The sequence below is a fragment of the Euprymna scolopes genome, chromosome 36 (genome assembly GCF_053919585.1).
Source record: "Euprymna scolopes isolate OS-2025 chromosome 36, ASM5391958v1, whole genome shotgun sequence".
In the NCBI taxonomy this organism is placed as follows: Eukaryota; Metazoa; Mollusca; class Cephalopoda; order Sepiida; family Sepiolidae; genus Euprymna; species Euprymna scolopes.
In genome coordinates this window covers 11,854,969-11,999,147 of record NC_136517.1, presented here as the reverse complement: position 1 = coordinate 11,999,147, position 144,179 = coordinate 11,854,969, and the positions used below count along the sequence as shown (strand labels likewise).

General features: G+C 35.7%; 1 protein-coding gene and 1 pseudogene across 2 annotated transcripts; one reads left to right on the top strand and one right to left on the bottom strand.

The window, feature by feature from the left end:
- Positions 1-28,785: 28,785 nt before the first annotated feature.
- On the bottom strand, positions 28,786-97,664 carry LOC145260345 (uncharacterized). 2 transcript variants are annotated; one of them, XM_080118264.1, is made up of 6 exons: positions 96,859-97,413; positions 60,766-60,931; positions 52,375-52,498; positions 36,336-37,790; positions 32,582-32,893; positions 28,786-30,618 (listed from the first exon to the last, which is right to left on the bottom strand). In XM_080118264.1, the coding sequence occupies exons 3-6, from the start codon at positions 52,453-52,455 to the stop codon at positions 30,400-30,402; spliced, it is 2,067 nt and encodes a 688-aa protein (XP_079974390.1). In that variant the 5' UTR covers positions 52,456-52,498; positions 60,766-60,931; positions 96,859-97,413; the 3' UTR covers positions 28,786-30,399. The 2 variants fall into 2 exon arrangements, with proteins under 2 accessions (XP_079974390.1, XP_079974389.1); XM_080118263.1 differs by lacking the exon at positions 60,766-60,931 and having other exon boundaries at positions 96,859-97,664.
- On the top strand, positions 79,910-80,043 carry LOC145260842 (U2 spliceosomal RNA; annotated as a pseudogene).
- Positions 97,665-144,179: the final 46,515 nt, after the last annotated feature.

Genomic DNA, 144,179 nt, shown 5'->3' with positions numbered 1-144,179 from the left:
AAATAATAAAAATAAAAATAAAACTAACATTTCTTCATATCTTGGAAACTACACGTTTGCTGGAATTTTAAACGTTATTTTCGTTTTCAGCGTCCCCCAAAACCAATAAATGTCTTAATTTTCAAGTTTTTTTTCTTCTAGAGGGTGGAAAGTCGATTGTCTGCCCTTATTGGTCATATATTCCAGACATTCCCAATAGGTGTTGCGTGCAGTGTATCATCCGTAAACAAGATGGCGTGGAGTAATTCTTCGATAAAAGTCTAAAAATATTTGATTTTCTTAAATAAAAAAAAAACCTACTTGATCGATTTACGTGATTTTTTGGAATATGACATCTTCATGCTGTGACAAGTACATACATCATAAAGATTTTTCTTGAAAAATATTTTTTTATAGGCCCAATTATAGATAAGCACCGAATTTCATCAGTCATCAAATACCTTTACAATTACACAAATATTTTTTTTTGTATATATATATATTTTTTTTTTTACATGGGTGTCACCACTTATCAAGGCCCAGAGGCCACTCAAGGATAAGGGTTAATAGGTATACATTAGTCATTGTGATTTTAGCATAGTAAACAGTGGGAATTTTGTAACTTGGATTACTTAGGGGGACGATTCAATTAGAACTTGTTCACATTGGACTTTTTCTTTTTTTTTTTTTCATAGGTATCAACACATTATCAAGGCCAAGAGGCCACTCAAGGATAAGGGTTAAAGAGTGTACAGTAGAAATTGGACAATATAATAATCATTAGTAATGAAAATTTGTTAAATTTGATAACTTATATGGAACGGCTCATCAAGAACTTATTTACGTTAGACTTGAAGACAACCATATTGTAGTCAGCCGGAAAGCAGGAAAACGGAAGACAATTCCACAGGCGTGCAGTTCTAATAAAAAAGCTTTGTTCATGGAATCTACGTTTAGGTTTAGGCACAGATAAAGAGTGGGGGGAATTATTGATAGTGTTTACAGCTAGACGAGTGTTTCTTGTGAAAGTTTTGCGAGGGGGGACCATAGATTGAAGCTCAGTCGAACACTTTCCATGAAAATAACGATACATCAGAGACAAACTCGCAACATCTCTTCTGTGAGATAGAGGTTGCAAGGAAGAGAAAAGGACATCTCCTACGAGGCTACGAAGTCTATATATATATATGTATATTGGGATTATAATCCTGGACTTTTGTCTAACAAAAATGCCCATTTCCAAGCTTTATTGATGGACTTTAATCTTTTTAATTTCACGCTCATGGGAGATCACGAACCTTTAAGATTGAATACATATTGCACATTTCCCAGATATAAAAATAAACTTCTGGTTAAATAACATTTTTATTATTTTCAGTTTTAGAATTTGTTCCGAGTTGTTGCTATTTACTGATGATTTTTTTCTTTTTTCATTTTCTTGTTGAGGAGAAAATTTTCGACCTATGCTGCTCCGGTCAACGTCATGAATTCGGATGTCGGTCGTTACTCTTTTCTCCACAAATTAAATAAATTAATAAATAAAAACGAAACGACGTACCTTTTTAAGGTACGATAACAAAAGCTGAATATTAGCTAGTTAAAAGCAAATATTGATTTATCACTTTAAATGCTATTTCAGTTCTAACTTTTAAAATCTCACGAGATAACTTTCTATGATATTTAAGTAAAAGAAAAAAAAAGAAATAAAAATCAAGGTAAAAAACTAATTAGTAACGACAAATAGCTAGAGCTAGATTTGTAAGTTTCGAACTTTATTTAAATTATATTAACCACTTTTTCCTGTGAACGTTTCATTATGGTGGAAATGAAGAATTAAAATGGAGGAAAGGGGGAGTAAGATAAAAAGAGAGAGTTGGATGGAGAGAAAGAGAAGAGTGAAGAAAATGAGACAGTAAAGAGAAAAAGAGAGAGGAGGAGGAAGGAAAGGGAGAGGGGGGTCTATAAATCGTAATTCAATGTCAGTACACGCCCTATCTAATCACACTCAAGTGATTATAAACGCCCTCTTACCCCCACCCCTTCGTCCTTTCAACTAGATCAAACATTTCCGCAATAAGCGAACTATAATTATTGCGTACGTAAAAATAAAATTCCACGTGACAACACAGACGTTTGCTGCAATCAATTAGTAAATCTTATTAACAAGCCAAAAATTCAAAGAAATAAAAAAAAATTAACATAAAAAAAAAACTAGGAAAAAAAAATAGCTACACTTTATTTATATTGTTTCAGTACGAATAGTAAGATTAATAAACCGGAAAACAAAATTTAGAAAATGTCAACAACGGACAATCAATGTTTGCTTTAATCCACTTATGATTTTGACTCGTTAGTTGATTTTGAATACTTCTATTAAACGGAACGTGACTATTAGTTTGGCCTTATGCCAACCTCTTTTTTATTATTTATTTATTTTTTTATAAAGGGGTCACCACATATCAAGGCCCGGAGGTCACACGAGGATAAGGGTTAATGTGTTATTGGGACAGTTGCGTCATAATCGTTTGTAGGAGTAATTTGGTATAATTAGATCATTTACAAGGACGATTCAATAAGAACTTGTTTAAGTTGGACTTGAGCAGACCAGCAGAACAGAGTTCCACAGATGGGCAGTTCTAGGGAAGAAACTTTGTTCATGGAATCCATGTTTAGGTTTAGGCAACGATAGAGAGTGGGGCGATTTATTGATAGTGCTAAAGGGCTATACGAGTGTTTTTTTATGAAGGATTGGCGAGGAGGGGGCATATATTGGAGCTTAGGCGAACACTTACCATGAAAATAGCAACAGAGCAGGGACAGGCTCGCAACATCTTTTCTGTGGGAAAGAGGCTGCAAAGAAGAGAAAAGGGCATCGTCTACTAGATTACAAAAGTCTGCCTTGAACTCTGTCAAGCCAGGATAGAATGCTCTGAGCAGCTCCTGCCCAGATGTGACAACAGTATTTAATCCTAGGATGTGCTGGGCTCTTATACAGATAGAGACGTTAAATAAAATGGTTGAAGTGATTTAGTATCCTCATCATCATCATCATCATCATCATCATCATCATCATCATCATCATCATCATCATCATCAGTTTAAAAAAATATCTGTTTTACATGTTGGCATGCGCTATGGCTGAATGCCTTTAAGAAATTGACTTCCAAAGTAACCTAGCTCTGACCAGGTCTTTATTCATCTTTGGTCCTTTTGAGCCCATCCTTATCACTTCCTCCTATGTGTTTCTTGGACTTGCCCCGTGAACTGAACTTACTACTTCAACTGTTCTACATCTACTATGTCCAAAACTTTTACCCATTCTTTTTCAACATGGCTGTATTATTAAAATCACCTTTTCTGCACACATGTCCCTATACTGTGCTGATTCAATCTTCCTCTGAGTTCATTGGATCACATCTATTGTATCATTTTCATATCATTTCTCTCCATGCAACGCATGTCCTCAACAAGTGAATTAGTTATTGTCTGCCAAATGTTGGAAAGATAAGCACACAAAAGAAAGCACACAAATCAGAAATAAATTGAAAATAATGACATAGTATTAAAAAAAATCTGTGTTTGCAACTTAATTAGAAGATTAACTTATTAAAAATGAGTTAATTTGACGCCTGAACATAGCAGTTTCTGAATGTGTTTGATACTCATGAAAGCTAATTAAAAAAAAGATTTCTTCAAGGTTTTAACTGGACAGAGGCCACATTTGAAAGAGTGTGAATGTAAGCTTCTCGTCTTCACTCGCCAAAATTAAGGGCCTAGTTATTGGTTGATGAAAATTCTCTTTCCCAATCAGTTGGGTCTGTTTTACAATACATTGGAAGTAATTCATTGACGCAAGAGACAAAAGGAGGTAATCTATTTTAGGGCATAAACGAAAATAACCTTTCTTTATAGGGTGGATAATATTGAAAATTAAGCACCTCTCATGGTAACCGAGAACCTCTCATGGTAATACCAATAGAGTAAACAAAGATTAACAACATCTCTTCTGTAAGAAAAGGACGAAAAGAGATAATCGCCCATTAGATTTTGAAGTCGATCTTGTTCTCTGTCAAGACAAAAAAGAGTGCTCTAAGCGAGACTTCTCAAGATGTTAGAGCAATACTCTATCGTGAGCCGAATTTGACTTAAGCAGGTAGAAGATTGTATAAGGAGTCAGGTATTTCTGGAACAATAGAATGACCTAACCATTTCTTCAACGACTTTAGCAATAGATATATTACACACAATGCTTCAAGCAAACTTTATCACCTTCTTATATATTTAGCAATAAGATGTAGACAACACTTTAAAAGGATACCAGCAAACCTCCCGGCATAAAACTTAAATATGATATTTTAATTCATGCAAATTACATATTTATTATAGAAACAAGTATCTGTTGATTATTATATTAAACTTAATATATATATATATATATATATATATATATATATATATATATATATATATATATATAAGCTAAAAGAAATTAAAACTGTAAGTTGAAATTTACAATCAAATTTATTGTGCGACTGAATATCCCATAAAACAATTTACAAAGTCCTTATTCCGTGGAGTCTCAAAGAATGCTATTTTTGCTATTCTTCTCATTAGAGGACAGAAAGAAGTCAGCAAAATATTCCCTGGAATAAGGACTTTGTAAATTGTTTTTTCTGGTATTCAGTCGAACAATAAATTTGATTGTAAATTTCAACTTTTTTTTTTTTTTTGCTCAATATACACCTCCAAACACCCGGCCAATGCCAGGCTGAAATGCTAGTATATATATATATATATATATATATATATATATATATATATATATATATATATATATATATATATATACTAGCATTTCAGCCTGGCATTGGCCGGGTGTTTGGAGGTGTATATTGAGCAAAAAAAAGCGGTCGATCGGTTTTCGGCCAGAAATTTTGCTGTTTTACCTTTGAGAACTCTACCAAACTCTTCCGACAATTTTTGGTTCAAAAACTTGAAATTTTAGATATAGGTTCCTTGGACATGGATCTAATTTAATAACTTGATTTGAGCCCAAAACAATAAATGTTAAGCGGTCATAATAGGGGTCAAAGTTAAAAAAAATTTGACCTCTGCGGTTTCTACCAAATTAGTCAGACACTTTCTGGTCTAAACATTTGAAATTTTACATAAAGGGTATTCAGAAATAGGGCAAGCTTTTTAATCCGCCTGGGTCGAAAATTTTTAGTTACCAATATATAAATGTATGTATGTATGTATGTATGTATGTATGTATGTATGTATGTATGTATGTTTGCATGTCTGCCTAAAACTTTCGACAGATGCGACAGATTTTTACAAGATCAGTATCGTTTTGAAGTTTGACCTTTCAGACGACAAATATCGAAAAATTGGCTAAAAATATTAATATCTTCACCTTCAACTGGGCACTTTTCTACGGGGGGGGGGTCGTTTTTCGCCGATTTTTTTTAAAGTCATCCTCTCCTTTCTATTGTTTAGCCTTAATTAAAACCTATGTCACTTCCGGTTTGATGGTGGTCGTAACGACAAAGACGTCAGGATTTTTTCCCCAGTTCTTTTCGTCCTTCGTGGTACGGGTTCGAGCCTGCCTTTCTACTACCACTTTTTTTTTTTGCTCAACACACACATCCAAACACCCGGGCAACGCCGGGCTGAAATGCTAGTCTATACTCCTATAAATTCGGTTTTCTTTTGAGTGTATTGATATTTATATTAAAACCCCTCTTTTCTATTTATTTAATGTATTTATTTGCTTCCCCACCAAAGCAAATTTGGTACAGGGCCGTTTTTAATGTGGGGTAAAAACCAGCTCCCCTAAAAGTAGTCAAAAAGGAGGCACTCTAGTTACCAAAAATAATAATTATCCCAGTATAGAGGGTTTCCCCTCCATTGACTGGGACAAATTACTTTAAGTGCAGCATCTGCAGAAAAGATACTACACTTTGATCCGGCCTGAAGGCCAAGTACAAGAGAAAAAAGGCAAGCCTCTTTTCTATTTAAAAAAGAAAAATACAATTTTGTTATATATGGGTTATGGAATTGCATTCATTAGCAAACGATCTAACTAATTTGCATATTCTTTTAAACATTCATTCTAATTAATTCCCTATTAGTTTTTCCGGTTTTCTTATGGGATGATCATCTACAGTTAACTATTACGTGTAATTATATTCATGCAGATTTATACTTGCATAATATTTGTGTAAAAAGTTTACAGTAAATATCAAATTGTTTCCATATATATTTATGTATATGTATATATGTTTGTTTAATCTATAAAAGTGAACGTGTCTGTGTGTCTGTGTGCATGTGTGTGTACATTTCCCTATGCAATAACTCTGTCAATTTTGAGTCTACAGACTTGAAATTTGATATACAGAGTAATGAGATTTGAGAAAATTTTTGTAATCCGTTTTCGGCCAGAAATTAAGCTATTAATGGGTCAAATGTCAACGATTTGACCTTTAAGAACTCTACCAAACTCCTCCGACAATTTTGGGTCTAAACACTTGAAATTTTAGACATAGGTTCCTTGGACATGGATCTAACTTAATAACTTGATTTGAGCCCAAAACAATAAATCTTAAGGGGTCATAATAGGAGTCAAAGTTAAAAAAATTGACCGCTTTTTTTTCTTTTTTTTTTTGCTCAACATACACCTCTAAATACTCCGGTAACGCCGGGCACCCATGTTAGTATATCTATAAAAGTGAACGTGTCTGTCTATCTGTGTATCTGTGTGTCTGTGTGTGTACATTTCCCTATGCAATAACTCTGCCAATTTTAACTCTAGAGACTCGAAAATTGATATACAGAGTACTAAGATTGAGAAAATCGTAGTGATCCATATTCGGCCTGAAATTATGCTGTTAAGGAGTCAAAGTTCAACAATTTGACCTTTGAGAACTCTACCAAACTCCTCTGCCAATTTTGGGTCTAAACACTTTAAATTTTAGATATGGATTCCTTGGATATGGATCTAACTTAATAACTTGATTTGAGCCCAAAACAATAAATGTTAAGGGGTCATAATAGGGGTCAAATTTAAAAAAAAAAATTGACCTCTGCGGTCTCTACCAAATTACTCAGAAAATTTCTGGTCTAAACATTTGATATTTGACATAAAGGGTATTCAGTGATAGAACAAGCTTTTTAATCGGTTTGGGTCGAAAATTTTTAGTTACCAATATATAAATGTATGTATGTATGTATGTTTGCATACCTGCCTAAAACTTTCGACCAGGGTTACAGATTTTACCAAGATCAGTATCGTTTTGAAGTTCGACCTTTCAGACGGAAAATGTCAAAATATTGGCTAAAAACATTAATATCCTCACCATCAACTGGGCACTTTTCTAGAGGGGGGGGGTGCTTTTTCTCCGATATTTTTGAAAGTCATCCTCTCCTTACGATTGTCTAGCCTGAATTTAAACATAAGTCACTTCCGGTTTGGCAGTGGTCGTAACAGCAAAAACATCAGGTTTTTTCCCTGTTCATTTCCTCCTTCGCAGTACCGGTTCGAGCCTGCCTTCCTACTACCACTTTTTTTTTTTTTGCTCAACATACACCTTCAAACACCCGAGTAATGCCGGGCTGAAATGCTAGTATATCTATAAAAGTGAAAGTGTCTGTCTGTCTGTGTGTGTATCTGTATATCAGTGTGTCTGTGTGTGTACATTTTCCTACGCAATAACTCTGTCAATTTTAAATCTATAGACTCGAAATTTGATATACAGGGTACTGAGATTTGGGAAAATCGACGTGATCGGTTTTCGGCCAGAAATTTGGCGATTAAGGGGTCAAAGTTCAACGATTTGACCTTTGAGAACTCTACCAAATTCCTCCGACAATTTTCGGTCTAAACATTTGAAATTTTAGATATAGGTCCCTTGGACATGGATCTAATTTAATAACTTGATTTGAGCCCAAAACAATAAATGTTAAGTGGTCATGGTTGAAAAAAAATTGACCTCTGCGGTCTCTACCAAATTACTCAGACAATATGAGTTCATAATTAATGGATACTCCAATTTAACAGCTAAATCTGACTCCCAAGATCGCCATGGGCATGGAATATGTGCCTACATTAAGGATGGCTTCCCATGTGGCAGGGATATCTCTAGAGAAGATCCTAATTTACCCTATATGTGCTTCAGGGTTGCACTTGCTAACACCACTGCATTTATATTTGCCCTCTATAGGCCCCACAACAGCGGAGTTACTATCTTTAAGAACATATCTGAGAAAATAGACCACATACTGTCTTCACATCCCTCGGCTGACATCCACATCTGTGGTGACTTCAACGTCCATAACGTGGAATGGCTGACCCATTCAAATAAGACAGATGATGAAGGGAGGTTTTGTCATGATTTTGCCATTGCTTATGACCTCACTCAGATTGTTCGCGAACCCACCCGTGTGCCCGATACACCCAATCAATATGCAAGCCTCTTAGACCTTTTTCTCTCAACTTCCCCTGAGCTATGTTCATGTACCGTTCATTCTCCTCTAGGATCCTCCGACCACTCCGTCGTATCAGTTAAGATAAAAACGAAATGTAAGAAGCCATCAGACGTACCCCTCCACCGTACTGTATACCGATACGCTATGGCTGACTGGGATAGCTTCCATACATTCATATCTGATTTACCTCTGCACTCCATGTTTAAAAAGGAAGTGTCCTCTATAGTATCAAATCTGACCGAATGGTTAATTGTAGGCATAGACCAATTTATACCCTCTAAAAAATTCCAACAAAAACCTAACAGCCAGCAATGGTTCTCCCCAGAATGTGCTGCTGCTATCGCGCACAGAAATCACTTTTTCCATAGCTACCAACGTAATAGATGCACTGAGACTAAAGATGCTTTCAGGACTGCCAGCAACCACTGTAAAAGAGTAATAAAAAATGCAAGAGAGCTATATTCCCAGTCTGTTAAATCCAAGGTAGCTGATCAGCGGCTTGGATCCCACCAGTTTTGGCAAATAACAAATAGGATCCTGAACAGAAGTGTGCGTTCTATCCCAACCATTATCAATGGACCAGAGGTCATCTCGTCAGCATCAGACAAGGCCAAACTATTTGCAAAGAACTTTGCAGCTAATTCTACCCTATGCGACGAAGGCCATCAACTCCCCATATTTCCTCCTATAACACAGAACAAGCTAGGTAACATACAAATATCCGTGCATGAGGTCGCCAAGCTAATAAAAAACCTAGATTCCAGTAAAGCAACTGGCCCTGATGATGGCATCCCAATTATAGTGTTAAAAAAGCTTCAACCAGAACTTGCTCCCATACTTACGAAACTATTTAAGCGCTGCATTTAGGAGAAGTGCTTTCCGACCCCCTGGAAGACCTCATCAGTTTGCCCTGTATTTAAGAATTCAGGTGATAAGTCATCTCCCTCTCAGTACAGACCAATAAGTCTTCTCTGTGTTATGAGTAAGTTGCTGGAATCCATACTAAATAGAGAAATAGTCAACCACCTCAGCAGGAATAACCTTCTTAGTGACACACAATATGGTTTCCGCTCTGCAAGATCTACCGCAGATGTGCTGACGGTTATATCCCACAGGATTAGTGAATCTCTTGACAAAGGCTTCCTTTCTAGGGCAATTGCTCTTGACATATCAAAGGCCTTTGACAAAGTATGGCATAAGGGTCTACTTCACAAGATTTCCAGCTACGGTATAACTGGAAATGTTTTCTCAATCATTAAATCATTTCTCTCCGATAGGCTCATAAGAGTAGTGGTAGATGGACAAAAATCGGAGGCCTGCAATATAAATGCTGGAGTCCCTCAGGGGTCAATCCTGGGCCCAACTCTCTTCCTGATCTACATCAATGACCTCCCTAAACACATACTTAAATCATTCGTTGATATCTATGCTGATGACACGACCATCTACGGCAACACATCAAAGGCTGTAAATGACGAAGTTCTCTCTGATTCTCTCTCCTCTGATCTCGAGCGCGTGGTTCAGTGGGGGAAGATGTGGCTAGTTACCTTTAATGCATCCAAAACCAAACTCCTATCCTTACATCATCAACGCTCTGATCCCCATCTGGCATCAATTGTGATGGATGGCTCTCGTCTGGGTGAGGCCCCGTGTTTTGACAAGCTTCTGGGTTTGACCTTTACTCCTGATCTGAAATGGAACACGTACATCAAGTCTGTTGCCAAGGTCGCTGGAAAGATGGTGGGATCCTTCTACCGCTCCAGAAGATATCCTACTACTGATGCAATTCTCTATCTATATAAAAGCCAAGTACGGCCAAGGATGGAATACTGTTGCCATATCTGGGCAGGAGCTGCCAAAAACAGCCTATCCTGCCTTGACAGAGTACAAAATAGACTTCGTGGTTTAGTGGGGGATGCCCTTTTCTCTACCCTGCAACCCCTCTCCCACAGAAGAGACGTTGCGAGCCTATCCTTGTTTTATCGTTATTTTCATGGCAGGTGCTCGTCTGAACTCCAATCCCTGGTCCCCTCTCGCCAATCTTTCACGAAAAACACCCGTCTAGCTGAATCCACTGTGAAAAATTTCCCCCACTCTATATCTGTGCCTAAATCAAAACACGGATTTCATGAACAAAGCTTCTTTCTTAGAACTGCACGCCTGTGGAACTCTGTTCCGTCTGCCTGCTTCCCTCCGGACTACAACTTGGATGTCTTCAAGTCTAATGTTAACAAATTCCTAATGAACCGCCCCCCCCTAATTAAACACTTCATCAAATCTCCTCACTAACGTAATGTACTTGCAATAACCCTTATCCTTGAGTGGCTTCCGGGCCTTGATAAGTGGTGATCACTGTGTAAAAAAAAAAAAAAAAAAAAAAAAAAAATTTCTGGTCTAAACATTTTAAATTTTACATAAAGGGTATTTTTCGCTGATTTTAAAAAGTTATCCTCTCTTTACGATTGTCTAGCCTTAATTTAAACATGTCACTTCAGGTTATAACTGCAAAGTCCTCAGGTTTTTTTTCCCGTTCTTTTCCTCCTTCGCGGTACGGGTTCGAGCCTGCTTTCCTACTACCATTTTTTTTTTTTTTTGCTCAACATACACATCCAAACACCCGGGCAACGCTGGGCTGAAATGCTAGTATAGAATAAATGACAAAAAGTTATATTCCAAAATTCATGATGTTGACCATCTTATAATTTATTCCTTTAATTCAGTTGACATATACAATTCTTGACAGCATCTGTTTCGTAGCGCAAAATCAATCACTTTATTATTATATCAGATACTGTCAAGAATTGTATAAGTCAACTGAATTAAAGGAATAAATTATAAGATGGTCAACATAATGAATTTTGAAATATAACTTTTTGTCATTTATTCTCTATATTGCTCTGTAATTACATTGAGCTTCTTAAATAAGGATTGATATATTATATATAAATATATATATATATATATATATATATGTATATATATACATATATATATATATATATATGTATATATATATGTGAGTGTGTGTATATATATATATATATATATATTTTTTTTTTTTACATGGGGGTCACCACTTATCAAGGCCCGGAGGCCACTCAGGGATAAGGGTTATTGCGTGTACAGTAATCAATGAGATAGCATTGTAGTAATCATTAGTATTGGAGATTTGATAGAGTGTCTTACTTAAGGGGGCGGTTCGTCAGGAATTTGTTTATGTTGGAGTTGAAGACATCCAAGTTGTAGTCAGGTGGGAAACAGGCGAACGGAAGAGAGTTCCACAACCGTATATATATATATATATATATATATATATGTGACCTTGTAACGTGGTCTTGCATGACCTTGAACCTCTGATCACGGCCCAGTTATGATCTGCACCCTGGTCGGTACAGTTATGATATGTTGACTGGGCAACCAGGTCTGCCAACCGTTAGTACGTCGCGTCACCCAGTGAGTTCTTCGTTAAGGCGTTGGGGATTCTTCTCGGATGCTCGGTCCTCAAGGCCTGTTCTCCATGGATCGTCTAGTTATTCTGGGTGTTCATTGACGGATACGGTGTCACAAATGGCAAATAAAGAAATATACACATATAGGGATCAACGCACATCAGCAACAAAACTCCGGAGGTTGGTTAATATAATATATATTTCGGAAATTCATAAAAGAAGTATTTACAGCATATACATATAGTTGACAATTAATTCAAGCAAGCAGTTAGTTCTACAATTGAGCTTCTGTTGTTGAAATACCTGGTTGGTATCACGGACTTTGCGTAATTCTCGTTAAGTGATCGACACGTTATAAGCGTTGAGTTATCAGGCAACAAGCGAGGGGGAGAGAGAGGAGAGGTGATTCTGCCGAGACGGAACAACTCGACTTAGCTCTCTTTGACTCTGATTCCAAATCTCAGATCCGGACTCTCTGACTTAATCTCTGATTTTTCATTTCTTTTATAATAGATTTATGGAATGATGACGACACTCATGTTCGTCATCGACCAATCAAGTTGCTTGATTATAATTCGACGGGGCCTTTTCTCATTGGTTGATTATACTTCGACAGGGCCCTTTTTCATTGGTCCATTTCCAAAATTGGATTGACTCCTCCTTTAATTAACGCCTAACTTACACGTTGTATTATTTAACGCCTCCCTGGCTTACTAATGGAATTTTTCCATATCCAGGAAAATTATTTTTCCTTTGACTTAAAGTAAATCACGTGATTTTATTTGTTTTAAAATTATCTATTGATCTCATTTTTCGCTTTGATCTTATCGGACAACACATTTTCCCATCCGAGCAAAAATATTTCATAACTTCAATTTTCGTTCGACCTGATTCACCAAATGACAATTCTCGATACGTCATAAAAATATGTATTATTGTTTTGAAATTTTCGGACAATTCATTTTTTCCTATTCTTTGTTCTAAAACACAATGCCGAGTCACTGCGTGTGTTTCTCTCAGATCAAAAACAACCCGACTTTTCAACTGTCAAACTCACAGATCAAACTTGGCTCATAGTTTTGCCAATTGCGGGTGTGAAATCCCCAACCCTCCGGCTCCTGCACAACTATGATTTCGGCCATTTCAGATCAAACGCCTGTGTATTTTGGCTAAAATATTTTATGCATTCTTTTTCGCTTTTGAAGTGTAGAATGTGATTTAACTTTTCGCTACAGAGGCACTTTTGCCGCCGCCATCTCAACAACAGACTTAGCTCAGAATTTATTGACAAAAAAAAATTAATAATAATTTTTATTCCTTCAAAACCCGATCATCGTCCGGGAACAAAAAATTACTTTTAACCAAAAGAAACGTCACATCAACCCTACAGGTCTGATGTGGCCTCTCTTCAGTGTTACATATATATATATATATACATACGTTTTATTTTTTATTACCGTATCTTTCTGTTAAGTTACAGTATTGTTTCAGCTACTCGGCCGTTTTTTTGATTGTCTGTAGCTTCCTCAGACTTTTACAGAAATATTTGCTCTACAACAGTATTGAGCACTTTCTTCAGTTTTTATTAATTACCATTTCCACTATATATATTGTTACGACCCGGAATGTCTAGGGGTAAAAGTTGTAACACAAAATATAAAAAAAAAATTATTTAAAAGAAATTAGTTTTCCCGGGTTTTTAGGTACGGGAGGGATATATCCATTTTCTCGAAAGACATTTATAAACACAAGACAGGAAAAACACATCCAAGTAACAATACCGAGGCCAATGGAAAAATTAACACAATTTTATTTACGTATATAAAAATATATTGTAACGAAAGTAAAAGAGAATGTGTAACTGGATGAACAAACAAACTTGAAATAGATTCGAGAGAGAATTTCCGCGCAAAAGAAATAAACAGTTCACACCCTGTCGTCTGCTTTTAACTCCAAAATGGAAGGATATCCTTTTTGTGTTTTGGTTTTTGTAGTTGTTTTCATATATGAGAGAGAGATATAGAGAGAGAAAAATAAACAATCGACTCACTCAGCGCCGGGTTTTAAATATTTCTCTCGCATTCCTTTCTTTTGAAGCAATTTCATTCCTTCGTCCATTGGATACATCGTCATTCCTCATTATCGCCTTTTTTTGTTTTCTCTGTCGTCAAAATATATCGTTCATTTCTTCGCCGTCGTCAGCACCACAAACGCCGTCACCATCGCCAACAATGTCGCTTCCCTGACCCTCCTCCTCAGCTGCTATATCGTAACTGTCTCCCACCCTGCGCCGCTCCTTTCCCTCTCTCTAATGGTATACCTTTCTCTCTCTCTTTGGCGCCCCCTCTCTCACTGTATGTACCTGCATCTCTCTCGCGTCACTCGCTCAATAACACGCGAGCCTGCAGCTTTCCTCTCTCTAGTTTCATATCTTCTCTCTCCCCCTCTCTCTTTCTTTACAGTTTATAGGCGTCCCCTCGCTGTATTTTCGTATGTTCTCTCTCTCTCTTTTTCTTTTTCCGGATGTTTACAAATTCACTGAGAGCAGACGACAATATAAAGCGCGATAAAACAGAATTTTCTCTCTCGACTTTTTTTTTTTTATAATATTAAAAGTAATTATTGTCTCAAATTATATATTTTTTCACATATTTGTAACAATATATATATATATATATATATATATATATATATATATATATATATATATGTATATATGTATATATATGTATATAATATAAAGCTGAACGTGTGTGTGTGTGGTCACGAATAGGCTCCTATATGGTTGACTATTTTAAAAAACTGATTACATATAATGATAGAAAATGTATCGAGGATCAGAAATGGGTACTTTGATCCGGCAGAACGGTGGTTCATAAAAATTGCGGGGTCTGCACTTGCGCCTGCCCCCCAAAGTATGGAAATAAAAAATGAAAAAAAAAACGTTTACAAGGGTTTTTGATATATACATAAGAATTCTTTGATAAGTATGTTTCAACTTAAATAGGGATGGTATAATAAAATTGTGGGGTCTGCGTTCACGCCTGTACTCCATGGAAATATGGCACAAACTTTGACAAAGACTTTTTGTATCTATTTGCGCAAGTATACTTTGATAATTATGTTTCAGTTTGAAGAAATATGGTATAATAAGATTATTGGGTGTTGGTTTGCGCCTGACCTCCATAGAATGTAAAAATGTCACACAGTTTAACAAGGTTTTATAAAAGGGGTGAGAGTTTGTAAAAGGAACCTTGCTTCTGCGGGTCAGTTTCTAAGTGGGAATGCCCTCTAGATGGGGGTGAATGGAGAAAAGAAAATTTTGTGGGTAAGGAATGGGGGTTAGTTTGTATTTCTTTCTCTCCAAGATGGGTGAAATTTAGAGGAAGGGGTGAAAACAAAAATGGCAAGAAGCAGGGGGTGTGGATCTTGGAGACTTCCTAATCAGGGAGGGATGGAACACACCCTCAGCTAGCTGAGAGGCTACTTGTTTAATTTTACTTTACAGAACTGCACGTTCCACACCTAGGCGGGAACACGTATTCAAATTTGGCTCCTCTTCGTACACACAGACTTGCTACATGTATTCATCTTCTGTCAAATGCCGCGCGATGCAGCCTTCTTCTATCACATCTGATCTTCACCCGTAGTTGGTGTTTAATGAAAGCGATCAGATCCTGATCAGAAAAGGACACCCCCCCCCCGGCAACCTTGCAGACGCGACGTCCAAATCACCATTCTCGCCACGGCGGCCTCACGTTGTCCACGACATTGGATACGGTAATTGGGCAAGAATGCTCAGGATCGATGTGAGCCGTCACCTCGCTGACATACGACCAGTACCGGCAGAGTTCGCGGCAATCGAAGAAAGCATAATCAGTCGTTTCTATGGCCGTTGTCCCACAACGGGGACAATCAGGCGACTCCAAGAACCCGGAACTGCATTGTATGTTGTTGAGTGGAAGTGCATTTCGGGCCAATCGCCAGGTCAGAGAGAACTCCGAATTGTTCAGATGACTCGAACCTGGCGCCCAGCTCCACGCGGAACGGATCTCACTCTGCTGCCAACCCAAACGCGCACATAGCGGGTCGGCGGCGGCCCCCTTCACTAGATCCCTATGGAGTTCCCTACGGGTAGCAGTCACAAAGTCGCTGGACCTTGGTAGTTGTTTTAGCGTGGCTCGGCACTCTTTCATGTAGGCAGATTCTCCCCAAAGCCTGCGACGGCTACACTTTGATCTTGACCAAAAGGCCAAGATCCAATTAATTGTAAATAAGAATAATAATATGTAAGTCACGTTGAGGTGAGAAACACACGAACAGCCTGAAGTGAAACCGATAAAACTTTTTTTGTTTTGTTTTAATCTGTAAGCATCTGGGACGGTCATTTTTTTCTTTTCGTTTATATCCTGCCTAATTGTTCTAATCTATCTGACAGTGACCGAAAAAAAAAAAATTAATGTCAAGGGCAGTTAATCTGTAAAAGATTAACGAAGATTATCTCCCCCTCTTTCTTTTTTGCCGTAGTTGTTAAACCACTCCTCCTATTATTATTATTATTATTAGTAGTAGTAGTAGTAGTAGTAGTTTTTAACTCATGAAGAATTTTACACGTGTCATTAATAGTGATTGTTCACTGGAATTAGGTGGTGTTCTCTGGAATCTGAATGCCACCACATCTTGCCAGATTTCCAGTTCTCTCCACTTGTTTCAATCACTGTTTTGAATTACTCGCAACAGCCGTTTCCCATTAATTTTTTTGCTGACATAATAGCTGTTGACTTTTTTTCAAATTTGAGTGACAAAAGGCTTCTTCATGACTCTAGCACTTTCCGTCCTCTTCCGGCAGAGGTTTGGATGATGCTCTCATTCCTTGCTTTTTCTCTCCCCAGATCTTACATGACCATGTTCTGTCGCACTAATTTGAAATTCTCAAGTATAATGGACATCAGAAAAAGGCTTGAGTAATGAGATTATGTATAAATACAGCATTGTAATTGTGTTACCGAATGAGTTAATTTATTTTGTGGTCACTACTTACTAGGACTAGCAGCCACTCGAGGATAAGGGTTAATGAGATGGATAGATTGATGAATACTATGAGAGGCTTGAAAATAATGAATGGAATTAAAAAGTTTCATGACTTATGATGACAGTTTGTAAAAAGTGTTTATGGATGTTAGATTTGAAGTCAATCATGTTGTAGCCCCCCGGAAAATAATCCCGTGGGAACGTATTTCGGATTGGAAGTTCTTGGAAAAAAAAACTCTTTATTAAAATTCGGTTTGATGTGAAGCATTTTGCAACTGTGACATGAAGACAAGCTATGAATATCTTGCAAGAAAGAACCAAAGATCAAGGCTCAGTTGAGATGGCATGGCTGCTCAACTGAAAAAAAAAAAAAACCTTGGAAAGAAGAGATGTAGGTAAAATATTTTCTCATAGTTTTCCTTAAAAGGGAAATGGATTCCATATTGTTCATTGTAAAAGTGATTTTTTTTCAAAACGTCTGATGAGAGGCCGTTCTTGTGAAAATTTTCAAACGATATAGGGTTTGAATTTGTCCAAATGATCTGGAAACAATTGTAATGAACAATGAAATACACTATTTGTTGCTATCAATCCATTCTTTGATGTCTTGATTTTGTTAAAACAATATATGAATGCTCAATTACAAAATATGGTAATTTTGGAGCTTATAATTTAAGTCATCTCTTTTTGGCTTAAAATTTATTGGTATATGAACGATTACCGAATTTTCAATTATTTAAACCCAATAAAATTCGGAAAACTATAAATAAGATATCTATATATATATATATATATATATACACACGAGGGGTGTGCAATAAGTAATGCCCCTGACCCACTTCCCCTAGCAGTAGAGCAACGAAACTTGGCACAGTTATAAGTCTTTCTCTACATAGGAACCACCCAGAGTTATGCATTTCTCCCATCGTTTGATGCAGCTCTGGAGACCGTTTTTGTAGAACACCCCAGGTTAGTCCTCCAACCACGACATGACTTTAGAAATCAAGGCTGCATTATCTGGGAAACACTTTCCTTTCAAAAACAACTTCATGGCTGGGAAGAGGTGAAAGTCAGAAGGTGCAAGGTCAGGAGACTAGGGAGGATGGGGAAGGATTTCATAACCACATGCCCGTGCTTCTGATCTGGCGACATGCGAGTTGTAGACCAGAGCGTTGTCCTGCAGGAAGAGGGTACCTTTGCTGATCTTGCCCCACCTCTTGATTTTGATAGCTTCCCTTAATTTCCTCAAAAGTGAAGCATAATAGGCTCCTGTAATTGTGGTACTCTTTGACAGGAAATTTGTCATCACTACTCCGTCCTGGTCCCAGAAGACTGTGAGCATGACCTTGCCAGCAGAGGGCTGCACCCTTGCCTTCTTTGGAGGTGGTGAGTCCAAGTGCTTCCACTGCATTGACTGGGCTTTTGTCTCTAGATCATAGTGATGGACCCTGTGTAATCAATCTTTTGAAAAACTTTGACTCATCTTCTCGGCACATCTCCAAATTCATCCTCGAGCACTCAATGCGTTCTCACTTCTAGAATGGTGTGAGCAACCTGGGAATCCATCTGGCAGATACCTTATGCATATGCAAATGGTCATGAATGATAATTTCCACAGACCCTGTACTAATCTTGACATCTTGGGAGATTTGGCGAATAGTAATGCGCCGATCTTCCAAAATGACAGCCTCAACTTAACGGACAGATGCCTCATCAATGGCAGAGGGGGGGAGCGACTAGGTCTGGGAGCTGTTTCCATAGACTTCCGGCCATGTTTGAATTCACGATGCCAGCGTTTTATAAGGTCATATGATGGGGAATTATCACCATAAGTTTCTTTCATTTCATCAAAAGTCTCCTGTGGTGTGCGTCCTTTCAAATACAAAAACTGGATCACTGCTCAACATTCAACAGGCTCCATTTCACACCTTACTCAGTTCAAACACCTGTAAACAGAAACCATAATTAGTTGAGAGCTGTAACTTGCCACATAATCCGTAGATATAAATAATTTGCATATGCAAAATTTCAGCTAGATCAGGCAACTGGAAGTGGGTCGGGGGCAATATATATATATATATATATATATATATATATAATTATTATAATTAGTTTTAATACCTACTAACACTAGTGTTTCATCCTTTCAGGAATCATCAGTGCAGTGAGTCACAATTACTGCCAGTTGGGAGATTTGAACCCAACTACGAAGCCATCTCTGACTAGCAAGGAACAAACCATTCAGCTAGCATTACCCGCGGTAAGAAATGTAGTTGAAATAATCTCCATGAAAGCATCTCCATTACACTGAACATCTACAGAATGCCAACATTAATATGTTACATATGAATGAGTCCCCTGTGGAATTTCCACAGCTTCGACTAGTATATAATTATTACTATTATTTTTAATACCTACAGACACTAGTAATTCATCCTTTCAGGAATCATCAGTGCAGGTAGTCATGATTACTGTCAGTCGGGAGATTCGAACACAGCCATGAAGCCTCCTCTGATTTCATGAGCAAGGAACAAATTGCTCGGCCAACGTTATGAAAAATGTAGTTGAAATTAACATTTATATAAATCGTAAATGTCATTCAAGAAGGCCGAGAGTGATCTTGTGATTTTAACATCAGGATCTGCGCACGTGGGTTTAAGTGATCGACTTATTTTATTTTAATGAAAAGTGCTCGACAATAAGAACCAAGTTCTTAAAGGGGCAGACAATTATTATTATAATAACTTTTAATACCTACAGACACTAAGGAATCATCAATGCAAGGAGTCAATATATAAATGGCATTTTGTGTGTGTGTGTGTGTGTGTGTGTGTGTGTGTGTGTGTGTGTGTGTGTGTGTGTGAATTCGTTCCCTATGGACTCTGAAATAGATGGGCTGATTTTTAAAAAATTTCACACAAATGTACTTTATATGTCTGGGAGTGGTTTTGTGTCGGAATGTCTCTGATAAGTATGGATAATCAAAAAAATTTTATTAAAGAAGGAACAGTCGGATTTTGACCAAAGTTAATACCCTTGTACAGTCTAACATCATTTGAGAAATTTTATCGCCGCACAATTAGAAGAGCCCAGCGTATAAAATCAATAGAATGTTTGTTGATAAGACGTGGCCATGTTTGAAATGAATGTTTAGAGCAAAATTAAACCATGAAACTTGACTTTTGCATTTTAAACTGTGATTCAAGCCATTATATAAAAATAATTTTATAAAATCAAAAGAAAGTTATCTACAGTGCAGTGTACACTTCAATATATTGTGAAGTAAGTCATTGCAAAGAGGCAATGCACTGCAGTGGGTCTCTGACTAGAGCATGCAATCAATCAATTTAATTGAAAAATGGGCAATTAGACCAATTACGATAACAATAAAGGTATTGAAAATTTGATCAACTAGTGGTGAGTGTTATTGCCATCTGCATTCTTTCTCCTCTCCCTCCATTACTGTTCTCTCCTCTACCTACTCCTCTTGGAGCATACCTTTGCAACTGTTTGCCAGCAATTGTTGTCTTTAGTCACAGACTCTCAACCTGTTGGGTCGATGCCACCTTTCCTAATCACTGTAGCCTCTAATGTTTCAATAGCAATGTGCCCTTTTTGGAGTGAAAAAAAAAATGCATAAAAAAGGCATCTTTATTATCTACATCGCTTTTTTTTTTTAAATTCTTTTCTTCATCTTACTTGTAATCATTTCTTGTAACATTCGAGAATACATTGCATACTGCATTAAACTAATAAAAAAATGAGTAAAAATAAAACGACATACTAGCAAGCCAGCACCCAAAATAAAAAGAGTCCCTCAACCGGTTTTATGCACCAGGCAGAAAGAGGTGTAAACTCTCTCCTCTGGAAGTGGCACCATGGCCATGACAGGTCAACCAAGGCTAGCCATCAGGCTTTGATAAAGAAAAGGTCCTGGCTTCTGATCACTAGCAACTCTAGTAAAAAAAACAAAAACAAGCCAAACATGCAAGGTCCCATCCACAAGTGTATAATTTACTTTCACCATGACTAATGTTTATGCAAAATCTTTTAAAATCCAAGGTGTAGTTGTTGAGAGAAGTGTGAACAGACAAACGATTTGGGGGCAATTATACCCCTATAATGCTCCCTAGAGGGGGCAACCAAAGTTATCCCACAAAATCCGTTCTGGCAAAATTTACTTTCACTATGGCTAATGTTTGTGCAAAATTTTTTTTAAATCCAAGGTATGGTTATTGAGAAAAATGTGAATAAACGAACGATTGGGGGGAGGGGGGGGGGAATTTTACCCCTATGCCTCCTAGGGGAGCAATCAGAGTTATCTCGGAAAGTCCGTTTCTGCAAAAATTTACATTCACCATGAGTAATGTTTGTTCAAAATTTCAAAAAATATCCAAGGTGTGGTTATTGAGAAAAGTGTGAACAAACAAACAGAATAACAAACGGGAGTGAATTACGAGGTCCAATCACTTCTTTGTCGGGGGACCAACAAAATATCAGAGGGTTAAAAATCCAACTTGCAGAAAAGGTCCTTTTTGTTTGTGTTTTGCTACAACTATTCAAAGTTTGAAAAGTGAAGTAACATTTCAAACAAGATCCTTACCGAGAAGATCAGAAAGATGTGAAAGCTAGTTGGAAATGAATTGCAGAAAAAAAAAATCATTTCGATTATTTGCGCTTCTATTCTCATCTTGAGTGTTAGTCTAACAATGTTTGGACAATTCAACTTCTGACCTTCTTCAAATATATCTTGTTGAACTCTAGAATATGGATGGAATTTAAAGCTGAACCCTTTAATTTAATGCACGGATGTAGCATGCTTTTGTTCTGTTGGCCAAGACTGGGTAGAAGTTTTTAGTAATTTACATTTGTATTCTTAGTATCGCCCACTCTGAGGATTGAACCTTCAACCTTCAGAAGAAGGTCACTTAGAATTGAATTTGCCCAGTACTTTATCCGTTACGCTATGGATCCTTCTCAAAACATGAGAATAACAATGCAAATTATCAATCATCATCTCAAAAATTCAGAAACAAAATAAATCATGTTGGTTGTGTAAACCAATTATGATAGCCGTTCTTGGATGTTGCTATTCTTCTGAACAATATTTGTGTTAAATGGTTTTGAATAAGAAAGAAACAAACACAACAACACACATAAAAAAATATAAGTCTTTTTTTATTAACTGTTTTTACAAGTTTACAAATTAAAGTCATTTCATACACCTTTAACGATTTTATAACCTGTTCAGTTGAAAGTCAGGGTAAAGAAGGTGGAAAAGAATTGTGTCAGAGCTTTTCCCTTTTCACATTGCTTGCTTGAATGTTTTCATTTCTTATAACGAGGTTAGTTTTTATTAGTAGGGACATATGCCCATCCTCCTGGATGGCCATACATGCCTGGTATTCCTATATGGTCATCTTTCTAGTATTGACCAGATCCAATAACTTAAATATGGTGATCAAATGAGAATTGGTATGCCAAGGTTATTATGCCATATTTTTTTTACCTATTTCTGACAAGATAGTTATTGTAGAGCCTAATGGATAGAAAATACGGCCATACGATTTTTAGAAAATTTTTGTCCGTATGTAAACACATGTACATATTTTATATTGAGGAATGGTTACAAATATACTTAATTAGCTGACTCGAACCAATGTTGCCTCCAGGTGTAATAGTGTTTTTGGATGTGAAAAAAATAATTCTAAATAATTGACTTTGAACTAAAACGGTCGATAGTGAATACAGGTAGAAAATATAAACCAAGTAAATCAAAAAGATGTAATCTGTGTCTACTTAAAGCTTATCACAATGAATTCTAAAGAAATTTAAAACAAAAATTTGGATGTTATCTTCATTGGAATAAATTCTTTAATATGCAATTTTTTAGCATAAAAATGAAAACACAAAATCTTTTGGTTTAATCCAATGAAAATGATTAATGTATTTACCGTTGTCATGGTGAAGGAATTATAGAAGATTTATTCAAACTATTCTAGTTTTCAAGAAATTATGTCTGATTTTCCAATGACATTAATTTAATGATTTTTGTTTTATTTTTTTAATTCATGTAAACAGTTAATGTCTGTGTTATGGAATGTATATTTGCTGCCAATGAAAAGAAATCTTTCTTTGAATTTCCAATGAAACATAAGTTGTATTTTGAATTTGTCTTTAGTAATGAAAGGTGAATTCCTGCAAGTTTCCATTACTGAAATAGTTATTAAACTGGATAGAATATGTAAACCATAAAAGCGATTGAAAGTTCAATGTTTTCTGGCAGATGGCAGAGAGTGATAAATGTGAAATCTGGCTAGTCAAAATCAAACATGGATTTGGCCAATTCATCACTATTTAGGCCTGACTTTGAAAATCTGACTGGCCTTTTTTCTTTAATATTTAGCTAAATGAGGCCTACATCTTGCATTTTGGCTTGGGCTCAGTATGACCCTCAAGCAATTTATATGAATAAAATAAGATAAATGGAATTACATTAAAATCTATGTTTTGAATGATTTAAAACTGTGACTGTATGAATAGAATAAGATTACAATATTAATTTGTCAGTCTGGCACCCATATAGCGCAAAGTAAAGATGAGATTGCAATATGTATTGATCACAATTCTGCCTCCTCCAGAGTAGAGTGTGGTTTCTAAAAGAGATAAATTCTAAGAAAATTTGAAGATACACCAAACACTATTCCCAATACTGCTGTATGGGCTGCAGGGGCTGCATAAAGATTTTTATTCACATGAGCTTTTCAACATGAAACATTGAGTTTTAGGTCTTTTATTTTTTCATTTCAACTAATATCTTTGGATTTATTTATCCTTTTATTATATATATATATATATATATAGTAATTTATAAAATATATATGGCGATTAAGCTACACTGAATATTCCACGTTTCATCCACTCTAGGACTCTTCAGGCTTATGCGCATAAGTCTGAAGAGTCCTAGAGTGGATGAAATGCGGAATATTCAGTTTAGCTTAATCGCCATATATATTTTATAAATTACTAACTAGCTCTTCCTACGTATTGAGCACTTTTGAAGTAAATACTTAAAGTTTACGCATAAATCTATACTTTTGTATATTAAATGTATGTGAGTAAATTAAGTAGTTTATATATATATATATATATATATATATATATATATATATATATATATATATATATATATATTAATAAAAGGATAAATAAATCCCAAACACTATAATAGGTATGAGTTAAAACACTATAATAGGTATGAGTTAAAACACTATAATAGGTACGAATTAAAACACTACAATAGGCTCCAATAACGGTAAAATAAACAAAATGTTGAATAATAATAGGATTGAATCAGGTGAAATAAATTTGGGGAGAAAATGTAACTGTAGAATACCAGATGAATGTCCACTGAAGGGGGTGGGGACAGTGCTTAATTTCAGAAATTGTGTACAAATGTGAAGTTAAGGTGAATAATAGTAGGAGGGTATACCTGGGGGGGGTCGTTTAAGGACAGATTCAGAAACCATATTGCATCATTTAAAATCGGACCCAAGAATGAACCTAATAGAGATGGGGATAATGATAGAAATGAGAATAGAACAAAAATAATTATTAAAAAATAAAAAGAAGAAAAATAGAAAGAAGGTGATTGGGCAAAAATAAAAAAGACTTTGAACTAAAATGGTCAATAGTGAATACAGGTAGAAAATATAAACCAAGTAAATCAAAAAGATGTAATCTGTGTCTACTTAAAGCTTATCACAATGAATTCTAAAGAAGAAATTTTAAACAAAAAATTGGGTGCTATACACTGCCTGCTTTCGTGCCTAAAACTTGGCTAAAATAAATTTATAAAGGAAAATCCACAGAATATACTAATAATAAAGTATAAGGAGAACCCATAAATTTAACATTCAAATTCAAAATGGAGCAATATATAAATAATTTAGTAGATCTTCAACTTCACATACAGGAAATAAAATAATTATAATCTTAACAGGGAGTAGTAGAAATAGTTTTAATCTTAATAATCATTATAGATAATAAAATTAAACCCTGGTAATTTCAACAGCACAAGAAAAGAGAAAAAAATCTCTCAAAGTAATCAAATACAAGCTACAGGCGGGCTGAGAAAAAGTAAAATAAATTTTTAGTAATATATAATATTGAAAATAAATGAGAAATATAATAGGAATGGCCATTGTGAAGGTAAGATTAGAAATATAATTTTTATTTTGCAAAATTAAATGAGGATGATTAAAAAATACTAAAGTCAAAATATAAAATTTTGAACACTTAAAATTTGAGATTTTAGTGAATCGATAAAAGATTAAATAACCAGAGTTGTCCCCCTTTAAACATGGTAAATTGAGAATATGTATGGAAGAGATAAATAAAATAAAATTAGAATTTGAATGATTATACAATAATAAAATTATGAAAAAAACTTTTAAATTTTAAATTCTTGACTTAACAAGTATGGAATGTAGATTTATTTTTAATTTATTAATTAAAAAAAAAATTTTTTTTAGATCAACATTTTAATAACAATCCCTTATCAGAAAATAAAACATAAAATAAAATCAATTAGAAAATCTTAGAAAAAAACAAAAGATACAAAGCTTTCTAAGATTGAATAAAATATAGTTGAGACATATAAATTTAATCAAGGATTTGAAGGTGTTGTCCAGTACTTTGGAAATAAATAAATTAAATAAATAATTTAAATAAATAATTTAATAAAAAAATATTTTAATTAGGTTAAAAACACACAGAGGGCAAAGGAAATATAAAGATAGGTAATTAGTTGAAAAATAAAGCTAAAAAAAATAGGAATACAAAAATAGGGTGATTCATAAATTTTAGGTCAATCGGAAAATGATTAGTCAAAAAAAAAAAAAAAAAAAAACATGAGGAGAGGGAAGGGAGGTCCAAACTGGTAATCATGAAGTTTAATATTTGACTCATTTTACTTTGGTTTAAATTTTTATTGGTATATGTACATTGCCGATTGTTGATATATTTTAATATATTAAATTTTTATTGGTATATGTAAATTGCCGATTGTTGATATATTTTAATATATTAAATTTTTATTGGTATATGTACATTGCCGATTGTTGATATATTTTAATATATTAAATTTTTATTGGTATATGTACATTGCCGATTGTTGATATATTTTAATATATTAAATTTTTATTGGTATATGTACATTGCCGATTGTTGATATATTTTAATATATTAAATTTTTATTGGTATATGTACATTGCCGATTGTTGATATATTTTAATATATTAAATTTTTATTGGTATATGTACATTGCCGATTGTTGATATATTTTAATATATTAAATTTTTATTGGTATATGTACATTACCGATTGTTGATATATTTTAATATATTAAAATTTTTATTGGTATATGTACATTGCCGATTGTTGATATATTTTAATATATTAAATTTTTATTGGTATATGTACATTGCCGATTGTTGATATATTTTAATATATTAAATTTTTATTGGTATATGTACATTGCCGATTGTTGATATATTTTAATATATTAAAATTTTTATTGGTATATGTACATTGCCGATTGTTGATATATTTTAATATATTAAATTTTTATTGGTATATGTACATTGCCGATTGTTGATATATTTTAATATATTAAATTTTTATTGGTATGTGTACATTGCCGATTCTTGATATATTTTAATATATTAAAATTTTTATTGGTATATGTACATTGCCGATTGTTGATATATTTTAATATATTAAAGTTTTATTGGTATATGTACATTGCCGATTGTTGATATATTTTAATATATTAAATTTTTATTGGTATATGTACATTGCCGATTGTTGATATATTTTAATATATTAAATTTTTATTGGTATATGTACATTGCCGATTGTTGATATATTTTAATATATTAAATTTTTATTGGTATATTTATATTGCCGATTGTTGATATATTTTAATATATTAAATCTTTATTGGTATATGTACATAGCCGATTGTTGATATATTTTAATATAATAAATTTTTATTGGTATATGTACATTGCCGATTGTTGATATATTTTAATATATTAAATTTTTGGTTAAAAAATAAGATAAACCACATTTTATTTAATTTTATTGCGGACTATCATCCTCATCTTTTATTAGTTGTTTCACAACGTTTCGGCCAGCTATTCCTCTGGCCTTCATCAGGTGGTAACTGAGACGGGCTAGGAAATGGTTAAACTGAACTAGAAGTGAAACTCTTATGAAAAAGGGAATCCATTTTTTAATTTGCTTTTTCACTAAAGCAAAGTTAAATTAAAGAGAAATTGGTCTTTTTAAATTTACAGAGTTATGAACGTCGTGAAACAACTAGAAAAGATGAGGATAATAATCCGCAATGAAATAAAATTGATAAAAAATACTCATCTTAATAATGAATACATATTATTTGTTTTCTGTGTTACATAAACCTGCAAAATTTATTGTATATTCTGCAAACCTCTTCCCTCAGATAACAAGAATTGCATTCTTCGAAACATTTTAAAAATGGAATAAGGTTTTTCTTGTTTTATTTGTATTCCTTATCGAATAATTAAAATTTTGTATACCTTCCTTATAGGTTGATAAGGTTTTCAAAAAATTATTTTATATATATATATATATATATATATATATATATATATATATATATATATATATATAAAGAGAGAGAGAGAGAGAGAGAGAGAGAGAGAGAGAGAGAGAGATTCATATTTCTATATAAAACTAAGACATCTGTTCCCAGACAAGTAAAATTCCTCAAACAGAATAATTTTGTACTTTTTTATCTCTTTACTGAGATAAAAATCAAGATAAGGTCTAATGAGACGAAACCATTAAGAAGAAGAAGAAGAAGAAGAAGAAGAAGAAGAAGAAGAAGAAGAAGAAGAAGAAGAAGAAGAAGAAGAAGAAGAAGAATTGGTGAAACTGAACTAGAAGTTAAGCTCTTATAGAAAAGGGAATCCATTTTTTAATTTGCTTTTTCACTAAAACAAAGTTAAATTAAATAGAAATTGATCTTTTTAAATTTACAGAGTTATGAACTATTTTGAAATTTTTTTTTTTATTTGTTTAATAAAGATTTTCTTAAGCGGGCAAAGTTAGAAATAAAAAACAAGTTTTATATCGTTAATTCTTTGTCCGATAATTCACCATTGTTCAAATAAAATAAATATTATTGTCCCCTCAGAAGTCTAATATGGTCAGTTTTAAAATATTGTAGGAAAAAATTATAGTTATGAATAGTGTTATGTAATATAAAACCAATTTTCTAAAATATTGTTGTACCGTCTGTTGTGATATTCAAGTAATTTAAAACAATAAATAGATAAATATCTATTCTAAAAAATGTAATAGGTAGAGAAATGATATTTTTTGTTACTTTCATAAACAGTTTTGTTTAGATTATAAATGAAAAATGCCACCATTCTAACAAATTTCATAACCAAAATAATTTTTGTATGAAAAAACATTAAAGCAAATTATAATTTTAGTATAAATAACATGCTTCAGAGATAAAAAGGAATAAATTGCTAGTTAGAATCAAATATCAGTTTGCCAGACATAATGCTAAGAGAATCCAACTGATTTTTCTTTATGCTTTTATTTTGATATAATGGCTGCTGAAGTAACACTGTAAAGATTATATAAAAAGTTGGATGAAAAAGAAATTTAAATAAATCAAAATTAATGGTTCTAGAATATTGAATTAGAAAGAATTTTTTATTTTCTTAAACGAAAAATAACAAAAAAAATTGTTTTATCAAAATGAAAAATAACAAAAAAATTGTTTTATCAAAATGAAAAATAACAAAAGAATTGTTTTATTAAAATGAAAAATAACAAAAAAAATTGTTTTATCAAAATGAAAAATAACAAAAAAAATTATTTTATCAAATATCAATGTAAAGAATACGATGAAGAGGGAGAAGAAAAACGATTATTTCTACACTTTTTATGTTTTTTTTATGGAAATCGCTCCAAACAAGGCATGAAGCCACTTTATGTAAGGAGCTAAATAAAAAAAAAAACTAATTCAAGATCAAAAACTAGCCAAAAATAAATGTTAAATGGATAAATTCTGACTCAGAAAACAGCAATTCTTTCCTCTTTGTCAGAAACATTGCTTGTGGAATGTCAGGGCGAAAGAAAGTACCGTCACTGCATGGCTGTGAAAATATCTAGCTGGATTTTTTTTTAATATTAGTTCCAAATCTAACATGTCGATATTTGATCTGAACCAGCCTGCTTTTCAGGTTCTTCCTTTGACGATATTCTTTGTACAAATATATTTTTTACTCCCCATTTTTAACAGGCAAAAGGTGTGGCCTGTTGACTTAGAATAAGTGCTTTATGCTAAATTGATGTTTACATATATTTAAATCTGTGCTTATTTTTGCATTAAATACCAATCTCTATTAATTCCTAACTGTGCATCGAACAGATACCATAATACCTAGTTCACTGCACTTTCTCATAACAAAGGTTCATACCGAATTTCAGTCAGATCAACTCAGTAGTTTCCGAGAAAACTTCTAAAATAAATGCGGTATCTGTGATTACTAATCCTTATTAATACCTAACAGTGCATCGAATAGATCATAACACTTAGTTTGCTGGATCTTATCATAACAAAGGTCTATACTAAATTTCAGCTAGATCGACCCAGTTGTTTCCAAGAAAAAATGGAATAGACAAACAACCAAACTAAGGGAAATATAATATAGATTCCACATCACTTTCATTCTGAAAATACTTATCCAGTAAGAAATCTTTTAGAGTGGAAACTTTTTTCCTCACTCACTGAACAAGTTTAAAGATTAAAGGGAGGTAATCATGTCATGAGTTCTATAAAGATAAATATCTAAGTTTAAGCCACGAAAATTATTTTTCATATTTTTCATAAACAAGCAGCCATTTTTAAAAAAAAAATTTATGACCTGATGCATAATAAAGGGTAATGTGTTATGTATAATGTTGGTTTTTGAATGAACACCATCACCAATGATCCCTATACCTCAGCAAGCAAGCATACCATTAGATCATCACTCATCACACATTTCCATGAAATCACTTTAGATGGGTGTAAAACTCTGTAACCATAAAAAAAAATTACCCTGTATTAACATTGTTTATATTATATATTTTATATTCCTGATACCAATCTTTTTTACCCAGTAAAAACAGCAAGCTGTTAATAACTCCATATGAATGACACCAATCTTATGACCCTAACGAAATTTTGAAGGGTGGGTGGAGATGATGTGAGGATATTTTGTTCTCCTCTAATCCTTGGCTTTCCCCTCATCCCCCACCCTGCCGAAAAAGACATGTTTCCCCACCCTAAAAATCTCAAAGGGTGACCATAATAATCCAGGGTCGCTGTGGAGACCTGTTTCGTTCAGCCTCCACAGAAGCAGTACATTTTGAGGGCCAAAATGTCGATACAACTGGACTGGTTTCCGTAGCTGTTCACACGGCTGACTTCGTTCATGAGCTCAAACGTCCCTTCCTTTTCATCATATCGAGCTGTTATTTCAAACTGAGCGCCACCTGGCGTCGTTTCAAGCGTAAGCTGGTAATCAACAATTGCATCCACTCGATCAACATTATAATACACCTGTAAAAAAACAAAAAAAAAAAAAACATGTACAAGCTAAATCATACCAGCCAAATATAATTCACATAAAAAAAAAGAAAACATAAACTCATATTATTTAATTATTTGAATTCTTTTTAGATAAGTGATTTGGTTATTTTATTTATTTATTTATTTAAATATTTATTTGCGGACTGCTATTCTTATCTTTTATAGTTGTTGTTTAATGATGTTTCGGCCAACTATTCCTCTGGCCTTCATCGTTAAACAACAACTATAAAAGATGAGAATAATAGTCTGCAAATAAATCAATAAAAATATACAAATTACTTATCTAAAAAAATTCCAATAATTAAATAATATATAACATTCGGTACGGACCCAACAATGAAAGGTTAGATAACAAAAAAAATACTTGGATTTATAAGACCAAAAAATCCAACCTTGATCACCCTTCAGGGCCCATAGTGCAGTGGATAGAGACTATAAAAAGATGAGGATAATAGTCTGCAAATTAATAAATAAATAAAGGTAAACTCACTGTAAACTCCTGAAATATTTCTACCTCTTCATTTCTAATCAGAATATTGTCAAAGTATCCAGGCCTCTTCTCCACATCTTATACATGATATCCAGCACCTGGAGAGAGTTCAAAGACTGGCTACTCTAATGATGCATGATCTATCAGATCTTCACTATGAAAAGTGACTCAAAAAGCTTAACCTTTTCTCCTTTGGTGATCTCATTTTGACCTACAATCTCACCAACAGTCATTATGATATACCTTAGGACCTCTTATTCACTCCTGTACCAGAAAAAGGTTCATGCGAACACTAGAAGAAACTATTTCACCTCCAATTTCAATTGAACTGAAAAAAGCCTGCTTTTTCAATCAAAATCCGTCGCCTTCCAAATGAGGTATTAAATGCATTAACAATGCAACAAGGTGAATTTGGACAGGCGATTAGCTACTGCATTCTCTTCTGCATAAAGTTTTACCACCTTTTTCCTACAAGTGAAGCATGATTGTCATATTTTGTGTCAAAATGAATTGAATTGAATTTTCTCTTTCAATTTGAAGCATTTGATTATATCTTCCATCTGCTAAAATCTAAAATTCTGGAAAAACTCGGAACAATTTCATCATCAAAGTCTGAACAAATGAATAACAAAAACAACCTTTCACCATATTCTATTTGAGTTTGTTCATAATGAAGTAACAAGATTTAGCACAACTTTACTTTTTTTACTCATTTTTTTTACTCATTTTATTTTTACTCATTTTCTTTTTACTCATTTTATTTTTACTCATTTTATTTTTTACTCATTTTTTTTTTTACTCATTTTCTTTTTACTCATTTTCTTTTTACTCATTTTATTTTTTACTCATTTTTTTTTTACTCATTTTCTTTTTACTCATTTTCTTTTTACTCATTTTATTTTTTACTCATTTTATTTTTACTCATTTTTTAACTCATTTTTTTAACTTATTTTTTAACTCATTTTTTAACTCATTTTTTACTCATTTTATTTTTTACTCATTTTCTTTTTACTCATTTTTTTTAAACTCATTTTTTTACTCATTTTATAAGGAATCCAGTAATTGTTATGATCAATTATTCAATTTTTGATTTTCGGGAATTTGCAATTTTTGATTTTCGGGAATTTGCAATTTTTGATTTTCGGGAATTTGCAATTTTTGATTTTCGGGAATTTGCAATTTTTGATTTTCGGGAATTTGCAATAAAATACAAGGAAATGGAATGTTTCATATTGAGAAAATTGACATAGGAAACTAGGTAGAAATTTTTCTAATTCCAATACTGATGAATAATGATGAATTACTTGATTTCAATACTGATTTTGATGTGCAAAAATTTCTGATTTTTCCTCATCTCGTTTCCGATTAATCGTCCCAACACCAACTATTATATCAAAAAGAGATAAGCACTATGATAGATGGAAAGGCAAAAAGCCACTGTACCTGTTTGTGATTGACGTCATTTACACTTTTCCAGAATCGTAGGATTTTCTCTGCTGCAATCATTTTGGTTGCGTCTTTTATGGTCTTCAGTTGCAGGAATGCACACTTCTGCCGCACCTTGTGCGTCATTTTGTTAATCCGATTCACAAGGCTGAGGGCAATCTTTTCAACAATCATATCACTTATGTTGACAGGGATGTGTTGCATGCAGGTGCACCAGTGTGGCAAAATGCTAGCATCTTGGCACGAACGATCTCCTGGAACTTCACTGAATAGACTGATGCCTCTTTTTTTTACAGTTGCCTTCCGTACCTAGTATTATAAGAAGTTGAAAAATTAAATATTAAATACTAGGAATAATTATCTCATAATGGTTCAGTCCATAATAATCTATATATTTATAAAAGTGAGAATGTGTGTGTGTTTTTGGTCTACAGACTTGACATGTGGTGTATAGGGTATTCAGACATGTGGAAAAATTTTTTAATTGGTTTTCATCTAGAAAAAAAGGGCTACTAAAGATTTAAAAATGAAAAATTGGTACTTGGAGGAGGGGGGGGGGTGATTGAATTTTTATCTGTTTGTCAATTGTTTCACGTTGTGTAGGTTTGAAAACACTTTTTAAAGATCGTGTCAAACTGGCCTAATGTTTATCATACTTGACTCACTGTCTTTAGGTTTTGGTTTCGATCTCAGCTTGTGTATTTTCTGTTTTTTTTATTAACAAGTAGTGAACCGTTTAGAAAAAACATAATACTCTCATGCACAAGTCGCAGTTTCCATCCCCTTTTTTATTACTTAATTTTTTTTAAAGGAATTTAATGTTATGTTGAGTACCAGGGTACATATTTTCGTGAAATAATATTTACCCATTATGATAGGTTTAAGGTGGTAATTCCAATGAACTATGCTGTGGAATGATTACTGATGTGTTACGAAGAAGTTATGTTATGTTGGAAAACACCGTAAAGTATAATAATGGTCGATTATTATGATTTGTATTAGTAGAATGTCAGAAGGAAATGTTATTGAAGTGAAATAAATATTTACAGTTGAAATATTTACATTAAATTATATTTTCAGGAATGTAACTTGATGGATGGAATGTCATTCTGATATGTTATTCACCAAGAATGTTTGAACATAAACACAATGGATAAATAAAATACATTTTGGAAAAACAGGTGATGTGTAGAAAGTAGAGCTAGACTGAACAGTCTGTAACTGAGAGTCATGGGGTAGAAACAGACGATGGCAGTCATGGCAGTACTGGACTGGGAATATGAACATATGTAGTTGGGAGAAGAAAACAGTATGCCACCTCGGAATCAACAACTCACAACCAACAACTCACAACCCACATCTAACAACCACAATAAATGCAAATATGAAACGATTTGGTGGTTTGAGTTTTTCGTAAGAGACATGGCTACATTTCAGGAGTATGTCGGAACAGACAAGAATGGTTGTGATTCAAGGTATGCTGTTCTTTGTTCTGCACAAATGTAAAAGATGTTTAACTGTCCTTTTGTCTATAAACTGCTTAGTATATCAACATGTACAAAAAACCATTATACATACATCAATAAGAAAAACACCAGATGATAACATACTGGAAGAGGTCTCCCACATTAAATAGACAACACATTAACAAGGTAAAGAGACTCATTATGTACAAATCAATATATACACTTGTTATACACACCACTATACAACAGTTACAGGTGAAAGTTGCAAGTTGTTAAAAAAATTGTAACAATGGTGGCGGTGTTGCCTGGTCTTAAAAAAAAACAAAAACAAAAAAAAACGGGACTTGCATGTGATCAATTACGATATCAATTTAATTTAGTTGATATCGTAATGCTCAGCAAACAAAAAAAGCTGGCTGTCTTTTATGAAAGTTTTGGAAATATATTTTTCGTCTGGTTGATGTTCAGTTATCCTAAATTTAAATCTCTATTTATAAATTTATATATGTATGACGACTGTTTTTGCTAATTGGCAAATTTACATGTTCCGGTTAGATTTTACCATATAAAATGTTTTTCTACAGACTGCCTAATGCCAAAACAAATAGGATTTATTATCTCCAAGTTTTTACTGTTGCCAAGAATCTTTCACCATTTCTTCTGGATGCTGGATTCTACAATTTTGAACTTTACCTTCAATATTGGAACCATTAACTAGTATGGAATATAAAACTAATCTTCATCACTATTCCTCGGGCATCATTTGAACCGTGTACCTGGGATACTTATCCTTTTTTTTGTTTAATCCAGTTCTCCTGTTGGATCATTTAATAATGATGTCCTTTTTTTATGCTTCTTTAAAAATATTTAAAACTAGCAATGGGTGCCCGGCGTTGCCCGGGTGTTTGGAGGTGTATGCTGAGCAAAAAAAACCCCAAAAAACGATAATTTTTTAAAACTTTGACCCTTATTATGACCCCTTAATATTTATTGTTTTGAGCTCAAATCAAGTTATTAAGTTAAATCCATGTCCAAGGAACTAATATCTAAAATGTCAAGTGATTAGACCCAAAATTGGCGGAGGAGTTTGGTAAAGTTCTCAAAGGTCAAATCGTTTGAAATAATAAATTTTTGTTTAAAAATTCTATATTTTTACTGCACAAAATTGAAATATAAATCCTAGAATTCTTACTTTGCTCTATCTTACATATTGAGCTTTTTTATTTGGCTATGATTGTCTTATATAGAAATATTTCCTCCCAATAATATTTTGTAAGATTTGAAACCACAAGATTAATTAATCTGATTTAACTCATCTCATTGTTTGTGTGTGTGTGTGTATATATATATATATATATATATATATATATATATAATTAATCTGATTTAACTCATCTCATTGTTTGTGTGTGTATGTGAATATATATATATATATATATATATATATATATATATATATATATATATATAATTAATCTGATTTAACTCATCTCATTGTTTGTGTGTGTATGTGAATATATATATATATATATATATATATATATATATATATATATATATTTCTGTAGAAATATATTTTCTTATAATATATACCAATAGGATTGGTATATATTATAAGAAAAATATATTTAGGAAGCTCAATGTGTAATTACAGAGCAATATAGTGAATAAATGACAAAAAACTATATTCCAAAATTTATGATGTTGACCATCTTATAATTTATTCCTTTAATTCAGTCAACATTTACAATTCTTGGCAGTATCTGTTTTGTAGCACAAAATCAATCACTTAATTATTATATAAATCAGTGAATCTATTATGCCCTTAACTCACCAGAAGAAATAGCAACAATCAATCTGTCAAAAGGGAATAAAGTGTGATTTGACATGATTAAAATCTGAAAATTGGAAGAGAAGCTGCAAATACCTTATAATATGTTTCCATTATGCCATTTTGAATTTTATCAAATAAAGTCACTAGACCCAACTATTTGTACTAACAATCTACATGAATTTATGAATCTTCTACCAAAATGTTCTATTTAATAATTAGTAAATTTATCAATTCTAATTTGTGCATACATACTTATGTAAAATAACATCAATAATTATAAACTAAAAAAAAAATGATTGTTGCTATTTCTTCTATGGTTAAATTAGTGCTTATTTTTACTGGGGGGGGGGCGTTGATACTATCACAATCCTAAATATATCAAACCTTGCAAACAGCGAGGATTGATAAATAATAATAATAATAATAAATAATGAGAATGTGAAAAACTTACTTTTCCATCAAAATTCAAAATGTCAACGAGTGTTTTATGAATATCGAAAGGCGTCGTCAGACGATGAGAGTTGATTTTCAAAACTTGGTCAATGTCAGGGTAGCGTTTTATAAACCATTTGGGAAATATCAGAAACATAAACGGTAACCTCTCCTCCAATTTTCCAAGATAGGTTGTCCGGAAGTCCCCAAACCTTGAGCCATGATCACTATAGAAGAATACGACGGTGTTGTTCAGCCGCCCCTCGCGTTCCATCTTGTTGAAAAAGTTATAATATGGTTCGTCTGCATATCCTACAGTGTTGATGCCGTCATGAGTCAAACGGGTTATGAAAGCAAAAGCTAAGTGCGGCTTGTCATGGTAAACTTTTGTAAAATCATATACATATCTGAGAATAAAATCAGTTTCCAACCTGTTGAGGATACAGTTCTTCCCCTTCCACAGTGCCCTATTGCGGACCATAGCCAAGAAGAAGGGGCGATTGTAATGATCACAAGGGGGTTTATGAAAACCTGCTTTTAGAAAATTGAATATTGAGATTGAGGGTGCATCTTCAGCATACAACGTCATATAGCCGTTATCCGAATAGTTCTTCCAAATAAAATTATATTTGTCAAAGGGTTCATTTGCTAGATTTTCATTCCATGGCAATTCCTTGACATATTTACCCGCTGCTAGCGGAACAATGTTAACAAATGTGTTATCAGCAACTTTGTTGTAACCATTCATTTCGTAAGCATTGAGATGATTAAGAAGATACTTTCTGGTACGCGGCATTTGTCGGATGAAATTTAGCCGAGATATAGAATCAACACCAATAAGCAGAACGTTCATCCTTTCTTTGACATACGGAGCATTCTGCAGAGAGTTCAAGCGTGCCTTGACCAAATTCTTATCTGGAAGAACAAATGAATGAAAGTTGGTGTACATAAGACCGCCACTTTCGCTGTAACACAAGACCCTCATGAATTCATGTTTCACCTTGATATCTTTCGCAAACCAGATTCCGTCCTGAATATACTCAAAAACAAAATCTGAACTATTATTGGGGCGAATAATCGGCTGATATTGGCAGTTTTTAAAATCATTCAACTTGAAATGTTTGATAGCAGACTGATTAATCCGTAGCATGTCGTCTTCTTGATATGTCAGAACAGGTACGTCAGGGCAAGATAGGGGTCCGTTGAATCGAAAATAGTTTCTTACAGATGGTTCAAAGGGGTCTAAGTTTGGTATTTTGCAATTCTTGGTGTCCACTAGAAATCCTGAATATTTGGTAGATGATTTGCTTTGGACTGGAGCCATTTCTGCTTCTGGCGGTTGCACTAATTGCCGTGAACTCAGAAGGAGGGCAAAGCTGATTAAAATTACAAGTGACATAAACAGAAGAAACAGGAAGACATTTTCTTTCGTTCTTTTCCGGTACAGATTTCGGCTCATTTTATAAAGTAATAACTGTATATAAAAAAAAAACATATTTAACAAAAATAAATATTTAACAACAAAAAACATATTTAACAAAAAATAAAAAAACATTTAACAAAAATAAAAACAACATATTTTTAAAAAATAAAGAAAGAAAAATAAATATATAAGGAAGAAAAAATAAAAATATAAAGAAAGATAAATCGTTTTTTATTTAGAATTTCCCCATATTAAAAAAAAATAAAGAAAAATCTGTATGATGCACGTACCTGTGACGAAATGAAAATAACATATTCCAAAAATCATTAAAATTGATCAAGTAATTTTATTTTTAAAAAGAAAATCAAATTTTATGAGTAACAAAGAAGTTTTTATTTATTTATTTATTCATTTTTTTTAATTACATTTTCACCCCAAACAAGGCACATTGCCACTGTGGTGTAGGGGGCTACTATCAGGAGCAACAACTACTGGGGCACTATGTTGGGATTTGGGCAGCAAGATGTCGGTTCACGTTACACTTGAACTTCTGCATGTCAGTACAGTTGGGGAAGCAAGGACCTGGAATGGAATTCCAGAGTCTAGCGGTTCTGGGGAAGAAACTACTGGAGTAGAAACATCTTTTACATCTAGGGATCTCTACTGTCTGGGGGTGGGATTTAGCTGCCTGTCGGGTTTGTCGAGGGTGTCTACGTTGTGGGGGCACAAGTGTCTGCAGTTTGTCAGAGCATTCACCATTAAAATACTTGTAGAACAGGCGGAGGGATGCAACGTTTCGTCGATGGGACAGAGGCTGAAGCTTAGATGCCAGTTCAGGGCCTATCAGATTGGCGACTCTCTTTTGAACCTTGTCTAGGAGCGAGAGACTAGCAGCAGATGCACCAGCCCAAATGTGACAGCAATACTCCATACATGGGTAAATGGTGGCCTTATAGAGGTACAGGATACTTTCAGGTGTCAGTAGTTTTCTAGCACGGTAGAGAGAGCCTACCTTTTTCGCAGCGGCCCTGGCAATGTTTTCAATATAATTGTTCCAACTCATGTTTCCTGAAACCACTAAGGCCAAGCAGTTTGAAAGATGTACTCTCAGACAGGGAGTCACTGGCTATTGCTATTGGTGGCAGAGAAGGTTTCTTGTAATTATTGAAGGAAACAAGTTTAGTCTTGGCAGCATTGAATGTGACCATCCATTTTTGTCCCCATTCTATTACAGATTGGAGGTCATCCTCTAGTGTTTTTGCCATTTCTTTAGTTATGTGCTCATTTATTTTCCTGTCATGCCTGTTATAGAATGTGGTGTCATCAGCATATATACCCATCTCAGAGGCAGTTTTGTCGGGGAGGTCATTAATAAATATTAGAAACAATAGAGGTCCAAGGATAGACCCCTGCGGCACTCCCGCATTTATATCACACTGTTTAGATGTACAACCGTCGAGGACAACCTGGATATTTTTCTTATCTAAGAAGGATTTAATTATATTAAGTATTCTACCAGTGATACCATATGATTTAATTTTCCTGAGGAGACTCTCATGCCATACCCTGTCAAAAACCTTAGATATATCTAGAGCTACCGCTTTGCCCTCCCCTGCTTTGTCCAGTGAATGGTATATACGTTCAGAGATTACAGTGAAAATATCTGCTGTGGAACGGGCTTGTCTAAATCTATATTGTTTGTCAGTCAGAAGTTTAGCATCTGTAAGGTGACGGACTAGAGCATGGTTGATTATGGTCTCAAATATTTTGGCGAAAAGTGGGAGGAGGCTAATGAGGCGATAATTTAATGGGTCAGTTCTTTCGCCAGAATTCTTGAATACTAGTACCACAGAAGCAGTTTTCCAACAGCCCGGAAAGCATGATTCATTAAGGCATTTGTTGTAGAGTTTGGAGAGAACTGGAGCTACTTCGGCTGAGCACTTTTTAATAGCACAGCTGGGATGAGATCAGGTCCACATGCTTTTGAAGTGTCAAGGTTTTTTATGATAGCATGTACCTGAGCAGGGGTGATTTTTAGATCGTCTAGCGTGGCGTCTGTCTGCAAAGGAAAGTCAGGCAGGGGGTGGTTTGAAGGGTCCAGTGTGGAGTTTGAGGCAAACCGGCTGGCAAGCATATTAGCCTTGTCAGTTGCTGAGCAAATAACCTCATGATTGTTGGATAGTGGAGGAATTGTTGATTGCCCATTATTTACTACACTGTTGTAGATTTTCCAGAAATCACGAGTTCCTAACTTTTATGCTTCGATGCATTTTTTAGTGGTTTCAGTAAATTCTCTCTTAGCTGTCGCTATTTCTTTCTTAACGTTACTTCTAGCTTGTATATACTTATGTCTGTTTGAACTGGACTTATGTCGGTTAAATCTGCAGTATGCATGCTGCCTTTGAACAATGGCAGTTGCGCAAGTAGAAGTAAACCATTGGGTAGAGTGACTATCTTGTCCACCATTTTGCAAAGTATCTCAAGAAACAAAGGGAGAATAACTCAACAATACTTTATACTTACTAGATTTATGTTGTAATAACTACAAATTCACATTAATCGCTTAAAAATTCTTTATAAAAACAAAACTAATGAATTTATATGATTTTTGGAATATGATATTTTCTTTTCACCATAGGTACATGCATCATACAGATTTTCTTTATGTTTGTGTTTTAATATAGGGGGAATTCTGAACAAGAATCGAAAAATCTTGAAGTGCAGTAATCAACCCCAGTAATCAGATGACATCGACCAACTGAGTTGTAATAGAATGATACTGAGGCCAAACACAACTCGAATCACGAGTGAAGCACGAATCAAAAAGTCCTATCGTTATAAAAGTACTTATCATTATAAGAAGGAGACTATAATGTGATAATTTTCCTTCGCAGAAAGAGGTTGCAGATGATGGCAACATCAAGGAGGAATAGCCTTATCCAGATCTCAACTGGAAGGGAATGGAGAGTATTGGAATACTCAAGAGGCTTATTGTTATTCGTATTCCAGGGAAAAATTGATGGAGGTGTTCAGCTAAAAGTAACTGATACAAAATAAAAACGAAACGGACATATTTTAGAGTATAATTTATCTATATATCTAGAAAAGTAAAAATATGTGTGCGTGCGTGTGTTTGCGTGTGTGAGTGTGAGAGGACAATTCTGAGACTATATACTCCACAAATTTTTGATCTACAGACTTAAAATTTGGTATACAGGGTATTCAGATGTGTGGAAAACTTTTTAACCAGTTTTCATCCAGAAAGAAGGGCTGCTAAGAGGTCAAAATTGAAAAATTGATACGTGTGTGTGTGGGGGGGGGTCATCAGATTTTTATCTATTTGTCAACTGTTTAACAAATGCACACGCAGGAATCGTTCACATGACAGTTTCCTTATGTTAAGAATAAGTAGGTTTGAAAACACTTTTTAAAGATCATGTCAAGCTCGCCTAATAGTCAGTGTACTTGACAACATCAACGTATAGGAAACGTATAGAACCGCAAAAAATAGGAACTTTCTGGAAAATCTATGATAGTGTAGTGAATAAAAGGCAATTAGTATCGAACAATCAGAAGGTTACATGCATGGCAATCAAAAAAGCAGAACTGCTTGCCCAGCGATTCTCCTCCAACTCCACCTTAGAGCCAACAAACAACTCCCTCACAAATTTCCCTATGCAGACTGAAGCCACACTAGATAATATAAAAATCACCCCTTCTCATGTCCACGATATAAAAAAACTTAGACACCTCCAAGGCGTGTGGGCCTGATCTTATCCCTGCTATACTAATTAAGAAATGCTCAGCTGAGCTAGCTTCCATACTTTCCAAGCTCTACAATAAATGTCTTGCTGAATCTTGCTCCTCTAATAACTGGAAGATGGCCTCTATGGTACCAGTGTACAAGAATTCTGATGAAAGGACTGACCCTCAATTATCGTCCTATCAGTCTCCTCTCTCTCTTCAGTATCTTCGCTAAAATCTTTAAGACCTTAATTAATGAAGCACTAGTTCACCACCTCACAAAAGCAAATCTTCTCTCTGACAAACAGTATGAATTTAGGCAATGTCATTCTACTGCAGATATTTTAACAGTCATCTCTGAACGCATTTACCATGTACTGGATAAGGCGGGCAAAGCTAGGGCTGTAGCCCTTGATATATCCAAGGCCTTTGACAAAGTCTGGCATGAATGGCTGCTAATGAAAATATATAATATATAATTAGATCCTTCTTAGACAATAGGACCATCTAGGGTGTCATTGATCGACGTACATCCAAGAAGCATAACATTAATGTGGGAGTGCCGCAGGGTTAATCCTTTGATCACTATTATTCCTGATATTCATAAATGACCTCCCTGATAATATTGTGTCCGAGATGGGTATATTTGCTGATGATACAATGCACGAGGGAAGAACAGATGTACACAAATCTAAGACAATAGCAGAATTGTTAGAAAATGACCTCCACCAGACCGAAGTGGAATGGGACTGCAAATGGATGGTAACATTTAATGCTAGTAAAACTAAGCTGCTCTCCTTTAACAATTGCAAGAAACCTCTCCAACCACCGATATCCATGACAAATAACACCCTACCTGATAATTCTTCTTCAAACTCCTAGGCCTAACATTCATAGGCAATATGAACTGGAACAAATACATTAAGTATGTTGCAAGGTCTTCTGCAAAGAAGGTGGGTTTCCTCTATCGTGTTAGAAAACTACTCACACCTGAAAGTATCCTGTACCTCTACAAGACTATCATTCGCTCATGTATGGAGCATTGTTGCCACATTTGGGCTGGTGCATCTACCACTAGCCTCTCCCTCTTGAATAGGGTTCAAAAAAGTGTTTCCAATCTAATAGGTCCCACTTTGTCAACTAAGCTCCAACTCCTGTCCCATCACTGCAATGTTGCATCTCCGTGCCTGTTTTACAAATATTTTAATGGAACATGCTCTGATGAACTCGTTGCACGTGCCCCCTTGATGTACATATCCCTGACAAACCCTCTTAGCAATAAAATCTCACCCCTTCACTTTTGAGATCTTTAAATGCCAGAAAGCTTTCTATTCTAATAGTTCGTTCCCTCAAACAGTTAGACTTTGGAATTCCCATCCTGCTACCTGCTTCCCTAACTGTACTGATACGCAGATGTTTAAATGTAATGTAAATCAACATCTTGTTAATTATTTCCAAGGTCCCAAATAGTAGCTCCTTACATCCATATGCCTTGTTAGGGATGAACATACGTAAAAAACAATAAAAAAAAAAAACAACGATTTTCCTTTTTAATATTTTTTTTTATTGTTATTGTTTATAATATGTGAAAGAGCGATAATCTATTTTCAAATTTAAGTGAGTTATTTCCCTTTATGGAATATCATTAGATTAAATAGATTTTTTTTTTCTATCATATTAATAAATTATGTATTTATCTAATTTTATTGTTTTTTTTTATTTTATATTATTTGTTTATTAATTCAATTTGTATTTTCATTGATTATATTGTTTATTTAAATATTAATATTTAAAAACATTTCAATATAAATTAAGCTATACTCATGAGTTTTTATCTATTAATATACTGAGTTAAATTATCATTTTCAAATCAATGATTAGCTGGTACGTCTATTTGTTTTCCCTCCATAATTATATTTCCTCTAATCTAATTTATTGAATTCAAATATATCCCAATTTTTCTTATCTTTTATTGTATCCTTAATATATTAAAATTTGATCCCATTTATTTTAAATTTATCTATAACTTTAACAATAATAATAACGTATTCAATACTTTTGTGTGAAGATTATTTAGGTGTGATAATTATTGACATATATTTTATTCAATCTTTCATACATTCATTAATTTGTATATTTTGTTCAATTTTATTTTTTATTTTTTTTGTTTTTTAATTTATTTCCATTATTATTAAAAAAGGAATTTGTAAGTTGCATTTTCATCTGAGCTTTTGTGTATTATAACTCACCTAAATTTGAAAATAGATTAACGCCCTTTCACAGGTTATGATAAAAACATTAAAAAGAAAATCCTTTATCAATGTTCAGAATAGTTAATTAAAAATAATTAAATGATAATAAAAAAAATTATAGTTAATGTAGTAATAAATATTATTAAAATATTAATAAAATAGAACTTAATATGCATATAAAATTTAGGTCTAATCAACAAATGTTATTATCAGAAACAAAATTCCATATATTAAGTAATTAGTTTTGCATAAAAAATTAAATAAATATATAAACATATGTTATATATATTACAATTATTAATATTATCCAAGTAAATATATATAGATTAATTATAAATAATAAATAAATAAAATATTTTTTATCAGTGTATATTAAAATGAATACAATTTATTAAGACAGAAATTTAAACTTTGATTACTTTATTTGAAAATTCAAAATGGCGTGATAAAAGTTAAAAATAAAAGGTAATTGTAAATTCTCTCCCAATTTTCGAATTTTGTAATCATGCCCATATGTATTTTATTTTCTTTTAATGAATTGATAATTGCTATTTCTTCTGAGGAGTTAAGAGCAGAATAGATTAATTGATTGATAATTAAATGAATGATTTTGCGCTATGAAACAGGTGCTGCCAAGAATTGTGTATGTCAGCATACTTAGGGGAATAAATTGTAAGATGGTCAACATTTTGAAATTTGAAATATAGACTTTTTTGCTATATGCTCTGTAATTACTAGGGCTGTGACAACAGTGTATTCTTTTCATTCTTTTGACTCTCGGGTATATATCCGACATAGTAAGACACACTTAATCAACCGAGAACCACATCCGTCTACATAAAAACATATAAGATATTAATGGATATATAGAGAGTCGAAACAATGAAAAGAATATACTGTTATCACAGCCCTAGTAATTACATGGAACTTCATAAATTAAATGAGTGGTATAAATAAAAGGCGAAATATAATTGGGAAAACATATTTCCACAGAAATTATCTATAATATTAATCTCACCTGTCTATTTAAATGTATGTATGTATGTATGTCTGCTTAAAACTTTTGACAGAGGCGACGGATTTTCACAAGATTGGTATCGTTTTGAAGTTCGACCCTTCAGACAACAAATATCGAAAAATCGGTCAAAAACATTGAGTCTTTCACCCTCAACTGAGTATTTTTCTACAAGGAACCCCTCCGCTTTTTTTGCTGATATTTTCAAAAGTCATCTCCTCTTTTTGATTGACTAGCCTTAATTTAAACTATTGCCACTTCCGGTTTGGCGATATGCAACGGTAAAGACGTCACTTTTTTTTTCACACTCTTTTCCTCCTACATGGTACAGGTTCGAGCCTGCCTGCCTACTACCACTTTTTTTTTTGCTCATAAGAAACCTCTAAACGCCCGGGCAATGACAGGCACTCAGGCTAATATATATATATATATATATATATATATATATATATATATATATATATATATATACTTGTTTATTGTTATATAAACATGTTTACATCCCGCTGCTACAAACAGCCACTTGTTTCAATCAAACAAAAGATATCATCAGGCAGCGACTTGACTAATCAAATGTTCATTGAATAAGGTTATTCATTGAACATTTGAATAGTCAAGTCGCTGCCTGATGATTTTTTTTTTTTTTTTTACAGAGTGGTCACCACTTATCGAGGCCCGGAAGCCACTCAGGGATAAGGGTTATTGCAAGTACATTACGTTAGTGTGGAGATTTGATGAAGTGTTTACTTAAGGGGGCGGTTCATTAGGAATTTGTTAACATTGGACTTGAAGACATCCAAGTTGTAGTCCGGAGGGAAGCAGGCAGACGGAACAGAGTTCCACAGGCGTGCAGTTCTAAGAAAGAAGCTTTGTTCATGGAATCCGCGTTTTGATTTAGGCACAGATATAGAGTGGGGGAAATTTTTGACAGTGGCTTCAGCTAGACGGGTGTTTTTCGTGAAAGATTGGCGAGGGAGGATCAGAGATTGGAGTTCAGACGAGCACCTGCCATGAAAATAACGATAAAACAAGGATAGGCTCTCAACGTCTCTTCTGTGGGAGAGAGGTTGCAGGGTAGAGAAAAGGGCATCCCCCACTAAGCCACAAAGTCTATTTTGTACTCTGTCAAGGCATGATAGGCTGTTTTTGGCCGCTCCTGCCCAGATATGGCAACAGTATTCCATCCTTGGACGTACTTGGCTTTTATATAGATAGAGAATTGCATCAGTAGTGAGATATCTTCTGGAGCGGTAGAAGGATCCCACCATCTTTCCAGCGACCTTGGCAACAGACTTGATGTACGTGTTCCATTTCAGATCAGGAGTAAAGGTCAAACCCAGAAGCTTGTCAAAACACGGGGCCTCACCCAGACGAGAGCCATCCATCACAATTGATGCCAGATGGGGTCAGAGCGTTGATGATGTAAGGATAGGAGTTTGGTTTTGGATGCATTAAAGTAACCAGCCACATCTTCCCCCACTGAACTACGCGCTCGAGATCAGAGGAGAGAGAATCCGAGAGAACTTTGTCATTTACAGCCTTTGATGTGTTGCCGTAAATGGTCGTGTCATCAGCATAGATGTCAACGAATGATTTAAGTATGTGTTTAGGGAAGTCACCGATGTAGATCAGGAAGAGAGTTGGGCCCAGGATTGACCCCTGAGGGACTCCAGCATTTATATTGCAGGCCTCCGATTTTTGTCCATCTACCACTACTCTTATGAACCTATCGGAGAGAAATGATTTAATAATTGAGAAAACATTTCCAGTTATACTGTAGCTGGAAATCTTGTGAAGTAGACCTTATGCCATACCTTGTCGAAGGCCTTTGATATGTCAAGAGCAATTGCCCTAGAAAGGAAGCCTTTGTCAAGAGATTCACTAATCCTGTGGGATATAACCGTCAGCACATCTGCGGTAGATCTTGCAGAGCGGAAACCATATTGCGTGTCACTAAGAAGGTTATTCCTGCTGAGGTGGTTGACTATTTCTCTATTTAATATAGATTCCAGCAACTTACTCATAACACACAGGAGACTTATTGGTCTGTACTGAGAGGGAGATGACTTATCACCTGAATTCTTAAATACAGGGCAAACTGATGAGGTCTTCCAGGAAGTCGGAAAGCACTTCTCCTTAAGGCAGCGCTTAAATAGTTTTGTAAGTATGGGAGCAAGTTCTGGTTGAAGCTTTTTTAACACTATAATTGGGATGCCATCAGGGTCAGTTGCTTTACTGGAATCTAGGTTTTTTATTAGCTTGGCGACCTCATGCACGGATATTTGTATGTTACCTAGCTTGTTCTGTGTTATAGGAGGAAATATGGGGAGTTGATGGCCTTCGTCGCATCGGGTAGAATTAGCTGCAAAGTTCTTTGCAAATAGTTTGGTCTTGTCTGACGCTGACGAGATGACCTCTGGTCCATTGATAATGGTTGGGATAGAACGCACTCTTCTGTTCAGGATCCTATTTGTTACTTGCCAAAACTGGTGGGAACCAAGCCGCTGATCAGCTACCTTGGATTTAACAGACTGGGCATATAGCTCTCTTGCATTTTTTATTACTCTTTTACAGTGGTTGCTGGCAGACCTAAAAGCGGCTTTAGTCTCAGTGCATCTATTACGTTGGTAGCTATGGAAAAAGTGATTTCTGTGCGCGATAGCAGCAGCACATTCTGGGGAGAACCATGTCTGGCTGTTAGGTTTTTGTTGGAATTTTTTAGATGGTATGAATTGGTCTATGCCTACAATTAACCATTCGGTCAGATCTGATACTATAGAGGACACTTCCTTTTTAAACATGGAGTGCAGAGGTAAATCAGATATGAATGTACGGAAGCTATCCCAGTCAGCCATAGAGTATCAGTATACAGTATGGTGGAGGGGTACGTCTGGGGGCTTCTTACATTTCGTTTTTATCTTAACTGATACGACAGAGTGGTCGGAGGATCCTAGCGGAGAATGAACGGAACATGAACATAGCTCAGGGGAAGTTGTGAGAAAAAGGTCTAAGAGGTTTGCATATTGACCGGGTGTATCGGGCGCACGGGTGGGTTCGCGAACAATCTGAGTGAGGTCATAAGCAATGGCAAAATCATAACAAAACCTCCCTTCATCATCTGTCTTATTTGAATGGGTCAGCCATTCCACGTTATGTACGTTGAAGTCACCACAGATGTGGATGTCAGCCGAGGGATGTGAAGACAGTATGTGGTCTATTTTCTCAGATATGCTCTTAAAGATAGTAACTCCGCTGTTGTGGGGCCTATAGAGGGCAAATATAAATGCAGTGGTGTTAGCAAGTGCAACCCTGAAGCACATATAGGGTAAATTAGGATCTTCTTTAGAGATATCCCTGCCACACGGGAAGCCATCCTTAATGTAGGCACATATTCCATGCCCATGGCGATCTTGGGTGTCAGATTTAGCTGTTAAATTGGAGTATCCGTTAATTATGAACTCATCTAGGGAAGTGGTCGGCCCTATTCCAGTTTCACTTAGAAATAATATGTCCAGTTTCGTCTCCTGTAATTGGGTTTCAACCTCTGGAAGGTTGGAACGTAGACCCCTGATGTTGGAGAAGGAGACCTGGTAGTAGGGGTCTACGTTGGAAGATTGGGGTTCTAGGTTTTCAATTTGACCCCTTAGCAGTCCTGAATATCTGTTGTTTTATTGAAACAAGTGGCTGTTTGTAGCAGCGGGATGTAAACATGTTTATATAACAATAAACAAGTATTATCAGCTCTTTTTATTGAACACTATCTAACAACCTCGTTGAATTCACTAGTCCATTACTTTTGAATATAAAAAGAACCCGAGTATATATATATATATATATATATATATATATATATATATATATATATATATATAATTATTGTTTAATTATAATTATCAAGCTCTTTAAGAATACTTAAGAATGGGCACTGTCCGGGAAATATAAATTAAGAGGCAACCAACTATCATTTATGCATTATTCACAACTTCTGCTCATTCAAACATGCTGTGATTGTCTAATGTTTGTGCATGAATTTTGTGTTTATTGGTTATTAATTCCCTTCATTCTCGTGGGAATTGTTTGGTGGCCCAGAGGTGAAGGCTTAGCAAATGGAGTCAAAGGTGGCTTCATGGCTGGGTTCAAATCTCCCAACCGTTGGGAATTGTCACTTCCTACACTGATGATTGCGTAAGCATGAAACACTAGTTTCTGTAGGTACAAAAGAATAATTATTGTTTATCTATCTATATATCTATAAAAAAAATAAGAATGTGTGTGTGAGGACACTTCTCAACCTATATACCCAATAAGCGTTTGATCTACAGACTTGAAATTTGGTATACAGAGTATTCAGATATGTAGAAAACTTTTTAATCGATTGTCATCTGGAAAAAAGGGCTGCTAAGGGGTCAAATTGAAAAATTGGTATGTGAGGGTTATCGAATTTTTATCTGTTTATCAACTGTTTCATGAATGCACATGCACAAATTGTTCATGTGACTGCTTCCTTATGTTAAGAATAAGTAGGTTTGAAAACACTTTTTAAAGAATGTGTCAAACTGGCCTAATGGTTATCGTATTTAACTCACTGTATTAAGGCTTGGTTTCAAGCTCAGCTTGAATATTATTTTTTTACTTTAAGTTTATAAAGCAATTTTACGGTATTTCTGTTTATAATAAATAAGAAATCTGCATTCATTAAGATATAATATTCATGCAAATTTTTTTTTTTTTTACATAGATGTCACCATTTATCAAGGCAGACAGGCCACTCAAGGATAAGGGCCAAAGAGTGTAGAGTAGTCAAAAGGACAATATAGTAATCGATAGTAATGGAAGTTTGGTAAATTTGTTAACTTATATGGAACGGCTCATCAGAAACTTGCTCACGTTGGACTTGAAGACAACCATATTATAGACAGCTGGAAAGCAGGAAAACGGAAGACAATTCCACAGGCGTGCAGTTCTAAGAAAGAAGCTTTGATCATGGAATCTATGTTTAGGTTTAGGTACAGATAAAGAGTGGGGAAAATTATTGATAATGTTTTCAGCTAGTCTAGTGTTTCTTGTGAAAGTTTGGCGAGGGGGGACCATAGATTGAAGCTCAGTTGAACACTTCCATGAAAATAACGATAAAGCAGAGACAAACTCGCAACATCTCTTCTGTGAGATAGAGGTTGCAGCGAAGAGAAAAGGGACATCTCCCACCAGGCCACAAAGTCTATTTTGAACCCTATCAAGACAGGACAAGTCTTTTCTAGCAGCTCCTGCCCATATGTGGCAACAGTATTCCATCCTTGGACGTATCTGGCTCTTATATAGATAGAGAATTGCATCAGCAGTGAGATATCTACTGGATCGATAGAAGGATCCGACCATTTTTCCAGCGGCCTTGGCAACAGATTTGATGTACGTATTCCATTTAAGATCAGGAGTAAAGGTCAAGCCCAGAAGCCTGTCAAAACTTGAGGCCTCCCCAAGACGAGCCATTCATTTTAATTGATGCCAGATGGGGATCAGAACGTTGATGATGTAAAGATAGAAGCTTGGTTTTAGATGCATTAAAAGTAACCAGCCACTCCTTTCCCCATTGTACAACGTGATCAAGATCAGAGGAGAGAGAATCGGAGAGAACTTGGTCGTTTACTGTCTTAGATGTGCTACCATAGATGGTAGTGTCATCAGCAAAAATGTCTACGAATGATGTAAGGATGTGATTTGGAAGATCATTAATGTAGATCAGGAAGAGAGTTGGGCCCAGGATGGACCCCTGAGGGACTCCAGCATTTATACTGTGAGCTTCTGATTTTTGCCTTTCAACTACTACTCTTATGAACCTATCAGAGAGAAATGATTTAATAATTGAGAAGACATTTCCAGCAATACCATAGCTGGAGATCTTGTGAAGTAAACCTTTATGCCATACCCTATCAAAGGCCTTTGATATGTCAAGAGCAATTGCCCTAGAAAGGTTGCCTCTGTCGAGAGATTCGCTAATCCTATGAGATATAACTGTAAGCACATCTGCTGTAGATCTAGCAGAACAGAAACCATATTGTGTGTCACTAAGAAGGTTATTTTTGCTGAGATGGTTGATTACTTCTCTATTTAACACAGATTCCAGCAACTTACTCATGACGCACAGGAGACTTATTGGCCTGTACTGAGAGGGGGATGAACGATCACCTGAATTCTTAAATGCAGGGCATACTGATGAGATTTTCCAGGGTGATGGGAAGCAATTCTCCTTAAGACAACGTTTAAACAGTTTTGTAAGTATGGGTGCTAGTTCTGGTTGAAGTTTTTTGAGTACTATAATTGGAATATCGTCAGGGCCGGTTGCTTTACTGGAATCAAGGTTTTTGATTAGCTTGGCAACATCACATACAGATATTTGTATATCACATAGTGTGTTTTCTGATACAGGAGGAAATATTGGGGGTTGGCGGCCTTGGTCGCAAAGGGTAGAATTGGCTGCAAAGTTCCTGGCAAAGAGTTTGGCTTTGTCTGATGCTGACAAGATTACCTCAGGTCCATTGATGATAGTTGGGATGGAGCACACGCTTCTGTTCAGGATTCTGTTTGCAATTTGCCAAAACTGGTGGGAACCAAGCTGCTCAGCTAATTTGGACTTGATGGACTGAGCATACAACTCTCTAGCGTTCTTTATTACTTTCTTACAATGGTTGCTCGCAGTCCTGAAAGCGGCTTTAGTTTCCATACATCTATTACGTTGGAAGCAGTGGAAAAAGTGATTTCTGTGCGCAATAGCAGCAGCACATTCTGGAGAAAACCATGGCTGGCTGTTAGGTTTTTGCTGGAACTTTTTCGAGGGTATGAAATTGTCTATACCTACAATTAACCATTCTGTCAGGTCTGATACTATAGACGACACATCCTTTTTAAACATGGAACGCAGAGGAAGATCCGATATAAATGTACGGAAACTATCCCAGTCAGCCATAGTGTATCGATATACTGTACGATGGAGAGGTACGTCTGAGGACTTATTACATTTCATTTTTATCTTAATTGATACAACTAAGTGGTCGGAAGATCCAAGAGGAGACAGAACGGAAACTGAACATAGTTCAGGGCAAGTTGTGAGAAAAAGGTCTAGGAGACTTGCATACTGGCCGTCATTGTCGGGCACACGGGTGGGTTCGTGAACAATCTGAGTGAGGTCATAAGCAATGGAGAAATCATGACAGAGTCTCCCCTCATCATCGGTCTTGTTTGAGTGGGTCAACCATTCCACATTGTGAACATTGAAGTCTCCACATACGTGAATGTTAGCTGAAGGATATATTTTCCAACCGAATAATACCGGGCGGCCTGATAGTATATATATATATATATATATATATATATATATATATATATATATATATATATATATATAAAAATGAGAGAAAGAAAGAGAAAAATTTTCCCCAGTCTGGCAAGATAGCAAAATAATATACACTTATTACATTGTATAACTATTACATTTGTGTCAACACAAAGCCGATTTCTTCAATTATGTAATCTATTCAGAAATGACACAAATAAATGTTGACTTCCATCAGATTTGTCCACAAGTTTGGAAAACAAAACATAATAGAGATTTTTTTTTGTTTGCTCTTACCAATGGATTGCAGACATCGTTGTCGTATAAATGTTTGTTGTTTTTGTTGACATAAGCATTGTTCTGAAACTTGGTCCACATATCAATGTTCTTGGCACAACATCAAATTACTGCATCTTTTAATCTGCGATATAAAAAAGAGATAAAAAGATTACATTAATAAATTTTCTCCATTCAAAAAACAAAAAATGTCACCCATGAAATATTAACAGTTGATAAAATTCATAATCCTTTCTGCAATTTGGCATAGATATACTGATTTATCCGCCAATTTTCTACTCATGAATGTCCAACAGTCTTTGTTTTATGATCATTTAAATATAGGGTGTTTCAAAAGAAGATGACGGATTTAAAATTTGAATTCAACTAAAAATACAAATCTACAATAAATATCTGTTTCTCAGTGGTGTAACAACTCTGCTTGTTTTAGGACACCCTATATAAGCATACATAAATCCAGCTTCTTTTGGGACACCTTATATAAGCATACCTAGACCCAGCTTCTTTTGGGACACCTTATATAAGCATACATAGACCCAGCTTCTTTTGGGACACCTTATATAAGCATACCTAGACCCAGCTTCTTTTGGGACACCTTATATAAGCATACCTAGACCCAGCTTCTTTTGGGACACCTTATATAAGCATACCTAGACCCAGCTTCTTTTGGGACACCTTATATAAGCATACCTAGACCCAGCTTCTTTTGGGACACCTTATATAAGCATACCTAGACCCAGCTTCTTTTGGGACACCTTATATAAGCATACCTAGACCCAGCTTCTTTTGGGACACCTTATATAAGCATACCTAGACCCAGCTTCTTTTGGGACACCTATATAAGCATACATAGACCCAGCTTCTTTTGGGACACCTTATATAAGCATACATAGACCCAGCTTCTTTTGGGACACCTTATATAAGCATACCTAGACCCAGCTTCTTTTGGGACACCTTATATAAGCATACCTAGACCCAGCTTCTTTTGGGACACCCTATATAAGCATACATAGACCCAGCTTCTTTTGGGACACCTTATATAAGCATACATAGACCCAGCTTCTTTTGGGACACCTTATATAAGCATACCTAGACCCAGCTTCTTTTGGGACACCTTATATAAGCATACCTAGACCCAGCTTCTTTTGGGACACCTTATATAAGCATACCTAGACCCAGCTTCTTTTGGGACACCTTATATAAGCATACATAGACCCAGCTTCTTTTGGGACACCTTATATAAGCATACCTAGACCCAGCTTCTTTTGGGACACCTTATATAAGCATACCTAGACCCAGCTTCTTTTGGGACACCTTATATAAGCATACCTAGACCCAGCTTCTTTTGGGACACCTTATATAAGCATACCTAGACCCAGCTTCTTTTGGGACACCTTATATAAGCATACCTAGACCCAGCTTCTTTTGGGACACCTTATATAAGCATACCTAGACCCAGCTTCTTTTGGGACACCTTATATAAGCATACCTAGACCCAGCTTCTTTTGGGACACCTTATATAAGCATACCTAGACCCAGCTTCTTTTGGGACACCTTATATAAGCATACCTAGACCCAGCTTGTTTTGGGACACCTTATATAAGCATACATAGATCCAGCTTCTTTTGGGACACCCTATATAAGCATACCTAGACCCAGCTCCTTTTGGGACACCTTATATAAGCATACCTAGACCCAGCTTCTTTTGGGACACCTTATATAAGCATACCTAGACCCAGCTTCTTTTGGGACACCTTATATAAGCATACCTAGACCCAGCTTCTTTTGGGACACCTTATATAAGCATACCTAGACGCAGCTTCTTTTGGGACACCTTATATAAGCATACCTAGACCCAGCTTCTTTTGGGACACCTTATATAAGCATACCTAGACCCAGCTTCTTTTGGGACACCTTATATAAGCATACCTAGACCCAGCTTCTTTTGGGACACCTTATATAAGCATACATAGACCCAGCTTCTTTTGGGACACCTTATATAAGCATTCCTAGACCCAGCTTCTTTTGGGACACCCTATATAAGCATACCTAGACCCAGCTTCTTTTGGGACACCTTATATAAGCATACCTAGACCCAGCTTCTTTTGGGACACCTTATATAAGCATACCTAGACCCAGCTTCTTTTGGGACACCCTATATAAGCATACCTAGACCCAGCTTCTTTTGGGACATCTTATATAAGCATACCTAGACCCAGCTTCTTTTGGGACACCCTATATAAGCATACCTAGACGCAGCTTCTTTTGGGACACCTTATATAAGCATACCTAGACCCAGCTTCTTTTGGGACACCTTATATAAGCATACCTAGACCCAGCTTCTTTTGGGACACCTTATATAAGCATACCTAGACCCAGCTTCTTTTGGGACACCCTATATAAGCATACCTAGACCCAGATTCTTTTGGGACACCTTATATAAGCATACCTAGACCCAGCTTCTTTTGGGACACCTTATATAAGCATACCTAGAGACTAGTGGTACATACACCGGCCCAGATGTAGCAACAATACTCCATGCTTGGGCGAATGGTGGCTTTATAGAGATATAGGATTCTCTACTATTGCAATAACTTTCATGTAAATGCCCATAGCCCTCTCCAGAAAAAAATAAAATAAAATAACACCCGTGAAACCATTAATAAAATTCACAATCTGTTCTGCAATTTGGCACAAACATACTTTTTTCTTTTTACGAAAGAAGTCACCACTTATCAAGATCCAAAAGCCACTCAAGGATAACGGTTAATGAGTGTAAGATGGTTGGGGAGGCAACAACGTAGTGGTCATTAGTGGTGCAAATTGGTTCAATTTGATAATTTCAGTTTATGTCTGACTTGTCCACCAATGTTAACTCATGAATATTTGGTAGGGGATTAATAATTTTCCAAGCATGTTTTATCAATAATTTTAATTCCATAAAGCTTCCTCTACCAACCAATTAAATGTTTTCAATGACTGAATTAAATTTCGATTTTCTTAATATACAAGTTGCCTTTAATAAGTTTCCGGACTTTTTTGGTAGGGGTACTTTTATTGATAGAACACACATCAAACTCTAGTCCCCTTTGAAGTAATCTCCTCTGGCTGCAATGCACTTGTTGTACCATTCCAATAACTTCTGGAAGCCCCCATGGAAGTCCGCTTATGTAAGTGTGTCAATGACCCTCTTCACAGCCTCTTTCATCTTCTTAATTGTCTCATAATAGCAGCCTCTAAGGTTTACCTTGAGCAAGGTCTGGGCTATGGGGAGGGTGAGGAACGGTCTTGATGCCCATGACAACGTCTTTCTTTCTTATCTTCTCTGAGCATCCTTGGGACAAACTTCCTGCAAATCTTCTGCATCTTCAGTTCCACACACTGTGTACAGTTCCCACACTGGCATCAAACCTATTTTAATCACTTAATTTTTATATCAACCAGTGAATCTATTATGCCCTTATCTCATCAGAAGAAATAACGACAATCAATCATTACGCCATATTGAATTTTCTCCAAAAATTCAATATGGCATAATGGAAAACTATAAAGGTATTTGCAGCTTCTCTTCCAATTTTCAAATTTTAATCATGTCAAATCACACTTCATTTCCTTTTGACGGATTGATTGTTGCTATTTCTTCTGATGAGTTAAGGGCATAATAGATTCACTGATTGATATAACAATTAAGTGATCGATTTTGCGCTATGAAACAGATACTGTCAAGAATTGTAAAGTCAACTGAATTAATGGAATAAATTATATGGTCAACATCATGAATTTTGGAATATAACCTTTTGTCATTTATTCTCTATTATTGCTCTGTAATTACATTAAGCTTCTTAAATAAGGATTGATATATATTATAAGAAAATATATTTCAACAGAAATATATATATCTATAATATAAAGCTGAACGTCTGTGTGTGTCTGGTCACAAATAGGCTCCTATATGGTTGACTATAATAGAAAACTGATCACATATAATGATAGAAGATGTATTGAGACACAGGAATGGGTATGTTTGATCTGGCATAATGATGATTCATTAAAATTGTGGAGTCTGCATACGAGCCTGGTCCACGAAGTATGGAAATAAAAAATTTAAAAAAAAACGTTTACAAATGTTTTTGATATAGATGTACATAATAATACTTTGATAAGTATGTTTTAACTTAAATAGGGATGGTATAATACAATTGTAGGGGACTAAAAATTAGAGGACACCGGGGAGGAGTAATCTGCCCCTGCTCTAAGGCTGATTGATTTTTCCCTTTGGTCATGGGCAGACGTGTTGCCTTTCCCTCTCAAGAAGAGATGAACCTTCGTTCCACCACGAGGTGAGCTCCGAGAACTTTTTCCACCAGTCGGTGAGTCTTATCGAACTGTCGCTATTGTATTGTGTTTTATTGTTGTTTAAATGTTTGTCAGTGTATAATAAATGTGTAAACGTAATTGGGCAATTGTGTTTAGTCATATATTTTTTTTGTTTAGTTAAAACTAACATAATTGTGGGGTCTGCATTTGCGCCTGGCCGCCATAGAATCGAAATAGGCACAAACTTTAATAAAGACTTTTCATATCTATCTGCATAGGTATACTTTGATAATTATGTTCCAGTTTGAAGAAATATGGTATAATAAAATTATGGGGTGTTCGTTCGCGCCTGACCTCCATAGAATGGAAATATGTCACAAAGTTTAACAAGGTTTTTTAATATAGATCCACGGAATATTGTGATAAGTGTTTCAGTATGAACAGGTACGGTATAATAAATTATGTGGTTTATCTATTTTATTTTTATTTTCATCATATTTTGCTTTGGTTTTGATACCTCCAAATTCGAAGCTATCTCTTTACAACCCTTCCTTTTCATAACCTATCATACTTTCATAAATCAGAGTCCATTTTCTATAGGCTGCTTTTGAACCCAGTCAACGACGGGTACTTTTGCTAAGTGATAAGTCCTCTCCCTCTCAGTACAGACCTATAAGTCGCCTGTGTGTCATGAGTAAGTTGCTGGAATCCATACTAAATAGAGAAATAGTCAACCACCTCAGCAGAAATAACCTTCTTAGTGACACGCAATATGGTTTCCGTTCTGCAAGATCTACCGCAGATGTGCTAACAGTTATATCTTATAGGATTAGCGAATCTCTTGACAAAGGCTACCTTTCTAGGGCAATTGCTCTTGACATATCAAAGGCCTTCGACAAGGCATGGCATAAAGGCCTACTTCACAAGATTTCCAGCTATGGTATAACTGGAAATGTTTTCTCAATCATTAAATCGTTTCTCTCTAATAGACTTATAAGAGTAGTGGTCGATGGACAAAAATCAGAGGCCTGCAGTATTAATGCTGGAGTCCCTCAGGGGTCAATCCTGGGCCCAACTCTCTTCCTGATCTACATCAATGATCTCCCTAAACACATACTTAAATCATTCGTTGACATCTATTCTGAGAACACGACCATCTACGGCAACACATCAAAGGCTGTCAATGACAAAGTTCTCTCGGATTCTCTCTCCTCTGATCTCGAGCGTGTAGTTCAGTGGGGGAAGAGGTGGCTGGTTACTTTTAATGCATCTAAAACCAAGCTTCTATCTTTACACCATCAACGCTCTGATCCCCATCTGGCATCAATTGTAATGGATGGCTCTCGCCTAGGTGAAGCTCAATGTTTTGACAAGCTTCTGGGATTGACCTTTACTCCTGATATGAAATGGAAGATGTACATCAAGTCTCTTGCCAGGGTCGCTGGATAGGTGGTGGGTTCCTTCTACCGCTCCAGAAGATATCTCACTACTGATGCAATTCTCTATCTATATAAAAGCCAAGTACATCCAAGGATGGAATACTGCTGCCATATCTGGGCAGGAGCTGCTAAAAATAGCCTATCCTGCCTTAACAGAGTACAAAATAGACTTCATGGCTTAGTGGGGGATGCCCTTTTCTCTTCCATGCAACCTCTCTCCCACATGGGAGACGTTGCGAGCCTGTCTTTGTTTTACCATTATTTCCATGGCAAGTGCTCATCTAAGCTCCAATCTCTGGTCCCCCCTCGCCAATCTTTTACGAAAAACACCCATCTAGCTGAACCCACTGTCAAAAATTTTTCCCACTCTCTATCTGTGCCTAAATCAAAATGTAGATTCCATGAACACAGCTTCTTTGTTAGAAGAGCACGCCAGTGGAACTCTGTTCCATCTGCCTGTTTCCCACCTGACTACAACTTGGATGTCTTCAAGTCCAACGTAAACAAGTTCCTGATGGGCCACCCCCTTAAGTAGGCGCTTTATGAAATCTCAACACTAACGTACAACTTACTGTACATGCAATAACCCTTATCCCTGAGTGGCTTCCGGGCCTTGATAAGTGGTGACCTCCTTGTAGAAAAAAAAAAAAAAAAAAAGCTTGCAGCTCGGTGTTGGCTAGTCGTACAATATACTTTTTTTTTTTTTTTTTTTTTTTTTTTACAAAGGCATCACCACATTATCAAGGCCCAGAGGCCACTCAAGGATAAGGGTTAAAGAGTGTACAGTAGAAATTGGTCAATATAGTAATCATTAGTAATGAAAATTTGGTAAATTTGATAACTTATATGGAACGGCTCATCAAGAACTTATTTACTTTAGACTTGAACACAACCATATTGTAGTCAGCCGGAAAGCAGGAAAACGGAAGACAATTCCACAGGCGTGCAGTTCTAAGAAAGAAGCTTTGTTCATGGAATCTACGTTTAGGTTTAGGCACAGACAAAGAGTGGGGGAAATTATTGATAGTGTTTACAGCTAGACGAGTGTTTCTTGTGAAAGTTTTGCGAGGGGGGACCATAGATTGAAGCTCAGTTGAACACTTTCCATGAAAATAACGATACATCAGAGACAAACTCGCAACATCTCTTCTGTGAGATAGAGGTTGCAAGGAGGAGAAAAGGACATCTCCTACGAGGCTACGAAGTCTATTTTGAACTCTATCAAGGCAGGACAAGTCCTTTCTAGCAGCTCCTGCCCAGATGTGGCAACAGTATTCCATCCTTGGACGTACCTGACTCTTATATAGATAGAGAATAGCATCAGCAGTGAGATATCTACCGGATCGATAGAAAGATCCCACCATTTTTCCAGCGGCCTTGGCAACAGATTTGATATACGTGTTCCATTTAAGATCAGGAGTAATGGTCAAGCCCAGAAGCTTGTCAAAACTTGAGGCCTCCTGAAGACGAGAGCCATTCATTTCAATTGATGACAAATGTGGATTAGAATGTTGATGATGTAAAGAGAGAAGCTTAGTTTTAGATGCATTAAAAGTAACCAGCCACTCCTTTCCCCATTGTACTATGTGCATGATATTTTAATTTATGCAGACTGTGTATGTATTATTATAATATCAATCCTCTATCGATTATTATCTATTACTAGGAATAATTTGCCTCGTGGATTAATTAAAAAAAAATTTTTTAAATAAAAAAAAATAATAATAATGTCATTCATCAAATTCCGTCTGTGTTTGTTTACAATATCACATCAGCTGATATTTGGGCTTGACGATGAATGCCCTGGAAAAATCACTTCTGATTAAATGTTTAGTTTTAAAATATGCAAACAAAGAAATGATTTGCAGCGATTTTAAATGGTACCCCTTCTTTTATCGTAAATTGAACTCATTAACAAGGAAAAATTAAAATAAATTAGTGAGGTTCACCAGGCTTGCACAGGGGATCATTCGATCTGTAATCAGATGCTTCATCACTAAGCTATATCTCTAGACTATAATAAGTCTGTTTTTCTTTTAAGAACAAGTGACTTGTTAAGATTTAAATCTCTCCCTTGGCCAGTGTAACGTAAAATATTCCCCTGTAAAAATTATTCTTTTTTTATCTATAAGAGAAAAAAGCTATTTTTAAGATCGGATTTTTCCGATTTTCGATACTTATCAGATGAATTTCTGTAAAAAACATATCTAAGAACACTGCCAGACATAAATTAGCTTTGTGTAAAATTTGTAAAAGACAGGCTCAGCTGTTTTGGAACCTATGAGGAAGGAAGTCACACACACACACACACACACACACACACACACACACACAGTCACACACACACACACACACACACACACACACACACACACACACACACACACACACACACACACACACACAGAGTGACTTTTATATAATAGTAGAGATAGAGATATACAGTATTTCAAAATATTATATTGTATCATTGATTTAAATATCATTAACCTGTTTTGATGATAATGCAGGAATGATAAATGAATAAGAAGCATTCGCATTTATTCCAGTAGATATACTAAAACAGTAAAAAAAAAAATGATACTCATTTGTTTTTATTTCAGAGGAAAGAAAACAGGTAATGTACAACACCTACTTGTCCCGTCATTCGTTGACGAAAGTAAGGTTGAGCCGCTGAGAAAAAGCTAGTGTGGCTGCCAGTACTAACATCAAATAAAAATGGTATGAAGCAACGGAAGTCGGCAAGCAGTTCTACCCAGGGAACAAAATATTTCGTGAGACAAAAGGTTTTCGAGGATTTTCTGAAATAATAATATTAACTATCATTATTGTTGTTATACATTTACGCCATCAAAATATTTATCATGGCACGAGTTATAACATATCTTCTTTTTTTTTTTTTTATTATTACATTTTCACCCCAAACAAGGAACATTGCCACTTTGGTGTAGGGGGCTACTATCAGGGGCAACAACTACTGGGGTACTATGTAGGGATTTGGGCAGCAAGATGTTGGTTCACATTGCACTTGAACTTCTGCATGTTAGTACAGTTGGGGAAAAAGAGACCTGGAATGGAATTCCAAAGTCTAGCGGTTCTGGGGAAGAAACTACTGGAGTAGAAACATCTTTTACATCTAGGGATCTATACAGTGTGGGGGTGGGATTTTGCAGCCTGTTAGGTGTGTCGAGGGTGTTCATGTCGTGGGGACACGAGTGCTTGCAGTTCTCCATAATGCTTCAGCATATTCTGGGGTGGGGGTCTTAAATATCTACTTATATATAAACTACAGGATGGAACGATAAAGTTGTTGCCCTAAAAAAAAAATGCTACAACTTATTTTAAAACTTTTATTGAAAAAAACTAATTCAGGTAACTTGATGATGTAGTAGAGCTGACATCTATTCAATGTAGCTGCCTTCAGCCTCAATCACTGCCTCGATATGGGTCCAGAACTGGGAGCATGCCTTTTCCACAAGCGCTGGTGGGAGCTTGGTTAATACTCAGTGGATGACAGCAATGAGGCTGGTTTTGGTGTTGTGGGAGGTCATGTTGGTGCTTTTTTCGATGTATAGCCAAATGAAGTAATCCAGTGGGTTTAGGTTGGGGGAGGGGTGGGCAGTGAGAGAAGGTACAAAAGTGTAGCACTCCTAATGAAAACAAGGCAGTCTCTTTGGACTTGTGAGCTGGAACAGAATCCTGCTGCCACACTTAGGGTCTACCAGCAGCCACCAGGGAATCACCACACTCTTCAGCACATCCAGGTACACTTTGGTGTTGACTTTCAAGCCGACTTCAAAGATGTGACGTGGTATGATGTGGCCCTCACTTGAAACCACACCAAAGATCATAACCGTGGCCAGAAATTTTGTTTTCATCACCCTGGGTATGTCCCTGTCATTTATGGCAACCCAGCAATGTATTTTCAGGGTGCTGGCAATGGTCCTGTTGTCATAACTTAGATCGATAGAGAGCATGAATTGGACAGCGGCGCATCTCTGATTTCACTCATTGAACATTGTGTCATTTTCAGACATGATAGCAGGTTCCTATCGCTCTTAGGATTTGTACACAAATAGCCAACTAGTAGATGGTCTGCAACAAAAAAAGAAAACCAGTTTTCATCAAATGGAAATGGAATCATGTCATCTTTTCTAGGGCGACAATCTTATCATCCCATCCAGTAATAAATAATATCAAATGTTTACTTATATATAAAAGACACTTTGTTAGTGTGTGTGTGTGAGTTTGTTTGACTATGGGCTGATTTTTTTGAAATTTCACACAAATGTACTTTATGTGTATGAGAGTGTTCTAAAATAGATTTTGTATTGGAATTCCTCCGATAAGTATTGAAAATTGATAATCGAAAAAATCCCATTTAGGAAAGAACTGTCAGATTTTGATCAAAGTTCACAAGTGAATTTAAGAAATTTTATCACTGCACAAGCAAAAGAGCCTGGCATATAAAATCAACAGTATGCTCTTTGATAAGACAAGGGTGCGTTTGAAATGAATATTTTTGGGGGGGAATACAATTGAACCATGATACTTGACTTTTGCATTTTAAACTTTAATTCTCAAGCCATTATATAAAATTTTATAAAATTAGCAGTAGGTTCACTAGAGTGCAATATAAACTAAAATGTATTGTGGTCTAGGTCACAGTGGAAACGCATGTGAAACTTCCTCTTGATGTACTGCAGTGAGTCCCTAACTAGACTAGGCAATCAAGCGAGTAGAGAATATTAGGGGTCACCAGTTAGCAAGAGCAGTTTACAACTTTGCCAATTTTATGGGTCAGTTATAAACACTTTTGGGTACTTTAAAGGTTCCTTGGAGTTAGAAGATAAATTTAAAGTAATACCATAATTTGTCACATTGTGTAATAAGTAGAGATGTACCAATTGATCAGCAGGTAATCGGTTAATTACCGATTAATTGGCCAATTAATTACTTTTCTCTTTTGTATTAAATTTAAACCATTTCATCACTGCCAAGTGACTCATTAACATAGTAACTGCTAATTTAACTTACATTTAATTAAGTGTCTGGCCACTATTATGGCTTTTGTCTTTAATAAGTAAAATTACAAAATACAAAGTACAATTTCCATGTCTTAAATGAATATAATTAAACAATTAGATAAGAAAAATAGAAATTACAAACTAACAACAAAGTACAAATTGTAATTTTTTAAGTGAATAACTCTAGCTGCTGCTCTACTTCCTCTTCTAATTATGCTGTCTGCCTCCTTTGCTCTCATATACTCCTCTCAGTGTTTAAAGTTGAATACTTTTAAGTTGTAATATAGAAATGTTAGTTTCTCCATTCTCAGGACACAGCTGTTCCTTATAGGTTCATACACATTACCACCTGTACCACAGATGAAGCCACTTTACTCAGCAGTGGTAAGGTCTCCTATGTCTTCTTTCACCAATGAAATGGATCATCACTTCTTGTGAGTAGTGGTAAAACTACGAAATGGTTAAATTCTTTTGTGTATTTAAGCATAAACTTTGGAGTTTAGATTATGATTCTTGTATTTCTGTTGTGTTAGGTTGACAAGAAAGTTCTTGCAGAATTTTTAATTTTGATTTCAAATGATGTATTTTCAAATAAGTTTTCGTTATAATATCTTTACTTTATATATAATTTTAAAGAGCGTTTTTCACTCTATCCAATTTTTTAAATTACAATCATTTTAAAACAATTAATTAAATTAAAGCAAAAATTTTCAGAACGCTGAAGATGGAAAAAAGCAATTTTGCACACTTATTTCAATTCAAGCTAGGCCGAAAGCCTGATGAAACAGCTCGTGATATCAACAAAGTGTTTAGCCCAGGAACCACTACTGAATGCATAATACAATGGTGGTTTAAACATTTTGTGGTGGCATTAAGAGTCTTGAGCGTAATGGTTGGCCATCTGATGTTGACAACAATCAATTAAGAGCCTTAGTCAAAGCCAATCCATGCACAAATTGTTCGAGAACTTACTTCTGAATTAGATGTAATGTATACAATCATTTCCAACTACTTGAGAAAGATTTGAAAAACAAAAAAACTTGATAAATGGATGCCTCACAAATTAAACGACAACCAAAAGAAACTGTTATGAAGTGTCATCTCCCTTTTTTTTACGCAACAAAATGACTCGTTTCTCAACTGGGTTGTGATTTGCAATGAAAAGTAGGTTCTTTACGACAACTGGCAATGTTCAGCTAAGTGGTTAGATACTGATGAAGCTCCATGACACTTCCTGAAGCCAGAGTTGCATCAAAAGAAGGTCATGCTGACTGTTTGGTAGTCTGCGACCGGTCTCATCCATTACAGTTTTTTGAATGCAGGAAAAACCATTATGGCGACGAAATACTGTCAACAAATGGATGAAATGCATCAGAAACTTTGACAACAACACCCAGCATTAGTCAACAGAAAAGGTCCAATTCACCTCCATGACAATGCCCGATCGCATGCTGCTAAACCAACCCTGCAGAAGTTGAACAAATTAGGCTACGAAACTTTGCCTCATGCGCCATACTATCCAGACCTCTCACCTACTAACACACTTTTTCAAGCATCTTGACAACTTTCTGAGTGAGAAACGCTTAAAAAACTTAAGCGATATCAAAAACGCCATGAGATACTTCATCGGCACCAGAATGTAAGATTTTTACGTTACTGGCATAAATACACTTGTTTTGTGTTGGCAAATGTGCGTTGATTCTAATGGTGCTTATTTTGATCAATATATTTTTTGTTTGAGTGGAGATATGTTCATCTGAATTTAAAAGTTAAAAAAAGCAAGAATTTTCTTGTCAACCTGATAGTTGCAGTCTCCAGGTTAAACTCAGTTCCTACCTGCTCTAAGTTTTGATTTTGTTGCTTATTTGAAGCTAATTCGTCAAACAGGTTTGAAGGATATACAGTTTTATTTTCACTTTGATCTTTCTGACCCTCTTGTTTTTATTGATTCATTAAATTGTCTAACATTGGTAAGAATTCCACTAAAGTCAGAAATATCAGAATTAGATTGAACAGCTTTGGACAGAAATAACCTCAGAGCTAAAATTGTAGGTATTATCATTGATATGGTTGAAGTTCTGTGACTGGTAAGTTGTTAATGTAAGAATCTTCTTATCAACAGCATACATTGCCAGGGTTTCCATTGTTTTAGATTTCTTTTTAGCATATAATATGTTGAATTCCACCGTGTGGTCACATCTTGAATGAGTTTTTTCCTAAATTAAGCTGATCCTGTATTTCAGTTAATTTGCTAATTGCTAATGGAGAGTGATTCTAAAGTGAGAGACCATGTTTCTTTTTTTTTTTACAAGGTGGTCACCACTTATCAAGACCCAGAAGCCACTCGGGGATAAGGGTTATTGCATGTTCAGTAGATTAGTGTTGAGATTTGATAAAGTGTCTTACTTAAGGGGGCGGTTCATCAGGAATTTGTTTATGTTGGACTTGAAGACATCTAAGTTGTAGTTAGGTGGGAAACAGACAAACAGAACCGAGTTCCACAGGCGTTCACTTCTAAGAAAGAAGCTTTGTTCATGGAATCTACGTTTTGATTTTGGCATAGATAAAGAGTGGGGAAAATTTTAGACAGTGGTTTCAGCTAGACGGGTGTTTTTCATGAAAGATTGGTGAGGGGGGACCAGGGATTGGAGCACAAATGAGCACTTGCCATGGAAGTAACGATAAAACAAAGACAGGCTCGCAACGTCTCCCATGAGGGAGAGAGGTTGCAGGAAAGAGAAAAGGGCATCCCCCACTAAGCCACAAAGTCTATTTTGTACTCTGTCAAGGCAGGATAGGCTGTTTTTAGCAGCTCCTGCCCAGATGTGGCAGTAGTACTCCGTCCTTGGACGTACTTGGCTTTTATATAGATAGAGAATTGCATCAGCAGTGAGATATCTTCTGGAGCAGTAGAAGGATCCTACTATTTTTCCAGCGACCTTGGCAATAAACTTGATGTACGTGTTCCATTTCAGGTCAGGAGTAAAGATCAAGCCCAGAAGCTTATAAACATGGAGCTTCCCCTAATCGAGAGCCATCCATTTCAATTGATGCCAGATGGGAATCAGAGCGTTGATGATGTAAAGATAGGAGCTTAGTTTTAAATGCATTAAAAGTAACCAGCCACCTCTTCCCCCACTGTACCACGCACTCGAGATCAGAGGAGAGAGAATCAGAGAGAATTTTGTCATTTTCAGCGTTTGATGTGTTGCCATAGATGGTCGTGTCATCAGCATAGATGTCAACGAATGATTTAAGTATGTGTTTTGGGAGATCATTGATGTAGATCAAGAAGAGAGTTGGGCTCAGGATGGACCCCTGAGGGACTCCAGCATTAATACTGAGGGCCTCTGATTTCTGCCCATCAACCACTACTCTTATGAGCCTATCAGAGAGAAACGATTTAATGATTGAGAAAATATTTCCAGTTATACCGTAGTTGGAAATCTTGTGAAGTAGGCCCTTATGCCATACCTTATCAAAGGCTTTTGATATGTCAAGAGCAATTGCCCTAGAGAGGAAGCCTTTGTCAAGAGATTCACTAATCCTATAAGATATAACCGTTAGCACATCTGCTGTAGATCTAGCAGAACGGAAACCATAGTTGTTGAGAAAATATTAACAACTTTCAACCATTATGTGCAATTCTTTACTTATTCTTGCACCTGTGTGTGCACCAGGGAATGCAACAACTCTAAGCACAGCTCTGCACTGTTCAAAGTCATTTGAAAGCCAATGAACTATCAAACTCAGAAAGGGAGCATTATCTATTGTAGCTGTCCAAATGTCTGTAGTTCATGAAATGTTGATAATTTCATCAAGAGACAATTAAATTTCTGTTTTACTTTTGTAAATATATCGAAAATTATTTTGCAGTGAAGTACGTTTTTGATGGAATGCTACAATTTGAACAAAGTTTTGCAACAAGCCTATTAAATCCAAAGTCAGATGTTACAGAATATGGTTGAATATCAACAGCAATATTTTCTTCTATCAGATAATGAAACTCTTGTGACCTGTGGTCATTAATATCTCAAATTTTCTTTTTGGTCAATATTGATTCTATAGTCGTTTGGTGTTTCACTGGTAGCACTTGTTCCTGGAATGTCTGTTCCTGAACATTCATTGTTTCCTTTTCTTATCTTCAACTTTTGCTTCCTCTGGATGAACATTTCTAAGATGGTTTAACATTAGTCGTAAAACATTTTTACTAATTTGCCACCCTTTGATGTGATGGCTTGACATAACTTGCAGACAGCTGTATTCTTATTCTTGGGATTGACATCAAAATACTTCCAGCAGAAACTGATTACCATGGTTAAAGGTTGTTAACATTTAATTAATTTTCTACGTATTTAAATTACTTATGTCTGATATTTGATTAGTTATTGATCTCAGTAACATATGCAGTATCTAAACAAAAAAATAAATATATATATATAATGGTAGCACGAGTCCAAAATGAAGAACAAGAGTATAATTGATAAAGAATATATTGTTTTCCATTCACACGTGGTCACAATTTACTGTACAATTTCGCAACATGAAAACTGGAAGATGAAGTAATAATTTTCTTTGACAAATGATTTAAAGTAAAAAAATAATCATGTTAATTTGATAGAAAGGAAAAGGAGGGAAATTTTCCATACGCATAAAATTCAGTGCAGTTGTAAAAGTCTACATGTTAGCAGCACATCATTCACGTTATTTGTAGACGATGCATGTCTTTTCAATAAATTTTTACTGGCAAGTAAAAAGGAACTTAACTTGTCTTCATTTATAATATAATTATTATTAGCATCATTTATGACAACAAAATTTGCTGATAAAACGGCATTAGAAAACTTTTTAATCGGCAATCAGCGATTATCAAAGGCTGATTAATCGGTAATCGGTCAATTTGCAAATCGGTACATCCCTAGTAATAAGAAAAACTGGAAACGATGTTCGGAATTTCTACAAAATTAATTATATAAAAACAGAAAAACTGGAAAGTTACAAAACTATGAAGAGAATTTAAAATGAAAAGAAAATGTTACTCTCTCTAATTATGAGGTACAGTTCGCTGCCATTACCAGTAAAAGTAAATTATGAAAAATAATAGGACAGGATTTTCTTGAATATCTGGGGATAGCAAGCAGGCATCACTTATTTTTGAGAAGGTCAGATGCAGACATATTTTTATAACTTTCATCCATAAAATGCATTTTTTTCTCCTTTACTCCATTTGTTACATATAAAATGTCATCACGGCTCTTGGTGCATACGGACATTTATAAATTAGGCGTGAATCACAAAATTTGCTTGGATTCATCCTAAATGTTGAAATCGCATTGAATAAACTTAGCAGGAATGAGCGATTTTAGAAAAATGTATTTGAAAAAGCATACCTTCCACCTCGAATAACAATCGACAATAACTGCAAAGAAGTAACAAGGATAAATATTATAAGTCAGTAGGATCACTAAAATGGAAAAGGATGGCAGAGCGCCATATTTCAAATGGCCATTGAACAGATTTTAGGAAAATACTAGCAAGGAGACCCGATGAGGCAAAAAAAGTGTCAGTACAATTTGTTGCTATAGTAGGACATGACTTTCTCGAACAATGTAACAAGTGGACGTCAGCCATTGTAGTTTAGAGAAAGATGAAGACATATGTATATGTGGAGATTAGAAAATAGGCGCAAATTATTAAGTTTGCTTGGATTTATAATGTTGACATTGCATAACATGAACTGGCAAGAATGAGCATTTTTACAAAAACAGATTTGAAGATGATAGCTTTCTTTCCTCGAACTGCTTGCCTCCCTGCTCCATCCCCCCCACTGAATCAACATGCAGAAATTTAAATGTAATGTGAATAAACATTCTGCTACACAACTTCTTACTTAAAATGCCCCAATAAATTTGGTCCCTAATTCATTGCAGCCCCTTTACATCTCAATGGCAATGTGCCTTGTTTAGGGTGAATATGATTTTTTTTTTTATTTAAATGATAAAGTGATTGATCAATAAAAAATTGATGCATTGAATTGAAAATGAAAAGCGAACAAATAGTCCTGATAGTTTGAAAGAAATGGATAGATAGCATGATTAATCTAAAATTGTGTAAGTGTCGTAATTATAGAAGTTGATGTATTGGATATGAAATCAGAAGGGAGCATGTAGCGTTCATACTTTTATTGCAGAGAAATTAGTAGATAAAGTAATTAAAGTTTATCTGGTGTAATAATCATACTCATCTACGAGGGGCATTACAAAAGTAAATCCTCCTATTTTTTTTTTAACTAAAAAAAGTTGAAGAGCTTCAAAGATGAGAGTAGTACCATTAAAACGAGTGATCCTTTTGTGCTTCAGAATTTATTTTTTTCTACATAATTACCATCATTCTCAATGCACTTTTGCCAGTGATGAATGATGGCTGTGCATGGGCATCTGGAGCACGCTTCGTCATACGAGGGTCATTCCAAAAGTAAAACCTCCTACTTTTTAACTCAAAAAGTTAAAGAGCTACAAAGACAAGAATGATACCATTAAAACGAGCAACCTTTTGCACTTCGGAATTTATTTTTCTACATAGTCACCACTATTCGCAATGCAATTTGTCAGGAATTCAGTGACACGTCTCTACTTCTGACGTACATTAATGACAGAAGTTGCTTTCTTAGAGTCTCATACCGTCAATATCTGCAATAGAGAGATGAAACTTTCAGGTCATGAATGCACAAGTGCAGTCATTATAACAATGCAGTTTGCAATCCCATCTGATCCAGTTGAGCATGATAAAAAGTAGGAGACATTACTTTTAGAATGCCTCTCATAGTTAATTGTTATTGAGAAAATTTTCACAGCAATATTTATTTATGCACCACAATCGTTTTTAAGTAATAGGAATTCATAGACATTACAATGTAAATCTAGAATGAATTATTGTTGAGTTATCTCCTTTTGTTTATTAACATATTTTTTTTTCAAAATGACTGGCGAGGCAGCTATTTCTCAGATACTCATAACATTTTATTTTTCTTATTTATAAATAAACTAGCAGGGCTACCCGGCGTTGCCCGGGACCGTAACAACAATGTAAAAACAAAAGCAGATATTGAACATATGTTTTATTCTTAGGGGAGAGGAATCTTTCAGGGTGAGAGAGAGAGAGAAGATAAAGAGTGTGAGAGAGAGGCAGAAGAGAAAGTTGTTCCATCCTCTTTCCCAAATTTGACTACTGTTCACGTTTGAACTCTCATGGTCGAGTTGATCCTCGAGTTGCCTATTGGCCTTGATAAGTGCTAATATAGAGAGAAGAGAAACAGGGGTAGAGAGAGAGAAGATAAAGAGTGTGAGAGAGAGGCAGAAGAGAAAGTTGTTCCATCCTCTTTCCCAAATTTGAATACTGTGCACGTTTGAACTCTCATCGTCGAGTTGATCCTCGAGTTGCCTATTGGCCTTGAAAAGTGCTAATATAGAGAAAAGAGAAACAGGGTGAGAGAGAGAGAACATAAAGAGTGTGAGAGAGAGGCAGAAGAGAAAGTTGTTCCATCCTCTTTCCCAAATTTGAATACTGTGCACGTTTGAACTCTCATAGTCGAGTTGATCCTCGAGTTGCCTATTGTCCTTGATAAGTGCTAATATAGAGAGAAGAGAAACAGGGTGAGAGAGAGAGAAGATAAAGAGTGTGAGAGAGAGGCAGAAGAGAAAGTTGTTCCATCCTCTTTCCCAAATTTCACTACTGTGCACGTTTGAACTCTCATCGTCGAGTTGATCCTCGAGTTGCCTATTGGCCTTGATAAGTGCTAATATAGAGAGAAGAGAAACAGGGTGAGAGAGAGAGAGAAGATAAAGAGTGTGAGAGAGAGGCAGAAGAGAAAGTTGTTCCATCCTCTTTCCCAAATTTGAATACTGTGCACGTTTGAACTCTCATGGTCGAGTTGATCCTCGAGTTGCCTATTGGCCTTGATAAGTGCTAATATAGAGAAAAGAGAAACAGGGTGAGAGAGAGAGAGAAGATAAAGAGTTTGAGAGATAGGCAGAAGAGAAAGTTGTTCCATCTTCTTTCCCAAATTTGAATACTGTGCACGTTTGAACTCTCACCGTCGAGTTTATCCTCGAGTTGCCTATTGGCCTTGATAAGTGCTAATATAGAGAGAAGAGAAACAGGGGTAGAGAGAGAGAGAAGATAAAGAGTGTGAGAGAGAGGCAGAAGAGAAAGTTGTTCCATCCCCTTTCCCAAATGTCACTACTGTGCACGTTTGAACTCTCATCCTCGTTGCCTTGTGGCCTTGATAAGTGCTAATATAGATAGAAGGGAAAGAGGGTGAGAGAGAGAGTAGATAAAAAGGGTGAGAGAGAGAAAGAGAAGAGAAAGAGGTCTAGAGAGAGAGAGAGAGAGAGAGAAGAGAGTGAGAGAGAGAGAAATATGGTGAGTCGAGTTGATCCTCGAGTTGCCTATTTGCCTTGATAAGTGCTAATATAGAGAGAAGAGAAACAGGGTGAGAGAGAGAGAGAGAAGATAAAGAGTGTTAGAGAGAGGCAGAAGAGAAAGTTGTTCCATCCTCTTTTCCAAATTGTAATACTGTGCACGTTTGAACTCTCATTGTCGAGTCTATCCTCGATTTGCCTATTGGCCTTGATAAGTGCTAATATAGAGAGAAGAGAAACAGGGTGAGAGAGAGAGAGAGCGAGAGAGAGAGAGAAGATAAATAGTGTGAGAGAGAGGCAGAAGAGAAAGTTGTTCCATCCTCTTTCCCAAATTTCACTACTGTGCACGTTTGAACTCTCAATCTCGAGTTGCCTATTGGCCTTGATAAGTGCTAATATAGATAGAAGGGAAAGAGGGTGAGAGAGAGAGTAGATAAAGAGGGTTAGAGAGAGAAAGAGAAGAGAAAAAGGTCTAGAGAGAGAGAGAGAAGAGAGTGAGAGAGAGAGAAATATGGTGAGTCGAGTTGATCCTCGAGTTGCCTATTTGCCTTGATAAGTGCTAATATAGAGAGAAGAGAAACAGGGTGAGAGAGAAAGAGAAGATAAAGAGTGTTAGAGAGAGGCAGAAGAGAAAGTTGTTCCATCCTCTTTTCCAAATTGTAATACTGTACACGTTTGAACTCTCATCGTCGAGTCTATCCTCGATTTGCCTATTGGCCTTGATAAGTGCTAATATAGAGAGAAGAGAAACAGGGTGAGAGAGAGAGAGAGAGCGAGAGAGAGAAGATAAATAGTGTTAGAGGCAGAAGAGAAAGTTGTTCCATCCTCTTTCCCAAATTTCACTACTGTGCACGTTTGAACTCTCAATCTCGAGTTGCCTATTGGCCTTGATAAGTGCTAATATAGATAGAAGGGAAAGAGGGTGAGAGAGAGAGTAGATAAAGAGGGTTAGAGAGAGAAAGAGAAGAGAAAAAGGTCTAGAGAGAGAGAGAGAAGAGAGTGAGAGAGAGAGAAATATGGTGAGTCGAGTTGATCCTCGAGTTGCCTATTTGCCTTGATAAGTGCTAATATAGAGAGAAGAGAAACAGGGTGAGAGAGAAAGAGAAGATAAAGAGTGTTAGAGAGAGGCAGAAGAGAAAGTTGTTCCATCCTCTTTTCCAAATTGTAATACTGTGCACGTTTGAACTCTCATCGTCGAGTCTATCCTCGATTTGCCTATTGGCCTTGATAAGTGCTAATATAGAGAGAAGAGAAACAGGGTGAGAGAGAGAGAGAGAGCGAGAGAGAGAAGATAAATAGTGTTAGAGGCAGAAGAGAAAGTTGTTCCATCCTCTTTCCCAAATTTCACTACTGTGCACGTTTGAACTCTCAATCTCGAGTTGCCTATTGGCCTTGATAAGTGCTAATATAGATAGAAGGGAAAGAGGGTGAGAGAGAGAGAGTAGATAAAGAGGGTTAGAGAGAGAAAGAGAAGAGAAAAAGGTCTAGAGAGAGAGAGAGAAGAGAGTGAGAGAGAGAGAAATATGGTGAGTCGAGTTGATCCTCGAGTTGCCTATTTGCCTTGATAAGTGCTAATATAGAGAGAAGAGAAACAGGGTGAGAGAGAGAGAGAGAAGATAAAGAGTGTTAAAGAGAGGCAGAAGAGAAAGTTGTTCCATCCTCTTTTCCAAATTGTAATACTGTGCACGTTTGAACTCTCATTGTCGAGTCCATCCTCGATTTGCCTATTGGCCTTGATAAGTGCTAATATAGAGAGAAGAGAAACAGGGTGAGAGAGAGAGAGAGAGCGAGAGAGAGAGAGAAGATAAATAGTGTGAGAGAGAGGCAGAAGAGAAAGTTGTTCCATCCTCTTTCCCAAACTTCACTTTCAAATGTGCACGCGACCTAATTTTCGTTTACATAAGCGGCCTGATACTGATACCAACCCCTCCCGCTTCAAGTTAACAGAGTTAGAATGTATAAACAAAATGGCTAAATCTTTTGGCTAAATCTTTGTTTACATGTTTTGCAAAGAGCAAAGTCATCTTCGCCGGCAAAAAACTTCAAGCAAAAATAAAAACATTTTCCCTACGTCAATTTTCGTGTAATTTTGTGATTTTGATTTTTGGAGTGCGATAATTCCGTTGGTAATAACGGTTCGAGTCGAAAACTAATATTTAACTGTGTTATAGTATCAATTTCTCCTCCGAAGGCAGTTTTAACGTACCTCAGCCGCAGCCGACATGTTACTGAGCTGACGTCACGTCACGTGACACGTAATGAATAACGTTAAAATGACAGGTTTTTTGGGGACCCCCCCTGGGAGAAAAATGATTAGTTCACCCCCTTCTAATTGTCCGTTTGACGTGAAATTTCGATATTTGTCATGCGGGTGATCAAGGTGACATATGATACCTAATTTGTCAACTTTGGTTGTGTCTGTCAAAAGTTTTAGCGTTACAAACAAACATACATACATACATACATACACACAGATTTTTGCCTTTTATATATTATTATAGCAGGGCTACCCGGCGTTGCTCGGGACCGTATAAACAATGAAAAAACAAAAGCAGATATTGAACATATGTTTGATTCTTAGGGGAGAGGAATCTTTCATCTCTATGTATTATTTGTTTTATCTACCCTAGGACTGATATTGTTCATGTTTTATCCCTAGCATAGGTAATTTACAGCATGTATATGAAATTGTTTTACCTTAGGGAGAAGAGAACAGGTAATATACAACATAATGTGTCTATATTACATCCCTGGCAACGCCTAGAAACCAGCTAGAACATGTATTTCAGTCAATCTTTATTATATCCTGGGCTATGCCGGGAAACCAGCTAATCTCTTTTTAGTGACTTGACCACCAAAATACCTCCCTAAGTGTGTCCTTTCTTTTGAACTTATTAGATATAGGTATCTAGAAATGTGTGTGAAATTTTGTTGAATGCATTGTTCACTATGATTTTCTTATTGTTCTACACAATATCAACTGTAGCGAAATAACACAGTAAACTTAGTGTAGTGTTAGAATAAAGAGCAAAGGAAAAAATTAGAATCATATTTTGTAATTGCAAATCTAAATTTGCTAGCATGTACCAGTATTTGCCAGGTTGTGGAAATTTGGAACTTATAACATATGTAGTGGCCTTTTCCTAGATACCTATTGCTAAAAATTATACTTTCATTTTGTTAGAAAAATCTCTCTTCAGATGCCCTGCATCATTCAAAATAAAAACAAATATTTTTATAATTGTTTCAGTATATTGCTACACAATGTGAAAGTTTTTAACGTTTGTAAAAGAAATCATGAATGTGCTTATATTGCAAAAAAGAAAATATCAGTGCACAGTATTGAAAGTGTTTGAGATTCAAAAGTCTGTAACATTTCTACTAACTTCATAAGATGTCATGTGAGAAACTGAATTGAATATCAAGACATTATCTGAAGCGTTTTTATTTTGGTGTAACATATGTGTTTACAGTGAACCTTAACTTTTAATAAACAGATTGGTATGCAATGACATAGGCTAAGAATCTTTAAAATATATATAAATTGGAAAAATGTGTGAACAAATGAAAAAAAAATGATCCGCTCCACTTGATGACATCAAGCACAGTAATATTTTAGTGAAGAAAATATGAAATTGATGTTCAGTGATTAGTTTGGATGAATGAGAAAATGTAATTGTTTGATGCATAAAAATAACTCAGTTGCTGTATTTGATATTAAGCAGCAAAATATAGTGATTTGAATATTTGGGAAAACATCAAACCAGATTATGTAAAAAGAAAAAAAAAAGATGAAATTAGAAAATATATATTTTATGTTTATGAGTTCTGCCAATCAAAATTTTGTGGCAGAAATTGGGTGATTACCATGCAATTTTATTTTGGTAAAATTCTTAAATTATTAGAATGTTTATTATAATTTCTAATTAGTGACTTGTTATAATCAAAATCCGCCCTAAAGAGTGTCCTTTCTTTTATTAGGTATCAGAGTAGGTATCAAGATTTCTACTTCTATACAAATGTGATATTTCAGATCTGTACATAAAAAATTTGTTGAATATATAGGTTGAGAATTGTTCTGTGTCGCTCTCTCTCACACACACACGCATTCTCACTTTTATAGATATAATAGATAGATTACTCTAGATATATTTCCATATGTCTGAATACCCTATATACAAATTTTCAAATCTGTAGATAAAAAAATTTGTTGAGTATATAGGTTGAAAATTGTTCTCTCTCTCTCTCTCACACACACATTCTCAATTTTAGAGATATAATAGATAGATTATGCTAGATATATTTCCATATGTCTGAATACCCTATATACAAATTTTCTAATCTGTAGATCCAATATTTGTTGAATATATAGGTTGAAAATTGTTCTTACTCTCTCTCTCTCTCTCTCTGGCTACCTCACACACACATTCTAACTTTTATAGATATAATAGATAGATTATGCTAGATATATTTCCATATGTGTGAATACCCTATATACAAATTTTCTAATTTGTAGATAAAAAATTAGTAGAGTGCATAGGTTGAGAATTGTTCTCTCTATCTCTCACACACACACATTCTAACTTTTAATGATATAATAGATTATGCTAGATATATTTCGATATTTCTGAATACCCTATATATAAAAATTTGTTGAATGTATAGGTTGAGAACTGTTCTCTCTCTCTCTCTCTCTCTCTCTCTCTCGCTCACACACACACACATTCTCACTTTTATAGATATAATAGAAAGATTATCCTAGATATATTTCTATTTGTATGAATACTCTATATACAAATTTTAAAATCTGTAGATAAAGAATTTGTTGAGTATATGGGTTGAGAATTGTTCTCTCTCTCTCTCTCTCTCTCACACACACACACACATTCTCACTTTTATAGATATAATAGATTATGCTAGATATATTTCCATATGTCTGAATACCCTATATACAAATTTTCAAATCTGTAGATAAAAAATTTGTTGAGTATATAGGTTGAGAATTGTTCTCTCTCTCTCTATCACACACATTCTCACTTTTATAGATATAATAGACAGATTATGCCAGATATATTGAAATATGTCTGAATGCCCAATATACAAATTTTGAAATCTGTAGATAAAAAATTTGTTGTATACATAGGTTGACAATTGTCCTCTCTCTCACACACACACACATTCTCACTTTTATACATATAATAGATAGATTATGCTAGATATATTTCTATATGTCTGAACACCCTATATACAAATGTTCAAATCTGTGGATAAAAAATTTGTTGAATGTATAGGTTGAGAATTTTTATCTCTCTCTTTTTCTCTCTCTCTCTCTCGCTATCTCACACACACGCATTCTCACTTTTATAGATAAAGTAGATAGATTATGCTAGATATATTTCCATATGTCTGAATACCCTATATACAAAGTTTCAAATCTGTAGATAAAAAATTTGTTGAATATATAGGTTTAGAATTGTTCTCTCTCTCTCTCTCTCTCTCACACACACATTCTAACTTTTGTAGTTATAATAGATAGATTATGCTAGATATATTTCCATATGTCTGAATACCCTATATACAAATTTTCTAAACTGTAGGTAAAAAATTTGTTGAGTATGTAGGTTAAGAATTGTTCTCTCTCTCTCTCTCACACACACACACACACAAGTTCTCACTTTTATAGATATAATAGATAGATTATGCTAGATATATTTCTATATGTCTGCCTACCCTATATACAAATTTCCAAATCTGTGCCCAAAAATGTGTGGAATATATAGGTTGAGAATTGTTCTCTCTCTCTCTCTCTCTCACACATATTCTCACTTTTATAGGTTATATAGGTTGAGAATTTTTTGCTCTTTCCATCACTCACATTCACACTTTTATAGATATAATACATAGATTATGCCAGATATATTTACATATGTCTGAATACCCAATATACACATTTTCAAATCTGTAGATAAAAAATTAGTTGAATATATAGGTTGAGAATTGTTCTCTCTCTCTCTCTTTCTCTCTCTCTCACACACACATTCTCACTTTTATAGATATAATAGATAGATTATGCTAGATATATTTCCATACGTCTGAATACCCTATATCCAAATTTTCTAATATGTAGATAAAAAATTTGTTGAATATATAGGGTGAGAATTTTCCTTCCTCTCTTTCTCTCTCTCTCTTTCTCACACACACACAAGCTGAAAATTGTTCTCTCTCTCTCTCTGACTCTCTCTCTCTCTCTCTCACACACACACACATGGTCATTTTATAGATATAATAGATAGGTTATGCTAGATATATTTCTATATGTCTGAATACCCTATATACAAATTTTTAAATCTGTAGATAAAAAATTTGTTGAGTATATAGGTTGAGAATTGTTCTTTCTCTCTCTCTCACACACACATTCTCACTTTTATAGATATAATAGATTATGCTAGATATATTTCCAAATGTCTGAATACCCTATATACAAATTTTCAAATCTGTAAAGATAGAATTTGTTGAATATATAGGTTGAGAATTGTTCTCTCTCTCTCTCTTTCACACACATTCTCACTTTTATAGATATAATAGATAGATTATGCTAGATATATTTCCTTATGTCTGAATACCCTATATACAAATTATCAAATCTGTAGATACAAAATTTGTTGAGTATATAGGTTGAGAATTGTTCTCTCTCTCTCTCTCTCTCACTCACTCACTCACTCACTCACTCACAAACACACACACACATTCTACCTTTTATAGATATAATAGATTATGCTAGATATATTTCCATATGTCTGAATACCCTGTATACAAATTTTCAGATCTGTACATAAAAATTAGTTGAATATATAGGTTGAGAATTGTTCTCTCTCTCTCTTCTTTCTCTCTCTTTCACACACATTCTCACTTTTCTAGATATAATAGATAGATTATGCTAGATATATTTCCATATGTCTGAATACCCTATATACAAATTTTATAATCGGTAGATAAAAAATTTGTTGAATATATAGGGTGAGAATTGTACTTACTCTCTCTCTCTCTCTCTCTCTCTCACGCACACATTCTCACTTTTATGGATATAATAGATAGATTATGCTGGATATATTTCCATATGTCTGAATACCCTATATACAAATGGTCAAATCTGTAGATAACAAATTTATTGAATAGATAGGTTGAGAATTGTTCTCTCTCTCTCTCTCGCAACCTTACACACACAACCACACGCAAACATTCTGACTTTTATAGATATAATAGATCGATTATGCTAGATATATTTCCATATGTCTGAATACCCAATATACAAATTTTCAAATCTGTAGGTAAAAAATTTGTTGAATATATAGGTTGAGAATTGTTCTCTCTCTCTCACACACTCACATTCTCACTTTTATAGATATAATGTATAGATTATGCTAGATATATTTCTATATGTCTGAATACCCTATATACAAAGTTTAAAATCCGTAGATAAAAATACGTTGAGTATATAGGTTGAGAATTGTTCTCTCTCTCTCTTACGCACACACACACACACACACACATTTTCACTTTTATAGATATAATAGATAGATTATGCTAGATATATTTCCATATGTCTGAATACCCTATATACAAATTTTCAAATCTGTAGATAAAAAATGTATTGAATATATAGGTTGAGAATTGTTGTCTCTCTCTCTCTCTCTCTCTCTCTCTCTCTCTCTCTCTCTCTCTCTCTCTCTCTCTGGCTACCTCACACACACACACATTTTCACTTTTATAGATATAATAGATAGATTATGCTAGATATATTTCCATATGTCTGAATACCCTATATACAAACTTTCAAATCTGTAGATAAAAAATTTGTTGAGTATATAGGTTGAGAATTGTTCTCTCTCTCTCACACGAAACTGTGCGCTCGGCTTCTTCCCCCCCTTCCCACCCCAAATGCTTGGGAAACTGTGCACTGTTTTTGTTGGTTTTCAAGCTGCCTCTTCCCCCCCCCCACACACACAGTTTAACAGTAGTAGGAGGTCAAGAGAAAGAGGGTGAGAGAGAGAGAAGAGTAAGTTGGTGAGAGAGAGAGAAAAGAGAAAGAGGGTGTTGGTTTTATATTTTTATTATCGTCTAATATTTTGAAAGCTGAATTTCTAATAAAATGTGCATCTATAGGAGATAATGCCTGGGAATGTGTTCCCCCCCCCCCACAGTTTAACAGTGGTGTGACGTCAAGAGAAAGAGGGTGAGAGAGAGGGAAGAGTAAGTGGGTGAGAGAGAGAAAGAGAGAGAAAAAAAAGAAAGACGGTGTTGGTTTTGTGAAAAAAGTTGTTATTTACAATTGTTCGCATTCTTGGCCTTTTGGTCAAGATCAAAGTGTAGTATCTGTTCTTCAGATGCTGCACTTCTATTTCTTGTTCTCTTTCGGTGGAGGAGAAATCCTCCACGACTGAGACAATTTTTATTTTTGTACCTTTTCTCCACGTTAAAAAACGACCCTGGTGTCTAACTCTGTCCCGTGGGGAGGCATAGTAAATAGGTACAATTGTTCGCCATTAGTGGATGTTGACGTCACGTCACGTGACATGACTAAGCGTTTTTTTTTTTTAGTATGAATAACATTTTTTGTTTTAATTATAAAGTCTACACTTAATTTTATAGAAAATGATGTATATATAATAGAAAAAAAAAATTACTGGTTTTGTTGGATTCAAGTGGATCCCCCCCCTCCAGTTTAAGAGATAGCAGGTCACGTGGTAATATACAAAATGGCTAGCGTAAATATAAAGATCGGTTTTTTTATCGACGAATATTTTGAAAGCTGAATTTTTTTTTATTCCTGTACATTTTTTCCTGATATTTTTCGTTAAAACTCTTGTATAAATACTATTTTTAACCAGTTAAATACGTTGGAGACATTGTCATGGAGTTTAATAATCTCTAGAACAAAGCAGAAGAGAAATTACAAAAGTATCGGTAAAACAAAGTGTTTGTTTACATTTGTTCGCCATTACTGGATGTTGACGTCACGTCACGTGACATGACTAAGCGTTTTTGGATTATGTAATATTAACATTAAAATGACAGGTTTTTTGGGGGGCCCCCCTAGGAGAGAAATGATCAGTTCACCCCCTTTTAATGGTCCGTTTGGTGTGGAATTTCGATATTTGTCATGCGGGTGATCAAGGTTCAATATGATACATAATTTGTCAACTTTGGTTGTGTCTGTCAAAAGTTTGAGCTGACGTCACGTCACGTGACACGTATTGAATAACGTTTAAATGACAGGTTTTTTGGGGGGCCCCCCTAGGAGAAAAACGATCAGTTGACCCCTTTCTACTGGTCCGTTTGACGTGAAATTTCGATATTTGTCATCCGGGTGATCAAGGTGCAATATGATACCAAATTTGTCAACTCTGGTTCCGTCTTTCAAAAGTTTTAGCGTTACAAACAAACATACATACATACATACATACACACCGATTTTTGCCTTTTATATATATAGATGATGATGATGATGAGGATTAAGAAGATAATGACAGGTTTTTGGAGGGCCCCCCTTGAAGAAAACTGATCAGTTGACCTACTTTTAGTGGTCCGTTTCACGTGAAATTTCGTTATTTGTCATACGGGTGATGGGGCTTCAAAATGATAGCAAATTTGTCAAGTTTGGTTGTGTCTGTAAAAAGTTTAAGCGTTACATACAAACCTACATACACACAGATGTTTGGGATTTGGGGGCCCCCCTTGAAGAAAACTGATCAGTTGACCCACTTTTAGTGGTCCGTTTGACGTGAAATTTCGATATTTGTCATCCGGGTGATGGGGCTTCAATATGATATCACATTTGTTAACTCTGGTTGTGTCTGTCAAAAGTTTTAGCGTTACAAACAAACATACATACACACAGACGTTTGGCTTTTATATATATAGACTAGCAGGGCTACCCGGCGTTGCTCGGGACCGTATAAACAATGAAAAACAAAAGCAGATATTGAACATATGTTTTATTCTTAGGGGAGAGGAATCTTTTATCTCAAGTTTTAGCGTTACAAACAAACATTTGTCTTTTATATATATAGATAATGACAGGTTTTTTGGGGGCCCCCCTCGAAGATAACTGATCAGTTGACCAACTTCTAGTGGTCCGTTTGACGTGAAATTTCGATATTTGTCATCCGGGTGATGGGGCTTCGATATGATACCAAATTTGTCAAGTTTGGTTCCGTCTTTCAAAAGTTTTAGCGTTACAAACAAACATACATACATACACACAGACGTTTGGCTTTTATATATATAGACTAGCAGGGCTACCCGGCGTTGCTCGGGACCGTATAAACAATGAAAAAACAAAAGCAGATATTGAACATATGTTTTATTCTTAGGGGAGAGGAATCTTTCATCTCAAGTTTTAGCGTTACAAACAAACATTTGTCTTTTATATATATAGATAATGACAGGTTTTTTTGGGGCCCCCCTCGAAGATAACTGATCAGTTGACCAACTTCTAGTGGTCCGTTTGACGTGAAATTTCGATATTTGTCATCCGGGTGATGGGGCTTCAATATGATACCAAATTTGTCAAGTTTGGTTCCGTCTTTCAAAAGTTTTAGCGTTACAAACAAACATACATACATACACACAGACGTTTGGCTTTTATATATATAGAAGATAATGACAGGTTTTTGGAGGGCCCCCCTTGAAGAAAACTGATCAGTTGACCTACTTCTAGGTATCCGTTTGACGTGAAATTTCGTTATTTGTCATCCGTGTGATGGGGCTTCAAAATGATAGCAAATTTGTCAAGTTTGGTTGTGTCTGTCAAAAGTTTTAGCGTTACATACAAACCTACATACACACAGATGTTTGGGATTTGGGGCCCCCCCCCTTGAAGAAAACTGATCAGTTGACCCACTTTTAGTGGTCCGTTTGACGTGAAATTTCGATATTTGTCATCCGGGTGATGGGGCTTCAATATGATACCACATTTGTCAACTCTGGTTGTGTCTGTCAAAAGTTTTAGCGTTACAAACAAACATACATACACACAGACGTTTTGCTTTTATATATATAGAAGAAGTATTTTCATTTGGACGCAGATGCGTACATCATACAGATTTTTCTTTCTTTTTTTTTTTTCTTTTTTTTTTTTTTAATATAAGGGCAATTCTGGACAAGAACCCGATATTTATTTATGCACCACAATATGGTTGGAGTGAAAATGCGAATGATGAGTTTTATGAAGGGCTTATTTACAGTAATTTGTAAAATTAATGTGAAAGAATTAATTTGAGCGGCCATATTGGAAAAATAGTTTTATGAAGTACCTATTTACTATGCCTCCCCACCTGATTTTGGGAAAAAGGAAAGGAAAGTCATCTCGTTATGTATAAAAAGACAGAAAGTTCTGGAGTAATGTGACAGTAATACTTTGTGAAAAAAATTGCAACACGGCACAAACCAGTTATTTTGGATTTCATGCTGACTAAACTTCATATTTTTGGAGAGACATAGATCAGTAGAAAATCGTTTTTAAGTGATTAATAGGAATTCATAAACATTACAATGTAAATCTAGTATGAATTATTGTTGAGTTATCTCCTTTTGTTTATTAACATTTTTTTTTTTTCAAAATGACTGGCGAGACAGTCACTTCTCAAATACTCATAAAACTTATTGATAGGAATATGGAAGGAGAAAGAATTTTAGAATTTTTTTTTGCAATGTATTATATTATGGCCCGGGCAACGTCGGATGATCCCAAGTAGAGAGGTGAGTGACCGACATTTGAACTGGTGACAATGTTATGGAAATAACAAGTGTGAAATATTTTGAAATAGTATCGGAATTTAATGTAGAAATAATTAAGCCAGAAATATGTAAAACAATAAAATATTTAGCAGGATGTTTAATAATGGAGGAGTGTGATGTTTTGTTTTAATACACAAAGATACCTGGCAAAAGACCAGGCAAAGATCTTTGGTTGCCATAGATACATGATGTAACGAGTTTACAGACACTTTAGAAAGTTAGCTAGTATTGAGTCTATAAACACTAGAGGACGACCTCCAATCTGTAGTGGAATGGGGACAAAAATGGATGGTTACATTCAATGCTGCCAGGACTAAACTTGTTTCCTTCAATAACTACAAGAAACCCTCTCTACCACCAATAGCAATGGCCAAAAACTCTTTATCTGAAAGTACATCTTTTAAACTCCTTGGCCTAACGTTCACAGGAAACATGAGTTGGAACAATTACATTGAGAACATTACCAGGACCGCTGAGAAAAAGGTGGGTTCTCTCTACCATGCTAGAAAACTACTAACGCCCGAAAGTATCCTATACCTCTATAAGGCCACCATTCGCCCATGTATGGAGTATTGTTGTCCTATTTGGGCTGGTGCATCTGCTACTAATCTCTCACTCCTAGACAATGTTCAAAAGAGAGTCGCCAACCTGATAGGTCCTGAACTGTCATCTAAGCTTCAGCCTCTGTCCCATCAACGAAATGTAGCATCCCTCTGCCTGTTCTACAAGTACTTTAACAGTGAATGCTCTGATGAACTGCAAGCACTTGTACCCTCTCGTCGTAAATACCCCCAACAAACCCGACATCCAGCAAAATCCCACCCCTTCACAGTTGAGATCCCTGGATGTAAGAGAGCCTTCTACTCCAGTAGTTTCTTCCCCAGAACCATTAGACTTTGGAATTCCTTTCCGGGTCCCTGCTTCCCCAACTGTACTGACATGCAGAAGTTCAAGTTTAACGTGAACCGACCTCTTGCTGCCCAACTCCCCACATAGTACCCCCTGTAGCTTATGTCCCTGATAGTAGCCCCCTACATCAAAGTGGCAATGTGCCTTGTTTGGGGTGAAAATGTAATAAAAAAATTTTTTTTTAAATAATGGATGGCTGAAAGAGATGGTCGACAGACAGGATGACACCCTGCAGGGGCAAGATCGATAATTAAGATGTAGAGAGGCCTGTATCAATGTTCAACTTTTTTTAAAATGGGAACAATATTCTGGAATAAAGGTTGTCAAAAAACTTGAGGTTTATTGTTCTGTGGTAGAATTTTCATTGTAGATTTTGATCCAACACGATCAAAGATAGGCCAAATGTGTTCCCTAATTGGCCAAATGTGATAACCCCATGGAATGGTATCCGTCTCTTTTGTTGAAGATATGTTTTCCTTTGTCTGACAAGAGACAAAGATGTTTATTCTGTCCTTTATTTGTCGTTATATGTGAACATAAACAAGATAAGTTTTTTTGTGACATTTTGAAAACCAGGTGATAACATGAAAATACATGTATGAAGAATTCAATAAGACACTCGTTACATACATGTGCATATATGTACAGAATATATACACATCCCCAGGGAATACAACAAATGGACATGTTGGTTGCAAATACCCACTTTGCAAAAAGGGAAAAATCACCTTGTTGCATATGAATCTGATATAGTAAAAACTCAAATCTATTGGTTATGAAAAAAAAAAGACAGAAAACTCTTGAATGATATGAAAGCAATTGAATTTGTGAAGAAATTGTGACAATGTGGTTTCAATGAAGATGAAAAAGACGTATGAAAGGATTATTATTACAATAATTTTGATCAGAAGAAATATTGTGGCAGAAGATTAGAATGAACATGCAGTAATTTTATGTTTCCAGTTCTTTATATCTTTTAATATTTATTTATATTGTTCTTGTTTTTGTTTTTATCAAGGTAGATCTACCCTACCTCCAGTCATTCTTGAAAAAGTTTTAATGCTGAAAAATTTCTGAAAAAGTTTATGTACTTCAAGTTGTTTATATCTTCAAATATTTATTTATGTTATTTGCAGAACATAATTGAGTTTTTCAAAGGGAAAGGAAAAACAATAACATCAATGTTTAGTGCATTTTTGGTCAGGAAGCCTGAACTAATAGCACCAGAACAAGTATTACCACCTCGGGTCAGCAGACCTGCGAGCAACGGTAACTAAGGGTCAACTCCACATTTCCCGCACCTCCAAATCGGACCTCACCACTGGATGTCTTTTAAGGTGATACACAGGACTGAGCATTCTGGAAAGAGCCCTGATAGTCTTGAGGATGTTCATGAAGGAAAGTAAAGGAGACTAGAAAGTGGGTCTTGGGTTTACTTTCGGCAGCCTTGCAATTCTCACTTTCCTTATTTTGTTCTATTAATCCTTACATTTCATAAGATGTGTTTCTGACAAAGGGGGAAGATTTGCTGTTTTCTGGGTTGGAATCTATCTATGTAACATTTCTTGTTGGCTAATTTTTTACTTTGAAGTAGTTTTGTTTTTCTTATTTTTTTAGCTTATTACATCAACTGGCTTCATGCCTTGTCTGGAGCGATTTCCATTTAAAAAAAAAAATGTGGATTTAGTGATAAGAATATGAGAAGAGAAAGAATCTTGAAATTTGGTCTTTCCATTGACATGTTGATTGTAAATAGTTTTCTTCATTATATTTATTCATCTATTTGCAGATTGTTATTCTAATCTTTATAGTTGTTATTGTTTTACCACATTTCGGACAACTCACTGGCCTTCTTCAGGTGATCAACCATGGCAGAATAGGAATGCTGAGTCTTGTAACTGTATCTCCAGTAATTACTGCCTTCCATAGTTGGCGTTGTCTCTGACCTACTTTGGGTAGGATTAAAACCGTTATCGTCAGACAATGTTCAGCTGGAACCATAGCGACTCACTGCCTCTATCCACGTTATCACAGGCCCTGACGGTCGATATATATATATAACTATCTTATTATGCATGAATCTAGAACAGCAACAGTAGGAAAAGGAAAAGACAGCTTTTGAATGATGTGAACAATTGTTATTTTTGACTTTTAGTTGGAAATAACTCAAGAGGTATAAAAAAAATTGTTATCCTCAAGAGAAAGGTTGAATAAAGAATGCTTGAAACGTGAGTTTAGTCACAAAAAGTTTGGTTAGCAGATCTACTTTCTTGGGTTTACTTTCGGCAACCTCGCAACCACGCAACCCCGCAACCCTGCAACCCTGCAACCCCGCAACCTCGCAACCCTGCAACCCTGCAACCTCGCAACCTCGCAACCCTGCAACCTCGCAACCTCGCAACCCCGCAACCTCGCAACCACGCAATCTATTTCCCTTATTTTGTCCTTTTGCCCTCATATTCCAGGAACGGTGTTTCTGACAAAGAGGGAAGAATTGCTGTTTTCTCAGTCAGAATCTATTCCATCTAACATTTATCGTTGGCAAGTTTTTAACCTTGAAGTATTTTCTTTTTAGCTATATTACATTTCTGACATCTCAACCTTTTTTTTTTTGTTTGAGTATGTTAAACGCAAGTTAAATTAACTCCAAACAAAAGTATAAACTTTAGTAACCAGGTAAAGTAAAAAAAAATAAATAAATAAAAAGTAAAAAGTAAATCAGGGATTTGTACCGAGTTCATTGTTTCGTTGTTACAGTTTTTTTTAGTTTTTTTTTATTGCATTTTCACCCCAAACTGAGGCCCCAGCTTGCGGCCTTTGGGGAGTGTGGAGCCACCCTTTAATTGCCATTGCTCCCAGGTCCACTCTGACTTGGAGTGGTAGTACCTGTTAGGGTCCCAACTATGGGTTTAATAGAAACCGACTTGCAAAAAACAAATATATTCTATCAAAAAAATTTTCTTCAAAATCACCGGATTCGGCATTAAATAACCTGGAAACGGTTGATATGCCGTAAAACAAAAACAACCAAACAACCAATCACCCCAAACAAGGCACAGTGCCACTTTGATGTAGGGGTTACTATCTGAGACATAAATTGCAGGGACACTATGTAGGGAGTTGAGCAGCAAGATGTCTGTTTACATTACACTTGTCAGTGCAGTCAGTGAAGCAGGAACCTGGAAGGGACTTCCAAAGTCTAGAAGTTCTGGGGAAGAAACTCTTAGAGTAGAAGGCTTCCTGGTATCTGGGATCTCTGTGTAGGGGTGTGATTTTGCTGCATGCCAGGTTTGTCGGAAGTATTTACATCGAGTGGGTACAAAGGCTTGTAGCTTGTCGGAGCTTCTACCATTAAAATACTTGCAAAACAAGCAGATGGATGCAACATGTTGTTGATGAGACAGAAGTTGAAGCCTAGCTGACAACTTGGGACCTATTAGGTTGTTGACTCTCTTTTGAACCTTGTCCAGGAGGGAGAGATTAGTAGCAGATGCACCAGCTCAAATTGTTTGGAAGAGATGCTGTAACCCTCAGCCTTCTTCAGTTGCGTCTTTGAATTATACATTTGATTAACGACGGTAGATTCTTTTTGTTCCTTCAACCGTGACCAGATATGTTATTCTTAGTTATTATTGCATGCAGTAAGGATGTTAGATATTGACCAGACGATGCCGAAGGGATTCTGGTCGATGATTATTATGACTATTCAAGCCAAAAATGTTTTGCCAGCTAAAATATGTTTTAGAATAATTAAAATATTTAGATATTTATTTACATTTAATAGTTACCAGGAATGTGAACTTAAAAATGTTATTATAACAATTTAATTGACAACTTAGAAATAATGGCATGTAAAAACATCAGGTGATTATCTTAGTGACATATACTAATGATGTCATTTAGAGGAGGAGATGGTCTTTTTTGATACGTAGAAATGAGTTGTCGAGAGTGCTGTTTTGAAAATGGAACGGAACTTTAAATTTCGTTTCGTTTTAATCTTTTTTTTTAAATTGTGCATGCACTAACAAAATCAAAAACTCACCATACACATTTCAAATGTCAACTTTTATAGTTTTTTGGGTATGCTAACAAGGTTGTGGGTGTTTATTCGAAAAGCCATTCTTAACATAGGAAGGTTGGGGTGTTTATTCCGAAAGCCGTTCTTCGTTGTCAGCATATCCGAAATCCTATGAAAATCAACATTTCCAATGTGAACGGTGAGTTGGACTAGGTGTATCAGAATTTTGAGGGAATTTTTGACACCCCTCACACAAAACTGCGAATAAAATATTTAAAAAAACTCGTAATTTCTCTTTTTAAAGTGGGTTGTTTATTTTCTTTATGGAATATACTTCCAAAATAAACTATTAAAGTTGTTTAAAAAATAATAGAAATATCATTTTTTATTTTTTAAAAACAGTGTTTACAAAGTGCCGGTGCGCCTTCATGCAGCCATTTTTTTTACATAAAGAAATCAATTGAATTTTACGAGTTAAATATTTTTCAATTTTTAAACTTTAAAAATCTATCAAAATTTTTCTATTAGTTCAATTTTTATGATATTTTCAGGGTCAATGTGAAATTTTATGTTCTTTCCAATAAACCAAATATAATATTTTGGACAAACATCTTTTTTTAAATTCACCCCATCCCCCATTTTGAAATGTGTATTAAAATTTTAATAATTAATTTATGTACCAAAGTTTTATATATCACAAATTGGAGATAAAAGATCAATAAATAAAATATTCTAATTTAAAACAAAAAAAAGAATGTTTTTTTAGAAATTTACCTGTAAAGTCCAAAGTGTAAAACCTTTTTTTTTTTTAAAAAAACATGTTGAATTTTTTTTTTTAAGTGGAAACTTATGTTATGCTTAGTAAATACGGGATGCTTACAACAATTTTTTCTATTTCATTCAATGTTTTCTTTTTTCAGATATAAAAAAAATTCAGTCGATAAAGAAGTATTAAAATATATCAATCAAAACTCATGTATTTCATTAAGAGAATTATAAAAAAAAAATCGGTTAACTGATTATTTTGTTTAACAATAAAAACTTATAAGTGAATGTGTTCGGTTTTTAAGTACGGAGGACTGAAATACTAAATTTAGTTTACAGCACGCATTAAAAAGATATAAATTATGTCCCTTCAAGGCGCTGGAATATAAAGGCGAATAAAATCAGACTTGTCTCCCTTTATTTGAACAGTTAAAAAAAAATGTGAGTTCGCGTTTGTTTTTAATCCTTGTTTAAAAAAGTATTTTATTTAAAAAGGACATGGAATATAAGTATAAATATGAATAAATTCTTAACAATGAACAATTGAACTCATCGAATGCTAGTTTTTATATGTAAGTATATTTTTGGAATTCATATATATTTTTTATAATCGAAGGAAGTAAAATTTTGTTATTTTTTAAAAATCTTTTTTAAGGAAAACCGATTTAAAAAACAAATATTGCATAATTTGCTATTAAACCTGTGATTTTTTAAAATTTTGGTTTTTGCTCCTTTAATTAAAAAAAAAAATTAGGGTTTGAATTACATTTTTCAAGAAGTTATAAGTTTCGAAAGACAGTAAGTTTAAATACTCCAGTGTTTACCACAAATTTTTACTGACGATTTCTGACACTGCTAGAGTTGGTCTTAATGTAAAAATTAATAGCAAAAATTTTACCAAATTAACTTTTTTCGTTTAAAAATTATACTATTTCATTTTTGTTAAGAAAATTTTATTTTTATAAAAAAAATCTTTTTATATATAAAAAGTACGATTGTTTAATTTTATTCTTTCGATTACTGTAGATTATATTGGCACATGCGCAATTAAAAAAAGATTAAAACAATGAAATTTAAATTTCCATTCCATTTTCAAAACAACCCCAAAACAGAGTGCTTTCGACAAGTTATACCCGAGTTAGTGTTCAGAGTTTGAAGGAGAGAGCTGAGGTGCCGATCGGTCGAATGATTCAAAGCATCCAGGGAGGGGTGTAGCGAGGGATCCAACACCTATCAAATATAGGAATCAGCTTTGCAACATTCAAAGAAGGGGGAAAAGAAACACTGTGGAATAAAATTTTGCCGAAAATAAAACAGTTCCTGGAGGGAATTTCCATTGCAGCAATGCAGCATTTCCATCAAAACAAAGTTAAAGATGGAGCAGATATGTTCCCGATTGGCCAGATGTTGAATCCCAAATAAATGTTATTCGTCCTTTGTGTTGTAAAGGTACTTATGTATATTATTGTCCCATTATGAATTGTATTTAAATGTACATACACACACAACAAACTTTAGCTAGACGGTCATAGATATACACGTATATACACATGTATATACACTCACAATCATACACTCACATACAATCACAACACTAGACGATAATAGAAGCTCATAAATATATACACGATTTACATTCCCTCCATGTTATACAGACGCCCACAACATTACAAGGATTGAACGTTCAACCTTCAGACGACTGTCACTAAAAAGTGATTGTTAACTAACGCTGTTAACCATTTTTTTTTTTTTTTTACTCATGTTCACCCCTTACAAAGCATATCGCCACTTGGACGTAAGGGGCCACTATTTGGGGCCATGTCTAGGAAAGATTAACAAGATATTTGTTTATGTTACATTTAAACATCTGCATATCAGTACAGCCAGGGAAGCAGGCAGCAGGAAGGGAATTCCAAAGTCTAGCTGTTCTGGGGAAGAAACTATTAGAATAGAAAGCTTTCTGGCATTTAGGGACATCAACAGTAAAGGGGTGAGATCTTAGTGCTAAGCGGTTTTGTCGGGGATATGTACGTCGAGGGGATACAAGTGAAACGAGTTCATCAGAACACATTCCATTAAAATATTTGTAAAACAGGCACAGTAATCCATTAGACCATGGATCCATATGGACAATTCTAACTAACATTATTCTGGGGATTTATGGTCCAATTCAGGAGGTGGGTTAGGGTTAGATGACCTAAGCTATATGGTCAAGAACTGGATAACCATTTTGGTATTTTATTGATTTTTTTTAAATCTTTTTTTACTCCAAACAAGGCATATTGCCACCAAAGTTAAGCAACATTGATCCTGATCAGTACCAGATGGGTGACTAATTTTGACAAGGACAACTAGGGACTGCTTGTGAATTTGATATTCCCATGAAACTTCCACCTTCAGAGGAAAACGATTCAACCAGCCTTGGATGAATGCTGCTTCGGTACAGTACAGTATGGTACACTAAAGAAGAAAAACACTCTTTAAAAAGGGAAGTATGAGGTGCCATCAATAAATTTCCAGACATTTTCTGTACAGACATTGTCATAGAATCTTGAAAATTCAGTATATTATTGCTAAACATCTTATGAGATAACTGACCAATTTTTATGATTTCAGGTTCAAAAAAACAGCTAAAGCAGGAATTGTAATACGCTCTACTAAAGCATGATTATTACAGCTGGTGAATTTCAAAAATGCAATCTGGATGTGAAGACACTTTAGAAAAACGATATGCAATAAAATTTTGTTTTGAACTTGGAAAAAATGCAACAGAAACATATGGAACGCTTCAGACTGCCTTTGGACCATCTTGCATAAATTGAACAACGAAAACACAATGTCAAAATAAAGGATTTATAAATGGATGCGAGCAACACATACAGGAAGAGTTAAACAAAAGTTTGAGCCTAAAAGTTAAAAAGTTAAATAACAGAAAAAAGAAATAGGAACAGTCACATTATGTAACTAAAACCCTGACGGTGACGGTGGTTTAGTGGTTAATGACATGCCCTGAATTCGAATTCAGTTGATTCCACAAAAACCACTCTCACTTCGGATGTTGGCAACCTTCAGTTAGTCCCTCATGTAAGAATCTGATGTCTTTCTAGAAATAATTCTGACTAGAAAAATATTGGGAAAACCAATGCCAACAGTAGAATCTTTGGATTCATATGATGATGATGATGATGATGACGACGACGACGACGACGACGACGATGTCCAGACTAGATGTAAAGCCAGCCTCTTGTCAGGTAGACACTAATATACTGCATGAGTGATAAAACAGAGGACATTATTGACATATTTAAGCTCTTGCTTGGCGAAGCAAAAAAACTTTAACATATGTCAAAGTTTAAAGGTAACACAAACGCAATATACGAACAAGTAAGGTTCAAGCAGAGGAGCCAGTTTTTTTGTTTTTTTTATTTCTTTTTTACCTCACTGCTAGTACTATTTCGGATCATGTCTACGAGGAGTTGAGCAGCGGGGATGTCTGTTCATATTACATTTAAACTTCTCCAGGTTAGTACCGTCAGGGAAGCAGGAAACAAAGAGGGAATACCAAAGTTTAGCAGTTTGAGGGGAGAAACGATTAGAGTAGAAGGCATCTAGAGACCTCAACAGTGAAGGGGTGAGATTTTGCTGCTTGTTGGGTTAGTTGGGAGTGTGTATGTCAAGGATTTACAAGTGCTATGAGTTCATTAGAGCACATCAGGCAGTTGATTCTTTTATCACAGACTTCCACGTACAGACGGAAAACCTCCATGAAGAACTCATTTGTGACGGAATCATAGTCGGATGCATAAATTCAGAGTCTTCAAATGAATCCAAACCTTACCACAGATGAGGGTGCCATACGCACATGCAATATGAGGTGATTAAATCATAACAATGTCTCCTATGATCTAAATTAATAGTGAACAGACAAGGCGAAACCTGGATGAGAATCTCACTATGAGAATCAGCAGAAGAAAAACAAATAAACAGCAGAATGGACCAGAAGCTGGATGCCATTGTTACAATAACAAGATTTGCTATTAGAGACCTGCATGCCATTTTCAGTCATCAGCCACAATTGTAGCATGATTTGACCACTATGCTCAAAAGACTACGCTGATTTCGGCACATTCTTCACTGTCCGCCAAATGAGTTCACTTGCCAACTGGTGGCTCCAAATACACCCACTGACTGGAAGAAATGGAGAGGAGGATGACTTAAAACCTAGCTGTCAACAGTCAAAGCAGATCTGAAGCGTATGTTTCAAGCTCTTGAATCTTTAGTGTCTGTCGCTAGAATCGAGATTGGCTCTCTCATTCAGACGACTTGGCTGCTGACTAACATAGATGGGCCGCACTGGTGCAGGTTGTGGTGAATTCATCTGGAGAGGGGTCACCTCACACTGGATGAATGCTGCCATAGATACAAATATGGTCAATGTTGCCATGCAAAAAGACTACACAAGGTTCGGTACAGTGAAAATGACCAGAGTGCATACTTTGGTGTTGTCCTGATGATAACAGAAATTAACAAACCTTAACAAGCCGATATCAATGCCGATGGAGTATGACTGCTGTTTTTGAGCATGTCTACAAACAAAAGATTAGTATACAATTGAATTTTTCCAAATACTCTAATCACTGCGCCACAGGTCCTTGTGCTCCACAGTTGTAAAAGTAACATTCTTCTAAATGCTGAAGGTTCAATCCTCAGTGTGGCAACCTAGAATACAACTGCGAATTACTTAGGACCTCTATCCAGTCGTGGCTGACAGAACAAGAACATGCTAACCTCCCTATGAATTAAATAAAGAGTTCCGTTTGAAATTCTATGCAGATTCCCCGAGTTCAACAAGATACAACTGAAGAAGGTTAGAGATTACATTAACTGAAATGTGAAAATGGCACTCAAGATCAGAACAGTAATCCAAAGAACCCTAATAATATGCTGGTTCTCGTGAGTGGCCAAAGTTAAGCAATGTTGAGCCTGGTCAGTACCAGATGCACTTGTACTGTTCCAACAACTTCTGGAAGGCTCCATGGAAGTCCTGTGTGAGCGTGCCTATGCCGCTCATCACAACCTCTTTCATCTCAGTTGTCGATAACGATAACCTCTAAGGAATAACCAAAAGTCACCGGGAGCAAGGTCTGGACTATAGAGAAGGTGAGGAACTGTCTTGATGTCCATCTTGATCAAATAGTCTGTGACAAGAACAGAGCACCATTGAGACAAACTTTGCGTAAATCTTCCACATCTTCAGTTCCACGCAAATAATTGTGTTCACAGTTCCCACACTGACATCAAACTGTGCACATTGTCTCAATAGACACACGACGGTCCTTATCCGTGAAATTCTTTATTTGGCCAATTAACTCTGGTGTTCTGACTTCCTTACTCCTTTTACACCTCTCATCATCACTCACAGACTCCCTACCTTCCTTGAATCTCTTATGCCACTCAAAAATTGATGTTCAATTCAAGCAATATGGTTCAAAAGCAGTTTGAAGCATTCCATACGTTTCTGTAGCATTTTTTTCCAAATTCAAAACAGAATTTTATTGCATATCGTTCTCCTAAAGTGTTCTCACGTCCAGATTGCATTTTTAAAATTTACCAGCTGTGACAATCAAGCTTTAGTAAGGTGTATTCCAATTCCTGCTGTAGCTGTTCATTTGAACTTTTTTTTTTTTTTTTTTTTTACACAGTGATCACCACTTATCAAGGCCCGGAAGCCACTCAGGGATAAGGGTTATTGCAAGTACATTACGTTAGTGTGGAGATTTGATGAAATGTTTAATTAAAAGGGCGGTTCATTAGGAATTTGTTAACATTGGACTTGAAGACATCCAAGTTGTAGTCCGGAGGGAAGCAGGCAGACGGAACAGAGTTCCACAGGCGTGCAGTTCTAAGAAAGAAACTTTGTTCATGGAATCCGCGTTTTGAAATCAAAAATTAATCACTCATCTCATAAGATGTATAGTAATAACTAGGGCTAGGACAACAGCATATTCTTTTCATTGTTTTGACTCTCGAGTGTGTATTCGATGATATCTTATATAGAGTGATATGTGGTTCTCGGAACGGTGTCTCACTGTGTCGGATATATACTCGAGAGTCAAAACAATGATAAGAATATTCTGTTGTCATAGCTCTAGTGAATTTTCAAGAGTCTGTGACAATTTTAAATGCCTGTACAAAAAAGTCTGGAAACTTATTGAAGGCACCTGGTAACTTGTGAAGAAGAATAATTCGCCTCGATTTGAGTACATGCTGCTGCTGCTGCTGATGATGATGATGATAACTTTTAGACTTTTGCGCGAGTGTCTTTTCCGACTTTCCTAGGAATTTTCAAATCTATAAATAGCAATCACACACGCATATACACAGGCTGATCCTCGGGCACGAGCTTATATCAGAATGGACTACGGTTCTGTTTGACTCCAGGAGGCCATCCTTTCGGGTATTATCTCCTCGTTCAGGAGGTGAGATTGGTTTGTTGCCGCTCGCCTAGGGCTCCCTTGCCGGGAAATGCCGACGGATCCCATAACGGCAAATTTTACGCCCATTTAGAGAGTTCCTTCTGGAGTCCCCCGATGTTAAATCCGACTTAGTGCATTTCTTATTAGAAGGTCATCCATCCTTTAGGTGGAGAAGAAGTGGATTTCCCCATTTTGAAATTTAATTTGAATGAAATTGAGTTTCAAGGGTTAGGACCCTTATAAAACCTATAGATTATACTAAAAAAAACTTGGCATGAAGAAAAAAAAGTACGCAGAGAAGGTACCGGGCTGAAATAATAACGTTATTATTTAGAAACCCATTCTTAACATGAGGAGGGAGGTTTTTTGTAACTATTCTGTACTTTCACCAAATAATTTAATAAACTAAAGATATTATAAAACTTGAATTTAACTTGAAAATGCTATTTTAAAAAATTAAAAAATAGCACGGTACCTTCTCTACATAAGTACCGAATAAAATAAAACAATATATGTTAGAATTTAGATGGAGGATTAGTTTTGTATATAAATTTAACGATGGGACATTCTAGCGTTTTAGGGCAATTAACTGATTTACATATTGAAGATAACTCCTGTGCGTTTTGTTTTTAGGAGGGAATAGGCGATTACGTGTGGTTTTACGACTCTATCACGCGGACTTAAAGTGGCAAAAGGTTTTGATTAACTACCCTAAGAAGTTAGAATGGCAAGGAAATGGGAAATCATTTTACATTAAATTCATATATGGAACTGATCCCCACTCTAAAATAATTTTTTCAGGTAATCATCTAAAAAAAATAGAATCTATGGTGGCGAGGGGAATCAACAGAGGATGTTAATCTACAAATTTACTAAATCATTTTGTCCTTGTCTAAATCGAATTCAAAATCAAATTTTAATTCGCTCAAAAAAACACATTAACGCTACCAGTCACTAACCTTAAGTCCGAGTAGCAATACAAAAAAATGAATAAAAAATAAAAACATGTCTTTTGTTTTACTTGTGTGTGTGTGTGTGTGTGTGTGTGTGTGTGTGTGTGTGTGTGTGTGTGTGTGTGTGTGTGTTTTGTTCGGGACCGTTCAACTTTTTAAAGGAGCCTTAAGAAGCTTGATTTCGCTCCAACCTCGTGTTACATTCGTTTCCCGTGGAAACAAAAGTAAATATCACACAAACGGTTTTTAAAATCTACAATTCCAAGTCTATTAACAAACGAATAAAAATTGAATATATCGTGATTGTTGCTTTAAAATATTAAAACATGGAAAAGAAAGAACTGTGAAGTTTTAAAGTTACCTTTTTTTGTGTTTGTTTGTTTTTGAAAACCTTTGGAATTGACACACGTGATGATGAACTTGAAGAAGATGAAGAAATCCGGAATTCTATTCCTCAGGAAACGCGAATAATACTAGTAATAATGTTTTTTTCCCTTCTTTTTTTTTTTTTTTCTTCGATGCTTTAGGAACAGAATGAACTTATTTTGGAATGTTGTACATCGCAGTAGTGATGTTAAAGTTTTTTTGTTTTTAATGTCGGCAAGGAGAAAAGAAGTTGTGCGTTCGTCCGAACTTTTAACGTTTTAAAAGCATTGGTAAAAGTGGGTTCGTGTGTGTATGTGCACGTGCGTGTGTGAGAGAGAGCGCGCACGTGCGTACGTTGTCAGTAACACTCTTATCTTTCCCTCCCCTTTCCTAAGAATGATTAATACGACCTCCTTATCCCCCCCCCCTCTCAAAAAAGGAAAGAAAAAAGAAAGAGGTAAAAAGAAAGGATGTTGTTCTTGTAGAGGATGAAGAACGGAAGTAAGTAAAGCTTTGGACTTCCCCGAAAGCAACAACTCGTTAAGAAGAAGAAGGGGTGAGGTAGAAGGGGAAAGAGAGATAGAGAGGCGGGAGTAATTATAGAAGGAGTGAGAAAGAAAGAAAGAAAGAAAGAAAGAAAGAAGAAAAAGAAGAAGAGGAAGAAGAAAAAGCAAGAATGGCTGAAGACAGAGAAATAGGGGAGAAGGAGAAAAAACAGAAGAGAAGAAAAAGAAAAAAAGGAAGAAGAAAAGGAAAAGAAAATGGAAAATGAGGAAGAAGAGATCTTAGTAAAAAAAAAAATGGCACAGAATAGCGCGTATACAAAAGGATAGAAAGAAAGAAAAAAGGGAAGGAAGGAAAAGACTGAAAGAAGGAACGGAAATCAGAGACAGAAGAATGAAAGAAGAATTTGACAAAACGGAAAATAAAAAAATAGCAAATAAAAACGAGAATGATGGGGAGAGGGTAAATATGAACGGAAAAAGAGTTGAAGTTTGTGAATAAAAATGAAAGAAAAAAATGAATGAAAGAAAAAAATGAAAAGCGTGAGAATCAGACTTTTAACTAAAAGATGGCCAAAAAGGAAAAATTTAAAGGAAAAAACGAGAGAACGAAAAGAAAGAAAGAAAGTAGAAAAGAAAATGAAAGGGAATGAAAGAAAAGGGAATGAAAGGAAAAAGAAAAATGAGAAAAAAAGGCGGGAATGAAGGAGAGGGTAAGAATTAGATGTCTCTTTGAAATAAGAAAAAACACAGACTGGGATTATTCGCGAATCAGTCCAATGTTTTAAGTATTAGAGAGAGAGAGAGAGAGAGAGAGAGAGAGAGAGAGAGAGAGAGAGAGAGAGAGAGAGAGAGAGAGGGGCGGGGGGTTACGCCCAAGGCGAACCACATGCAAGGGTAAGGGCTTGGGAAGGGCAGAGGATAAGCGCCTGCTTTGGTGGTAAGAAGCCTAGATGCCAAGTACATCTATATCTCTATGTATGTATGTCAGTCGGTACGTAAGTACGTCGCTAGAGTCATCAGCTAATATTACCACTTCTCTAAAAGTTTCGGATTTCACTGTTGTCTTCCTTGCGCTGATCACTTTTTTATTTACCCTTTTTTTTCTCTCTCTCTCTTTTTCCAAAGACAGGATCTGTCACGGGGTTGCTTTAACGTTGTGTGTATGTGTGTATGTGAGAGGCCGAGAGGGTCATCAAACTCACCACCACCACACCACATAAAAAAAAATAAAAAAAATAGGAAGGGCATCCTGGATTGCTACAAAATTTGCTGTGTTCGAACATGTCATATCTGGGCAGGTGCATCCTCCGCTAGTCTCTCACTCTTAGACAGGTTAAAAAAAAAAAGAAAAGATTCTTAAATCCCGCACTATCAGCCAAGCTCCAACCTTTGTCCCATCACCGCAATGTTGCAATTTGTTGCATTGCTGTGCATGTTTTACAAGTACTTTAATGGAATGTGCTCTAATGAATTCATACCATTTGTGCTCCCTCGACGTACATACTCCCGGCTATCCTGGCAAGTAGCAAAATCCTACCCCTTCACTGCTGGGGTCCCTAGATTTATTTTTATTTTTTTTATTACATATTCACCCCAAACAAGGCACATTGGCACTTTGTTGTAGGGGGCTACTATCAGGGACATAGGCATCAGGGGTACTGTGTAGGGAGTTGGGCAGCAAGATGTCGGTTCACGTTGCACTTGAACTTCTGCATGTCAGTACAGTTGGGGAAGCAGGGACCCGGAAAGGAATTCCAAAGTCTATCTGTCCTAGGGAATAAACTATTGGAGTAGAAGGCACTCTTATATCTAAGGTTCTCTGCTGTGAAGGGGTGGGATTTAGCTGCTTGTCGGGTTTTTCAGGGGTATTTACGTCGAGGGGGCACAAGTGCTTGCAGTTCATCAGATCATTCACTGTTAAAGTACTTGTAGAACAGGCAGAGGGATGCAACATTTCATCGATGGGACAGAGGCTGAAGTTTAGATGACAGTTCAGGACCAATCAGATTGGCGACTCTCTTTTGAACATTGTCTAGGAGTGAGGGATTAGTAGCAGATGCACTAGCCCAAATATGACAACAATACTTCATACATAGGCGAATGGTGGCCTTATAGAGGTATAGGATACTTTCGAGCATTAGTAAGTTTCTAGCACGGTAGAGAGAACCCACCTTTTTCGCAGCGGTCTGGCGATACTCTCAATGTAATTGTTCCAACTCATGTTTCCTGAGAGCGTTAGGCCGAGGAGTTTAAAAGATGTACTTTCAGATAAAGAGTCATTGGCCATTGCTATTGGTGGTAGAAAAGGTTTCTTGTAATTATTGAAGGAAACAAGTTTAGTCTTGGCAGCATTGAATGTGACCATCCATTTTTGTCCCCATTCCACTACAGATCAGAGGTCATTCATTAGTTTTTCTGCCATTTCTTTATCTATGTGTTCATTTGTTTTCCTGTCGTGTCTGTTATAGAGCGTGGTGTCATCAGCATATATACCTATCTCACAGGCAATTTTGTCAGGGAGGTCATTTAGAATATCAGGAATAACAGAGGTCCTAGTACAGACCCCTGAGGCACTCCCACATTTATGTCATATTGTTTAGATGTACGACCGTCGAGAACAACCTGGATTTTTCTCTTATCTAAGAAGGATTTAATTATGTCATGTATTCTTCCAGTGATACCATATGATCTGGAAAATCTGCTACTCTAATAGTTTCTTCCCTCAGATTGCTAAACTTTGGAATTCCCTCGTTTACCCCTTCTCTGATTGTACTGATATGCAGAAGTTTAAATGCTATGTGAACAGACATCTCACAGCTCAACTCCCCACAGTTCTCTGTTAGACATGATCCCAAATAAAAGACCCTTACGTTTCAAGTAGCAATATGCCTTGTTTGAGGCCAAAAAAACAAAAAAGTCATCATTCTCCTGTAAGTGATTTGGCAATAAACCAACAATCATCCAAGGAGAAGATAATCCCTGGTAAGATGTTCAAAGTTCACACTCCCCATATTCACCAGTTTTTTGTTTTTTTTCCTATTCTTTCTTTTAATTCCTATTTACTTGCCTTCTCACGAGGGCAGAGTTAGATACAGGATGAGTTTTAATGTAGGGAAAATTCAACTCCTTCAAAAGGAGCGGTCTGAACGGGACATGAATAAAAATTGCCTCAGTCTAGAAGGAGTTTTCTTTGACTGATTGAGGGCAGCAAAAAAATAAATGAATAAAGTGTAGTTGCAACACAGATACTTTGCTCCTGGCTAAAAGGGTTGTCAGTTAAATGATGAAGAATATTATGAGAGGATTGAAAATGATAAATGGAAAGGACAAAATCTGAATTCTTATGAGGACGATTTATGACAAGCTTTTGTTGGCGACCATGTTGTAGTCTGCAGGGAAGCAGTTCCGCGATAACGTGTCCACAGATGGAAAGTTCCTGGAAAGAAATTCTGTTCATGAAAATTCTGTTTGATATTAGATGCACAATGGAAGAAAGAAAAAAACCTTTTGCGATTGTGGTGATAGGACAGATTAGGTAGTAGGTTAAATTTGGAAGAGAAGGCCAAAGAAAAAATAGAATTTTTAGAACAGATACAGGGTGCCGCCCTAAAGAAAACAACACTACAGCTTTATTTTAAAAATTTTATTGAAAAAATCAATTCAGGTAACTTGAACTGACATCTATTCTTTAGTCTCAATCACTGCCTCGATACAGGTTCAATGGGAGCATGCCTTTTCCACAAAAGCTGGTGGGAGCTCGATGATCAGGCTGGCTTTGATATTGTGCGAGATCATGTTGGTGATGTTCTCAACGTATGACCAAACAAAGCAGTCCAGCAGGTTCAGGTCGGGGAGGAGGGGAGCCTCAGGGAGAAGAGTGCAAAGTTGTAGCACTCCTTCTGAAGCCAAGCCTGAGTCTCTTCGGACTTGTGGGCCAGTGCTGAGTCCTGCTGCCACAACCAGGGTCCGTCAGCGACTACATGATTGCACCAGGGGATCACCACACTTTTCAACAAATCCAGGTGCACTTTGGTGTTGACTTTCAAGCCGACTTCGAATATGTGAGGTGGCATGATATGGCCCTCACTTGAAAACACATCAAAGGCCATAACAATGTCCGGAAACTTTGTTTTCATTACCCTGGACACATCCCTGTTATTCGTGGCATTCCAGCAATGCATTTTCAGGATGCTGGCAATGGTCCTGTTGTCATAACTTGGATCAGTAGATGAATTGTACAGTAACGCATCTCTGATCTTGATATTTGAACATTGTTTCAGTTTCAGACATGATAGAAGGCTTTTTTGGGGGGGGGGGAATTGTACACAACTGACCAACTAGTAGATGGTCTGGAACAAAAAAAAAAAAGAAAACCGATTTTCTTCAAACGGAAATGGAATCACGTCATCTTTTGTAGGGTAACAATTTTATCGTTCCACTCTGTATGCAGATGGTGAGGTGATGTGTGATGTAAGTCATCAGAAGAATTGATGAATCGATTACGCATTTGAAACATAGTTGATATTTTGCACCAGAATAGACTGAGGCAGTATGGTCATGTCGAAAAGATGGATGAGGTAAATCCAACCAACAGATGTAGGTTTATTGAGGTTGATGGATTTGGAGGGAGGAGGAGTAGACCATGTAAGACAGACTAAATTATTTTAAAATAAATACTAGTTAAATATGTTATTATATTGCTATGGCCACGTTGAAAGAATGGATAAAAGATTTCTTTTGGATTGGTTGATGTACAAAAATTGAGGTAGCAGGTTCGGTTCATAGGGGAAGGTCAAAGAAAACATGGAAGGAAGTGATGGGAAATAACTTGAGAGAACCTGTTTGTTTAAATGTATGTATGCATGTATGTATGTATGCCAAAAACTTTTGACAGAGGCGGCAGATTTTCACAAGATTGATATCGTTTTGAAAATCAGTCCTTTGGACGACAAATATCAAAAAATTGGCTAAAAACATTAATTCCTTCACCCCCAACTGGGCACTTTTCTACATGGAGGGGTCACTTTTTTAGCCAATATTTTTCAAAGTCATCCCCTCTTTTCGATTGACTCGCCTTAATTTTAACCTTCGCCACTTCCAGTTTGGCAATGGATGCACCAGCAAAGACGTCTCGTTTCCCCCCCCCCCCGTTCTTTTCCTCCTTCGCAGTACAAGTTCGAGCCTACCTGCCTACTACTTTTTTTTTTTTTGCTCAACACACACCTCCAAACACCCGGGCAACGCCGGGCACCCAGGCTAGTCTTATAGTAATTGAAAGTCAAGTACTCTCACGGATTTTGAATACTCTACCGATGTCCGGCTAACAAGTAAGGACAGCTTACGTCATCACTTTCAAAAACTCATCAAACTCATTTAAAACAAATGTTAAACTGCTGCTGCTGCTGCTGCTGCTGCTGCTGATGATGATGATGATGATGATGATGATGATGATGATTATATTACCTGGAAATTTGTGAGTTGAGAAGAGATGAGGTCAGTTGATTAATATTGAGAGTAAGAAACATCATGATGATGATGATGATGATGTGTTATTGTTATCTGGAAATTTGTGAGTCGATAGGAGATAAGGCCAGTCGATTAAGATCGGAAATGAAAAAAGCAATCAACATGGCGATTAGAAAACATGTAAGACATCAACTGATTATGACATGAAAGGAAATAGTTTCAATCAACAATTAGCAGCTGCCATATCTTTATTCATAAAATCATCCAAGTAGATCACGCATGTGTGTGTGTGTGTGGATGACAGCATAGAAGCATAGAAGGTACCCTGCACACTGAATGACGTCACAAAAGAGAAACGAAGTAACTAAACCATGGGTTTTACCTTAATCCCACAGCAGGAAGATGTGACACGAGGGTCGGAAAGTGGGATTGAAGAGCCAGCGGCCCAAAAGAGGAGCACTCTGGCCTGCAAAAACTGTCTTGCCAGCCCTGTCGGCATTCTCTGGTAGAGGTTCCTCAAGCATCTAGCAATAAAGTAATCCTTTCTTAAAGAAAGAAAGTAAAGCCTGGGAGGGTGGACGTCCTAGAACTGCACAGGACCAACAATATACCGCAATCAACAGGGAATAGGCCATTTCAGAAATGGCATAAACTTTGTTGATTTTGGTGCTGAGGACAAAAACTGATAAGAGAACCGGGAATAGGCAAATAATTTAAATAATTAAAAGAGAGAGGAGGAAAAGGAGAGAGGGATGAGATAGGGGAAGGGAGAGAGAGAGAGGGGGGATTAAAGAGCAAGAGGGAGATGTAGGAAATACGGATCTAATTGGTCACGGGTTGTTTACTTATAATATAAGCAGCACTTTTGTAGAGTTTATCCATATTTTGAATCTTTAGCAAATGAATATGTTAACTTCTTTAACAACTGAAAAATATTTAATTAATACTAAATAATAAATCTAAATGAGTAAATGAGAATGCTTCTATTTCTTCAAAACAGACCAGGCTTAATATATTTTTTAGAATACTGTATATATATTCATTTTCATTGTGGGATCCGAATTCACGCTTGACATTTATTAAAATGAAAAAATGCTTTACTTTTAATTTATTCATACCATTAATATTATGAGGTCTGCATTCACATTTTAACATTTATAAAAGAAAATCCCTTTTACTTTTAATTTGGTCATAACAATAATTTTGTGTGATCTGCATTTGTGCCTTATATTTATAAAAAATATAGGCACAGAGTGTCTAATAGGTTTCCAGAGTACATATTTTTTTTCTTTGAGTTCAACAAGATTAATATCGATATCTTTTCTCTTCAGCCACCAGACAGAGTAGATGGCCCATTTGCACCTCCTTTGAGATAGAGCATAATAAATGCCAGTCTATAGTAATTAATAATGATTTATAGTGATATCTAGTAAGAATGTCCATCTGAATACAAAAATAGGTGAAAGGCTCCTACTAAAATTGTCTGCAAGGGCCTGTGTCATTGGTAAAATTCAGTTGTAAAAATTACACACTTCTGGAGGTTGAAAGTTCAACCCTTAGTGCAGGTAGCACTCAAAATATAATTGTCAATTACTTAAGACTTTTACCCAGTCAGAGATGATGAAACAAGAGCATGCTACCCCTGTGGATTAAATAAAGGGTTCCGTGCAGATTCTCGAGTTCAACATAAAGATTGCCGAGTTCAACAGAAAGATTCTCGAGTTCAATAAGATACACCTGAAGAAAATCGGAAGTTACATCGACCAAACACTCAAGATGAGAACAGTAGCCCGAATAATCCAAATAATCCAAATTATGAATCTCTATCTCAAAAATTCAGAAACATAAAAGAATATCAGTTTATTTTCATAATATGTAAATTTTTTTACTGAAAAGCCAAGGTTCAACATTTGACTTCTGCATCTATCAGGTATTAAAATGTGTGTATGTTCAGTGCTCAGGTGCACTACAACCCATCAAGAGTGCATATGCACAGGTGTATGTGTATAGAGAGGGGCATCAGTTGTAGTTCCGGTGATTTTCAGAATGAAGATTTTGAAGGATACAGAACTTTGGCAGTTTGTTCCATGTTACAGTAATTCCACATGAAATAAAAAATTATCAGCTTGTGTGTGTGTGTGCGTGTGTGTGTGTGTGTGTGTGTGCTCACGTTCACCCCTAGCAAGGTATATCGCCACTTGGATGTAGGGAGCTACTATTTGGGACCAAGCTTAGGAAAGAATAAGATGTTGGTTTATGTTATATTTAAACTTCTGCATATCAGCACAGTCAGAGAAGCAGGTAACAGGAAGGGAATTTCAAAGTCTGTTCGAGGGAAGAAACTATTAGAGTAGAAAGCTTTCTGGCATTTTCTCAACAGTCAAGGAATGACATTTTTTTGCTAAGCGTGTGAGTTCATCAGAGAACATTCCATCAAAATATTTGTAAAACAGGCAGAGAGATGCAACATTGCAGTGATGGGACAAAGATTGAAACTTAGTTGATAAGGCAGGATATATTAGATTGAAAACTCTTTTTTGGACCCTATCCATGAGGGAGAGGCAAGTGATAGATGCACCAGCCCAGATGTGGCAACAATACTCCATCCATGGGCGAATGGTGGCCTTGTAGAGGTACAGAATACTCTCAGATGTGTGTTTGTGAATGTTTGTGAATGTCTGTGAATGTTTGTATGTCTCTTCATGCATTTAATGAATCGATATTTGATTCTAACTTGCCATTTCTTCCTTTTCATATTGCAGCATATTCTTTGTACTAAAAAAGTCTAATTAATTCCAGTCTTTTTCTGAAAGAAATTATTTCAGGAAGGAAGATTAATAAAATGATGATAATTTTATATAATCACCTAAAAGGCTTAAAATGTATGGGAGATGATTCCTATTTTAGGTTAAAGGTAAACCTGTACGAGCCTTTTTCAAGTCTCACACAAAACACACATTCATATTTCAAGCTGTCATATACATACGCGCACACAAACATACGCGCCCACGTCCACACATGTACACTTATTCACGTTCGCGTACATACACTCACATTCACGTATATATACACAGACACTTACGTATACACAGGTACTCACACGTGCGAATACGAACACACACATGGACGACGTCACTTCCGCTTTCTAAGGAAATACACATGCGCAAAATACACTCTGGAAACGAGTATAAAAACAAGGCGATAAGCTGTTTCTAGCTCTCTTCAGAACCAACTCTCAACGAGAGAGGTTGGGCAAACAAGCCGTGCGCCGTTTCGGCGCGCGCGCACGCGTACCTCACACCCACTTCCTACTATGTATGGAGCACGAGCTAAAGACAGTATGTATACATTCTCACTCTTTCTCTTTCCATCTACTACTGGCCACTAAGAACACCTTCGCGTCGCTGACTACTAACTGATGACAACTCTTATATCCTCTTCTTTGTCTACACGCTGGACTACCATACTCAATTTTCCTACAACATTTATTTCTCTTCCCACGCGCGAACAAACAATAGTGACCCGAACTTGAGATGAAAACACATTTCCTATTCTTGCTACAACACCAGTCCTGTAACGCACATGGGTTACATACGCGCGGACATGTTATAACTAAAAAGTTCATTTCTTTCAACAGCAAATAAACGACATTTATCTTATCCATTAATTGAGTCTTTGTTTCCTTCAATTCCCATTCGTTTCATTATTCTTTTGTAACGGGATTGGGGTATTTATATACCCTAGTCCCCTACAAACCTATCAGGTAGTCTTACTTTGATTTTGAGCTTTTTTCTTTTTTTCCATTTCCTCATGACTTACACATTATTTTATTTTGATTAGAAAACTTAAACTAAAATGATATTAGTGAATCCTTTGGTGACGCCGAATAGATAAAGTTAGTAACAAATAAATTAAAACCTGTCCTGTGGCTGACAACTAATCTATAGCTACAATGAACAGTTTTGGGCCGTCCATTGTGATCTGTGCCTACCAGACATTAGCTGGCAATAAGAGATCGATTTCAGATAAATAAAACTCTATCACATGATTCCTTTGCTTTACTGTTTTTTTTTGTTTTTTTATTTGTTATATTGTCGACGATCTTCACTCTATAGTCTCCTCCCTTGTAAAACATTCACAGCAAACACTCGCCTAGCTATCAGCAATTTCCCTTGCTCTCTATCTGTGGCTAAAACTAAGCAAAAATTCTATGAACAAAGTTATTTTTTCCCCCAGAAGTGCTCATATCTGACTATAACATGGTTGTTTCCAAGTCCAATGTAAACAAGTTTTTGTTGAGCCGTCCTCTTAAATAATTACTTTCTACCCAATTTTCACTGTCACCGATCTTCATGGTGTTGTCTCACCTGACACTCATTAAGCTTTATCCTTGAGTGATCTGCGGACCTTGATAAGTGGTGAGTCTATAGTACAATACCAAAACTGTTTTCACAAAAAGACCACTTGCCAGCGAGCAAACTGACATCCTCCTCAGTTCACCACTGGTGACAACAATCTGTAAATGTTTGTATGTTTTTAAATAACATACTTTACCCATTTACTTATTGTTAAGCTTGTTTATACGGATGTGGTCACTGGTGTATTTCCCGTACACTTTTGAAACACTTGAATGTTTAGGATATGACAGCGTCAACATTTGATTCTTATTCGAATAGTATTCTTGTTTTCTTTGTGTATATTCAGGAAGTTAATCGAGTTGACACCACGAAAGGGTCTGATAAAAAAAAATATTTGATTTCAATATTCTCGCCATAGGCAATCATAAGCGGACTTGTATCAGTGAATTACTTGAAATAAGATAAATTAACAACATAAATGTTTTTACTAGGGGGTACCCGCTTATAAAGGCCCGAAGGCATCTCGAGGATAAAGATTAATGAGTGTTAGGTAGACTGTGAGACAATGCCGCGATGATCGGTAAAAGCGGAACTTGTGTAAGGTTTGATTATTTTGATGGCCTAACAAAAACTTATTTACATTAGGCTTGAAAACGACCATGTTGTAATCAGCTGAGAAGCCTGGTGGTATATGATTTATTTATCAAACATCAGAAGATAGATGTTTATACTACAATAAAGTGAGTCCAGAAATATTTTGGCTGAAATATTTTCTACACGTGTTCTGTTTCTGTTGATTGTGTGAGTATGATCTGGAGTTTTTTACAGAAATCGCTCCAAACAAGTCATGAAGCCACTTAATGTGAGGAACTAATAAAAACGAAAGATGGGTATCGCAAAGACAGGAGATGCCATTTGACCGTAGCCTTGAAAAGACCAAGGTTAAAAGTAGTGGGGAAATAATCAACAGAAAGAGAGTTCCACAAGCCTATGTTTCTTAGAAATAAGTTACTGGAACAGGAAGCTTTATTTGATATGGAGAATACGAGGGCCGTGCAATAAATAATGCCCCTGACCCACTTCCATTTGTCTGATCTAGCTGAACTTTTGCATGTGCAATGATTCATATCTCTACGGGCTATGTGGCAAATTACTGCTCTGAACTAATTGTGGTTTCTGTTTTACAGGTGTTTGAACTGAGTCAGGTGTAAAATGGAGCCTGTTGAATGTCGAGCAGTGATCCAGTTTTTGTATTTGAAAGGACGCACACCACAGGAGACTTTTAATGAAATGAAAGAAACTTATGGTGATAATGCCTCATCATATGACCTTGTAAAATACTGGCATCATGAATTCAAGCATGGCCAGAAGTTTGTGGAAACAGCTCCCAGACCTGGTCGCCCCCCTTCTGCCATTGATGAGACATCTGTCCATCAAGTTGAGGCTGCCATTTTGGAAGATCGGCGCATTACTATTCGCCAAATAGCCCAAGATGTCAAGATTAGTACAGGGTCTGTGGAAACTATCATTCATGACCATTTGCATATGCATAATGTGTCTGCCAGATGGATTCCCAGGTTGCTCACACCATTCCAGAAGCGAGAACGCTTTGAGTGCTCGAGGATGAATTTGGAAATGTGCAGAGAAGATGAGTCAAAGTTTTTCAAAAGACTGATTACACAGGATGAAACCTGAGTGCATCACTATGATCCAGAGACCAAAGTCCAGTCAATGCAGTGGAAGCACTTGGACGCACTACCTCCAAAGAAGGCAAGAATGCAGCCCTTCGCTGGCAAGGTCATGCTCACAGTCTTCTGGGATCAGGACGGAGTAGTGATGACAGATTTCCTGGCAAAGGGTACCACAATTACAGGAGCCCATTATGCTTCACTTTTGAGGAAATTAAGGGGAGCTATCAAAATCAAGAGGCGGGGCAAGATCAGCAAAGATACCCTCCTCCTGCAGGACAACGCTATGGTCCACAACTCGCATGTCACCAGATCAGAAGCACGGAGCGTGTGGTTATGAAATCCTTCCCCATCCTCCCTACTCTTCTTATCTTGTACCCTCTGACTTTCACCTCTTCCCAGCCATGAAGTTGTTTTTGAAAGGAAAGCATTTCCCAGATGATGCAGCCTTGATTTCTGAAGTCACGTCGTCGTTTGAGGACCAACCTGGGGTGTTCTACAAAAACGGTCTCCAGAGCTACATCAAACGATGGGAGAAATGCATAACTGAGTGGTTTCTATGTAGAGAAAGACTAATAACTGTGCCAAGTTTCATTGCTCTACTGCTATGGGAAGTGGGTCAGGGGCATTACTTATTGCACGCCCCTCGTATGTATATTGTTTAAACTGCTATATATCATACTTTGTTGCAGTGACGATTGTTGATTGCTCACTGATAATAACAAGTGGTGTGCCCTGGAATCTGAGTGACAATAACTCTTCTTAGATTTCCAGTAAACTCCACCTTTTTTTATCAAAATCGCAAATAATTTTGCATTACACAACAGATGCTCACAATTGATTACTTGCTGGCAACAACTATTTGTATTCTCTGTGGTTTGGGTGGTAAATAAGCCTCTTCAACGTCCCAGTACCAACCGCATCTTCCTAGTGGAAGTCTTGTTAGTGCTCTCCCTCCTTAGTCTTTACATCGTCCTTAACACTTCATGACTATTTTGTGTGGTTGGCATATTATATCATTATTCACTCACTAGGTGTTCTCACTGACAATAATCGGTGGTGTTCCCACACTTCTGAGTCACAACGTCTCTCCAGATTTCTAGCACTCTCCACCTTTTTCGATAACCTTTGCAAATGTATTTACATCATCGCAAACAGCTGCTTGTTATCGATTTATTGCTGGCAATGACCATTGGTCTTCACTGAAATTTGGGTGGCAACAGTGGAGGTCTAGTTAGTGCTTTCTCTTCTCTGTCTTTCCATCCTCCTTGACCCTTCTCGACTATTTGGTATGGTGCATGTCGATGTTGGCACTATAATTTTTGTTTGATAGGGAAGGAGGTAGTTAACTTTGAATTTTGTGGTTTCAGTTCGCTTGTTTCCATGTGGCTTTTTTATATGACTTGTATTGCAGTTTGTTGCTAATGTGGATTGGTCTCTACACTCAAGGGTTTTCCTGAAGATCTCAGCCATTTTCGTTATTGCTATCAGCTGTATTTTCTCAGCCTTCCCCTTGATTCCAATTTCTCCCATTCTTTTTTCAAAGTTTTTCAGTATTGTTCCTAGTGCTCCTACGATTGTTGGTGTTATCATGACTTTCTTCATCTTCCATATCATGGCCAGTTCCGTGTATTTGCTTCACTTCCCTGTCTCCCTGATGTTCACCCTGAGGTTTGCTGGAATAACAATATCTACAATCTGGCAGGTCTTTTCCTTCTTATTATTATGACATCCAGTCTCTTTGCTTGAATGAGTTTATCCGTTTGTACTTCTATGTCGCATAGAATTTTATGATTTCCGTTTTCAAGTAGTGCTACCGGTTCATTTTTGTTCCATTTGTCTAGGTGTTCAAGATGCAGTTGTTTGCATAGTTCCTAGTTTATTGCTATCCTCACCTGGTCGTGTCTATTCTTATATTCTTTTTGGGCTAGTGTGCTGTATTTGCTTATTATATGATTTATTGTTTCGTCCCTTTGTCCATAGTGTCTTGTCGATCTTAGCTTTGATATAGTTGGTTCTAATCACGTTATCTTGTGCAGCTGTTATTAGTGATTCAGTTTCTCTGCTTAGATGTGCTTTTCATAGCAATATCCAAATGTTTTTGTGTCTCATCTTTTGTCATCCTTATGAATCGCCTGTGGTGTTGCTGTTTCTCTTCTCATTTTTCTCTTCTTGTCTTATCATTTGCCTCTCTGCCTTGTTCAATTTTACAGTATCTTTTGTGGCGATGATTAAACTTTCTGTGGTCTGTGTTATGAATTCTTCTAATTCTTTTTTGTGTCATTCACATGGTCTTCTATACTAACCAGTCCTCTCCCACAGTCTTTGCTTTTCATATAGAGTCATTTGTGCATTCTGTATGATCATGAGTTTCCTGGTCTTCTGGTCAAGATGCCTCAGTTCTTCCTTGGTCCAAACTATAAACGATCCAAAGTATTTTACAAGTGGTACTGCCCATGTGTTTATGTCGTCTATTAATGTCCCTACTATATAATTTAGTTTTTAAGAGTTTCTTGTTCTTCTTAGGTATTCTTTTTCAATTTTGTTTTCAATTTCTGTTGATGATTCTGTTGGTGTCTGCTTCCAGAACTTCCAGAAATTTGCATGCATCATATTCATCTAGTGTCCTCATCTCCCCTTGGTTGGGTAGTCCCATACTCTCTGCTGCCTTCATCTTTCCCCTTCTTATAACTAGCAGTGCACATTTTTCTATTCAACTTTGTTATTATTTGTACTCACTAGGAGTTGTCACCAGGCCATCATCAAAGATTTCTGCCTGTAAACAACCTGTGGTGGTTCCCTGAGTCTAGGTGACAACAAGTTTCCCCAGATTTCCAATACTTTCCATCTTTTTGGATAACATTTGAAAATGAATTTATGTTATTGCAACAGCCGTTCACCCTTGATATTCTCACTGGCAATGACAATTGGCCTAATGGTAATGCCTATTGGCCTAATTGTTGTTGTTGTTGTTGTTGTTGTTACGATTATTATTATTATTTTTTTTTTTTTATATTTTTTTTTTTTTGCTGCTGTTGTTGGTTTGGTAAAAATATTTTAAATTTTTTCATTGGCTGAAAAACATTTCTTCTATTTATGTTATTTGAATTTGAAGCCGAAATAAGAAAATATGAAACTCCCCTTTTTTTAATATTAGTGCTTGCAAACTTTAAACACATTTTTAACAAACGAAGCATTCAAAACGTTTGTTTATATAGTTTTGCTTCCATGAACCACTTGTAAAACAACACTGTGTGAAATAATAAAAAAAAAACATAAAAAAAACGATATAAAAATTTATCAAATAATGAGGACCTTCTCAATAACTTCTGCTAGAATTCTAACAATGTTGTATAAAGAAAGGCTCTTTATTAACTACTGACTGTATATGTCCAGTGTTGTCCGAGAGTTTATTTTTATGTTTGTATTACTGCTTTTTTCCTAAGGGAGAGGGAGATTTATGTTTTTTGTTTGTTTTTTTGTTTGTTTGTTTTTACCAAATTATGATTTTTCAGTAAGATTCTGAAACTTTAATTTTATAATTAAAGTATCGTTTGATCATTACATTATTGGTTAAATCAACTTGTTATGAACTTAGAACCTAATTTTCTTTAGGTAATCATGTTTTAATTGGTATAAAATCATTGGATGCAAATAAATTTCAAAACTTTCAATAATGTAACACAAGGGAATTTTCTTAAGATTTTTAAACCCCAAAATAATTTTTTATTTCACAACTTAAAAATTTTTAAGGGTCAAAAAGTAATTCATTTTTTTCTTAACTAATAAGAAAAGATTAAAATGGCTGACTATTTTACGACTAAGCCGACATGCAATTTTGATAAATTTAATTTCTTAATTAAATGATATTTTAAATAGGATTTTTAAAGTTTTGGTTTCCTTTTATGCTATTGCTTTTTTTTATTTACATTAAATACTCGTAAATAATAAAAAATATTAATAATGTGCAAAAGACGATAAACACACACATAGATGGACACATGTGAAGTTGTCTCATTATTTTCTTTTTTTTTTTTTACTGGGAGTAATTACTTATCACGGCCCGAACGCCACTCGAGGATAAGGGTTAATAAATGTACTATGGTAGTGTAGTAATCGTTAATTGTGTAAATTGGGTAAAATTTGATTATTTATAGGGACGGCCCAACAAGAACTTGTTTACATTGGGTTTGAAGGCTATCATGTTGTATTCAACTGGAAAGCAGGACAGCGGAACAGTGTTCCACAAGTGGGCAGTTCTAAGAAAGAAGTTTTGTTCATGGAACATGTATTTAGATTTAGGTACAGATAGAGAGTGAAGGAAATCATATATAGTGGTTGTAGAGGTCGAGTGCTTGTGTGAATGTTCAGCAAGAGGGTGGACCAGTCGAGCACTTGCCATGAAAATAGTGATAGAGCAGAGACAGGCTCGCGATGTTTCTTCTGTGGGAAAGAGATTGCAAAGAAAATCTGGAGTCAGAAGGTTGCATGTTCAGATCACGTCGGAGTCACCATTGTAATAAGTTTGTAGTTTTTCATTGTGCCTCTTTGCAAGTCATCCACAAACGACCTCAGTGCATGTTCCTCGAGACATGGATAAATGGACACATGTTTTTGTCTGAAATAACATGGCCCATGGGCCTCTCAACCATCCCTACCTTGAATCATTCAAAGTTTTGGCATGAAGAAACGCTTTAACCTGGATATGAATAGTCACACCAAAACGGTGTCGATAGATAGACTAAAGAAAGCCCATTTCGAGTGCAATACTGTTGTGTTGAACGCATCCGACATACCCAGTTTCAACCTCTTACACTCGCCGACACACACACATCTGAACAATCGACCCAACTATACAAAACAAGAGCAAAGAGAACAGTCCACGTGCCCAAGAAACTTTAAAAGAGTTAGTATACTTAAATTTTCAATCTCCTTCCAATACATACTTAAGTATTTTTTCAAAAATTTGTCATACCCACAATCGTTCCTGTAACGGAGCGATATTTTGGCTGTGGGATTTCAATTCTGCCAGCAAGAACCAACAAGAGTTCCTAATTACAAAAAAAGAGAAACACAACTCCCTACAGACTCATTTGTCATGAAGATTCGCAGATGTACTCTTGATGCTATAACCCGCAGGCTCAACTCGACGGTTCGCAAAGAGACACAATGAACAACTACAAACTTATTACAGTGTCACATAAAACTGGATTTTACCTAATACTTTATCTATTATGCTATGATCTTTTGGTTAGATGTTGTATTTAGAATATGACTGTTGTGATAATTTCAAGGTTGAGACAAAAATTACAATATAAACAATTTTATTGTTTTTAGTTTGAGGTATGCTTGAGAAATGTGTTAAAAACAATTTCCAGAGTAATGTCACCTAAAAAAATAAATAAATAGAGCAAATTGTGTGGACGTTCTGCCCTTTGCTCTCTCCATCAACGGTTGGGAAACTGATTGTATGCGAGATCGAGTGCATGAAAAGAATGTCCTCATTCTATTACAATACATTTTAAGCGTTGTGTTGTGATTTCTCATTTTGGCTGTAGCATCTTTGTTGAAGCCAATAAAACCAATAAAGGTTATCACGTAACAGAGGAATTCATATCTTTCCCAAGGATATTTTCTATGGAAGTCGACGCAGACAAGGCACGCGAGTTACCGATGGCAAAAGAAAAAAAAATCTGAAATTGAAATCATTTTCCCCAACATGAAACACTCCCTTCATTTTCCAATGTAGAGGGGTAAGGCGGGACCCCCCCTCCACACACACACACACAATTCCCCAAACTACTCCCTTCTACTTCCGCCACCTTCCCCACCTTGAACCGTTTGAAGCATGGTAAAATAATCATTCCAGAGAGAGGGGAAGTTAGACAAGCTAAGACGGAAAGAAGACAGGAAAAATAAAATAGTAAAAAAGAAATAAAAATAAATCAAGAGAAAGGAAGAAAGAGAGAAATAAAATCAATGCAAAGCAGAAAAAAAAAGAAGATTCAAGCAGTATCCCACTAAAAAAGGGGGGGGAAGGAGATCTCACATCAAAAGTTTTAATTTCAATTCACGTGTTCTATAACAACCACTCCCAGTTATTTTCAAAATATGACTTCCTTGCTCCTCTCCTTCTACCATTTGCAAAACCACATCTCCTACCTTCTCAATTGTACAGCATGTAAAAAAAAATATGACACTTGCTCTAGACAAGGCGTGAAGCCACTAGACATAAGGAGCTAAGAAGAACGAAAGATGAATAAGTTTCATGGGATCAATCCAAAGTGCCTCACTTTGGGGAGCTTGTTCCTTCTAAAATGGAACACTGTGGACTGGAACAATGCCTGCCATTAAAATGTTCTTGCTCTTTTTCTTCACAAGAATCTCTCCATTTCATGTGTCTCCAGTTTTTAATCTCATGGTTGTCGTTTTATCTGTCTTAGATTGTCTTTGCTACACTCCATTTCCTATTCATTCTTTTTGTATTATTCACCTTATGCTCAGTTGTTGATGCTATATCCAACAGTATTCATAACGCATTGCAACTTCATCCATCAAGCTCCATCTTTATTTCTGGTAACTTTAATGTTCATCATTATGCCTGGCTCCCTCACTATAATCGCATAGATTTAGCTGGTAAAATCTGTTTTAATGTTTTTGTCTCATAACTTGTCCAAAATTGTCGCCTTCCCTACACACCCTGCTATTTCCTGATAATGACCATCATCAACCATCCTTGATCTTTTTCTCATTTCTGTTCCTGAATCATGTTCTATTTCCTCTTCACCTTCATTAGGTTCTTCTGACCATGCTGTTGTTGATGTTAAAATTAATTTTTCCCACAAGTCGTCAATTGATCGTCCCCTTCCATAGGAAGACGTTTAACTACTGGAGGGCTAATTGGGATGGACTTCACAACTTCCTATGTGATGTTCCATGGGATTCTATCTTTGGTATGTCTTCGAATGATGCTGCAAAGGAGGTTACTGATTGGTTTCTTGTTGGAATTGACACCTTCATTCTTCAGCGTTCAAACCTCATTCTCCTCCCTGGTTTTCATCTATATGTGCTTCTGCCATTTCTCATCGTAATCAATATTTCAATCAGTATTGTTATGATGGATCTGAGGCTTCTAGACAATCGTACAGAAGAGCTAGCAATTTCTGAGTTTAGCTACTCTCAAAGGATTTGTGACTCTATTTCATTTCAAAAGGTCGACTCTCGTGATTTTTGGAGAATCCATAATGCTGTTATGAATAGTGACAAGTCTGCTAATCCTCCTCTATTTAATGGTCTCCAGGTTATTTTATCTTTTTCCTTTAAAAACTGATAAATCTATCGATTCTATAATTATTGCCCCAAAGATGGTTGTTAGAGTTCTTAGATCTGGACCAATCTGCTTTTGATCCTGATTCACTTCCTGTTGTCATTCTCGAGCGTTGTACTCCTGAACTTTCTTCTATACTCTTAATTATTCCATTTCCGTTTATCAAAATAATGGTTCCTTTCTTGTTGAAAATAGTCCTCTATGGCCTTTATGTCGTTCTGTTAATCTCCTCTCTGTTATTAACAAAGTTTTTGAATTGCAAGTTTAGTGATTTTCAGTTTAGCTTACATGGTTTTCATTCAACTGCTGATTTTTTAATTATTGTAACTGAGTGAATTTATTGGTCTATAGATAATTCAGAAGAGGATAGGGCCATTGCACTCGACATTTTGAAGACGTTCAACAGAGTGTGGCATTCTGGATTTCTACATAAACTTCGAGGTTATGATCTTGGTGAAAAAGTTCTTAATATTATTAAGTCTTTTCTTTCTGCCCAAAGCTTGTATGTAACTTTGGATAGTGTCTCTTCATTCTCTTTTCCTCTCAATGCTGGTGTTCCTCGTGTCTCTATTCTTGGCTCAACTTTCTTTTTTAATGGTCTTTCAGATAATATTGTTCAAAAAAGTAACATCTATGCTCATGAGGCCACTCTCTATTTTGCTGTTGCTTCTTGCTTATCTCCCTTGGATCAGTTGAAATATACAACTAATTTAGAAGTTGACTTGGGTTCAATTGTAGAAATGGCTTCTTTTTTTGTTTTTTTTTTGTTTAATCTTTGATGATTCTGTATGTATCTTTCAATCGTAGGCGTCCCTTTTCTTCCTGAGATTGTCATGAATGGCTCTGTTCTTAAGGAAAAATCTGAAACTTCTTGGTCTTTCTTTCTCATTAAATCTTTCTTGGCATTCATTTCTCTTTCTGTTTCTTGTAAAGTAGGTCCTCTCTATCATTTTAAACACTTTTTCACACTTGAGGCTATTCTCTAGCTCTACAAATATACTATCAGACCATGTCTGGAGTATTGTTGTCATATTTTGTCTGGTGAATTTCTGTCCCATTCCAGAGTTCTTCATAAGGTGCAGAAACGTATATGCAATTTACTTGGCTTAGCTCTATATTTGACTCTGTAACCTTTCTCACAGACGTAATGTTACTAATCTCAGTATTTTATTTAATTACTATTATGGTATGTATTCTTGTAATTGTCTGATTTATTCCTGCTTCCTTTGTTCCAGCTCATTTGTCTCGTTGATCTTCATTAATTTGCTGTTTTGATACCTTGTCAAAATACAGATTTCTATCGTAATAGTTTCTTTTCAAGAACTGCAAACTAACTGTTTTCTTCCTACCTATAGCTTTGGTTTTTACAAGATTGCCGTCAATTGGCATCCACTATGTAATAATCATAATCATTTTTTAGTTACTTATATCAAGTGGCTTCATGCATTGTTTGGAGACAGCCCCCCCCCCTCCCCCTAAAAAAACAAAAAATTAATATAAAGGAAATGGTTAAAATGCTGACTTACAAAAATGTCTACCCTTATTAGCAAAAAGTTCTGCCACTACTCCCACAGAACTTGAAATCGGCACGCCCAGCTCATAATCTGCCCATGTAACCAATCCATCCCGTCACTTTCATGTTTGCTGAAATTAAAAAAAACATTTAATGATTTATTGTTGTTTTACCTGTACTTATTATTTATTCTGGTTCATTTTATCATTTATGCAATTCATAAATCGACCGTTTCTTCTGTTCCTCTATAATGATTCTTAATACTTTGTATTCCCTTCTTCGACTCGTCATATTAATGCAATGTAATCGTGCTATTATTACTTTCCATTCAGATGTGCATAGTTAATAGCTCCTTCGAAAGACACATGATATGATTTGCCTTATGCATTATTCAGTCATATATTATACCATGATAGATAGATTTCAAACTTGACAGATTTGTTTTTAATTGGAATAATTTAAGGATTACTGCATGTTACTGAATTATATTTATTACTTCAGTATCATCATCATCATCATCATCATCGTTGTCGTCGTCATTGGAAAACTAGCGATATTCAACCCAACCGTTGTCTGTGTGGTCTTAAAATGTTGCTGGTCTGAAATAATTTCAAATATGATATTTACAGTTTTTGCGCTGAAAGAAAAATTAAAAAACAATATTTGCAAGATTGGGGGTGAAATAACTAAATAAAAATCCATTAGCACGCTGGTGTTTTCTTTGAAATAAAAATTATAATTGGAGGAATAATTCAAGGATTACTGAATGGGATCAAATTATATTTCTTTCTTTAGTATCATCATCATCATCATCATCATCATCATCATCATCGTCGTCGTCGTCGTCGTCATCGTCATTGTCATTATCGTCATTGTTGTTATCATCATTATCGGTTTCATGTAAGTAAAACTATTGGAAAATTAGCGGTAATCAATTCGGCATTGTCCGTGTGGTCTGAAAATATTTCTGATCTCTACTAAAAGGAACTTTAACTTTGTGTGTGTGTGTGTGTGTGTGTGTGTGTGTGTGTGTGTGTGTGTGTGTGTGTGTGTGTGTGTTCGTGCGCGCGTGTGTGTATGTGTGCGTGTGTGTGTGTGCGCGTGTGTGTGTGCGTGTGCGTGTGAGTGTGTGTGCGCGCGTGTGTGTGCGCGCGTGTGTATGTGTGTGCGTGTGTGTGCGTGTGTGTGTGTGTGTGTGAGTTCTTTCCCTATGAACTCGAAAACGGCTGGGCCGATTTTTATGAAATTTCACACGAATGCACTTTATGTGCCTGCTTGTGTTCTTAAATAGGTTTTGTATCGGAATGTCTGCGACAAGTATCGATAATCGATAATCAAAATAATCCATAATAAGAAGGAATACATTTTTGGACCAAAGTTAACACCTTACACAGCCTAACATCACAAATGCATCTGAGAAGTGTTATTACCATAGAAGCCGAAAGGTCCAATATATAAAATCAACAGTAGGTTCTTAGATATGATAGGGGCACATTCGAAATCAATGTTTCTGTTTAAAGTATAATTGCACCAGGATACTTGACTTTTTTTTATTTTAACTAAAATTTAAGCCATTATCACCACACAAGCAGTAAAGTCAGGCATATAAAATCAACTGCTATGTTTGCTCCTCTGGCAGTGATCGGCAAATCGTAGACATTGCTCCCTGATAGTAGTAGATATGGCAGGTAGGTTGCCGTAAAGTTACTGCTTCATGAGATAATCTTGCCAAAATATATTTAACACTGTTCATAGCATACGGATGTATGTACCGTCTAGCTTTCTTTCCAATCTTTTGGTGAGTGGCCAGGTATTAGTGTCCATCTGCACACATAACTGATACAGATTACGTAGACGATATTGCTCTGTTCGCGAATAACACTGCTGATGCGCAAATGCTGTTATATGAGCTAGAAAAGTTTGCAAATGACATTGGTCTTTTCATGAATGCGGATAAAACAAAGTTTATGACTTTCAATGCAGAGGAGAAGTTTGCAAGCTCTAGATGAAACAACGCTGAAAGAAGTCACTGAGTTAACGTGCCTGGGCAGCAACATAGGTTCTATGGAGAGAGATATCGAAATTCGCATCTCAAAAGCATGAGCTGCATTGGATAAGCTGTGGTCAGTATGAACCTCAAGGCTAACTAACAAACTGAAAAGGCAGTTCTTCATAGCAGTGGTGGAATCTGTCCTTGTTTATGGTGCAACAACCTGAGCAGCATTGCTGGCATTTTATTAATTTCAAATTAATCTTTTTTCTTCCTCTCTAGTTACTATGAGGCTGACTTTAGAGAAAGGAAGACCCCCCCCACCTCCACCTGAATAAAAATCCGTCAGTCTTTTCCTCCCTTCTTCATAAATTGAGTTGGTTCTATGGAACCACTGGCCAAATTCACAGGATAAAGTTGTCCGAATGGCCAGTGTGAATAAAGATAACACGTGACTTCATAGCTAAGTTATTTTTTTCTCTTTTATTTCTGTTTTGGTTTTATTTTTTTTTACTATATTTAATTAATTTCTGCTTTGTTTTTTAATTCACACTTCAAATGCTCTTACATCTCTAGTTAATATGCAATAGAGCCGCTAATGGTGGATTAGCAGCAGCAGCCATATGTAAATGACCAAGCCAAGTGCACGATCTGACAACAGAAAAACACGCGTTCGAGATGTGTTTGAGACGCGATAGAACAGGAATATATGTGTTATATATGTGGCCCGAAAGCGACAGAGAAAGATGTGTCCTTAATATGGCCGGACAAAGACAGAGCACCACATGTTCGATACAGTAGAGTCTTGTTAAGCACATTGGAGTACGAGAAGACTTTTAAACAAAGAGACAAGGCGTTATTCTGGAAAGCACCTCTAAATAAATGTTCGTTGTTGCAACTTTAAAAAAAAATGAGTCGAATTCTTTCCTTATCTTTGTTTTCTTGTGACTGTCTGCATACAACGTGTGGGTCCCGAGTGTTGACATGTAATGATTATGTTACAAACATAAGGTGTTGGAAAAAAGGTATTTGTGCAGAATTTAAACCAAGCGTAACTAACCGTCCGCTCGGCTTTGTTTGAAACATGACGTCATGTGCTGCTCGGGTTTGACTGTAATCTGACGTAAGATGCCGATCAGTGAATTAATGCGCAGCAAAGGAGCAGACGATCTTTGGGGAAAATATTGGAAGAAAAAAAAATTAATTAAATAAACAACACACCCTCAAACGGCCGTGCTTGTTTATTTTTTCACTTAAAAATTTGTTTTTAAATTTGTTACAAGAATAAAACAGAAATTGTTACGGTAGGCCATTGTTTCTTTTTTATTTTCATTATATATTTTTTCTGTTGATTTTATTATGTGTTTTCTGCAGTATTTTTCTTGAGTAGCGTTGTCACGCTTTGGTGATCAGCGACGAGCGAATGCCGGCGGTTGACGTGATGTTTCGAGCAAAGCCAAGCGCCCAAGCGGCCAGTTAGTTACGTCTGGTTTAATTCTGCACAAGTACCGGAAAAAGAAGTTGCTAAAAAAAGAAAGCCCTTGTATTTTTCAACCATCTTTCTTTATTTCCCAACAAATAAGAGTGTATGTCTATAAAAGAAATGAATAAATAAAAAACAGATTGCTTAAAATTTATTCTACTTTTTATTATTAGAGGGAAACTTATCTTCAATTTTTTGGAGGGATGGGGGAGGGGAATTAGATAGCAAAACTTTATTTAAGGAGAAACTTATAATTCTTATCTATCCAGGCAGGTGTTCAGAAATCCCTGGCTTAGTACCCGGAATGAGATTACCTCTCTCAGTGTGATAGACTCATTAGATCTGGTCAATTCATCCATCTAAGAGAAAGAAAGTTGTGATTAAAACCTGTGCTACTGACTTCATTACGCCATAGCACCGAACCATTTAGGGAGGGATTTTTTTCCTACTCATCAGTAAAAAAAAACAATACAATGGAGCTGCTTCCCAGCTGACTTAACATGGTCGTTTTCAAAACCAATGTAAACAAATTAGTACATAAAAATGACAGAAAAAAAAGAAGAGTTTAATAGTTTATTTCAAAATAGACTTGTCCAAAATGTTTGTTGCCAGCATAAGGAATTATATACAACCTTAAATGTACTTTCTTTTGGTGATTTTTTAAATCACCAAAAGAAAATACATTTAAGGTTGTATATAATTTCTTATGCTGACAACAAACATTTTGAACAAGTCTATTATACAAATGAGACAGAACCACAAGACAGTTCAAAAGTATTGCTAAAAATACACTAAAAGCTTCCATTTCAAAAAAAAAAAAAAAAAATGGAAGAATAGGCCAACCAACAGCATGCCAAGTATTTTCTGGGTAAATTCATCCAGGACTATATAGATAAGGAAGGTCTATCGACTGGCTAAAAAGAGAATCACTCCACTATGATCAGATTGGGATTAATTTTACACCAGAAAAAAGTTCAATTCTCACACGTAAGAATGCAGTAACAAATTGAGGATAAGCTCTGAAACAGAAATATGGCGATGGTTGGTTTATGAGAAGGAACATGACAAGTGCATATAACATTTAAAGCAATTATACTTGGTGGACAAATGGATGATACAAAAAAAAAAGATGTTTACTGTACAGAAAAGAAGAAGATTTGCGAAAAAAAGGTGCTTCACGAGAATTTATCTGAGGTGGAAAGTTCGAGTAACAACTTGCATAAGTGCATCCCTCAATTCTGGCTCTTTTCATGTCAGACCACCACCACCGAGAGAGTAGGCCAGTGAACATGACAGCATAACGTCACTTCCTGATTAACTTGTAGGTATAGGAAGTTTCCGGTATTCAACCAGATGGTCATGCTAATAGGCATAAAAAATATGACTACCGATTGTGTTACCGATTGTCCATGGCTACCAATATGTATTACCGATTTGTCCATGTATTTTCTAAAGAGAAAGAATAATTCTCCATTTAGATAATAATTATTGTAATTGCATATTGGGATAATTTTAATCTAACAAAATATAGTAAGTGAACTCGTTTTTGAACTTTGTTTTCTATCGAAAGTCGAATATTTCATTTTATATTTTTTTGCAGTAGCAAAACAAACAATTTTTATATAATATTTTTCAGTGCTATCTTTTAATAATAAATAAAACTTTTCACTGAGTATTTCCAAATATTTTAAAGTTAGCATTTTTCACGGCAATTTTTTTTTTTTTTTTACGATCGGTGAATTTTCATATTTATTTCTTTGAAATATATTTAAAACTTCAAGTTTTTGTTTTTTATAACATTTTAACTGTAAATAATTTACATGACGGGTTTGTTTTACTATACACATAGATTCAAAAAAGTTGTCAAATGACAAATATATAACAAATAAATGTTATCAAAGGCAAGATAAGTTACTTTTCTACCTAACTGGATATGCTAACTTGTAACCGCCATCTTGGACTTGTTACCGAGCTTCAGCTGCGGGGATCAAAAAAGGGTGAAAAAGAGGCAGGGCACGCTTATGCTATCTCACGTGACCCCTAAAACAGCAGGGAATGGAAATCCTGCCAGCCTACTTTGTAGACACAAAGTCTCATTTGTTGAAAGAAACTCATCAATGAGGATGGAGAGGAGACATAATGGCTACAATGATGAAGAAATAGAGTGTGTGAACCACGTGACATCCAGCTATAAGATTCTGTTGGGGGACTGCTAATATACAGCGTGACACAATGGAGGGTATAAATATCTTTATTGGGTCATTTGTAAAAAGTTAAATATCAGATGCAGCGGCAAGTGATGGGAACATGTTTACCCGAAAGACCAGCTAGAAATAAGTCATACACCACCCACTATAACTATGCAATTTTTACAGCTACACAATAGAAAACAAAACTGTTAAACCGGACATAACGATATGGGATAAAAAAGAGAAAAAAGAAACCTTAGTAGAAGTTAGTGTCCCCAATGATGTTTGGTTAAACAGAGCTGAGAGGGAACAGAAAACGAAATAACAATTGATAAGTGGTGATACCTTTGTAAAAAAAAAAAAGAAAAAGAAAGAAGAAAAAAAGACTTATTTATGATATGACAAAGAAGTTGGAATCTTAGGAACATCATTCCTATAACTATAGGAGAAACCGGACTCATGAAAAAGAATTTCAAAAATTACCTGGCAAAAATACCCGGTGAATTAAGTGCAAGAGAGATTCAAACAGTTGCACTTAAAGAGACGATTAGAGTCTTAAAAAGAGCTCTCAGTTGGAATACATGAAATAGTGAGTGAATGTCTGATATCTAGCAGAATATGCCGCCTCCAGTTTGAGCAATATATATATATATATATATATATATATATATATATATATATATATATATATATATATATATATATAGTAATTTATAAAATATACATGGCGATTAAGCTACACTGAATATTCGGCGTTTCATCCAATCTAGGATTCCTCAAGCTTATGCGTGAATTCTGTGGCTGTTTATCGTTTTTATATGGTCCTCTTCTATTGAGGATTTAGTTAGCCAGTCAGCTTTCTAGTATCCACCGCGCCCCTTCCTATCAGCCAATGGGCATGCATTTTATCGAACAAAGGATCTGTTTTAAAACTAGGTTAGTGGTTTAAGGCAGACATTTTCTTTCTTTTTTTTTTTTGTTAGTTTATATATAGATATACATACGTGTACATACATATATGCACATATATATACATATATATATGCATACATATATGTGTGATCGTTTATGTATATTCATGTTTATTGAAAAATGAAAAATTCGTTTGATTTGGCGATGGGTGCCAGGGATTCTGCAGAGGCATCAGATCTTGTGGGATTATTCATTCTATATACCCTCACAAGCATATTCGATACTACGGATATCGGCCTATATAGAGATGACGGAGTAGCTATAATAAAAAACTCCAACAAAGTCAAGGGAGAAAACTTTAAGAAAATCATACACAAGGAAATGAAAAAATTAAGCCTAAAAGCAGACGTATCAGCTAACATAAAAATAACAAACTTCCTAGATGTCACGTTAAACTTAGATAAAAACACATATGAACCATACTTAAAAGATAACGCTACTCCAATTTACATAAACCCTAAGTCCAATCACCCACCATCAATTATAAAACACATTCCTAACTCGATCGTAGGTAGACTCAGTAATAACTCAAGCGATGAAAATGCATTTAACAGGTCAACCAATATCTATGAAACAGCCCTAAAAATAGTAGATACAAAAATATCGATATCAAATATAAGCAACAAAACACCAATAACTATAATAAAATTAAAAATAGAAGAAAAAGAACTATAATTTGGTATACGACCCCATACAACCAAATGTTAAAAACAAAACTTGGCAAGAAATTTCTAGATCTTATTGAAAAACACTTTCCCGCAACCAACCCCTAACACAAAATCTTCAATAAAAATACCTTAAAGTTATCCTACAATTGTTGCGAAAATTTAGAGATGATAATTAAAGCACATCATAACAAAATACTAAATAAAAACAATGTAAACAACAACAAAATAAACAATAAAAAACAATGACAAAAATAAAATTAACACTAGCAGAAATAATAATAATAATAATAATAATAATAATAACAATAATAATAATAATAACAAACCAACCCCAGACAAGAACAACCATACTATAAATAAAAATACTAATAAAAAACAAGATAAATGCAACTGTAGACACCGCACACTTTGCCCAGTTCAAAATAAATGTCTAATAAAAAGCGTAGTTTATCAGGCAACAATATTTGCGAAAGAAAAACCGGAATAACAAGAAATATTACGTAGGCATGACTTCCTTAGATTTCAAAACCCGATACTATGACCACAAAAGTACATTCAACAATAAAAAACACCGTATAAAAACAACACTAGCGAATAAATACTGGGAACTCAAAGAAAGCGGACATTCTCCGGTAGTCGAATGGAAAATAATAAGACAAGCTACCACGTGTAGGCATTTAGACAACACATGTAGATTATGCCTTCATGAAAAATTTGCTATCCTGTACTTTAAAGAACCCCAAAATCTATTAAACTGTAGAAGAGAAATGGCAAATAACTGTGTTCACAAAATAAAATTTACTCTAGGATAGCGATACAAAATAGTTTTAAAACTAACAAAAACAATAGAAAATAAACAAATAAATAAATTAAATAAACATGAATATACATAAACGATCACACATATATGTATGTATATATATATGTATATATATGTGCATATATGTATGTACACATATGTATATCTATATATAAACTAACAAAAAAAAGAAAAAAAAGAAAATGTCTGCCTTAAACCACTAACCTAGTTTTAAAACAGATCCTTTGTTCGATAAAATGCATGCCCATTGGCTGATAGGAAGGGGTGCGGTGGATACTAGAAAGCTGACTGACTACCTAAATCTTCAATAGAAGAGGACCATATAAAAACGATAAACAACCACAGAATTCGCGCATAAGCCTGAGGAATCCTAGAGTGGATGAAACGCGGAATATTCAGTGTAGCTTAATCGCCATATATATTTTATAAATTACTAACTAGCTCTACCTACGTATTGAGCACTTTTGAAGTAAATACTTAAAGTTTATGCATAAATCTATACTTTCGTATATTAATTTTATGTGAGTAAATGAAGTAGTTATATATATATATATATATATATATATATATATATATATATATATATATGTATAAAAGGGAAAAATATTTATATATAAAAAAAAACAACTGTTAACCCCCACCCTCTTGTCATTTTCTTTCCTTCCTTCTATCCTTCATATCTATGCTTTGAATTATAAATCTTAAAAAGAAATAAAGAAAACATTAAAACCTTACAATATAAGCTAATTTGATTGTATTGTTTTAATCTAATACAAACCTATATTCGTATTATAATATTGAAACTGAGTTCATCAACATTTGTTTACCTGAAACTTTCTTATGTATCTTAATCACACAAAATACATGCTAAAATATTCCTCAGTCTTAAGAATTAGTTTTGCTTTAAAAAAATGAAAAAAGATATATTTTAATTGTTCTGTTATACTTTGCAATGAATTCAAATGACTCATATAGCAAGTGAACCAATTGCAAGAGAAATATAAACAATTGCAATTAATAAAGGGACCGTTAGAATCTTAAAAAGATCTCTCAGTTGGAATGTATGAGATAGCGGATGATTATCCGGTATTGGCTAGGATACCCCATTCCCAGCTGGTGCAAAATAACATTTTAAAAAACAACAAATATTAAAAATAGGCAGAGAGAGGAAAATGCCCAGAAGCTGTCTTCTATGAAACAAAATGACCTCCTCTTTTTTCATAAACAAATATTGTTTACCAAACATTAAAAATATAATGTGAGAAAAATTAGTATTTCAAGCTGTTTCACCAAACAAATTATAAAATATAAGTGGACAGAAGTATTTACAATCTTATATATACTCAGATGTCTTGCAGAATCAAATCTCATAACACTGTGCAACAAATTTCAGGTTAACAAGTGAAGCATGCACGACCCCCGTGAATGCACAGTGAACAAGGCATAAAAAAATGACTAAGTTCAGCATTTGCTCCCCCGCCCCCTCATTTATCCCCCCCCCCAAGTCCCCAGGGGATATCAAATCCTGGTGAAAATGAACAAACAGTACAGTTTTAGGACTTAACATTTGTAAATTTGAGTTCTACAGCATGCAAAAAAAAAAAATGACTAGTCCATCATTTGCACCCCCCCCCCTCATTTAGCCCCAAAAGTCCCCAGAGGACATCAAATCCTGGTGAAAATGAACAAACAGTGCAGTTTGAGGTCTTAACGTATGTAAATTTGAGTTCTGCAAGATGCAAAAAAAGAAATGACTAAGTCCATCATTTACCCATCTCCGTCCATTTAGCCCCCAAAGTCCCCAAGGCCTTAACATATTTAAATTTGAGTTCAGCACCATACAAAACTGCTAAATAGACATACACAGAAAATTTTGGACAAATATGGCAAAATAGTTCCAAACATGGAGTGTTTTTATTAGCCCTAAAAGAGCCCCTGGGACACACCCAAAAGTTATTGCTAAGTATTGACAAACAAAATTATATAAAAATCGGTTAGTTACAACTTTTCAGGAGGTTTTATAAAAATCCAAGGCATCATTTTTTTTTAAAAAGTGTCAATTTTAGCCCTTTTAACCCGAAAGGCACTCCGGGGGTGGGGGGGGGACCAGAGTTTTCCCAGAAAATCAGTTTTGTTACTTTTTACTCATATCATGTTTAATGTTTGTGCAAAATTTCAAATAATTCCAAGGTGCAGTTATTGAGAAAAGTGTGGACAGACAAACGGTGTAACGGGTGGATGGACAAGGGTGAATTCACAGGCCCACCCACCTTTTGTCAGGGGAACCAAAAAAGTACACGTCACATAAGACCTGTTTCTGTGTAAGAAAACTATCCTGATACTAAATATAACTTTTATTTCTCTAGATTAGACACCGCTTTCATATACTATACGAGGGGCGTGCAATAAGTAATGCCCCTGACCCACTTCCCATAGCAGTAGAGCAACGAAACTTGGCACAGTTATTAGTCTTTCTCTACATAGCAACCACTCAGAGTTATGCATTTCTCCCATCGTTTGATGCAGCTCTGGAGACCGTTTTTGTAGAACACCCCGGATTGGTCTTCCAACCACGACGTGACTTCAGAAATCAAGGCTGCATCATCTGGGAAACACTTTCATTTCAAAAACAACATGGCTGGGAAGAGGTGAAAGTCAGAGGGTGCAAGATCAGAAGAGTAGGGAGGATGGGGAAGGATTTCATAACCACACGCCTGTGCTTCTGATCTGGCAACATGCGAATTGTGGACCAGAGCGTTGTCCTGCAGGAAGAGGGTGCCTTTGCTGATCTTGCCCCGCCTCTTGATTTTGATAGCTTCCCTTAATTTCCTCAAAAGTGAAGCATAATAGGCTCCTGTAATTGTGGTATCCTTTGCAAGGAAATCTGTCATCACTACTCCGTCCTGCTCCCAGAAGACTGTGAGCATGACCTTGCTAGCGAAGGGCTGCACTCTTGCCTTCTTTGGAGGTGGTGAGTCCAAGTGCTTCCACTGCATTGACTAGGCTTTGGTCTCTGGATCATAGTGATGGACCCAGGTTTCATCCTGTGTAATCAGTCTTTTGAAAAACTTTGACTCATCTTCTTGGCACATCTCCAAATTCATCCTCGAGCACTCAATGCATTCTCGCTTCTGGAATGGTGTCAGCAACCTGGGAATCCATCTGGCAGACACCTTATGCATATGCAAATGGTCATGAATGATAGTTTCCATAGACCCTGTACTAATCTTGACATCTTGGGATATTTGGCGAATATCTTCCAAAATGGCAGCCTCAACTTGACGGACAGATGCCTCATCAATGGCAGAGGGGGGGGGGACCAGGTCTGGGAGCTGTTTCCACAGACTTCTGGCCATGTTTGAATTCACAATGCTAGCGTTTTACAAGGTCATATGATGGGGCATTATCACCATAAGTTTCTTTCATTTCATACAAAAGTCTCCTGTGGTGTGCGTCCTTTCAAATATAAAAACCGGATCACTGTTTGACATTCAACAGGCTCCATTTCACACTTGACTCAGTTCAAACACCTGTAAAACAGAAACCACAATTAGTTCAGAGCTGTAATTTGCCAGATACCCCGTAGAGATATAAATCATTGCATGTGCAAAATTTCAGCTGGATCAGACAACTGGAAGTGGGTCAGGGGCATTAATTATTGCACGCCCCTCGTAAATCATATTTTATTATTATTGGTTATGAATGAACAACACAAAATTGTCAGTTTAAACAACATTTATCATCTTAACCCTCTTATGTTGAATGTCATCCTTCCTTTTTATATTCCAGCAGTAGTCTGCCAACACACACGGGTTCTATTTTCCTTTAAAATGTTTTACATCACTGAAATATCTCACCATGTTCATCGCTATTATAACTAAGATTCTTTAAGATTCTTTACAAAATTCTCAAAAGTGATCATTTTGAAAAAAAAAAAAAAAACTGCACCTAATTCGATAAAAAGAAAGCCAGACATGGATTTTCAAAGCTATTATGCAGTAGCGTCCAAAACTAAGGGACAACATTTAAAAACCTAATATTTGTTAAAAATAACAACTGTGAAAAGCTGAAATTTTGACAACTGGTAGTCGTTATCATCCATAATAACATACTCAAATTTGAATCATTTGCAAAGGATAGAAAAAGAATTATAACAATTATTTATTTTCAAGATAGGAACATCCAAAAGTAAGGAATAAAATTGAGAAATTGATGCACCAGCCCAAATGTGGCAACAATACTCCATACATTTTTTTTTTTTTATTATTCAATTTTCACCCCAAACAAGGCACAGTGCCACTTTGAAGCAGGGGTCTACTATCAGGGACTTGATTAGCAGGGGCATTATGAAGGGAGATGAGTAGAAAGATGTTTGTTCACATTACACTTGAACTTCTGCATATCAGTACAGTTGAGAAAGCAGAATCCCGGAAGGGAGTTCCAAAGACCTGCAGTTCTGGGGAAGAAACTATTGGAGTAAAAGGCTTTCTTGCACCTAGGGATCTCTACTGAAAAAGGATGAGACTTAGTAGCTTGTCGGGTTTGTCGGGGGTAGTTACGTCGGGGAGGTACAAGTTTTTGCAGTTCGTCAGAGCATTCACCATTAAAGTATTTGTAGAACAGGCAGAGGGACGCAACATCTCGTCGATGGGACAGAGGCTGAAGCCTAGATGACAGTTCAGGACCTATCAGGTTGGCGACTCTCTTTTGAACCCTGTCCAGGAGCGAGAGGCAAGCAGCAGATGAACCAGCCCAGATGTGACAACAGTACTCCATACATGGGCGAATGGTGGCCTTATAGAAGTGCAAGATACTGTCAGGCGTAAGTAGTTTTCTGGCACGGTAGAGGGAGCCAACCTTCCTTGCAGCAGCCTTGGCAATGCTCTCAATGTATCTATTCCAGTTCATATTCCCTGTAAACGTTAGGCCGAGGAGTTTAAAAGAAGTACTTTCAGGCAATGTGTTCTTGGCCATTGCTATTGGTGGTAGAGAGGGTTTCTTGTAGTTACTGAAGGAAACAAGCTTAGTTTTAGCAGCATTGAATGTGACCATCCATTTTTGTCTCCATTCCACTACAGATTGGAGATCATCCTCTAGTATTTTTGCCATTTCCTTAGATATGTGTTCATTTGTTTTCCTTTCATATCTGTTATAGAGAGTGGTGTCATCGGCAAATATACCCATCTCCGAAACAATTTTATCAGGGAGGTCATTTATGAATATCAGGAATAATAGAGATGGGCGAATGGTGGCCTTGTAAAAGTACAAGATACTCTCAGGCATAAGTAGCTTTCTAGCACGGTAGAGAGAGTCCACCTTCTTTGCAACAGCCTTGGCAATGCACTCAATGTATCTGTTTCAACGCGTTCCCTGTGAACGTTAAGCCAAGGAGTTTGAACGAGCTGCTTTCAGGTAATGTATCATTAGCCATAGCTATTGGTGGTTGAGCATATTTCTTAACATTAAAGGAAAGGAGCTTAGTCTTGGCAGCATTGAATGTAACCATCCATTTTTGTCCCCATTCCACTACAGACCAGAGGTCTTCCTCTAGGGTTTCTACCATTGTCTTGAATACATGCTCATTCGTTTTCCCATTGTGTCTGTCATAGAGCATGGTGTCATCAGCAAATATACACATCTCAGAAACAATTTTATCAGGGAAGTCATTTATCAATATCAGGAATAATAAACGTTCAAGGATCGACCCCTGAGGTACACTCGTATTTATATCATATTGTTTAGATGTACGACCATCGAGGACAACTTGGATTTTTCTCTTACTTAAGAAGGATTTAATTATGTTAAGTATTCGTCCAGTAATATCATAGGATCTGATTTACATGAGAAGACTGTCGATTTTTCTGCTTGAGAGTCGATACATAATAACAATATTCTTGCTGTTGCCTCCTGTATTTTTACTCTTTTCCACCCAAAACAAAGTATACTGCCACTTGCAACATAAGGTGCTACTATTTTGGATCGTATCTAACAGGAGACAGTAGGGAGTTGAGCAGCAAGATGTCTGTTCACATTACATTTAAACTTCTGCAAATAAGTACAGTCAGAGAAGCCAGAAATAAGGAAGGAATCCCAAAGTCTAGCAGTCCAAGGGAAGAAACAATGAGAATAGATGGCTTCCAGGCATTGAGGGATCTCAACAGTGAAGAGGTGGGATTTTGCTACTTGTTCGGTTTGTTGAGAGTATGTACATCAAGGGGGCACAACTGCTAGGTAGCAGATCTAAATAATTCACAATTGGATTTTGAGGATTGAACCATCAACCTCTAGAAGAGTGTAAATAACACTCAAGATGAGAACAGTGGTCCGAAAAATCCAAATAATATGAATAATCAATCCTCATTCGTTTAGAAACATAATACTTGCTGCTCAACTCCCTACGTAGTTTTAAAGTTGGAGTTATCGAACTTGGTGGCCTTCTTTTTATGTGGATATTTAATATGGCATCCGGCCAACAGTAACACGTGTTTATCCTACGTCATGGAATGCACTAAGTGAACAAACATTGGTAGCAGAGCGAGAGCGTATTCTTTCGTGTGACAGATATTATATATGTGTTCAACTTATGTTGAAACACAATTGAAAGCAAGATGGCGTCATTTACGAAACGGCCACCTATTTTGCAGTGTGACGAAATGTACACCGAGTGGAAACAAGACATAAGTATATGGTCTGTCTTCACGGATTTACCTAAGGAAAAGCAGAGCCCAGCAGTATTTTTGTCATTGCCATAAAACATACGAGAATGCGTTCGATATTTAGACATCGCAGATATCAGCTGAACTGACGGATTAAAAATAATTACGGACAAGTTGGACGAGATATATTTAAGAGACGAAAACATGGTGGCATACATGTCATTCAAGGAATTTTACTTTTACAAAAAAAAAACCTGCTGGAATAAACGTAGACAACTTTTTGGTGCGTTATGAATTCTTGTACCAGAAATTACGTAAATACGGAATTTCTCTGCCGGAAGGAGTCCAAGAATTTTTTGTTTTAAATACAGCGAATGTATCGAAAGAAAACGAAAAATTAGCAAGGACAACATGTAAAAGTACGCAGCGCTGAAGGATATTTAAAAAAAAAAAAATGTTTTCTGATATTTTTCATTGGAATGCAAAACAGTTCCAACTATTAATGAAGAAACTGAAACTGTAAATTTCAATCGGAACGGAAGTAAAAGGGAACAAAAATTTTATTGAAGAAACAAAACAAATCCAACGGACGAACAAGGTAGGACAATGCGTTGTTTAATGTTTGTTTCTATTAGGCATTTTGCCAGAGATTGTACTGGTTTTAGTCCTAGAAATATTAACACTGCTGTGGATTCAAAAACCATGTACATCTCTCATTAATGAATTCCGAGTCCTATTATCGAACATTAATAAACGATTCTAATATAAAAATGTCCCATCTTGTAAAAGAGACACTGAGTATGGCAGTGTTGGATTCTATCTGTTCTAGAACTGTTACCGGAGAACTTTGGTTTAATGTATTTTTGACACATTTAATGACCAAGATAAGCGGTTAGTGAAGACTTTTAAATTCAACAGAACATTTTGTTTTGTTGATGGAGAGGAGGTATTAAATTAAGGAGGTATTAAATTAATTTTGTTTTGTTGATGGAGAGGAGGTATTAAATGCAATTAAAGCAGTTAAATTTCCGGTAACTATAGGAGGCGTAAAAGGTGTCAGAGCATACATAGAGGCTGACATTGTCAAAAAAAGATTTACCCTTGTTACTAAGTCATAAATCAATGAAAACTGCTGGCATGGTACTATATTTTAAAAATGACAGCTGTAAGATTTTAGCCAGATTTATAAAATTGCAAAAGACAACTTTTGCACATTATAGTCTTCCATTGAAAAATATGCTTTTGCAAGCTGAAAAGTCACCAAACTTTGTGTTACATTGTGAAGCTTTAAAAAATGCTCTAGAATGGAGAAAAGAACGAAGCCTGAAAAATTACATAAACAGTTTGCTCATGCATCAAAAGAGAAATTGGTATCATTGGTGAGAGGCAGTAGGGCCTTTCATGATAAGTTTCTGGTTCTTATTAAGGATGCCTGTGATTCGTGTTCAGGCTTAGAAGACACCCTCTTCGTCCGGTAGTGGGATTGGCTTTTAGAAACCGGTTTAATGACACTGTGTATGGACTTAAAAGAATTCAGATATAACCAATGCTGGATTTTACATCTAATTGACGCATTTACTATGTACTCTACTGCCAGGCTGATTAAAACCAAGAAGAGTGAAGAAATTATCCACAACATATTTTTAATGGGGATAGCATATTTTGGAGTTCCCAAACGCTTCTTAAGTGATAATGGGGGAGAATTTAATAACGATGGTTACAGAGACATGAATGAAAAAAAATGAATATTGAAACCTGCACTACAGCCACTGAAAGTCCATTCCGTAATGGCACTGTGGAACGCTATAATCTAATATTGGTTGAAGCAATGGAAGATGAGAAATGGGAACCAAAAATAGCTTTGGCTTGGGTTGTTAGTTAGTGCCAAAAATGTTCTTCAGAATCATTCTAGACATTGCCCAAATGAGCTTGTTTTTGAATCTAATATAAATACGCCATCAGTTTTGATAAACCATTTACTGGAATTAGACGTTTTAACAACCAGTGATATGGTTAGAATAAATTTAAATGCCTTACATTCTGTGAGAAAAAGGTTCATGGCGGCTGAATCAAGTGAAAAAATTTGGAGAGCATTACGATATAAGACATCATGCAGATGAACAATTTGAAGAGCATTACGATATAAGACATCATGCAGATGAACAATTTGTGACGGGGGACAACGTTTACTGTAAAAGACAAAATTATAAAGGATTGTGTGATCCTGCTAAAGTTTTGGGCAAAGAAGATCAATGTGCATTGATCCGACATAGAGGAGCATTCTACAGGATGCATCCATGTTACTTAATGAAGGGAAACCAGAACCATGGAAGACCAAGGAATAAAGAAAATACAATGAAAATTAAATGAGATGAATGAAGTCTTGAAAGAGGAAGTTAAAGATCAACATGATGAAAATTCCAATATTAACAAGGAGGAACTGAAAGGCCGACTAAAGGGAAAATAGTGGAATATAAAATTATTGGAAATAATGAGTTGAAAAAAAGGAAGATTATGAGTACGCAACCAAAATCAACTGTAAATTATGGCCATTGGCGGAATATAGAACCAGCTGCAGAAAATGAATGTCCAGTGTGCATCAATTGGGATATGGTTGATCAGTAGCGAGAACTACTTCAAGTAACAGAAGATCATGAATAACATGTTGTTTTCGTCACAACTGAACCAGAACAAGCAAAAGATGTGATTGATGCAAAAGAGAAAGAAAAAACATGAAAACTCATGTATGAGTGTGTCCCTAACATACGTCAAAAATGCATATCAACAAGAAGAATAACAAAAACATAACGAAAGCTTGCTTATAGCACATGTCTATGAAGAAAATACACATAAGCCAATAACAGACTCTCCAATATGCAGCCGTGAAGGTATGCGCCTTGTAATGTTAACAGTCTCCATTATAAATTGGCAGGTGGAGACCCTTGATTTCACCTCAGCATTTTTGCAAGGTGATATGATAGAGAGAGAAGTATTTCTCAGACCACCATCTGAGGCATGTCTGGAGTCACAAGTGTGGAAGTTGAAAAGATATATTTATGGATTGAATGATGCGCCCCTTTCATGGTACAAGAGAGTTACTCAGGAATTAACTAAACTAAAAGGAATGGTAAGTGCATATGACAATGCACTGTTTCTTTGGCATACTTTATCCGAAAACTTGATGGGTATTCTGGCAATGAATGTAGATGACTTTATAATGTGTGGAAATGATTATTAAAAAAAAATGTGATTTCAGAATTAAAGAAAATATTCAAGGTTGGAATGCATCAAAATGGAACCTTCAAATTTGTGGGATTGTGCGTTAGACAAACGGAAGATGGGATTATTATAAACCAAAACAATTATGTGTCATCAATTTCTCTAATAGAAAGGAAGATTCTTTTGAAGCCAAGTCACTATTAAAGCTTAAATCAAAAACAGGTTCCATATCCTTTCCACAGTTGGTTTGCTATTCTGATGCTACCTATGCCAGCTTGGAGGATGGTTACTCACAGGGTGGATTTATCCTCTTTGTTTATAGTAAAATCAATCGACTGGCTCCTATATGCTGGTCATCAAAAAACTTGATTGAGTAACAAAAAACCCATTAGCGCCTGAGACTCTTACACTCAGTGAAGCTACTGATGCAGGTGTAATGATAGCTGCCATGCTGCAAGAAATTTTCATACTACTCAAGTTGCCTGAAGTACTTTGCAAAACATACAACCCATCTTTGGTAGAGACCTTAAAATCATAAAATCTTGTAAGTGACAGACATTTAAGAGTTGATGTGGCCAGAGGAAAGGAAATGTTGATAAAGGAAGAAATCCAAATTGAATGAGTCAGAGGACAGGAACAGGTCGCAAACTGTTTGACAAAGAGCCTCTACTGAAATTCTAAGTGACTTGTGTTAATAAGTTGGTTGTTTTTTTGTTTTTTGTTTTTCTTTTTGTTGGAACTTTGACTTACACCTGACACCAGCAATGTTAAAGTTGGAGTTATCGAACTTGGTGACCTTCTTCTTTATTTTTAGTTATCTCCCTTTTCTCTAGTGGATATTCAATATGGCGTCTGGCCAACAGTAACACATGTTTATCCTACATCGTGGGAAGTATTAAGTGAAGTAACACATAGCACTCCTACAAATTATGTCCCCAAAAGTAGGCACCCACCTTAAAGTGGCACTGTGCCTTGTTTGAGGAAAAAATGCAATAACAAATAAAAATTTAATTTGAAAATTCATAAATTGTGGCATTTTTGTATGACTAAAAAGAATAAGTCTTTTTACTTCTACATCATCATCATCATCACAATCATCATCATCATCATCACCATAATCACAATCATCACCATCATCATAATTTACTCACACAAGTCATTATCAATCAGAATAGCCAATGGTGTTCCCTGGAGTCTGAATGACAGCAATAAGTCTGCATATTTGCAGCACTCTTCGCATCTTCTGATAATTGTTTCAAATCATTTTTGTGTTCATAACAACTGTTTACCATTGATCTATCGCTGGCCAACGGTGATTATCTCTGGAATTTGAGTGCAAATTGTCTTCTTTTTTTTTCTGTCTTCCCATCCTCCTTTCATGACTAGCTAAGACTGGTGTCACACATCAGTGCATAAGTGTTTTTTTTCTTTTTTTTTAAGGAAGGAGGGGTAAGTTTTGGGGATTTCTGTCAGTTTCAGTTCCACTGAGCTTGTATAATGTTCTTTCTATTTTTATGTTCTATTTCTATTTTAAATTATCTATGACTGGCTGACATTCATTATGTGGCTGGTTTCCACATTCAAGGATTTTCCATAAGATTTCGACTGTTTTCTTTATTGCCTCAATCTCCTATTTTTCATCTCTCATCAGTTTTTTCCCGAACTGTTTCTAAAGCAACAACAATTATTAATATGATAGTAACCCTTTTTTTCTTTACTGATTTTCACCCTAAACAATGCACACTGCCACTTAGATATAAAGGACTACTATTTAAGACCAAAGCTACAAGGACACTATGTAGGGAGTTGGGCAGCGAAGTGTCTGTTAACATTACACTTGAACTTCTACATGTCAGTACAATCAAGGAAGCAGAAGATCTGAAATTCCAAAATTTAGCAGTTCGAAGGAAGAAACTATTAGAGTAGAAGACTTTCCAACATCTAAGGATCTCTGTAGTGTAGGGGTGGAACTTTGCTGTTTGTCAGATTAGTCAGAGTTCCTATTTACAATGCCTCCCCATGGGACAGAGTTAGATGCCAGGGTCGTTTTTTAACGTGGAGAAAAGGAACAAAAATTAAAATTGTCTCAGTCGTGAAGGATTTCTCCTCCACTGACAGAGAACAAGAAATTAGTCAGGGTTATTTATGTCGAAGGGGCACAAGTGCTTCCAGATTGTCATAGCACATTTCATTAAAATACTTGTAAAAAAGGCACAGGGATGCAACATTTCAGCAATGCAATAGAGTTTGGAGTTTGGTTCATAGTGCAGGACTAGGTTGGAGACTCTTTTTTTGGACGTTGTGTAAGAGCAAGAGAAGTTTGAATCAAGAGGTAATGTATTATTAGTCTTGGCAATTGGTGGTTAAAAAGATTTCTTGTAATTGTTAAAGGAAAGAAGCTTAGTCTTAGTAGCATTAAATATTACCATCCATTTACGTCCCCATTCCACTACAGACTGGAGGTCTTTCTCTAAGGTTTTAACCATTGCCTTAGATATCCATTCATTCGTTTCCCCTCGTATCTGTTATAGAGCATGGTGTCATTAGTAAATATACTCATCTGGGACACAATTTTATCAGGCAGGTTATTTATTATTCCTTATGTCATGTTCTACATTTCTTTCAGTTCTCTGGTCATTTGCATGTATTTATTTGTTTTGCACACAGTGAATTGCTGGGATGTTGAAATTTACGATTTGGCAGGATTTTTTTTTTATCTTATTGTTGACTTTTGTCACACACACACATATATATATAAGCACTGTAATATATATATATATATATATATATATATATATATATATATATATATATATATATTACAGACATACAAATACATTCAAGCACTGTAATATATATATATATATATATATTACATTCAAGCACTGTAATATATATATATATATATATATATATATATATATATATATATATATATATATATATATATATTACAGTGCTTGAATGTATTTGTATGTTTGTAAATAATAGGCACATCTACTTCAATCTAATCAAAGGAGTTATGACCGGTTGAATCTTCAGATCTTTGGTGAGCTTTAGGCATCATTACTTCTCTCCAGAGAATTAATTATTTTGGCTGGGACAATCAGCTGAAATTGAATGCTTGATTTAAAGCAGCGAAGAAACCATTTTTTTATATAAAAGATATATAATTTATTTTTACATTTCAGTTCTTGAAGTAACACATAATTAAAACTTGAAAGTTGGCTAAATTGCATCTCGCAAGATCACAGCGAATGGGATCGAAATTGCAATTGCTAAAATTTTGTCTCTCATGGTAACAAGAAAGAGAGAGAGAGTGTGGGAGCGAGAGAGAGAGAATGAGAGAGAGAGGAAGAGAGAAAAGAGAGAGAGAGGATGAATATATATATATATATATATATATATATATATATATATATATATATATATATATATAACGAGAAAAACTTAATTCACAAGTCCTGACTTTTCATGAGCCCTTGACTTTAAAATCTGATTGATGACACACTTTTGTCATCATACTCTCTCTGCCACGTTTTAATAGCATCTTTTCGATTCTGCGTGTATGAGAAATGTAAAAGTTGGGCACAAGGCCTCCCAATGGTGGGAAGCTCCAGCTCTGCTTATTATTATGTCACATACAGACACATTATGTAAATTAGATGACGCCATTGAAAAAAAAGAAATTGGGGTTATGAGTTAAAGAATATAAATTTACCGAAATTTACTGTAATCTCTTTCTAATCCATCCAATATTGAGCATGCCCCTAGGTCCTAACCAAAATTAACTTTTGTCTGTTAAAAACGGGCAAAAGTTATAGCACATGGACTTAGAATGGATGTTTTATGCCAATTTAATGATTGAATATGATTAAATTTGCGCTAGTCTTTGGCATTAAATATTAATTCCCTATTAGTCCCTAACTGTGCATCAAACAGATATCATAATACTTACTTCGCTGCATATATCATAACAAAGGTCCATACAAAATTTCAGTCTAATCAGCCCAGTAGTTTCCAAAATACCGGAAATATAGTATTGTGGTGACTAGTCTCTATTAATCCTTATTTATCCTTAATTATGCATCGAATTGATGCCAAAATATTTAATTCATTGCATCTTATCATGACAAAGGTCCATACAAAATTTCAATCACATTGGCCTAGTAATTTCCAAGAGAAAATGGAACGGACACACAGACAAACAAACAAAGAGAAATATAGATTTATAAAAGGTCAGAAAAGCTATCGTGTGTTCCAAACTCTACAACTATAAAAATAAATGAATTGAACTTCAATGCCACTATTGGTTTCAGAACTATTCAAACTGATCCCCTTGGATTATATTTAAGTTCTCTCATTTGAATCATACTGACCAACGAGAGGATACTATCTTCTGCCCCAAAAAATAAAAAATATCTAATTCCACCAATGTGGATTTAAGTTATTTAGCCTGAATCATACTGACCAACGGGAGAATACTATCTTCTGTGCCAAAAATCAAATATATCTAATTCTACCAGCGTATTATCTTCTTTTCTCACTGGATTTCAAAGTCATCGGTCTACGTTTGATCGGCTACCATCTTCGCAACTCTGACACAGTGCCAATCAAACATTTTTCACGGTCACACTCTTTGAGATTCCCAAATTAACCCACACACATGTAAAATATACTTCGACGTTACTCATGCATCTCTCTCGCTCTTTCCCCTCCCCCCCGCCCCCTTTGATCTCGGCAACATATGGCTTTATTGATTGTATTGCGGCTTTAATGTATTTATCCCAATAGTAATTATGTCTCTTCTTTCCTGTTGCATATCATATTAAATACCATCTCTTATGTTTCGACAAATTGTCCATATGAGAATGAATGTGTGTTTAAATCCAGCTGTTTCTGTTTTCCCTTTTGTTTTTTGTTTTTTTGTTTTTTTGAACTCACCTCTAGTGTTTATCGTTAAAGCTAGAATATCCAACAAAAGAAAAATAATCCCATGATTCGGTTTAATTTGCATGCGGAAGTATACAAATGTTTACCAGAAACTCGTCGTCATGTATGCAGATTAGGAATTGGAGATCTAACTTCACTTTTAGAACTATTTCTTTAATAAATTTTCATCGTTCTTTTCGTGTTATGAAATATTCAGATTGAAAATAATTCACTTTTTATTTATTTTGTCCTGTTAAATTGTTATTTAATTTCCTTTCTGAGTAATATAACTAGACTTGGTTCAATTTTCATCTCTCTCTCTCTCTCTCTCTCTCTCTCTCTCTCTCTCTCTATCTCTCTCTCTCTCTCTCTTGTAGTAGCTCTTTATCTTGCCTCCTCTCTGACTCTCCTATAGTTTCTCTCTTGTAACCCTCTTTCTTTCTTTTTTTCTTTCTCTCCCTCTCTTTTTCTCTTTTTGTCCCTTTCTATCTCTCTCTATACATTTTGCTGTTTCATAGTCCTTCTTTGTTTCTCTCTCTCTCTCTCTCTCTCTCTCTCTCTCTCTCTCTCTCTCTCTCTCTCTCTCTCTCTCACGCGCGGTCCTTTTCTTTCTCTTCCTTTTTCTCTCGTTATCCATCTCTGTCTTATTTATTTGCTTGTAATAAATTCAGTATTGTGTATTTCTGTCAACAACAAAGCAGTTTTTTTTTTCTTTTCTTCAGCCCAGACGACAAAGATTACCATGATTTACTGATTTAAACGAGATGCCCCCCCCTTTTTTCTTGCCAATAAGAAATACAACACTTTCTCCACAAAATTCTACATAATCGGCAACTAAAACTGAAAGCGGCTTCTTAACTGGTTTGAATCATCGAAGAAACTCATCTTTCAAACATCTCGGTTTAACATTCACAGGAAACATGAATTAAAACAAATACATTCAGGATAGTGTTAAGACTGCTGCAAAGAAGGTGGGATCCATCTACCGGGCTAGAAAATTATTACAACTTGGTAGTATCCAATAGCTTTATGACGCCACAATTCACCTATGCATGAAATATTGTTGCTGTATCTGGACTGGTGCATCTACCACTATTCTCTCACTCTTAAACAAGATCCAAAAGAAAATCTGAGATCTAATAGGTCTCACACTGTCGGCCAAGTTCCAACCTCTGTAACATCATTGCAATGTTGCATCAATGTGCCTGTTTTACAAGTACTTTAATAGAATGTGCTCTGATGAACTCATAGCACTTGTGCCCTTTTGACAGACATATTTCCAACTAATCCGACAAGCAACAAAATTTCACCTCTTCACTGTTGAGGTCCCTAGATGCCAGAAAGCATATTTTTTGCCCCTTGGATTGCTAGACTTTGGAATTTTCTCTCTGTTTTCTGCTTCCCTGGCTGTACTAATCTGCTGAAGTTTAAATGTAATGTGGACAAACATCTCGCTGCTCAACTCAGCACAGTCTCCTAGAAGACATGATCCCAAATAATAGCCAAGTGGCAATATCCAAGTGGCAGTATATCTTGTTTGAGGTGGATAAAGAGTAAAAAAAACAAAAAAAGACTATCCTAACCCGAGAGCCATTATGAGGCGAAAGACTGAAAATGTCCATGAAATGCGGGAGTCCAAATTATCTAGGTGTATGTTTAAAGGGTTAGGTGCAAATTCTTTTTATAATATGAAATTCAGAGCAAGTGTGATTGCAAGAGTTAGAAGTGAATGGAGTTCAGGGAACTTCTACCATTATTAAGATTAGCAGAATGGTACCAGTGTTAACCACGTGACGAGTCCATCATGCAATGTGATGATGTATGAGAGTGAAAACTGGCCAATGAATGTTGACGACATGCGTTAAACAGAGAGAAATTTAAGAATGATAGAATGCGTGTGTGATGTGAGTCTTAAAGACTGTGTTAAATCTGCTGACCTCAGAGAAAGAGTAAATCTGGACCGTATAGATAGATGTGTGCATTCACAGGAAACATGAATTAGAAAAAAAAAAACATTGAGGACAGTGCTAAGGCTGCTGCAAAGAAGGTGGGCTTCGTCTACCAGGCTAGAAAATTATTACAATCTGAAAGTATTTATAAAAGAGAGAATGCGTATGTGTGTGCGTGAGGAAACTTCTCAACCTATATACTCAACGAATTTTTGATCTACAGATTCGAAATTTGGTATATAGAGTATTCAGACATGTGGAAATTTTTCTAATCAGTTTTCATCCGGAAAAAAAAAGCCTGCTAAGGGGTAAAAATTGAAAAAATTGGTACATGGGTTTGTCGGATTTTTATCTGTTTGCTAACTGTTTTACGGATGCGCATGCGTGAATGGTTTACATAGCAGATTCATTATGTTAAGAATAAGTAGGTTCAAAACACTTTTTAAATGTCGTGGCAAGCTGGTCTAATGGTTATCGTGCTTGACGCATTATCTTTAGGTTTTGCTTTCGATCACAACTCGAGTATTTTTTTTTTTACTTACAAGAAATGAACTATTTAGAAAAAAACATAATAGTTGCATGCACATGTCTCGGTTTCTTTTCTGTTTTTTTATTTCCTTTTTTTTTTTTTCAAAAAATTTAACGTTACATTTAATACCTACGCTATTCCTGTTTATAATAAATAAGAATTTTGCATTAATTAGAATATAATATTTATGCGTATTTTATGACCAGGCAATGCCAGGCGGCTTGCTAGTAGCTTTATAAAGCCACAATTCGCCCATGCATGGAATATTGTTGCCACATCTGGACTGATGCATCTACCACTTGTCTCTCGTTCTTAAACAAGGTTCAAAACTGATATGGCCACATCAATTCTTGAGTTAGTAGATGCAGAACAGTTGAGGTAGAAGGGTCAATTGGCAGAGATAAGCCAAGAAAAACATGTGAGATGTGATAAAGATGAACTTGAGAGAAAGATGGATAAGTAAAGACCTGGCAGAGATAGGTTAGTTCAGAATTCAGCACATACAAACATATAAAACGAGGGGGGGGTAAACCGACTATAATGATAATGATAAAAACTGGAAGCAGGAGTACACATTCATTCCTGAATATAAATAAATATATATAAATATAAAAATATAAATATAAATAAATATATATAAATATAAAAATATAAATATAAATAAATATATATAAATATAAAAATATAAATATAAATAAAATAATTTCGAGAATACCTTTGTAGGATTACCTTCTTTTTTCGATACAGGCTCTTGCCATAGGGCGTTTTCAGATTTGTTATCTTCCTTTTTTGTGATTATGAGGGGCGTCATAATCTGGTTAATAAAAAGGGATGCACATAACATTATTGTCTCTTTGTTGCATGAAAGGCCTGTTCCCTTCTCATGTATGTAAGAATACATACTAGATAAGTGAAAATAATAATAGGATAAGGCTAGAATCGAACCCTGTAGGCAAGTCTTAAAGATAATGGAAAATGGAATGTTAGAAATTCAGTCCATTGTTAATTCTATTTGAAATAGTTGAATATTGTTTACATTAGAAAAAGAGTC

What these genes read in the sequence shown, in the direction of transcription:
- LOC145260345 (XM_080118263.1), bottom strand. Translation starts at nt 52,455, where the DNA reads ATGTGGACCAAGTTTCAGAACAATGCTTATGTCAACAAAAACAACAAA. An exon ending in ACGATGTCTGCAATCCATTG is followed by an intron (nt 37,791 to 52,374) that starts GTAAGAGCAAAC and finishes TTTTATATACAG; the next exon opens with TTATTACTTTATAAAATGAG. An exon ending in ATGACGTCAATCACAAACAG is followed by an intron (nt 30,619 to 32,581) that starts GTACAGTGGCTT and finishes GTTTTTTTACAG; the next exon opens with GTGTATTATAATGTTGATCG.